This window comes from Ranitomeya imitator, chromosome 4, assembly GCF_032444005.1.
Source record: "Ranitomeya imitator isolate aRanImi1 chromosome 4, aRanImi1.pri, whole genome shotgun sequence".
NCBI classification, from domain to species: Eukaryota; Metazoa; Chordata; class Amphibia; order Anura; family Dendrobatidae; genus Ranitomeya; species Ranitomeya imitator.
Genome location: NC_091285.1, coordinates 644,420,575 through 644,564,753, shown reverse-complemented (window position 1 = coordinate 644,564,753; position 144,179 = coordinate 644,420,575). Strand labels below are relative to the sequence as shown.

Below are 144,179 nucleotides of genomic sequence, written 5' to 3'. Positions count from 1 at the left end.
CAAGGGGGGGGGGGGGGTGCCAAACTCGGGAACAGCCCCGGGCGGCAAAAGCTCTAGCTACGCCTCTGCAGAGCCCCCCACACCACAGAGCACTGCTGAGCCAGCCTGGGAAGGGAGTGTGCTCATCGCCCTGGGACCACCGCAGAATCGCCCGACTCCTGCTACCTCCACAGTATTTGTAAGTATATTCCAACAATAAGACGCACCCCCATTTCCCCCAAAATTTTGGGGGTAAAAAAGTGCGTCTTATAGTCCGAAAAATACGGTAATTTATTTGTTCTTCAATACAAAAAGTGAAACTCATATATTATTTAGAGTCATTACAAACAGAGTGATCTATTTCAAATGTTTATTTCTGTTAATGTTGATGATTATGGCTTACAGCCAATGAAAACCCAAAAGTCATTATCTCAGTAAATTATAATACTTTATAACACCAGCTTGAAAAATAATTTTAAAATCCGAAATGTTGGCCTACTGAAATGTATGTTCAGTAAATGCACTCAATACTTGGTTGTGACTCCTTTTCCATCAATTACTACATTAATGCGGTGTGGCATGGAGGTGATCAGCCTGTGATACTGCTGAGGTGTTATGGAAGCCCAGGCTACTTTGATAGCAGCCTTCAGTTCATCTGCATTGTTGGGTCTGGTGTCTCTCATCTTCCTCTTGACAATACCGATTAAAGTCAGGCGAGTTTGATGGCCGATCAAGCACAGTGTTATTTTTAACCAGGTATTGGTACTTTTGGCAGTGTGGACAGGTGCCAAGTCCTGCTGGAGAATGAAATTTCTATCTCCAAAAAGCTTGTTGGCAGAGGGAAGCATGAAATGCTCTAAAATTTCCTGGTAGACGGCTGTGCTGACTTTGGTCTTGATAAAACCCAGTGGACCTACACCAGCAGATGACATGACTCCCCAAACCATCAATGATTGTGGAAACTTCACACTAGACCTCAAGCAGCTTGGATTGTGGCCTCTCCACTCTTCCTCCAGACTCCCGGTTGCTTGTGCACCTTTTTCTACCACTCTTTTTTCTTCTACTCAACTTTCCATTAATATGCTTAGATACAGCACTCTGTGAATAGCCAGCTTCTTTAGCAATGACCTTTTTTGGCTTCCCCTCCTTGTGGAGTGTGTCAATGACTGCCTTCTGGATATCTGTCAGGTCAGCAGTCTTCCCCATGATTGTGGAGCTACTAAAACAGACTAAGGGACCTTTTTAAATGCTTAGGAAGCCTTTGCAGGTGCTTTTTATTATTCTAATTTACTGAGATAATGACTTTTGGATTTTCATTGACTGAAAAGATCACTCTCTTTGGGATCACACGGAATCCCACCGCTGCCACCATATGTGATTAACCCACACCTTCCCATCCCACCTGATGGCACTATTACTTTGGAGGAATCACACAGTACGGTCTCCTCACTTGCACCAGCGTGACATTCTGCACCCCTTGGTGATGCATAAGGTCAGCTTGGAACAGTTTTAAACACACACCCCCTGTCCACACAAAACCAAGAACATGGATGTGTGGATCGAGATAAAAGAGCAGCCCAAGGTTATATTATATACAGTGGTGGGAATAAGTATTTGATTCCTTGCTGATTTTGTAAGTTTGCCCACTGACAAAGACATGAACAGTCTATAATTTTCGGGTAGGTTAATTTTAACATTGAGAGCTAGAATATGAAAAATAAAATCCAGAAAAACATTGTATAAATGATATAAATTTATTTGCATTTTGCAGTGAGAAATAAGTATTTGATTTTTCTGGCAAATAAGACTTATTACTTGGTGGCAAAACCCTTGCTGGCAAGCACAGCAGTCAGACGTTTTTTGTAGTTGATGATGAGGTTTGCGCACATGTCAGGAGGAATTTTGGTCCACTCCTCTTTGCAGATCATCTCTAAATCCTTAAGATTTTGAGCCTGTCACTTGGCAACTTGGAGCTTCAACTCCCTCCATAAGTTTTCTATGGGATTAAGTTCTGGAGACTGGCTAGGCCATTCCATGACCTTAATGTGCTTCTTTTTGAGCCACTCCTTTGTTGCCTTCGCTGTATGTTTGGGGTCATTGTCTTGTTGGAAGACCCAGCCACGACCCATTTTTAATGTCCTGGCAGAGGGAAGGAGGTTGTCACTCAGGATTTTATGGTACATAGCTCCATCCATTCTCCCATTGATGAGGTGAAGTAGTCATGTGCCCTTAGCAGAGAAACACCCCCAACACATAATGTTTCCACCTCCATGCTTGACAGTGGGGACGTTGTTCTTTGGGCCATAGGCAGCATTTCTCTTCCTCCAAGCATAATGAGTTGAATTAATGCCAAAGAGCTCAATTTTTGTCTCATCTGACCGCAGCACCTTCTCCCAATCACTCACAGAATCATCCAGGTGTTCATTGGCAAACTTCAGACAGGCCTGCACATGTGCCTTCTTAAGCTGGGGGAAGTTGCGGGCACTGCAAGATTTTAAACCTTTACGGTTTAATGTGTTACCAATGGTTTTCTTGGTAGCTGTGGTCCCAGCTGCCTTGAGATCATTAACAAGTTTTCCCCGTGTAGTTTTAAGCTGATCTCTCACCTTTCTCTTGATCAAGGATACCCCACGTGGTGAGATTTTACATAGTGCCCCAGATCGATGTCGATTGACCGTCATTTTGTATTTATTCCATTTTCTTACTATTGCACCAACAGTTGTCTCCTTTTCACCCAACGTCTTACATATGGTTTTCTAGCTCATTCCATTTTTGTGCAGGTCTATGATCTTGTCCCTGACATCCTTAGAAAGCTCTTTGGTCTTGTCCATGTTGTAGAGGTTAGAGTCTAACTGATTAATTGAGTCAGTGGACAGGAGTCTTTAATAAAGGTGACTATGTAAGACAGCTGTCTTTCATGCAGGTAACGAGTTGATTAGGAGCGTCTAACTGGTCTGTGGGAGCCAGAACCCTTAATTGTTGGTAGGGGACCAAATACTTATTTCTCAATGCAAAATGCAAATAAATTTATATAATTTATACAATGTGATTTTCTGGATTTTATTTTTGATATTCTATCTCTCAATGTTAAAATGTTAAAATTAACATACCCTTAAAATTATTGACTGCTCATGTCTTTGTCAGTGGGAAAACTTACAAAATCAGCAAGGGATAAAATACTTATTTCCCCCACTGTATTTAATCGCCTTAAGGGTACACTAGACAATACGCTACATACAAAATGGTTGTACATATATAATGGTCCAATATGCAAATACAGGTTAAGTACAGAAAATATAAGCAGATGATCATGTTAGTTACCGGTTTGATGTTCGGCCACATGAGGGCATGGGATTACTAGTTGGTTCCAGTTCCTTCATGTACGTTACTCGACCTGGCCATCCCTTTAGACGTGAACAGCAAGCATGACAAAGAGAGTGAGAGAGCACATGGTATTACACAAGCTTTTGACCCCCTTGGTTGGTCACACCCTTTTCTGCATTGGGGACAGTCCTTATCACCCTCCTCTGGGGTTTTGTAATTAAATCTTCAACAACCTATGAAAGATCATAACTTCCCAACAGAGGGTCATAGGGCGGCAGTTCTGGCACCATCGGATGTGGCCATACCCCTTCCTGGCTTCTACTAGGAGTTCTGTGTACCGCCTGCCCTGGGGTGCTAGAATGGATTGAGATCCTGGAAAGCGTTCGGCCTGTTCCAGAGATCTCCAAAATGTTACCGGAGTGATGCTAGGACGAACGATAGCTCCATATTCTCCTTAAATCTCATTATGAAATCCTATCTGATTGGAGAAAGTTTGAATGAAGCAGTCACACAGATACAAAAGTGGTTATTCTGTATGAGCTTAGATACTAGCTGGTGGGGCTGGACCTCCTGCTGAGCCAGGTGGCACGCTACAACTACACATACTGAAGGAGGATTGTAAACTGCAGTTAAGCCCTGCCTATATTCTTCACATTGTCTGTTACATTTCTCCTAATTGGCACATCGGATCTTAAAAAAAAGTTTTATTTTGGGACAATTAAACAACCCTACCACTACTTCCATATTGAGGTCAATGTATAATTAGTATGCAGTAAGTTCCTAGGCTCCCCCTAGTGGTGGTTTGATCTTATGATTTAATTTTATATTGATGAAGACGTTATTGTCACAGCAAATAAAAACTAAAAGTTGCTCACTCACTAAGCCTCTGCCTTGGCGACCACTGGGGAATCAGAGCAGTTTGGGATTTAAAGACGTAAGTACTTTAGTTTTTTTTTTTAGCTTATTACTTGCTGCTATGTTTTGTTTTTAACTTCCAAATACCACATCTTAGATTCATTTATTGTTTGCTGTATGCTCTTTGGAATACGTGATTTTGCAATATATGGACTTTTGTTCTTATCTACAGTATTATGTTTTATTACAGGCTTACAGTGACTAGATCTCTAATGCTACCTATTGGAAGTAGGGATCCTTAACGTCAATATTGACCCTTTAGTGAGTCTGTTTCCATGTTACTACTAGATATAAGGAACATCTACACAAGGCGGATGTCAGTTTTTGGCTCAGCATCAGACATTGCAGAGGAAATTACTCAAGTAACAGCAATTACATTAGGGAAGCTGTCCTTTAGGCAGGGTGATCATGAGCACACGTTTGTGCACTTGTTGCAAAGTTTAAAAACTTGTCGGAAAAAGTTTCACAACTAAGTGCAATACAATGTAAGTGAATATAGTTTTCGCAAACAGCGTAAAAAACCTGCAGGGGATGTTTCGTATACTCACGTGGCGGATCTGTTGCCGAAACTTCAGCAAGTGAAAGTCAGCTCTGTACATGTGAATAGGGTGGATTCTTCAGCTTGTACACACAGGCCATGTGAAGATATATACAACTAGAGCCGCCATTGGGGCATTACTTCCCTTACCGGCGTATGGGGCCTGATGAGCAGAGGGGGCCCGCAGCAGCTGCTGCTTCAGTAACTGATCATGTGTTCTCAGACGCACGATCAATTGAAATCTGTTGCCATGCAGGAGATTCTTCAAACACTGCAACAATTAACGGCCGCCAGCCAATCACAGGCCAGCAGCTGACATCAGCACACACGTTGCCGACGTATGACGTCACTGTCATAAGTCACAACGACGCTGCGCACATAAGCTGAATTGTAGAGGAGGACACCGCTGGATATCGGCTAGATAAGGAGAAACTTTTTTTGTAAAGCTGCACTATGAGGCTGCATTATACTACTATGGGGGTGTATTATACTACTATGGGGCTGCATACTACTACTATGGGGGTGCATTATACTACTATAGGGGTGCATTATACTATGGGGTGCATTATGCTATGGAGCTGCATTATACTACTATGTGGTACATTATACTACTATGTGGTACATTATACTACTATGGGGGTGCATTATACTGCTATGGGGTACATTATACTACTATGGGGGTGCATTATACTACTATAGGGGTGCATTATACTACTATAGGGGTGCATTATACTATGGGGTGCATTATGCTATGGAGCTCTATTATACTACTATGCAGTACATTATACTACTATGGGGCGTGTATTATACTGCTATGTGGTACATTATACTACTATGGGGGTGTATTATACTATAGGGTGCATTATACTACTGTAAGAGGAAGATCAAGGTCGGGCATACCTTTCTCGCGTCGGTGAAATAACTACCGGGACTGTCACCCATGTTGCATAAGGGAAGACTTTCAGACACGGACAGACCCTTGCTTGTGGCTGTGGTAGGTGGGGCTGTGTTAAAAGGCGCTGCATGCGTGAAAAGGGGCAGAGTCTAGGTGGGAAAGCATAGCGGACAGTCAAGTGCAATGTCGGCTGTGAAGTCAGAGCACCCCTTTAGCGCAGGCCGACTTGACAGATCCCCTGCATACTGGTCTGCTGTAAGTGGACGACAGACTGCCAGTTTCCCGCTAACCTCCACGCCAGGAGGTGACTCTCAGTTTAAATCAGTGACTGTAGCGTGCGTGCAGCACAGTGAGAAGCAGGTGGTTAAGCCAGAGCCCCTTCGCCAGGTACCTGTATACACCGTGGAGCGAGGCTTAGTTCCGGCAGTACTGCGTACTGGACTCACCACAGCATTTGGCATTCGTGAGTGCAGGAGCACTCCTCACCCTGAAAAGACCAGTCACCCTTTCCGTGCATTGGAACCCGCTCCTCTACAGACCATATACCTCAATACAAGGGTTAGTTCGTCAACGTGAGCTGCATCGGGTGTGGAGTACAAAGGGATGGAGTAGCATTTTGATTTGTCAACACGAGAAATAATTTCTCTCAGGACTTGTTCGCCCATTACATTGACAATTTCTTCCATAATTGTAAATGACAGGTAGTTTGTGTGACCCTTGACGTGATTGGCTTGAGTTTTGATATGCTGTGCAAGAAAGTCGTCGTACTGGGCGATGAGTTCAAGAATGCCCAGAAAGTTTCCATTTCTAGGTGATCCAACCAATTCATTATCTCCTCTAAATGCTAAACCATGCTCAGCAATAAACTGAATAACATTTACTACTCGTTTTGATGCTGATCTCCAATAATGCTCCTGAGCCTCTACCTGTTGTGTTAGCTCCGTATCAATTCGCCCAATCGCTTTTAACCTCATATTGAAAGCAATTGTAGAGTTCAGATGTTCCACTGACTGCTCATGACTTTTTATACGTTCTTGTGAATGTTTCCAATCACAGAATCCATTAGACTGTGCTGTTCCATGTACAGTGCCGGCAAAAAAAATCTTTACACTTGCGCAGCAAAAAAAACTTTACATATAAAATCTACATCTTAATTTCATTTTTAAAAAGTGTACACAATGGGGGGGATAATAAAAAACTGTCTAATATTAAAGCTGGCTTTGTTGCAAATATCAACCAATCAACGCTCAGTTTTCACTTCTCTGGTAAAACGAAAGCTGCACTCTGATTGGTTGTTATGTGCAGCTCAGCCAGTTTTGCTATTAGGCAGTCTTTCATTATCTCCCTCAGTTTTTTATTATCTCCCACAATGGGTCGAAAGAAGCTTAAAATGGAAGAGAAATCCCGTGCCTTGACTCTGCTCGAGAAGGGGGATTTGGTGATTGCTGTAGCTAGAGATCTGGGAGTGTCAAGAGAAGCAATTTATCAACTGAAGCGGTCGGCGGCATCATTGCCTCCTGGGATGGTACCGCAGAGGAAGTCAGGCTCTGGCGCACCTAAGAAGACTTCACCAAGGACTGATAAGCTTCTGAAGCATGAATTGATGTCACATACTTCTATAACTGCCATTGAACTAAAAAACAAGTACCCTATGCTCCTCCAGAACATCGCAACTAGGACAATTCGTCACCGCCTGCAGAAGGACCTGGGTCTACCAAGTTGCTGTGCCGCAAAGAAGCCCCTGCTCACAGCAGCAATTAAGAAGAAAAGGCTTGGCTTTTGTAAGAAATATCAAGGTTGGACATCTGAAGAGTGGAAGAAAATGATGTTTAGTGATTAGAGCACTTTCAGGCTGGTCAGGGGAGGCTCAAAGGTTGTGCGTCGTCCGAGTACCGTGTCACGGTATGACCCAAAATATACAGTTAAGACTGTTAAACACCCTGACAGTGTGATGGTGTGGGATGAATTCAGTGGAAGCATGGGCAGGGCAGGTTTGTACTTCCTTCCCAAGAATGTAACTATGAAAGCAAGCAATTATATTACTGTTTTGGAAGAACACATGCTTACTTTTTGGGTCATACATCAGTGTGATTACTTTATGCATAATGGAGCCCCTGTCCACAAAGCCAAGGTCGTGAGAAAGTTTCTCAGTGACCATAACATTAACATTTTAGAGTGGTCAGGTAATTCCCCTGACCTTAACCCCATAGAAAATGCCTGGAATTTAATGAAAAACAAGGTTCAAGAGACACGACCCAGCAATATCAACAATCTAAAGGAGGTGCTGAAGACACTGTGGGTAAACATAGACTCCACATACTTAGCCAGCCTTGCTGAATCCATGCCTATACGACTGCAGATGGTGATAAAATGTAAGGGTGACATGACAAAATACTAATTGTAATAAAATATCCACAATAAAACACTTGAATCCACTTGAATATTAAGATTTGGTGGTTTCATTGAACTTGTAAAGATTTTTTTTGCCGGCACTGTATGTTCTTCAGTTTCCATGTATGTTGTTATATTTTACTCTGCTGCCACCCAATAGCCTTTTTCCGTATGGCAGCTTGTTATTCACTAATTCTTGTGGGCATGTCTTTCACTTCCGGCTCAGGGGTCAAGTCTTCTCTTCCTCTGGCAGCCATTTCAGTTTCAGTTTCATGCTGTTGTGAGAGGACGCTCTTTAACCGGCTTAGGAAGGGATCAGTCTTTTGACCTCTTTTGTTGCTCACACTTGCAGTCATACTTGGTGCTACTTCTTACTGTACCTTGTCTACACCTGCATTTCTGGAGGAAGTACTGTATTACCAGTTATACGCTGTATGTCCAGATTTACTAAATAAACAAGTCTGGATTGCACAATCCCTGGTGTGCGTCATCTCTCCGGACGCTGAGCAGCATTGGTCCTGTCTGCCTCACATCGAAGAAATACGAAGGTACGACACTTTCTCTCACAACTCTTATTAATCAACCATACCTCCATTCGCCTCGTGGGGACAGAACATAGACGAAAGCTGAGAAGACTCAGATGCTGTAATAAAGGACATCAATCTGCACGTGAAGCAGTAAATGCTTCCTCATAACCAATTCCTCGTTATGACTTCTCCATTATGATTTTGATGACAGAAAAGCCCAAGTGTGCACATTCTTGGAATATTGTGGTCCTTTCTAGGTTGCTGAACTGAGTGTGCAATGAACAAACTTTCATCCCAGTGCTGGATTGTTGCTACACCCCTTTTCAGCTAGTAATCTCACATCTGTTCCAAAATAATGGATGGCCAAAGACCAATGTCATCGCCCCCTGGTGGGCCCTCAACTTCACCTTCTCCATAAGATGTGCCACTATCAGCCTCCTTTTCTTTGTGTTTTTCAGTTGTACATGTTACTACTTCAGCCTTTTCTTTGCCTGGATCAACAACCAGGTTGATCAGATTCTACAAGGTCATTACTCCTTTCCTACCAGGGCCGCCATCAGGGCATTACTGCCCTTACTGCTGTATGGGGCCCGGTCAGCAGCAGTACACAGAGGGGCCCGCAGATCTGGGGCCCCACTTTTGTGCTTCTACTGATCGGGCCCCATCATGCACTAAAATACTGTGCACTGTGGCGCACACATCGGCACTGGGGCCCGGGAGCCTTTTTGGAGCTTGGCACAGCCGTCGCAGCTCCAGCTCGGCTGTAGCTAGAATGTATGGGCTCCCTGCAGGTCCTGACTACAGCCCATACATTCTAGCAGTCTCAGTAGTGAATGTGCTAGAATATAGGGGCTTCTGTCAGGTCCTCTCAGCAGCCCATACATTCTAGCTGCTGCTTCACTACTGACAAGACTGGGGACTGCAAATGATGATTCAGGGTGATGGGGACTGCAAATGATGATGTTGGGGTGATGGGGACTGCAAATGATGATGTGGGGGTGATGGGGACTGCAAATGATGATGTGGGGGTGATGGGGACTGCAAATGATGCAGGGGTGATGGGGACTGGAAATGAGGTGGGGGTGATGGGGATTGCAAATGATGATGTGGGAGTGATGGAGACTGCAGATGATAAATTGTGTTTGAGAGGGTACTACACACAGGGTCGGACTGGCCCACCGGAGAACCGGAGGATTCTCTGGTGGGCCCAGGCACTGACACCTACTGGCATACAGTGCCATCAGCTGCCTAGGGCCCCTGCTGCACCAGGGGACCCCAGCAAGTGGGGTGTCGCTAATATCGCACACCACGCAGCTGCTATGGGGCCCCCGTACCAGTGGAGCAGCAGCGGGTGACAGGAAGCCTAAGCCTGTCCCCTCTACTAAAGTGAAATGAATATTCACACATCCCCATGCCCCCATGGGCGTGGAGAGGAGTGAATTCATTTAACTATAATAGCGGGCAGTATTTGCCACAAGCTGCGGCTAAACACTGCCCGCTATCAGAGCCCGCAGACCAGGGCCCCCGCCCCTGCTCCCTCAGGGGCCCCCAGCTCACACGGCCACTATGGGGCCATAAGCCAGGGGTCCCGGCGCCAATGCCGCCCCCCAGTGCTCGTTAATGGGGAGAGAGCGTCAGATGACGCTCCCTCTCCCATGACTCCCCTCGCCACTGACACACAGTGGGTGTGCGATGACTTCACTTCATCGCGTACCTGCTGTGTGTGAGGCAGACAGCAGCGCAGCTCCTGACATTGGAGCAGAGCCGCTGCTGGAATCAACGTGGGAGCGAGGAGGAGAGGTGAGTATTGTGTTTTTTTTGTGTGTTTTTTTTATATTATTGAGTCCTGGTTGTATGGGGGGGTGAGCTGCATGATATCCTATGGGGCAAGGGGGGGTGAGCTGCATGATGCCCTATGGGGCAAGGGGGGGTGAGCTGCATGATGCCCTATGGGGCTAGGGGGGTGATCTGCATGATGCCCTATGGGGCAAGGGGGGGGGTGATCTGCATGATGCCCTATGGGGCAAGAGGGGGTGAGCTGTATGATGCCCTATGGGGCAAGGGGGGGTGAGCTGCATGATGCCCTATGGGGCAAGGGGGGTGATCTGCATGATGCCATATGGGGCAAGGGGGGGTGAGCTGCATGATGCCCTATGGGGCAAGGGGGTGAGCTGCATGATGCCCTATGGGGTAAGGGGGGTGATCTGCATGATGCCTAATGGGGCAAGACGGGGAGTGAGCTGCATGCTGCCCTATGGGGCAAGGGGGGTGAACTGCATGATGCCCTATGGGGCAAGGGGGGGTGAGCTGCATGATGCCCTATGGGGCAGGGGGGGGGGGGGTGAGCTGCATGATGTCCTATGGAGCAAGGGGGTGATCTGCATGATGCCCTATGGGGCAAGAGGGGGGGTGATCTGCATGATGTCCTATGGGGCAAGGGGGTGAACTGCATGATGCCCTATGGGGCTAGGGGGGGTGAGCTGCATGATGCCATATGGGGCAAGGGGGGTGAGCTGCATGATGTCCTATTGGGCAAGGGGGGTGATCTGCATGATGCCCTATGGGGCAAGGGGGGGTGAGCTGCATGATGCCCTATGGTGGGGTGAGCTGCATGTTACCCTATGGGGAGAGTGAGCTGCCTGATACCCTATGGGGGGAGTGAGCTACATGTTACCCTATGGGGGAGTGAGCTACCTGATGCCCTATGGGGGGAGTGAGCTGCCTGATACCCTATGGGGGGAGTGAGCTACATCTTACCCTATGGGGGAGTGAGCTACCTGATGACCTAAGGGGGGAGTGAGCTGCATGATGCCCTATGGGGGGAGTGAGCTGCATGATGCCCTATGGGGGAGTGAGCTGCATGATGCCCTATGGGGGAGTGAGCTGCCTGATACCCTATGGGGAGGGGGAGCTGCATTATACCCTAGGGGGAGTTGTATGATGCCCTATGAGGGTGAGCTGAATGATACCCTATGAGAGAAAGCGCTTATCACCCTATGAGGGGGACAGCATGATACCCTATGAGGGGGCTACATTATATTCCATGAAGGAGCTGCATTACACCTTATGAGGGGGCTGCATTATACCTTATGAGGGGGTTGCACTATACTCTAAGGGGGCTACATTATACCCTATGGGGGGCTGCATTATACTCTGAGGCTGGTTGCATTATATTCTATGGGGGGCTTCATTATATTCTATAGGGGGCTGTATTTATTTCTATGGAGCTACATAGTGGGCCCCAAGAATGATTTTCTCTGGTGGGCCCAAGGTGCTCCAGTCCGACGCCTACTACACATGATGAAATGATAGGGGGCTGCAAATGATGAAGTAAGGGGGACTGCAGATGAAGTGAAGGGGGGATAGGGGACTAAATGATGAAGTAAGGTGGACTGCAAATGATGAAGTGGGGGTGATGGGGACTGCACATCAAGTGAGTGTGAGGGACGGTGGACAGCAATTGAACTGAAGGTGGGGGTGGGGAGAGCAAATGGTGTATTGAAGGTGGGGAGAGCAAATAATGAATTTTGAGGGTGGGAAAGAGCAGTTGATAATAAATAGAGGGTGGAAGAGAGAGAAGACATGACAATGAATTGAGGCAGAAGGGGCATATAACGATAATGTTAGTGGGGTCGTTGAGGATAAAGTGACTAGAAATAAATTGGGAGAAAGAGCACAGGTGCTAGTTAATTTATATATTATATGGGGAAAGTGGCTATGTACAGATAGTGGGGGCACAGTGGCGGATTATAATTTATATTTGGAATGGTGGGTTGCATAATAACCAATTATATATTAATGGTGGGTGAACGTCTGTATTCAGATGTGTAGTGTAGAAGAAAGGGGGAAAAAAGGGGAATGTGCTCTGGAAGCGGTGCTCTAGATAACTGTGTTATTCTATGCAGAGGCGAGTCCTGGCTGAAAAAAGTGATGGCGGTCTGCTCTGGATTTAAAAGAAACGCAAAGATGAAGGACTTCAGCTAGAGATGTCACTATGTCAGTATGTTAGTGCAGCGCCCCAGATTCCTGGTCGTTGCAGTAATGTCGCTCTGACACTAAGGGGAGTGATGTTATGTCTGATTACACTAAAAGAGTTCACCTGACCAGGTATCACAAGCACACATTACACTTCACACTTCGGCCACTAGGGGGAGCAAAAGGCACTATGTATTAGGCCACTCCTCACACTGGTAAAACTAGGGATCGGATAGGAAGTTAGAAGAGAACGCAGCCTGGGATAGTCCAGGGAGGACCTGTCAGGGGTGGGTTCCTAACAGGGGCCTAGCAGAAAGAATAGAAAGTGACGGAACCGCGCCTGCACTACCTTGCGGCGGTATCCTAAGAAAGGACACGAAGAGAAGGATATTGTGGAAAGTGAGAAACGAGATCAAAGCACAAAGGAGAGCCAGTAGGAGTCGTGCCCCGAGAACGGCAACATCCTACTGAGGCGCGTAGCCGGTGACCGGAACACCGAGGAAGTAACACGCAGGACAGTTGATTATAGGTTGGCTGTCTACCATACATCACCTAAGCAGACAAGCAAGGTGACTAGGCAAGCGTGGAGAGGGGCGTCTCTAGGGTCCCAGAATAGCTCTGAGCCTTCCCGTCAAATGGGTGCGTCCTATCCAGATAAACTTAGGGGATGGAGAGAGAGAGAGAGAAAGAATAAGAACAGAAGTTGTGAGGACTATCCCGAATGCTCAGCAGTAGGGTTGAGCGACCTTTACTTTTATAGGATCGGGTCGGGTTTCACGAAACCCGACTTTTTCAAAAGTCGGGTCGAGTGAAATCGGCCGATCCTATAAAAAAGTCGGGGTCGGCCGAAACTCGAAACCCAATGCAGTGCATTGGGTTTCCAATGGTTCCCAGGGTCTGAAGGAGCGGAAACTCTCCTTCAGACCCTGGGATCCATATTTAAGTGTAAAATAAAGAATTAAAATAAAAAATATCGCTATACTTACCCTCTGACGCGCCCTGGTACTAACCGGGAACCTTCCTTCCTTCGAATCAGCGCTTCCAGGACCTTGCGGTGACGTCGCGATGACGTCGCGGCTTGTGATTGGTCGCGCGGCCGCCCATGTGACCGCTCGCGCGACCAATCACAAGCCGCGACGTCACCGCGACGTCACGCAAGGTCCTGCAAGCGCTGATTCTTAGGAAGGAAGGTTCCCGGTTAGTACCAGGGCGCGTCAGAGGGTAAGTATAGCGATATTTTTTATTTTAATTCTTTATTTTACATTAAATATGGATTCCGATACCGATTTCCGATATTGCAAACATATCGGAAATCGGGATCGGAATTCCGATACCACATTCAGAAGATCGCCGACCTCATGGCCGACCCCACACAGGGGTCGGGTCGGGTTTCATGAAACCCGACTTTGCCAAAAGTCGGCGACTTCTGAAAGTGGCCGACCCGTTTCGCTCAACCCTACTCAGCAGGGAAGGACTACAACACACAGGCGCTAGTGGTAGGCACTGATTTCCACCTGCAAAGGGATCTCTGGATGTACAGGGCCATTTGGTTTATCATATATCAAATGTTTTTAATATGTTTGTCTCGTGTTATACCTTAATAAAAGCTGTGTTTGCTGTACAAATCTTTGCTGCTTGGTGATCTCCATTTTATGGCCTTTGCTGTTTCTCTGTTTTTCTTGTACATGTTTATATCCTAAGGTCAGGGTTGGATCCCAGCTTCATATTTTCTGTGGTGCCCCCATATCATATTATCTCGGATCTCTGGATGTGCCTTCGGACCGTCTGGTCTCAGCCAGCCCTGTTAGCAGTGCTCTGGATTGCGGATCCCGAAGTCTTCAGTAAAAGGTAAAGAGACTGCAACCCTGTGTCCTCGTTATTACCTGCGCCTCACATCATCGCCACCTAGACTACTGGGAAGGCCTAGGGATATACTTCACCTGTGGGAAGGAATATCATCTAGATGCCATAACACCACCCCAGTTGGCCCCAAGCAGCGTCGGTCACCCTGACCGAATACTACAGGTGGCGTCACGAAACTTTGGCCCACTTTCATCACCCCTTTTATTAGATGCCCCTTAGCAGGGTCACGGACCGGGTCCAGCCACCGTGACAACCCCAGAACTGAGACAGAGAGGACCAGTACCGAGTAACCCGCGGCCCAGTGTCTGGGGACGCTCCAACTTGGCGTCACGAACAGGATCCTACTTAAGCCTGAAGAGAACAGGTCATGTGTGCCTTGCAACTGTGTTGGAACTGTGATTGAACTGTGATCTATTGCAAAGACTGTGCATTGCTGATTGCCGCAGAGATTCCTGCCAAAACCACCGCCATTACAGCGCCACGAGGAGCGCAGGAGAAGAAGAAGGGTGTGGAGTTGTGGGCGTGAACGAGCTGAGAAGCGCGAAAAGCAATGGCCGCCCAGTCCAAATATTTCTGCACGCTGAGGACGTGTCCGTCAGCAGCCGAGATCCGCCTCCTGATCCTAAATGGTGGGCGGAGACCAAAGAAATGAAACCGCCCACGAATGGGAGAGCGGGAAAAGGACAAAGAGGACAGCAGCCACGTGGAGGACACCATGACCAGTCACGCGGAGCCGGAGTGTGGGGTCAAAGACGGAGACCCCCCAGTTACCCGGAGGAGCCTCATGGCATGGCCTTCACTGCTGATACCGATTCCCTGCAGCTTGGAATGGAGGAGCTGATTGATCAACTCCTGCAGCTGCAGGTAGAGACTAAGTCCTCGCACCAGGTGGCACCGGCGGAAGACCCGTCGTCGCTGATGTCGACCTTTGTGCCGCAATCGAAACCCCTGCTGACACCATCACAGAGCTCGCCATCGGCAGAGTCGGCCGACCCCGAGGATATCGTGGAGGCAGGTAAAGACGCAGACCCCATCCCGGTGGCTGAGGACCTGTTAGTGGGCCCGGTCGCAGCGCCACCTCCCTACGGCACTCACCGCCTCCAGCGCTTTGATCCCTGGGACCAGGTCACGGGTATGGAGCGGTTCCTCAAGGCCCCGATTGAGCCCATTACGCTGTCGGGAGAAGTCTATGCCGAGCGGACCGTGTACCCCTGGGTGAACCCAGGGTCGGACTTCATGGGGTTTCCCGGGGCCGAAAAGCAGGAGGGAGAGAAAGTGGAGGTCCTTAGTTGGGAAAGCTACCAGGCCCAACTTGCCCGGGAGTGGGAAGAGAAGGAGGCCGAATCTAAGGCCAAGCGCCAGGCCTACCACCGGAGGGATCGAGCGGTTAAGGCCAAGGCCCGTAAAGACTGCAGCACGGACCCGGCCCCGCGAAGGCAGGGCCAAGTGGTAACCTTTCGACTCCGTGGAGGCTGGGGCTTCATTAAGGAACCGGGGCTGTATGCGGAGGTGTTCGTCAACCGCAGAGATGTAGAGTCGCATCTATTAGAGGGACACCCTGACCGGGATCTCTACCCGGGGGACATTGTCACGTACACCAGACACTTTGGGGAGAAGGGTGTTGTGAATTCCGCTCTTGGGCTCCCTCCGGTGGTTGTAAGTGGCACTTTTGTGAGTTCTGCTCTTGGGCTCCCTCTTGTGGTTTCTAGTGGTATGGCTGCTCCTTGGAGTTAGCTGTCTTCAACTGCTCCCACTGATCGTCTTTTCTGCTCGGCTATTTATGCCTGGCTCTGTCCTTCAGCCAGTGCCACTTGTAAATGGTTCCTGGTTGGATTCACATCTCTTTGGAGTTCCCTGTTATCCTGACCAGTTCAGCAAAGCTAAGTTTTTGCTTGCTCTTTTCTGTTCACAGTTTGTGGACTTATCAGTTCTGTGCTTCTATGTTTGTCTAGCGTTATCAGTATGAATTAATTCTGTCTTGCTGGAAGCTCTGGGAAGCAGATTTACCCTCCACACCTTTAGTCAGGTGTGGAGATTTTTAGTAAACTCTGCGTGGATTTTTGTAGTGTTTTATACTGACCGCACAGTATTCCATCCTGTCCTATCTATCAAGTTAGACTGGTCTCCTGTGCTCATCCTGGTTTCATTCTGTGTATGTCTTTTCCCTCTCCACTCACAGTCATTATTTGTGGGGGGCTAATCTATCCTTTGGGGATTTTCTCTGAGGCAAGATAGTTTTCCTGCTTCTATCTTTAGGGGTAGTTAGCTCTTAGGCGGTGACGAGGTGCCTAGGGAGAGGTAGGAGCACCCCACGGCTACTTCTAGTGTTGTGTTGAGCTTAGGGACTGCGGTCAGTACAGTTACCACTTCCTTCAGAGCTCGTTCCATGTTGCTCCTAAACCACCGCATCATAACAGAAGGGCTGGTGTGCATTGAATGTGCATAAAAAGAAAAGTCCGGTGGCGCACCTGACCAAGGCACCAACCCAGCCGACCCCTGCAGCGACGGTGCCCCCTGGTGGCCAGGCTTCCATGGTTGCGAGACTACCATGAACACTCCGGCATGTACCATTGTCAGGACCACTACCTGCACTGTCACCACTACAACCGCCGTAGTTGCTAAAGAATTGACCGCTATGACGACCGGTACTCCAGTGACTCCCAAGCAGAAAACTGTGGGTACGCAGACCCCTGTGTGGGGTGAAGGAGTCCATTCGGTGGCACCGTGTAGCTGCCAGCGCCTGGCTGGGCTACCCCGACCGGTGCTACCCCCTGAGTTACACTAAACCTCAAAACCCTGAACATGTATATAGTTGACTGTTCCCTGCTCCTTGCCATTAAACCCGTCTAGGGTTAATCCTTAAAGGGGTCCCTTCGTTTACCCGGCATCCCTATTGTTTTACACTTTTCTTTTTGCACAAGTTCATCACTGTTTAAAATGACTGTCGAATCATGGACGGTGAATGATTCACAAACTGTGTTGTAAATAGTTCGCACCTTCTTAAAGGTGCTCTCTACTGGTTTTACAAGGAAAGAAGACTTTGCGAAGAAACGATTCCAGATGACGACGTGGAAGTTTCTTGTGTCTTGCAGTTCCTTAGTGACTTGATAATTGTTTGAACTACCTCAGAGAAGACTGATTTTTCCTCTTAAAGGGAATGTTACTTGTTGCCTTTTGATAATGATGCCTTAGGCAGTAAGATAGTGATAATGTTTGCATAGTAGATGCCATGTAGCTAGAAGAGCTAGAAAGTGAACCCATAGGGGTTAGTGAGTCTGAGAACCATAGAGAGATGGTTGCTGTGGACCTAGAAGAAGAGAGGCAATAGGCCCGGACAAATAGCCAGGCGGTCCTGCATCTGTGTGAAGTTAGAAGAAATAAAGAAAACGTTAGATTTGTACTTTAATGTTTTATAGTAAGCCTTTAGTGGGTTCAGCTTATATGCCCTTAAAGGAAAAGTAAAATTATTGTTCAAAGATTTGCACTTAGTAGAATACCCGGCTGGGTAATATAAATTATTTATAGTCAGTAGCAGAAAGAATAGAAAGCGACGGAACCGCGCCTGCACTACCTTGCGGCGGTATCCTAAGAAAGGACACGAAGAGAAGGATATTGTGGAAAGTGAGAAACGAGATCAAAGCACAAAGGAGAGCCAGTAGGAGTCGTGCCCCGAGAACGGCAACATCCTACTGAGGCGCGTAGCCGGTGACCGGAACACCGAGGAAGTAACTGACTCTATGCCTTACTTCAAATACCGCAGGACAGTTGATTATAGGTTGGCTGTCCACCATACATCACCTAAGCAGACATAGGGGGCAAGTGTGGAGAGAGGCGTCTCTAGGGTCCCAGAATAGCTCCGAGCCTTCCCGTCAAACGGGTGCGTCCTATCCAGATAAACTTGGGGGACGGAGAGAGAGAGAGAGAAAGAACAAGAACAGAAGTTGTGAGGACTATCTCGAATGCTCAGCAGGGAAGGACTACAACACACAGGCGCTAGTGGTAGGCACTGATTTCCACCTGCAAAGGGAACTCTGGATGTGCCTACGGACCGGCCGGTCTCAGCCAGCCCTGTTAGCAGTGCTCTGGATTGCGGATCCCGAAGTCTTCAGTAAAAGGTAAAGAGACTGCAACCCTGTGTCCTCGTTATTACCTGCGCCTCACATCATCGCCACCTACACTACTGGGAAGGCCTGGGGATATACTTCACCTGTGGGAAGGAATATCATCTAGCTGCCATAACACCACCCCAGTGGGCCCCAAGCAGCGTCGGTCACCCTGACCGAATACTACAGGTGGCATCACGAAACCTTATTATCTGTACACTATACACTATATACAGAGCTCCTGTGTATAATGTCACTAGTGATCACTGTATTACCTGTACACTAACACTATATACAGAGCTCCTGTGTATAATGTCACTAGTGATCACTGTATTACCTGTACACTGTACCCTATATACAGAGCTCCTGTGTATACTGTCACTGGTGATTCCTGTATTACCTGTACACTGACACTATATATAGAGCTCATGTGTAGAATGACATCGGTGACCACCGTATTACCTGTACACAGACACTGCATACTAAGTACAGATCTCCTGTGTATAATGGCACTTATGGTGATAGTATTTTTTTTTTATTAATGATCAGTATTGTACTATTCAGTCACAATGTGGTGGTAATATGTTGTCCGGTCATGGAGTGGCTTTATTTGTTCCTTTTATGTGCTATTATTTGGTCACTATGTGGTTTTGATATGTGTCTGGTCATGGCGTGGTGGTATTTGTTCCTTGTATGTGCTATTATTCGGTCACTGTGTGTGGTAATATGTGGTCTGGTCATGTTGTGTTGGTATTTGTTCCTTGTATGCAGTTGGTCACCATGTGGTGGTAATATGTGGTCTGTACATGCTGCAGTGGTATTTGTCCCTTGTATGTGATATTGTTCAGTCACTGTGGTGGTAATATGTGGTCTGCACATGGTGTGGCGGTATTTGTTCCTTGTAGATAGTATTATAGGTCACTTTGTGGTGATAATATGGTGTCTGGTCATGGTGTTGTGGTATTTGTCCCTTTTATGTGGTATTATTGGTCATTTGAAAAATTTAAAAATAAATAAAAATATACCTTAATTGTATTGTATATTTTAACAAATGTTTAATAAGTTAGAGTAGAGTAGGGCCCGGCCAAAAGAGTCTACCTTGTCATCGTGGCAGATTAAAAAAAAACTTTTGGCCAAAACAAAATCTGCTGGCTATGTGTGTGATCTGGTGATGGGAACTGTTAATGTGTGATTGGTGAGAAGTGGAGTTTTTCCAAGAGACAGCGGTGGGGCTGTGGAGAGTTCGAGGGGTGGAGGCAGGGCTGGGGTGGAGCCTGGGCAGAGTCTTAAGGGGGTTCGGAACATTTTACATAGTAACATAGTAACATAGTTAGCAAGGCCGAAAAAAGACATTTGTCCATCCAGTTCAGCCTATATTCCATCATAATAAATCCCCAGATCTACGTCCTTCTACAGAACCTAATTGTATGATACAATATTGTTCTGCTCCAGGAAGACATCCAGGCCTCTCTTGAACCCCTCGACTGAGTTCGCCATCACCACCTCCTCAGGCAAGCAATTCCAGATTCTCACTGCCCTAACAGTAAAGAATCCTCTTCTATGTTGGTGGAAAAACCTTCTCTCCTCCAGACGCAAAGAATGCCCCCTTGTGCCCGTCACCTTCCTTGGTATAAACAGATCCTCAGCGAGATATTTGTATTGTCCCCTTATATACTTATACATGGTTATTAGATCGCCCCTCAGTCGTCTTTTTTCTAGACTAAATAATCCTAATTTCGCTAATCTATCTGGGTATTGTAGTTCTCCCATCCCCTTTATTAATTTTGTTGCCCTCCTTTGTACTCTCTCTAGTTCCATTATATCCTTCCTGAGCACCGGTGCCCAAAACTGGACACAGTACTCCATGTGCGGTCTAACTAGGGATTTGTACAGAGGCAGTATAATGCTCTCATCATGTGTATCCAGACCTCTTTTAATGCACCCCATGATCCTGTTTGCCTCGGCAGCTGCTGCCTGGCACTGGCTGCTCCAGGTAAGTTTATCATTAACTAGGATCCCCAAGTCCTTCTCCCTGTCAGATTTACCCAGTGGTTTCCCATTCAGTGTGTAATGGTGACATTGATTCCTTCTTCCCATGTGTATAACCTTACATTTATCATTGTTAAACCTCATCTGCCACCTTTCAGCCCAAGTTTCCAACTTATCCAGATCCATCTGTAGCAGAATACTATCTTCTCTTGTATTAACTGCTTTACATAGTTTTGTATCATCTGCAAATATCGATATTTTACTGTGTAAACCTTCTACCAGATCATTAATGAATATGTTGAAGAGAACAGGTCCCAATACTGACCCCTGCGGTACCCCACTGGTCACAGCGACCCAGTTAGAGACTATACCATTTATAACCACCCTCTGCTTTCTATCACTAAGCCAGTTACTAACCCATTTACACACATTTCCCCCCAGACCCAGCATTCTCATTTTGTGTACCAACCTCTTGTGCGGCACGGTATCAAACGCTTTGGAAAAATCGAGATATACCACATCCAATGACTCACCGTGGTCCAGCCTATAGCTTACCTCTTCATAAAAACTGATTAGATTGGTTTGACAGGAGCGATTTCTCATAAACGCATGCTGATATGGAGTTAAACAGTTATTCTCATTGAGATAATCCAGAATAACATCCCTCAGAAACCCTTCAAATATTTTACCAACAATAGAGGTTAGACTTACTGGCCTATAATTTCCAGGTTCACTTTTAGAGCCCTTTTTGAATATTGGCACCACATTTGCTATGCGCCAGTCCTGCGGAACAGACCCTGTCGCTATAGAGTCCCTAAAAATAAGAAATAATGGTTTATCTATTACATTACTTAGTTCTCTTAGTACTCGTGGGTGTATGCCATCCGGACCCGGAGATTTATCTATTTTAATCTTATTTAGCCGGTTTCGCACCTCTTCTTGGGTTAGATTGGTGACCCTTAATTGCCCCTTATTTTGCGAGTATGGGGCCCCGAAATTCCTAGTGGCAGCCCTGGTTATATGTATGCGTATCTATGTGTATGTATGTACAGAATGTGTATGATAAAGCGGCAATTAACTCAAGCGAAACGCGCGTCGGGGGTCGTTTCTTCCAGGTTCCGGTCCGGTGTGCTGTTTAGCCCTTCATACTTGCGGTAAGCGCCAAATTTTCACTACTAGTGACTGTTTGTCACTCTATTGTATTTACAACTAAGGTGGCTTTCTGCTATATGCTTTACCATTAGTCTGCTGATTTTATCAGACTATCTGAAACTCTGGGCTCCTGCACACCGGGTGGATACTTGTTTCCCCTTTTTCCATCCTTTTTGCACTTTTGTATTTAAAGTTTTGTAAACATACTACTGTTTTATATATGCTTGATCATATGTGTATTCACACTTTGTATACATAATAAATTTATATACCCATTATACTCCTTTAGTTCTCCTGTTTGTAGTATGTGTATGTATGTACGGTTTGGGGTGAGCTGGACCGCAGAGTGAAGGCAAAAGGGCCTACAAGTGCTAAACATCTCTGGGAACTCCTTCAAGATTGTTGGAAGACCATTCCCGATGACTACCTCTAGAAGCTCATCAAGAGAATGTCAAGAGTGGGCAAAGCAGTCATCAAAGCAAAAGGTGGCTACTTTGAAGAACCTAGAATATAAGACATAATTTCAGTTGTTTCACACTTTTTTCTTAAGTATATAATTCCACGTGTTAATTCAGAGTTTTGATGCCTTCAGTGTGAATGTACCATTTTCATAATCATGAAAATACAGAAAAATCTTTAAATGAGAAGTTGTGTCCAAACTTTTGGTCTGTACTGTATATATTTATTACAAACAGTATATATATACTACAACCGAAATGTTTCTGTGTGATGGTGCAATTTGTTAGCATTTAGAACCCCATTTAAACTTTTGCCTAGGACCCCACTTTGCCTAAAACCGTTCCTGCCTGTGACAGCTATATATTTAGCACTGAACTGCAAAGCCCTAAGTCCTGCCTAGAGGCTGTATTCTGCCACTCTCCCTGATTATTATTATTATTATTATACATTTTTATAGCGCCATTTATTCCATGGCGCTTTACATGTGAATACGGGGCAAATATAGACAAGTACATTAAACATGAGCAGATAACAAGGCACACGAGTACATAAGGAGGGAGGACCCTGCCCGCGAGGGCTCACAGTCTGCAGGGGGTGGGTGAGGATACACTAGGAGAGGGAAGAGCTGGCTGTGCGGCTGCAATATCTACAATATTTCTTGTTTCTATATGTTCAAAATACCTTTAGTCATCCCAATCAATCATAAGATAAAGTGAGAATAGATAGATAGTTAGACAGAAAGAGAAGAGAGGCAGTAAATTAGACAGTTGAATTTTGTACAAAAAAAAATAATCAGTCAAACATTTTTGTAGTGCAATTGAATCAGAGGAAAAAAAGTAAAAAGTGCAGACTGCTGCATTTTTTTTAAATTTCCAAGATTTGTAATTAACGACCTAATATCTCGTTATCTAACCGATCTATATATGCCAATACACATCAGATACATCATATATATCATATGCAGGAATATCAGAAATGATCAGAAATGAATCCTGCAAGTGTCCCTAAGCTAAATGCAGAATGTATCTGATACACACTGCAAAGCGCAAGATTAGCCCTTAGAAGGACTATTAGTATAATGGTTCAGCATGAGTACCCATAGCACCACTAGAGGACTCTGATTAGTTAAACTATGCAAACACAGGCCTGGATAATTGCTCTCTCCCTGCAATCAAAACTGTCCCTGAGCTGTGCAATGGTGTCAGTGAGCCGAGAGAGGTGACTTAAAGGGAACCTGTCACCCCCAAAATCGATGGTGAGGTAAGCTCACCACCATCAGGGGCTTATCTACAGCATTCTGTAATGCTGTAGATAAACCCCCGATGTAACCTGAAAGAGTAGAAAAAGAGGTTAGATTATACTCACCGAGGGGCGGTCCCGCTGCGGTCCGGTCAAATGGGTGTCTCAGGTCCGCTCCGGCGCCTCCCATCTTCATTCCATGACGTCCTCTTCTGGTCTTCATGCCGCGGCACCGGCGCAGGCGTGCTTTGTCTGTCCTGTTGAGGGCAGAGCAAAGTACTGCAGTGCGCAGGCGCCGGGCCTCTCTGACCTTTCCGGCGCCTGCGCACAGCAGTACTTTGCTCTGCCCTCAACAGGGCAGACAAAGTATGCCTGTGCCGGAGCCACGGCGTGAAGACCAGAAGAGGACATCATGGAATGAAGATGGGAGGCGCTGTTCCGGACCTGAGACGCCCATCGGAGCAGGACCACCCCTGGGTGAGTATAATCTAACCTCTTTTTCTCCTCTTTCAGGTAACATCGGCGGCTTATCTACAGCATTACAGAATGCTGTAAATAAGCCCCTGATGACGGTGAGCTTACCTCACCATCGATTTTGGGGGTGACAGGTTCCCTTTAAGTCCTTTTATAACCTTTAATAAGGTAATGCGACTAGCCAATCACAGTAATGCCACTACCAAGATGCTATGCCATTACAGTGACTGGCAGGCAATCACTGCACCAATCCCTGCTTCCAATCGAAACACCAGCCAGTGCTTGTCGAGTGCCGAGCACATTCGGGCACCCAGATAATCCGGTGATATCCAAGTACCACCAAGCATGTTCACTCATCCCGAATGACAATATAATATCAGAGCATTCTCCCACTGGATTATAGGTCATACTAAAGAATTTAGTAAATAAATAAAACCAGGACAACCTTTATGTCATTAACTCTTAGCCACCTTTTTTTTTCTCCACGAAAATGATATTTTAGCCCCCACGTTTTTCTTTTCCCAAGGGTAACAGGAGAAATTGGACCACAGAAGTTATTGTCCTGAGTACGCTGATACCCCATATGTGGGGGGGAACCACCGTTTGGGTGCACGGCAGAGCTCGGAAGGGAAGGAGCGCCGTTTGAAATGCAGACTTAGATGGATTGATCTGCAGGCATCATATTGCATTTGCAGAGCCCCTGATGTACCTAAACAGTAGAAACCCCCCACAAGTGACCCCATATTGGAAACTAGACCCCCAAGGAACTTATCTAGATGTGTTGTGAGAACTTTGAACCAACAAGTGTTTCACTACAGTTTATAACGCAGAGCCGTGAAAATAAAAAATATTTTTTTTCCACGAAAATGATATTTTAGCCCCCAGGTTTTTTTCTTCCCCAAGGGTAACAGGACAAATTGGACCCCAAAAGTTGTTGTCCAACTTGTCCTGAGAACGCTGATACCCCATATGTTGGGGGGAACCACTGTTTGGGCGCACAGGAGAACTCGGAAGGGAAGGAGCAGTGTTTTAGTTTTTCAAAGCAGAATTGGCTGGAATTGAGATCGGACGCCATGTCGCGTTTGGAGAGCCCCTGATGTGCCGAAACAGTGGAAACTCCCCAATTCTAACTGAAACCCTAATCCAAACACATCCCTAACCCTAATCCCAATGGTAACCCTAGCCCCAACCCCAACCCTAACCCTAGCCCTACATTTTATTATTTTTCCCTAACTAAGGGGGTGATGAAGGGGGGTTTGATTTACTTTTATAGCGTTTTTTTGGCAGATTTTTAGGGTTGGCAGCTGTCACACACTAAAAGACGCTTTTTATTGCAAAAAATAGTTTTTGTATCACCACGTTTTGAGAGCTATAATTTATCCATATTTTGGCCCATAGAGTCATGTGAGATCTTGTTTTTTGCGGGACGAGTTGACGTTTTTATTGGTACCATTTTCGGGCAGATGACATTTTTTGATTGCTTTTTATTCCGATTTTTGTGAGGCGGAATGAACAAAAACCTGCAATTCCTGAAATTCTTTTAGGGGGGGCGTTTATACCGTTCCACGTGTGGTAAAATTGATAAAGCAGCTTTATTCTTCAGGTCAGTACAATTACAGCTATACCTCATTTATGTAATTTTTTTATGTTTTGGCGCTTTTACACAATAAAAACTATTTTATATAAAAAAATAATTGTTTTTGCATCACTTTATTCTGAGAGCTATAACTTTTTTATTTTTCTGCTGATGATGCTGTATTGTGGCTTTTTTTTTGCGGGACAAGATGACGTTTTCAGCGTTACCATGGTTATTTATATCCGTCGTTTTGATCGCGTGTTATTCCACTTTTTGTTCGCCTGTATGATAATAAAGCAATGTTTTTTGCCTTGGTTTTTTTTTTTTTTTTAGGTGTTCACTGAAGGGGTTAACTAGTGGGATAGTTTTATAGAGCGGGTCGTTACGGACGCGGCGATACCAAAAATGTGTACTTTTATTGTTTTTTTTTAATTTACATAAATAAATGGATTTACTGGGAAATTTTTTTTTTTTCTTTATTTGGGGATTTTTTTAATTTTTTTTTATACATTCTATTTTTTTTTTTTTACTTTCTACCATTGTCCCAGGGTGAGACATCACTGTATTAGATCAGATCGTTGATCTGACAGTGTGCATAGCACTCTGTCAGATCAACGATCTGACAGGCAAGTTCAGGAGGCTTTCCGGCGCTTGCTCTGAGCAGGCGCTGGCAAGCCACCTCACTTCAGGACCCGGAAGGAGCCCCGTGGCCATTTTGGATCCGGGGACTCCTTCCAGAACACCGAAACAACGCGATCGGGAGAGCGCAGGGAGCCTCCGTCCCTGCGCGATGCCCCTCTATGTCGCTGTCACTACTGACAGCGGCATCAGAGAGGTTAAATGCTAGCGCCAATCGTGGGCATTGCTGTGGGGTGTCAGCTGTCATATAGAGCTGACACTTTACCCAAAAGTTTAGACCAATAAATACATACGGTGTACCACCAAAAGAATCACATATATCCGAAAGAGAAGGGAGTACCCACCAAATATAAAATATAAATATTTTATTGATATCAATTAAAAAATAATGCAAAAAATACACTGTACAATGAAGGAGTGGGAACAAGGCAGAGTAACCCTAGAGCAATCCAGGTAAAGATTAAATAATCAGGTATATATGTATCAAATAAATCATGTCCAGTGACTGATAACAATATATACATCAGCAGGTACAAATTCCATAATAATCAATGCGGCATTGCAAAACAGAGGTCCATATACCTATATGTGTGCATTGGTATAGCTCAAAAGAGGTGCGTAAGTCAGTAGTCCCGTAGATAATAAGGGGCACGAAAGATTAATAAAGTGTGCTGGAGGCAACACCACAAAAAAGAGACTGTTAAAGTGTCAATGCAGTATGAGCTATAATAACAGTATATAATTAACTAAAAGTTAGTATAAAGTGCCAATGCATGTGCAAATATGAGGCTAGTGCAGCAGGATACGGGGCAACGAGGCGAGCTCCAGGTATAGTGGGACACAGAGTATAGATACCTGCAGATGAAGGGAATATTTATATTTTATATTTGGTGGGTACTCCCTTCTCTTTCGGATATATAGAGCTGACACTTCCATGCGATCGTCGCGGCGCTCAGCGTGAGGCCACGCAATCGTGCTGCCGTACTAGTACTGCGGTTTGCGGGAACTCGGTTCCCGCAGAGCAGTACTAGTACGGCGCATGTCAGGAAGGGGTTAATATGTCTATCAATCCTGCAATTGGATCGCCCCCGTAGGGCAGTGGGGTACTCGGTACCGGGTCCTTCGGTTCTCAAGGGGGATGTCACGGTGGCTGACCCAGTCCGTGGCCCTAGGGACGTCCGTGAATAAATAGGGAAAGGTCTTTAAAGGGATATATTTGTGATGCCACCTGTGGTATTCGGTTAGGGTGACCGATGCTGCTTAGGGGTCCGCTGGGGTGATGTTATGGCAGCTAGATGGTATACCTTCCCACAGGTGAAGTATGTCCCCAGGGCTTCCCAGTGTGTAGATGATGAATGGTGTGAGGCGCAGTAAAGAACGAGGACACCAGGGTGCAGTCTCTTTACCTTTTTACTGAAGGCTTCAGCATCCACAGTCCAGAGCACCAGATCATAGGCAGAGTCCGGCCAGCTTGAAGGCAAATCCAGAGTTCCCTTATCCAGGTGGAAATCAGTAGCCTTCCTCTAGCGCCTGGGTGTTGTAGTCCCTTCCTGCTAAGCTTCTCGGTAAGGTCCTCACAACTGTTGTAGATGTTCTAGATGTTATGTCTCTCTCTCTGTCCCCCAGATGGATAGGACAAACCCGTATGACTGGTGGCCTGAGGCTTTTTACAGGGACTCTAGCACGCCCCAGCCCCCACAGGTTGCCACCGTGCCTCCTGGGTATAGGTCGGGCAGGTAATATGGAATTAGCTGTCCTGCCGGTCTCTGGAGCAAGGCCTGGAGACGATTGCTCCCTTGGTGTTGCGGCTACCGGATCCTGCGCCTCAGAAGGAGGCAGCCTGTGTAGGGCAGAACTCCTTCTCGTTTCCTCTCATTTTGCTATGACTTCGTTTCTCACCCTCTACAATACAATTCGCTGTTCTTGTCTCTTTCTTAGGATGATGCCGCATCGGTAGGCAGTCGCAGCTCCGTGGCCTTCTGTCTAGGCCTCTGACAGGATCCCACCCCTGTCAGGGACCCACTACCTGAGTGGAGCTCAGATAGCAGCTCACTGGGTGAAGCCCAGCCAGCTTCTGTCTGTCTAGATCACCAGTTTTACCTAATTGTGCCCTAATAAATAGGAGCATGGCTCCCCTTGGTGGACTGGAGTGTGAAGTGTGTTGTGTGATTTGTGATACCTGGTAAAGAGATCAGAGGCGTAGCTAGAGCTTTTGCCGCCCGGGGCTGTTCCCGAGCTTGGCGCCCCCCCCCCCCCCCCAGCAGGAATAAGACCTCAGATGTAGAACTTTAATTGTTTCGCCAGTGAATGTTACCGGGACCGGGACTGCAAAAAAAACAAACAAGTTCTGCTTACCTGACCGCGCTCCTGCTCTCTCCACGCAGCTGAAACGTGCACTCGCCGGCGACTGACAATGATGCACACTGGGACTGACGTCAGCTGCCAGCCTCAGATTGGCTGGCGGCTGTTAACTATTGACGTGCGGGCGCGGGCCCGCACGTCAATAGCGTTAAACAGCTGCAGCGCCGGCCGCGGCCTGGTGACCCACCCCCAGGGCTGGCTCCAGCTTTTTGAGGGCCCCGGGCAAAAGAGTCTCAGTGGGTCCCCCCTTTAACACATACCACGATTCATGATGCCCAGATACGGCAGAGAAATCTAGGTATAGTACAATGCCAGATTTCACTTCTAACATGAGTGACAGCTATTGTAAATTCTACAGTGTATATATACAGGATAGGAGGAGAGGCAGTGGCGTAACTACCGCGGTCGCAGCGGTCGCCAGTGCGACCGGGCCCGGCAGGTCAGGGGCCCGGGCCCGGCAGGCAGGCTCGGACTGGCAGTGCCTCCCCCCGCTCCAGGGCCTCCCCCCCCTTCCCCGCCACCGCCGCCGCCGCTGCCTTGAATACTCACCCTGCTCCAGCGATGGTCTCGGCGTCTGCACTGCAGCTCGTTCCTGCTTGAGCGGTCACGTGACACCGCTCATTAAGATCATGAATATGCGTATATTCATGATCTTAATGAACGGTGTCACATGACCGCTCAAGCAGGAAGAAGGTGCTGCGCCGGCGCCGCCGTCTGGAGTCGGGACAGAGCGCGAGGGATGTCGGCACGGCCGTGCAGTGGGAAGACAGGTGAGTATGAGGGACGAGGGGACGGGGGGACGGGGGGGGATGAAGGAGGACATAAGCCGGCGCGCCGAGCAGGAGCGGAGAGCTAAGCCTGCATACAGGGGGGAATATGAGCCATGCAGGGGGGAATATGAGCCATGCAGGGGGGGATATGAGCCATGCAGGGGGGAATATGAGCCATGCAGGGGGGAATATGAGCCATGCAGGGGGGGATATGAGCCATGCAGGGGGGGATATGAGCCATGCAGGGGGGGATATGAGCCATGCAGGGGGGAATATGAGCCATGCAGGGGGGAATATGAGCCATGCAGGGGGGAATATGAGCCATGCAGGGGGGAATATGAGCCATGCAGGGGGGAATATGAGCCATGCATACAGGAGGGGTAATATGAGCTATGTATATGGGATAGGAGGGAGATGAGCCATGCATACAGGAGGGGGGTCATTATACAGTATTGAGCATCATGTGTGGCCATTATACAGTATGGAGCATCATGTGTGGCCATTATTCTATGGGGGTTACATTGAGTTGTATGGCAGGGCTGCAGGGGGGGGGCCCCATTTGGAAGTTCGCACCGGGGCCCCTAACTTTGTAGTTACGCCACTGAGGAGAGGTACTGTGCAGTGTATATATACAGGATAGGAGGAGAGGTACTGTGCAGTGTATATATACAGGGGAGTGATGGTACTGTGCAGTGTATATATACAGGGCAGTGGTACTGTGCAGTGTATATATACAGGATAGGAGGAGAGGTACTGTGCAGTGTATATATACAGGGGAGTGATGGTACTGTGCAGTGTATATATACAGGGCAGTGGTACTGTGCAGTGTATATATACAGGGGAGTGATGGTACTGTGCAGTGTATATATACAGGGCAGTGGTACTGTGCAGTGTATATATACAGGGGAGTGATGGTACTGTGCAGTGTATATATACAGGGCAGTGGTACTGTGCAGTGTATATATACAGGGCAGTGGTACAGTGCAGTGTATATATACAGGGCAGTGGTACTGTGCAGTGTATATATACAGGGCAGTGGTACTGTGCAGTGTATATATACAGGAGGAGTGGTACTGTGCAGTGTATATATACAGGGCAGTGGTACTGTGCAGTGTATATATACAGGGCAGTGGTACTGTGCAGTGTATATATACAGGATAGGAGGAGAGGTACTGTGCAGTGTATATATACAGGATAGGAGGAGAGGTACTGTGCAGTGTATATATACAGGAGGAGTGGTACTGTGCAGTGTATATATAAAGGGCAGTGGTACTGTGCAGTGTATATATACAGGATAGGAGGAGAGGTACTGTGCAGTGTATATATACAGGATAGGAGGAGAGGTACTGTGCAGTGTATATATACAGGGGAGTGATGGTACTGTGCAGTGTATATATACAGGGCAGTGGTACTGTGCAGTGTATATATACAGGATAGGAGGAGAGGTACTGTGCAGTGTATATATACAGGGGAGTGATGGTACTGTGCAGTGTATATATACAGGGCAGTGGTACTGTGCAGTGTATATATACACAGGGCAGTGGTACTGTGCAGTGTATATATACAGGCGGAGTGGTACTGTGCAGTGTATATATACAGGGGAGTGATGGTACTGTGCAGTGTATATATACAGGGCAGTGGTACTGTGCAGTGTATATATACAGGGGAGTGACGGTACTGTGCAGTGTATATATACAGGGCAGTGGTACTGTGCAGTGTATATATACAGGGCAGTGGTACAGTGCAGTGTATATATACAGGGCAGTGGTACTGTGCAGTGTATATATACAGGGCAGTGGTACTGTGCAGTGTATATATACAGGAGGAGTGGTACTGTGCAGTGTATATATACAGGGGAGTGATGGTACTGTGCAGTGTATATAGACAGGGCAGTGGTACTGTGCAGTGTATATATACAGGGGAGTGATGGTACTGTGCAGTGTATATATACAGGGCAGTGGTACTGTGCAGTGTATATATACACAGGGCAGTGGTACTGTGCAGTGTATATATACAGGCGGAGTGGTACTGTGCAGTGTATATATACAGGGGAGTGATGGTACTGTGCAGTGTATATATACAGGGCAGTGGTACTGTGCAGTGTATATATACAGGGGAGTGACGGTACTGTGCAGTGTATATATACAGGGCAGTGGTACTGTGCAGTGTATATATACAGGGCAGTGGTACAGTGCAGTGTATATATACAGGGCAGTGGTACTGTGCAGTGTATATATACAGGGCAGTGGTACTGTGCAGTGTATATATACAGGAGGAGTGGTACTGTGCAGTGTATATATACAGGGCAGTGGTACTGTGCAGTGTATATATACAGGGCAGTGGTACTGTGCAGTGTACATATACAGGAGGAGTGGTACTGTGCAGTGTATATATACAGGAAAGTGGTACTGTGCAGTGTATATATACAGGAGGAGTGGTACTGTGCAGTGTATATATACAGGACAGGAGGAGCAGTACTGTGCAGTGTATATATACAGGACAGGAGGAGCAGTACTGTGCAGTGTATATATACAGGGGAGAGGTACTGTGCGGAGTATATATAGAGGGGAGTGGTACTGTGCAGTGTATATATACAGGGCAGTGGTACTGTGCAGTGTATATATACAGGAGGAGTGGTACTGTGCAGTGTATATATACAGGGCAGTGGTACTGTGCAGTGTATATATACAGGATAGGAGGAGAGGTACTGTGCAGTGTATATATATATACAGGAGGAGTGGTACTGTGCAGTGTATATATACAGGGCAGTGGTACTGTGCAGTGTATATATACAGGGGAGTGATGGTACTGTGCAGTGTATATATACAGGGCAGTGGTACTGTGCAGTGTATATATACAGGGCAGTGGTACAGTGCAGTGTATATATAGAGGGCAGTGGTACTGTGCAGTGTATATATACAGGGCAGTGGTACAGTACAGTGTATATATACAGGGCAGTGGTACTGTGCAGTGTATATATACAGGGCAGTGGTACTGTGCATTGTATATATATACAGGAGGAGTGGTACAGTGCAGTGTATATATACAGGGCAGTGGTACTGTGCAGTGTATATATACAGGAGGAGTGGTACTGTGCAGTGTATATATACAGGGCAGTGGTACTGTGCAGTGTATATATACAGGAGGAGTGGTACTGTGCAGTGTATATATACAGGGCAGTGGTACTGTGCAGTGTATATATACAGGAGGAGCGGTACTGTGCAGTGTATATATACAGGAGGAGCGGTACTGTGCAGTGTATATATACAGGAGGAGTGGTACTGTGCAGTGTATATATACAAGGCAGTGGTACTGTGCAGTGTATATATACAGGAGGAGTGGTACTGTGCAGTGTATATATACAGGGCAGTGTGATATGAATAGGTAATTCAGAACCACAATGGACCTTGAAGTTCAGAGCACACAAGTGACCTGACAAAAACCACAAAACATAAGACGAGCTCTGAGACGTGGAAACTCTACTGACCGCAATCCCTAAACCTATCAAACCACATTAGAGGTAGCCGTGGATTGCGCCTAACGCTCCCTATGCAACTCGGCACAATCTGAGAAACTAGCTAGTCCTGAAGATAGAAAAATAATCCTACCTTGCCTCAGAGAAATTCCCCAAAGGAAAAGGCAGCCCCCCACATATAATGACTGTGAGTAAGATGAAAATACAAACACAGAGATTAAATAGATTTAGCAAAGTGAGGCCCGACTTACTGAATAGACCGAGGATAGGAAAGATAGCTTTGCGGTCAACACAAAAACCTACAAACAACCACGCAGAGGGGCAAAAAGACCCTCCGCACCGACTAACAGTACGGAGGTGCTCCCTCTGCGTCTCAGAGCTTCCAGCAAGCAAGCAGAACCAAAAAAGCAAGCTGGACAGAAAATCTAGCAACAAAAGTAACACAAGCAGAACTTAGCTTATGCTGAGCAGACAGGCCACAGGAACGATCCAGGAGGAAGCAAGACCAATACTAGAACATTGACTGGAGGCCAGGATCAAAGCACTAGGTGGAGTTAAATAGAGCAGCACCTAACGACTTAACCTCATCACCTGAGGAAGGAAACTCAGAAGCCGCAGTACCACTCGTGACCACAGGAGGGAGCTTGATCACAGAATTCACAACAGTACCCCCCCTTGAGGAGGGGTCACCGAACCCTCACCAGAGCCCCCAGGCCGACCAGGATGAGCCATATGAAAGGCACGAACAAGATCGGCAGCATGGACATCAGAGGCAAAGACCCAGGAATTATCTTCCTGACCATAACCCTTCCACTTAACCAGATACTGGAGTTTCCCTCTCGAAACACGAGAATCCAAAATCTTCTCCACTATATACTCCAACTCCCCCTCCACCAAAACCGGGGCAGGAGGATCAACAGATGAAACCACAGGCGCCACATATCTCCGCAACAATGACCTATGGAATACGTTATGGATGGAAAAAGAATCTGGAAGGGTCAAACGAAAAGACACAGGATTAAGAACCGCTGAAATCCTATACGGGCCAATGAAACGAGGCTTAAACTTAGGAGAGGAAACCTTCATAGGAATATAACGAGATGACAACCAAACCAAATCCCCAACACGAAGTCGGGGACCCACACAGCGTCTGCGATTAGCGAAACGTTGAGCCTTCTCCTGGGACAAGGTCAAATTGTCCACTACATGAGTCCAAATCCGCTGCAACCTGTCCACCACAGTATCCACACCAGGACAGTCCGAAGACTCAACCTGCCCTGAAGAGAAACGAGGATGGAACCCAGAATTGCAGAAAAACGGTGAAACCAAGGTAGCCGAGCTGGCCCGATTATTAAGAGCGAACTCAGCCAACGGCAAAAAGGACACCCAATCATCCTGATCAGCAGAAACAAAACATCTCAGATATGTTTCCAAGGTCTGATTGGTTCGTTCAGTCTGGCCATTAGTCTGAGGATGAAAAGCTGAGGAAAAAGACAAATCAATGCCCATCCTAGCACAAAAGGCTCGCCAAAACCTCGAAACAAACTGGGAACCTCTGTCAGAAACGATGTTCTCTGGAATGCCATGTAAACGAACCACATGCTGGAAGAACAATGGCACCAAATCAGAGGAGGAAGGTAATTTAGACAAGGGTACCAAATGGATCATCTTAGAGAAGCGATCACAAACTACCCAAATGACCGACATTTTTTGAGAGACGGGGAGATCCGAAATAAAATCCATAGAGATATGTGTCCAAGGCCTCTTCGGGATCGGCAAGGGCAAAAGCAACCCACTGGCACGAGAACAGCAGGGCTTAGCCCGAGCACAAATCCCACAGGACTGCACAAAAGAACGCACATCCCGCGACAGAGACGGCCACCAAAAGGATCTAGCCACCAAATCTCTGGTACCAAAGATTCCAGGATGACCAGCCAACACCGAACAATGAACCTCAGAGATAACTTTATTCGTCCACCTATCAGGGACAAACAGTTTCTCCGCTGGGCAACGATCAGGTTTATTAGCCTGAAATTTTTGCAGCACCCGCCGCAAATCAGGGGAGATGGCAGACACAATTACTCCCTCTTTGAGAATACCCGCCGGCTCAGGCAAACCCGGAGAGTCGGGCACAAAACTCCTAGACAGGGCATCCGCCTTCACATTTTTAGAGCCCGGAAGGTACGAAACCACAAAGTCAAAATGGGAGAAAAACAGCGACCAACGAGCCTGTCTAGGATTCAACCATTTGGCAGACTCGAGATAAGTCAAGTTCTTGTGATCAGTCAAGACCACCATGCGATGCTTAGCTCCTTCAAGCCAATGACGCCACTCCTCGAATGCCCACTTCATGGCCAGCAACTCTCGATTGCCAACATCATAATTTCGCTCAGCAGGCGAAAACTTCCTGGAAAAGAAGGCGCATGGCTTCATCACCGAGCAATCAGCACCTCTCTGCGACAAAACAGCCCCCGCTCCAATTTCAGAAGCATCAACCTCAACCTGGAACGGAAGCGAAACATCTGGTTGACACAACACAGGGGCAGAAGAAAAACGACGCTTTAACTCTTGAAAAGCTTCCACAGCAGCAGAAGACCAATTGACCACATCAGCACCCTTCTTGGTCAAATCGGTCAATGGTTTAGCAATACTAGAAAAATTACAGATGAAGCGACGATAAAAATTAGCAAAGCCAAGGAACTTTTGCAGACTCTTCAGAGATGTCGGCTGAGTCCAATCATAAATGGCCTGGACCTTAACAGGGTCCATCTCGATGGTAGAAGGGGAAAAAATGAACCCCAAAAATGAAACCTTCTGAACACCAAAGAGACACTTTGATCCCTTCACAAACAAAGAACTAGCACGCAGGACCTGGAACACCATTCTGACCTGCTTCACATGAGACTCCCAATCATCCGAGAAGACCAAAATATCATCCAAGTATACAATCAGGAATTTAACCAGGTACTCTCGGAAGATGTCATGCATAAAGGACTGAAATACTGATGGAGCATTGGCAAGTCCGAATGGCATAACTAGGTACTCAAAATGGCCCTCGGGCGTATTAAATGCAGTTTTCCATTCATCGCCCCGTTTAATACGCACAAGATTATATGCACCACGAAGATCTATCTTGGTGAACCAACTAGCCCCCTTAATCCGAGCAAACAAATCAGATAGCAGCGGCAAGGGGTACTGAAATTTGACCGTGATTTTATTTAGAAGGCGGTAATCAATAAAAGGTCTCAGCGACCTTCTTGGCCACAAAAAAGAACCCTGCTCCCAATGGCGATGACGACGGCCGAATATGACCCTTCTCCAAGGATTCTTTTACGTAACTCCGCATAGCGGCGTGCTCAGGTACAGATAAATTAAACAGTCGACCCTTAGGAAACTTACTACCAGGAATCAACTCGATAGCACAATCACAATCCCTATGCGGAGGTAGGGCATTGGACTTGGGCTCATCGAATACATCCCGGTAATCAGACAAGAACTCTGGGACCTCAGAAGGGGTGGATGATGAGATAGACAGAAATGGAACATCACCATGTACCCCCTGACAACCCCAGCTGGACACAGACATTGATTTCAAGTCTAATACTGGGTTATGGACTTGTAGCCATGGCAACCCCAACACGACCACATCATGCAGATTTTGCAACACCAGAAAGCGAATATCCTCCTGGTGCGCAGGAGCCATGCACATGGTCAGCTGGGTCCAATACTGAGGCTTATTCTTGGCCAAAGGCATAGCATCAATTCCTCTCAATGGAATAAGACACTGCAAGGGCTCCAAGACAAACCCACAGCGCCTAGCAAACTCTAAGTCCATCAAATTCAGGGCAGCGCCTGAATCCACAAATGCCATGACAGAATAGGAAGACAAAGAGCAGATCAAAGTAACGGACAAAAGAAATTTCGACTGTACCGTACCAATGGTGGCAGACTTAGCGAACCGCTTAGTGCGCTTAGGACAATCGGAGATAGCATGAGTGGAATCACCACAGTAGAAACACAGCCCATTCTGACGTCTGTGTTCCTGCCTTTCAGCTCTGGTCAAAGTCCTATCACACTGCATAGGCTCAGGTTTATGCTCGATAATACCGCCAAATGGTGCACAGATTTACGCTCACGCAAGCGTCGACCGATCTGAATGGCCAAAGACATAGACTCATTCAGACCAGCAGGCATAGGAAATCCCATCATGACATCCTTAAGGGCTTCAGAGAGACCCTTTCTGAAAATTGCTGCCAAAGCACATTCATTCCATTGAGTGAGCACAGACCACTTTCTAAACTTCTGACAATAAATCTCTATTTCATCCTGACCCTGACACAGAGCCAGCAAATTTTTCTCTGCCTGATCCACTGAATTAGGTTCATCGTACAGTAATCCGAGCGCCAGAAAATATTACATAATGCAGGATCTCCTGGCGCAAGGGAAAATGCCCAGTCTTGAGGGTCGCCACATAATAAAGAAATAATAATCTTAACTTGTTGAACTGGGTCACCAGAGGAGCGAGGTTTCAACGCCAGAAACAGTTTGCAATTATTTTTGAAACTCAGAAATTTAGCTCTATCTCCAGAAAACAAATCAGGAATAGGAATTCTTGGTTCTAACATAGAATTCTGAGCCACAAAGTCTTGAATATTTTGTACTCTTGCAGTGAGAAGATCCACACATGAAGACAGACCTTTAATGTCCATCACCACACCTGTGTCCTGAACCACCCAAATGTCTAGGGGAAAAAAAAGGCAAAACACAGTGCAAAGAAAAAAAAATGGTCTCAGAACTTCTTTTTTCCCTCTATTGAGAAGCATAGTACTTTGGGCCTCCAGTACTGATATGAATAGGTAATTCAGAACCACAATGGACTTTGAAGTTCAGAGCACACAAGTGACCTGACAAAAACCACAAAACATAGGACGAGCTCTGAGACGTGGAAACTCTGCTGACCGCAATCCCTAAACCTATCAAACCACACTAGAGGTAGCCGTGGATTGCGCCTAACACTCCCTATGCAACTCGGCACAGCCTGAGAAACTAGCTAGTCCTGAAGATAGAAAAATAAGCCTACCTTGCCTCAGAGAAATTCCCCAAAGGAAAAGGCAGCCCCCCACATATAATGACTGTGAGTAAGATGAAAATACAAACACAGAGATGAAATAGATTTAGCAAAGTGAGGCCTGACTTACTGAATAGACCGAGGATAGGAAAGATAGTTTTGCGGTCAACACAAAATCCTACAAACAACCACACAGAGGGGCAAAAAGACCCTCCGCACCGACTAACGGTACGGAGGTGCTCCCTCTGCGTCTCAGAGCTTCCAGCAAGCAAGCAGAACCAAAAAAGCAAGCTGGACAGAAAATATAGCAACAAAAGTAACACAAGCAGAACTTAGCTTATGCTGAGCAGACAGGCCACAGGAACGATCCAGGAGGAAGCAAGACCAATACTAGAACATTGACTGGAGGCCAGGATCAAAGCACTAGGTGGAGTTAAATAGAGCAGCACCTAACGACTTAACCTCATCACCTGAGGAAGGAAACTCAGAAGCCGCAGTACCACTCGTGACCACAGGAGGGAGCTTGATCACAGAATTCACAACAGCAGTGGTACTGTGCAGTGTATATATACAGGAGGAGCGGTACTGTGCAGTGTATATATACAGGAGGAGTGGTACTGTGCAGTGTATATATACAGGAGGAGTGGTACTGTGCAGTGTATATACAGGAGGAGTGGTACTGTGCAGTGTATATATACAGGAGGAGCGGTACTGTGCAGTGTATATATACAGGAGGAGCGGTACTGTGCAGTGTATATATACAGGAGGAGCGGTACAGTGCAGTGTATATATACAGGAGGAGTGGTACAGTGCAGTGTATATATACAGGAGGAGTGGTACTGTGCAGTGTATATATACAGGGCAGTGGTACTGTGCAGTGTATATATACAGGAGGAGTGGTACTGTGCAGTGTATATATACAGGGCAGTGGTACTGTGCAGTGTATATGTACAGGGGAGTGATGGTACTGTGCAGTGTATATATACAGGGCAGTGGTACTGTGCAGTGTATATATACAGGGCAGTGGTACAGTGCAGTGTATGTATACAGGGCAGTGGTACAGTGCAGTGTATATATACAGGGCAGTGGTACAGTGCAGTGTATATATACAGGGCAGTGGTACTGTGCAGTGTATATATACAGGGTAGTGGTACTGTGCAGTGTATATATACAGGGTAGTGGTACTGTGCAGTGTATATATACAGGAGGAGTGGTACTGTGCAGTGTATATATACAGGGCAGTGGTACTGTGCAGTGTATATATACAGGAGGAGTGGTACTGTGCAGTGTATATATACAGGGCAGTGGTACTGTGCAGTGTATATATACAGGAGGAGCGGTACTGTGCAGTGTATATATACAGGAGGAGTGGTACTGTGCAGTGTATATATACAGGAGGAGTGGTACTGTGCAGTGTATATATACAGGGCAGTAGTCCTGTGCAGTGTATATATACAGGGCAGTGGTCCTATGCAGTGTATATATACAGGGCAGTGGTACTGTGCAGTGTATATATACAGGAGGAGTGGTCCTGTGCAGTGTATAATATACAGGGCAGTGGTCCTGTGCAGTGTATATATACAGGGCAGTGGTACTGTGCAGTGTATATATACAGGAGGAGTGGTACTGTGCAGTGTATATATACAGGAGGAGTGGTACTGTGCAGTGTATATATACAGGGCAGTGGTACTGTGCAGTGTATATATACAGGGCAGTGGTACTGTGCAGTGTATATATACAGGGCAGTGGTACTGTGCAGTGTATATATACAGGGGAGTGATGGTACTGTGCAGTGTATATATTTCAGCAGCCGCCCAGGCCCCCAGCACCTGTCCTGTACATATATTATATATACTGTCATACAGGCTGTACAGATACAGTATATACATATACAGGACAGGTGCTGGGGCCTGGGCGGCTGCTGAAGTATATAATATACAGTATATCAGCTGTGGCCGCCCCAGGTCACCCAGACTGTCAGAATACAAAGATACATCGCACTCACTCAGGGCGGCAAGGCTTGCCAAGGAGCTCCTCCGGAATCTGCCTGTCCTGATAAGTTCAGCAGCCAGCGAGGGGCGGGCGGGAGAGCAGAGCAGGAGAACGTGCTCTCTCCGCCCACAAATGTCACGCTGGCTTCGTTCTTAACCCCGATGTGCCTGCACTGCCTGGCCCTGCACTGACTGAAAAGATGCTTGTGCCAGCACGGCTAGATGCCCGCCCCCCGCATTGTGCCGCCCGGGGCGGCCCGCCCCCCCTCCCCCGCACCCTTTCTTCCTACGCCACTGAAAGAGATCTCCTTTATTGCCTTCAAAGGTAACATCACTCCCCCTAGAAGAGAACGATATTACTGCAATGTCCAGGACCCTGGGGCGCTGCCCTTCCCCCCCGTTGAATCCAGTACTCCGGGACTGGGGAAAAAAAAACAACAATACATTGGCAAAAAAGACATGCAATTTTTGAAATGCTATACAAATAAAATTGATATACTATGCTTCCCTTTATGGGAGGTGAGGACACTTGAACGTTACAAACAATAACATATTTACATTGCCAGCTTACTTCTATAGATGACCATTTTTGTAACAGATGTATTAACTAGTTATGAAACACAATTACCCATACATGTATACTATCTATTAAGAGCAAATGCAAACATTTTATTTTTATTCAAGTGCAAAACAATTATTTCTTCCCAAGTGCAAAACTATCATTTTCTTTATTCTTTTCTACATGCAGGACAATCTATCTACCCCCACGGGCTTACTGCATTTTCTTTAATTTATTCACAAGTACATCAAACATCAGATTCAACTTAATTCTCAGTTCTTTCTTTATTTCTACCAGGAGCTACAGACTTTCAATGTTTAAGAGTGTACGGTTGTAGCCAAAAGTTTTGATACCCTGCACAAATTTTGGTTTCCACAGTTTGCTGCTTCATCATTTTCAGATAATTTAGTCGGATGTTTCTACGGATACTGAAGTACAATTGTCAGTATTTCATAAGTTTACACTTTTATTTTGACAAATTCAACAAGTTTATACAAAGCCTCAATATTTACAGTCTTGACCCTTATTTTTAAAGACTTTTTCCCTTCGCCCGTTCTCAGTGGCATGAACCTAAAACTTCAATATTTTGTTCATCGAGCCTCTTAGTTATCACTTTTGCCTCGTGACATGATGTCGCATGTAAGGGAAAGTCTCATTCAAGATACAGAGGAGAATAGCGCAAGCTGCCATTTTTTTTTATAGGGACACTTGGTCCCTGTGAAAAAAATGTCTTCTAAACAGCACTATTGAATTACATTGGTCAGTGTGGTGTCCGATTTTTACTTGGACAGCACATGTCCATATAATACCCTTGCCTGAACAAATCCAAACTCTTAAAACTTCAACAGACCAATGACATTCTACATAGCTCAGCATTTTGGCTTTGATTCATCTTTTTTTTCAGAGGGTATAATGGTATTGTAAGTTTTTTCTTGTTTATTTTTTTAGATGAATTTTTTTTTAATTAAAACCCAAAAAATATAAATAAGGTTCAAGCCAAAGGGTCAATGTACATTGGCTGATCAGGGGCCATTAAATGACCACTGATAAAGTTACATGCAAGCCGATCAGTGGCTGACCACAGTTCTATGTTCACAGAACGATTGTTAAAATGATTGTTCTGGGCGCACAGAACATTATGGTAATGGCAGCACATCTCCTGTATACATGTGCGGACAATGTGCAGCCAAGAAAGAAGACTTTTAAGCCAGTTTAAAAATCTATTCGCCTAACGAATGAGAATCTTGTTAATGAGATGATTGCCGACCTTTGTAGACTAGCTGATAATCGGGAAATGATGATCCCAATTATCGGCCTGTCTAAATATGCGACGCCCGCTAGGGCCATTGGGCACTCGGAACCGGGTCAGACGGTCCTTAAAGAGGTGGTCACGGCAGCTGTGACCCAGTCCTTGGCCCTGGGCACACAATAAAAGTGATGAAGGAATGTTTGTAGGGGATTTCATGTGACGCCACCTGTGGTGTTCGGCAATGGGTGGCTGACGCTGCTTAAGGGGACCGCTTGGGCCGATGGCGTTGCAACTAAGAAGGTTCTGCTCCCCACAGGTGGAGCGGGGCCCCAGGGCTACTAGAACAGTTTATTGAGGTTACATTGAGGTGCAAGAATGAGGGTGCAGGAATGATTGGAGGACACAAGGACTGTAGTTTACTTACCTTTAATGGCAGGTGCAGTCCGGGACACTGGTCACAGGTGGTCATGGAGGTCGGGCAGCCTAGAAGCATTTCAGGATCCACCTAGCCAGGCGGATTTGGAAGCCTTGCGTCTGCGCTGCTTCCTAGGTCCTTGATGCCTTAAGCTCTCCAAAAGTCCCTATTACTGTCCGTCCATGAAATAAAACATTCCCCGCATGGCAGGCAGCTTGAGCCTGTTGCAGATGTCACTCCCTCATGGTGACTCCGGGCTCCCGTATGCTACTGTGCCTCAAGGTGTCAGATGGGGCCAGGAAACCTGCAATCTCCTGCCCTCTGGGTTTAGTTGCTGGGCCTGCAGTTCCCATACAACCATGGACTCTGGTGTCCGGTCTTTGGCGCTCAGTCCTGGGGTGAGCTCAGTCACAGCTCCAATCCCTCAGGTTCTCCTCACTTGCCTCCTCTTCCTTCCTGTCAGACTCACACACTAAGACTCACTAACTAACCCCGCCTCCAGGCCAGAACCCCAATGGGAGGCTCCCCTAAAACCGGGTTTAGAGCTCCCCCTTCTGGTCTGGAGTCAGGAAAGTGTTGCATGCCAGTGTTACCTGCTAAGGGGATCCCTCCTTTCTTCCAGGCATAACATCACCCCTTGTGAGGGAGGCAATGCCACTGTGGCAGCTGGACTCCTGGGGTGTCACAAATAGGCCCTAAATTGATCTCTCAAACAATTCATCCTCAATTAATCTAGTACATATTTCTTGCGCCACATTATCCAGTTTAATGAAGGCCAGTTTTCTCAGCCAAATGTTCACATCAAATTTTTGGTTCCGGTGCAGTTGAGACAACATGGCGTAATGCTGTTCTTCTGTGGCTCTGATGTCCTGTTTTATGAGGTTAATCTCATTCTTTGTCAGTCCCAGCTCTAGAACGAATTTCTTAAATACACGTGAAGGCACCAAAGCCACAAAAATACTGAAAGTACTGGCAATGACTAAAAAAAACAAACAACAAAATGTGTTATCTGAGGTTCTAGTAGGATATCATCTGCACAATGATTAGTGTACACTTTTTTTACCAATACAAGTCTGTTCATTATGTGGGAGACCTTTCTACAGGAATTGTACAATACTTAATTTTGCCTGTGATGGTACTGCAGGGAAATTTAAGTCTAAGTTCTCAAGATGGGTATCCGTACAGAGCCAGCTGTTTGGGAGTGTCGGGGCATGGATACAGCCACCGCTCACTATGTACTGAGCAGTGACTGAAAGCTATGCCGGCCGCATCTCTATGACTGAAAGTCGGGCCTACAAGGAGGAATGACATTCATTTTTTCCTAGTAGCCTGGCTTTTAGTAGTGCAGCCGGACAACATTAGAAAGCTATTAACTTGTTAGTGTTCGAAGTAGTCATGTCAGGATTTTCCGATGCAGCTTTGGAAGCGGGGAGTCATGTGACCCCAAGTATGCGATTTGCATGCCTCCAGCCACATTCTGACTAGACATGTCCGGCCTTACTGAATTCACTAGTATTGAGAAGAAAGGCCGGACACGTCTAGTTGGCAAGTGACCACATGTATGCAGATCACACACTTGCAGTCACCAGAGAATCCTGACAGCGTGCACAATGTGCACTGTGACGATTCACAAGTCTGTAGTCGCATAGAGTAACTGCAGTCTTGAACCCCATGCCTGTACAACCCCTTTAAGGCTAAGATGTCCATTTGCAGGAAGGGATTACATTTATAGGTACAGATGAGATGTGAAATGGTTTGAAATGGAAGCATAATTTTAACTTTCATCTTACCTTCATCTTTTGTGAGATAATTTGTCATGTAAAGTTTGTTTTCTTGCTGTAGAAACTGTTCCTTTGCGTCCTCCTCTGAATCCGCCTTATGTCTTAGACACTTTGTGAATACCTGTCAGACACAGTTCATATCTGTCAGTCACTGTACACACACATACAGGAGCTTATATCTGAGTGCTGTCAAACCTGCACGTGTGAAGGTGAAGACATTGCAGGTGGGGCCATGCTGGCGAACAAGAATGGGGGAGGAGGAAGTGACCTCACGCGTATCGCCACTGACGTATGATATGCACCAATGCACTTTCCATGATCCCTATTTTTCAGCATGTGCCTCTCCCTTTGTCTTTGTTTTGTCTCTTATGGGTCTGTCATGCTTTAAATAAAGCTGCTTTGTTTTTGATAGTTCCTGGTATTTGGCTTTGACAAAACTTTATTGATACAGTCATGTGCACATTACATGAATTTTTTATGCATTTCCGTACTAAAATCGCATGTGCGAATTTTACCTGCAGATTTTTCACATCTATTGCAAATCTATGGGGAAAATCCGCACATAAAACACAGCGTGACCGCAAGAGAAATTGACCAGATGCGGATATCAAACATGCGCTGAGTAAAAAAAAGAAGGATAAGACTGATATTTACATGATTTATTCTGAACAAAGGGCCTTAAAATCTGCGTGGAGGCTGACAGGAACTCAGATTGTGTCATTCCGGACATCGTAGAGGAAAACCGGGTGTGCTATCCGGAAATGGTGCCTTAGTAGGGTCCAAAGCCGTATATAGTGAAAGATAAACTTAGCCACTCAACTTAAATGGAGTTTTTTGTAATTTATTGTAGTCATTAAAATAAACGATTTGGCCTGAATTCTTGGCCTTCTTCAGTAACAATTTCCATAAGGAAGATATAGAAGCGTCCTTTGGACGTGATGTGGGATGTACGGCACTAGTGCAGTATGAGCTGGCAACTCCCTGACGAAGGAACAGTGCGTCCGAAACGCGCTTCGGGGTGCACCATATCTAATTGGCGGTCCGCATAGCAATTCCCGTATATTAAGAAGTACTGTAAGTGACTCTGGATATTTTCCATCTATAAGCACCTTATAGCTGCACTTTTTTTGCACTTAATGCACTTTTATTGCCCTTCCTTTACTTGATTGAATGCACATTGTATCCATTTTTTTATATAATGCGGTTTTTGTTTCGCCCTTAGCACTAATTGCTGATAAGCAACAATGGGTGTTTTTTAGATATATATAGAGAGTCCTTATGGGTACAATACATATGATGCCTGCCATATGATGAAATTTGATATGTGCAATTATATTAAATACATATACAGTACAGACCAAAAATTTGGACACACCTTTTCATTTAAAGATTTTTCTGTACTTTCATGACTATGAAAATTGTAAATTCACACTGAGGGCATCAAAACTATGAATTACCACATGTGGAATTATATACTTAACAAAAAAGTGTGAAACAACTGAAAATATGTCTTATATTCTAGGTTCTTCAAAGTAGCCACCTTTTACTTTGATGACTGCTTTGCACACTCTTGGCATTCTCTTGATGAGCTTCAAGAGGTAGTCACCGGGAATGGTCTTCCAACAATCTTGAAGGAGTTTCCAGAGATGCTTAGCACTTGTTGGCCCTTTTGCCTTCACTCTGCGGTCCAGCTCACCACAAACCATCTCGATTGGTTCATGTCTGGTGACTGTGGAGGCCAGGTCATCTGGCGTAGCACCCGATCACTCTCCTTCTTGGTCAAATAGCCCTTACACAGCCTGAAGGTGTGTTTGGGGTCATTGTCCTGTTGAAAAATAAATGATGGTCCAACTAAACGCAAACCGGATGGAATAGCATGCCGCTGCAAAATGCTGTGGTAGCCATTCTGGTTCAGTATGCCTTCAATTTTGAATAAATCCCCAACAGTGTCACCAGCAAAGCACCCCCACACCATCACACCTCCTCCTCCATGCTTCACGGTGGGAACCAGGCATGTAGAGTCCATCCGTTCACCTTTTCTGCGTCGCACAAAGACACAGTGTTTGGAACCAAAGATCTCAAATTTGGACTCATCAGACCAAAGCACAGATTTCCACTGGTCTAATGTCAATTCCTTGTGTTCTTTAGCCCAAACAAGTCTCTTCTGCTTATTGCCTGTCCTTAGCAGTGGTTTCCTAGCAGCTATTTTGCCATGAAGGCCTGCTGCACAAAGTCTCCTCTTAACAGTTGTTGTAGAGATGTGTCTGCTGCTAGAACTCTGTGTGGCATTGACCTGGTCTCTAATCTGAGCTGCTGTTAACCTGCATTTTCTGAGGCTGGTGACTTGGATAAATTTATCCTCAGAAGCAGAGGTGACTCTTGTTCTTCCTTTTCTGGTCCTTGGTCCTCATGTAAGCCAGTTTCTTTGGAGAGCTTGATGGTTTTTGCAACCGCACTTGGGGACACTTTCAAAATTTTCCCAATTTTTCGGACTGACTGACCTTCATTTCTTAAAGTAATGATGGCCACTCGTTTTTCTTTACTTAGCTGCTTTTTTCTTGCCATAATACAAATTCTAACAGTCTATTCAGTAGGAATATCAGCTGTGTATCCACCAGACTTCTGCTCAACACAACTGATGGTCCCAACCCCAATTATAAGGCAAGAAATCCCACTTATTAAACCTGACAGGGCACACCTGTGAAGTGAAAACCATTCCCGGTGACTATCTCTTGAAGCTCATCAAGAGAATGCCAAGAGTGTGCAAAGCAGTCATCAACGCAAAAGGTGGCTACTTTGAAGAACCTAGAATATAAGACATATTTTCAGTTGTTTCACACTTTTTTGTTAAGCATATAATTAATTCCACATGTGTTCAGTTTTGATGCCTTCAGTGTGAGTTTACAATTTTCATAGTCATGAAAATATAGAAAAATCTTTAAATGAGGTGTGTCCAAACTTTTGGTCTGTACTGTATATTAAATTATTTTTGTTTTATTAATTCTGTATTTTTATGGTTTGATAACCGTCACTAAATAAATAAATATCTATATATTCACATTCCTTGTTGTGATTGTTTTTGGTCTTACTGTGTTATGAGCACGATCTTTTCCAAAGGATATCAGAAGACGACAATATCGTTACGAAGGTGACCTACTGAAGCACCACTATAAGGCTGGCCTTAAACATCCCCAAGAAGAGGTACTAGATTAAACAAATTGAAGGGGACAATAGTAGGGGACCTTTGTCGGTGTGGAGTGTGACAGCTCTATTGTTCTGTCATTACTTGACCATTGCAGGAATTAAAGTTCTCAGTGAATTACTGAGAATCTTCTAACCACCTACAAAGATGGGGTAGAAAACCATTTCAATGAGCCGATAACCGGGATAGATCGTAAGAACATGTTGGCCAAGATTTCCTGCCGAAATTTATAAAAGCTTTGGGGAAGTGTTGATCCCTAAATTGAAGGCGGTCTTGGAAGAGGCTACGAATGGTGGAAGGCTACCGGCATCTATGCGGGAGGCCACAATAGTGGTGATTCCAAAGGAGGGGAAAGACCCGACACAGCCGGATTCATATCGGCCAATTTCTTTGCTTTCTATCGACGTTAAACTCCTGGCTAAGGTGTTGGCGATGAGGTTGACAAGTGTTATTTCTGGCCTGATACACTCAGACCAGTCTGGCTTTATGCCTGATAGGTCAACTGTGATTAATCTACGAAGGCTGTATATGAACTTGCAACTCAAAGCCGATAACTGTGGCCAGAGAGTTATTGCATCTTTAGACGCTCACAAGGCGTTCGATAGTGTGGAGTGGGGGTATCTCTGGCAGGTGTTGCGAAGAATGGGGTTTGGACCGCAGTTCATATCATGGATTCAATTAATGTACTCGATGCCGATGGCCAGGGTTAGGGGAGTTGTCACGGACCATACAATTGGCTAGAGGGACGAGACAGGGGTGTCCGCTTTCCCCCCTTTTGTTTGCTCTGGCGGTGGAACCACTGGCCGCTACGCTTCGACAGTCTGATGAGATGACGGGGTTTAAATATGGGGTGATTGAAGAAAGGGTGGCGTTGTATGCGGATGATATTTTGTTGTTTCTGGCTGACCCGGTTGCATCCTTGGAGGGAGCCATTGGGATTATTGAACGATTCGGATCAGTGTCGGGACTTAGGATAAATTGGAGTAAGTCTATCTTGTTTAAGGTGGACGATGTGGATGGGGAGCCATTGGAGGACGGGCGACTGGAGGTGACGAGTAAATTTAAGTACCTGGGAATATGGGTATCTATGCCGGTCACTGACTATATACATGAGAATCTGACTCCAATCTTGGGTGCCCTCAAGGCAAAAGCGGATGCATGGCTTAAGCTACATTTGTCTGTGGTAGGCAGGGTGAATCTTATCAAAATGATTCTGATGCCGAAAATACTGTATATTCTTCACAATGCGCCGGTTTGGATACCACGTGGGAAATTTAGACAGATCAACTCTCTGTTTAGGAATCTGATTTGGGGGAGGCAGCATCCGCGTATCAAACTGGAGACACTTCAGCGACCCAAGGATGATGGGGGTCTGGCATTGCCTAACCCTGAGTTGTACTTTCTTGCAGCCCAGAGTCAGCATTTAAGGGGCTGGGCGCATGAGGGGTCATCTGGGGCAGTACAGCGGTTGATGGAGGTGGTGACAAAAAGAAGGCCAGTGGTGCAATGTTTGGAGGATGGATCCTTGGAGAGTTTGGGGAAGCTATATCTGACTTTGCTGTTGATACGCAAGCTGTGGAGTAGATTGAGGCACATACGTGGGATCACGGACTTGACTAGATACTCGCCGCTATGGCATAATAACAATCTGAAAGAATTTGAGGCATTGGGGGTACTGATAGAGTGGTTGGGCAAAGGGATTCAGTATGTGTATCAAATAATTGAACAAGGTGAACTGAAATCATTTTCCCAATTGCAGGCGGAATTTGGTCTTGGGTCTGCAGGGGAGTATCAATATTTGCGGATGAGGCATGCCTTTGGAGCTCAGGGTAGGAACGGAGGTATTAGGATTCAAAGGGATATAGTACTGGAGTATGTGTGTAATGACGGGACGACTGGAGGAGTCATATCCACTCTGTACAGGGATCTGTTGCACACTTTTCTATTGGGGTTTCCAATAATGGCAAGAGCTAAATGGGAAAGGGATTTGGGCCCAATAGATAACGAGACTTGGGAGTCGGTGTTGGAATGGATCCCAAGACTGTCGCTGAGTGAACCGTATAGACTGTCACAGCTCTATGTGATACACAGAGTTTATAGGTCTCCGATGGTGCTATATAAGGCAGGATTGCGTAATGACTCTGAATGTCCGAGGTGTAAGTCTACGGATGCAGACATTTTCCATATGATGTGGACATGTCCGAGGCTGGCTGCCTTCTGGGTGGTAGTTTTGAGTCGTATGGAAGGTGCGTATGGATGCACGGTGCCAAGGGATCCAGTTGTCTGTTTGTTGGGATGCGTGGATGAGATTGGAGTGGATAAACACCTAAAGATAGCTATAGCCAGATTGTTGTATATGGCTAGGAAGGTGATAGCTAGAAACTGGATTATGGAAGAGCCGCCGTCAAGAGGAGAGTTCCTCCAGTATGTGAAACAGGGCCTGACACTAGAAAAAGGGATTTATAAGAAGAAAGGGAAAACTGAAACGTTCAATAAAATGTGGTCTCCATGGATTGCTATGGGATAGTAATGTGAAGTGTGGCTTATACGAATGGTTGAGGGATTAGATACTCTATTGTTTTAATGATGGTAGTAATTAACAAGATGAGCTGCTTTGTGGGGTGGGGGTGGGGGGCTTTGGGATCGAAGGGGGCTGTTTGAAGGGGGGGGGGGGGGAAATACTCTATATTCAAAATGTAAATGTAACATGTTAATTGACTTGTTATTCTTAATAAAAATTTATTTGAATTAAAAAAAAAAAAGAACATGTTGGCCAATTAGTGGATCACCCAACAAACCAGCAAAACACTCATTTGCTGGGTGATTGAGACTTTCATGAAGGTAGCAAAATCTTTATATGTTCATCACATCATCCTTTGTTATGAGAAGATGTGCTGCAGATAACAATGATATTCTATGCTCCCATAAAGATCTTAACGTTCGTTCTGTGCACGTAGAATCCTGTTGGCCTGTCTAAATAGGGTATTAAAAGACTGACGCTCGCTTGAATGTAGCCGATTGGCGGTCGTGTAATGACCGTGGTAGGTAAGTGTAAATGCAAGTTAACGATAACGAAGATGCGCAATGTTATGTAAGTTCACTTTGTCACTTGCTGTTCACATTATGTAAAAATAAAGAAAACTGAGACCTCACACAAGCCATTAGATTAGATACAGCTGCAAAGTTCTTTTTCACTTACTTTTCGTATCCTTATTAATCCTGAAAAAAAAACATGAATAGGAATTAATCTCCGGTGACACAAGACTTATTGCTATCACTAAGAGAAACAGGTTAGGTAATAAGCAGAGCACGACACACGGCGTGATACCGTTATTATAAAAAATAAAAGTTGAGATCAAGGTGCTCACTTTTGCTTTTTTGAAGCCACAATTGTAACTGGGTGTAAATTGTAGAAAAGGCAATGTCCCTTGATCTGAAGAGCCTCCGGAAACGATGTGGTAGCTCATCATGAATCAGATGAATGAACATTGCCTCGTTTCGTGCCACCCATTTTGGTGAAGCTGGCTGAGACTGGCGTAAAGTGGACAAAAATCACGTTGTGCAAAAGCGTATGGAACTTTTTAAAAAGTTTTAAAACTTCAATGGATTGGGTCCACTGTGTTTCCAAGTGTAAACATGACCAACCTATAGGCAAGCAAATGCACCGGTTAGGGAACACGTGCCCAGATAAAGGCCACCAAAACAATGGCTGATTTCACAAGACAATATATAATCAAAGAGTTGGGAGTGTGGAACATTACTGCCCTTACTGGCGTATGGAGCCCGATGAGCAGAAGGGCCCCGCATCAGGCCCCCTTTCCTCTCCTCAGCGGGCCACACGGGCCGTTAAAATTTGTTGTCGTGTAGGAGATTCCCGCACAGCAACAGTTAACAGCCGCCGGCCAATCACAGGCCGGCAACTGACGTGAGTGGGCACGTCGCCGGCTTATGACGTCAATGTCATACGCCGGTACGACTCTGCACTCCTCAGATGTATCGAGCCGAGGATCGCTAGACCTTGGCCAGGTAAGGATGAACTTTTTTTATTTTTTTGTAAAGCCGCAGTATGGGGGAGCATTATACCCCCTATGGGGGAGCATTATACCCCTATGGAGCTGCATTATATTATGGGGGTCCATTATACCCCTATGGGGCTGCATTATTCCCCTATGGGGCCTGAATTATATTATCGGGGAGCATTACAAGGGGTGCAATACATGCATTATGGGCTGCATTATACTAGTATGTATGACTATGGGGTGCATTATACTGCTATGGGGCTGCATTATACTGCTATATATGACTATGGGATGCATTATACTACATATGACTATGGGATGCATTATGCTACCATATATGACTATGGGATGCATTATACTATTATAGATGACTATGGGGGCAATATGGAGAGACATAAGGCAGAATGGGAGGACATGTGGGATCCAGAATGTGGGATATTATTAATGTAGGGGCTAATTAAAGGATATTATATTTGAGGATACTGCTTTCAGTGTGAGAGAGGAGAGGTCCTGTTACTGTGCAGGGCGAAATGGTCGCTTTTTTATCTGGCGTAGTATAGAGGATGGGGAATGTGCTCTAGATAACTGTGTTATTTCCTTCAGAGATGAGTCCTGGCTGGAAGAAGTGATGGCGGTCTGTGCTGGATGAAGAAGAAAAGCGAAGATGAAGGATTTCAACTAGAGACATCACCGGTGAGTCGGTGTGTTACCTATACACTTACACTATATACTGTATACTATATATAGAGCTCCTGTGTATAATGTCACTAGTGATCATGGTATTGCCTTTACAGTATATACAGAGCTCCTGTGTATAATGTCACTAGTGATCACTGTATTACCTGTACACTGACACTATATACAGAGCTCCTGTGTATAATGTCAACAGTGATTACTACACAGGCAATGTATACTAAGTATAGATCTCCTGTGTATAATGGCATTAGTATTGTGTTTTTTTTTAATTAATGATCAGTATTGTAGTATTTCGTCACTATGTGGTGGTAATATGTGATCTGGTCATGGTGTGGCGTTATTTGTTCCTTGTATGTGCTATTATTCAGTCACTATGTGGTGGTAATATGTGGTCTGGTCATGGCGCGGTAGTATTTGTTCCTTGTATGTGGTATTATTGGTCTATGTGGTGGTAATATGTGGTTTGGTCATGGTGTGATAGTATTTGTTCCTTGTATGTGGTATTATTCGGTCACTGTGGTGGTAATATGTGATCTGGTCATGGTGTGGTGTTATTTGTCCCTTGTATGTAATATTATTGGTCATTTTAAAAATTGAAAAATAAATAAAAATATACCTAAATTGTATTAAATTGTATTGTAACAAAAGCTGCTGGCTATGTATGTGATCTGGTGATGGGAACTGTTAATGTGTGATGGGAAGGACATGGTGCAGAAGTGGAGATTTTCCATGAGAGGGTGAGGGGACTGCCGAAAGTACAAGGGGTGGAGCCTGGGTGGAGTTTCAAGGTGGCCCCGAAAATGTTGCCAGTATGGGGCCCTGAAATTCCTAGTGGCAGCCCTGAGAACAGAACTATGAGGGGCTGAAAGAAAAGATGTAAGCGGATAGGGAAGACTCCTAAGGAGTGCTAAAAAGGTGAATAAAAGTGTGATATAGTGTGAACATAAATGATGATATAAAATAAAATACTTAAATAAAATATACGGAATCCGTATTAAATATACCTGAAAAGCAAAAACAAAACATGAAGTTGGAAATTATATACAGTTACACAAGACATATTCCTATTAGGCCACGTTCACACGTTCAGTATTTGGTCAGTATTTCACATCAGTATTTGTAAGCCAAAACCAGGAGTGGAACAATCAGAGGAAAAGTATAATAGAAACACGTCATCACCACTTCTGGATTTATCACTCACTCCTGGTTTTGGCTTACAAATACTGAACTTTGTGAACGTGGCGTTAGCGATATTCTGGGAATTGTAATTTTAGGAAAACTGGGAAGTTATACCCTTCAGCCCATTGTTCCAAGTTATATTATAACCTACGTGTAGACGTTACACCAGACACTTACCATCACCGGATTTCCTACAGAAGAACCAGGCACAGATGCCGATAATTACAGCAGGCACCAGGATGCCAAAAGACACTAGGATGTAGTAAACTGAAAGAGAATGGTACAATTAGAAATCATGCGTGTCAATAAAGATGAGTGAATTGGTTCAAGTTGAATTGAATTTGTCTTGAGGTTTACAGAACAAAAATCTGGATCCATCTAAATCTGATTTTTTTTGTTCCCTTTTTTTTTAAAGGAGTATACTCCCTTTGCCTGTCAATTGTGCTGCACACAGCTCCCTGCCTGGTGATGCGCTGTTGCTCCCCAACCGGTGATCCGCTGGTGCTCCCCGCCTGGTGATCCGCTGGTGCTCCCCACCTGGTGATCCACTGGTGCTCCCCACCTGGTGATCCGCTGGTGTTTCCTGCCTGGTGATCCGCTGGCAGCCTCTGGTTCTAGTCTTTTCTGCTCTTCTTCTACTCGGTGCAGGGTCTCAACATTACGGCATGCGTCACCTGAGGCTTTCTCAGCACACTGACAATTAATGGAGGAAGACCAGAACCAAAGGAGAACATCAGATGACCAGGAGGGGAGCTGTGGTGGCAAGACAGGCGAGTACAAGAATATATGTTTTTATTTTTTAACTCCTACGTTTACTATGCACTGGATCCTGGAGACAGGCCAGATCATAATAAGGCACATTCAATTTGCATCTAATAATTTTGGTGCAAATCAAATTTCCAAGTCATATTCGAGCGAACTGTCGGATAAGAATTTTGGCAGAATCGCTCATCACTATGCGTCAATAGAGGTTTTTTTTTTTTTTCTAACTATACCAACAAATATTATTCAGAAATATCAGACCTTTGGGGAACAGTGAATTAATACAAGTGATGCCACCATGATAGTCGTTACTCCTTCTTTGCCAACGCAATCTCTGAGACTCCTGAAAAATGGGGACCTCTCCTGAAAGAGCAGGAGAATTTCTATGCCCTTTGGTCGACCCTCATCTGAATGTTTTTGACATGTTGTTTTTTTCAAAAGAATTTTGTATAACACGAAAGTATGTGACATTTCTGGTATTTGTCTTACCTGTCGGATCGGGTGTTACGGGAACACAAACAATATCAGATGTGGAATTACAGGTTTGCTGTAAAACCTGTTTCTCAGGGCAACTAAAACCAACAGAAAGACAGAACTATAGATAATGGCCGATATTTACCGACAAATAGAGATGGTATTTGGCCTAAATGTCTTTACAGGCACACATCTAACATTTTACATGCTTGGACCTCTCTGAAATGAGCAGTAGAATTGTACTAAACCTTGTCACTTGAAGGGTTTGTTCATTTTTAGGAAAGTGGGCACAAACACTGGAAAATACCAAAAAAACAAACTCAGGAGATACTCACCTTCTCTGGGTCTGGCGCCTGCTCCCGGGCCGCTACCCCAATCCTGGTGTTTTGGCAGCAGTGCCGACATCACGTCACCGCCACTTTATCCAGTCACTAAGCTCAGTGGCGAGTGCTATGAAACTCAGTGACTGGCTGGAGCGGGGTGGGACCATAACAGTGGTGGGGACCCAGGGAGGAGGAGTACCTACTGGGTTTGTTACTTTAGGTATTTTACAGCGTTTGGGACACACTTTCCTGAAAATGGACAACCCCTTTAATTTTCCCAATAGCTGTGGCCTAAACACCATTTCCTTGGAGATCAAATTCATTTTTCCGAGAGCTTCCCAAATACATGTAAAAAGTTGCAAAACACAGACTGACAGCCTTTTCTGTATGAGCATCATGCATGCATATAGGGATAGCGGTCAATCACTGATTGTGATGTGACCCAAACGCTTTCATAAATGGCCACTAATTATTGATCACAAATTTATTGTACTCAAATAACATCAATATAAGAAAGAAACCGGCACCTCATCTTCCTTATAAACCAGTTTACTTCTTTGATGCATATAAAACCATAACGGAAACAAATGTGCAGAACGTGACGTGTTTCTGGCTATGTACTGTCTGAAATGCGTCAGCAGTCTGCACCTTTGTGTCCGTTATGGTGTTATATGCCATGAATAAATAAATTGGATTAGTTTATAAGGAAGTCGGGTGCCAGTTTCTTTTTCCTATTGGATTTACGGCGTTGACTCTTCGCACTGAGCACCAGAGGATGACTTATTTTGCGGGATTGGTGCGCTGCATTTTGTTTCTACAATCATTGTAGCACTTTTTTTATTTTTTTTATTAATATGGGCCATAGACAGAGAGCAGAAAATGTAGTCATATTATTAACATTTATAAACTTTTCTAAATTCCTATGAAAGTTAATAAATTAGCCGATACTAACAACGGATGATTTTTTCCTTCTAAGCTGAATTTCTGACGTTGCACAAAACTCCACATCCATACTTAATAATGACCCCAATCTTATATACTGTATGTCTGGATGTATCCTGGGGTCACATATTCTCTGGACACTTCCACGTACCTTGATCTGCACGGAAGACATTGAGTAGATGTGGAATTTGTAGGACAGTAGGTTCCCTTCCTACACCGACAAACGGTGTTCTTAGTGATGTTACAATATGAAATTTCCTCCTGATCTGTCATCACATGAAACAAGAGAAAGAACTACCAAGATTAGAATCCACATTTTTCAATCTTCCTCTTCAACTTTATCATCTCATCGACTGTCTTTCATAAAACCGTCATCTTCAGGTGCATGCTGTAATCAACAGATCCATCACAGCAGTAATTGGTTAGTCTATGGCAGTCCAGGCAAACCTCATGAGGTTCCAACATTTGTAGTCCACGTTTGGTGACCACAAACTGGAAATCACCAGGGAAGTCGGAACTGAGCACGTCAAGTCACACTGATGCACCATTGTGGGGACAGGCCCGTTGTGCAGCTCTAGAACCTACATACCTATAATTAAGTACAATTTGTCCTCAACAAGTCAATTAACCCAGGAGATTCCTAAAAAGTCAGCTAGTAACACACTATTAAGCTATGTGCACAATTAGTTTTTCAATGAATTTTTGGAGCAGAAACTCCAAATTCTCCTCCTAATCTCAAAACTCAAAAACTTGGAGTTTCTGCTGTTTCTGCTCCGAAAACTCAGCAAGAAGACTCCATGTGGACAAATCCTTACAGCGAACTCATAGCACAACTGAAATACTGCAATGAATGTATGAATAAATATATATTGTCTATTGTAGATACAATCTTAGTTATCAAAACTTGTCAATCTCACATTACAAGTAGCAAAACATCTACATTTCGAAAACACGTCCTTCAGCACAAGCCTAGAAATATTGTAAGAATTGCCATAGTTGGACTTCTCACCCTTGCAAAGTACTTTCTCTAGATCCAATCTTCTCATTGACACTTCCTTCTTGTTTTGTATTGCTTCTTTTCTCGCTATTTTTTTTTACAGATGGTTCCGGTAATGCTGCCAGTGGCACAATGTCCACCAGCTGGTGGAAACGCCAAGGTGTCTTCTCCTTTTAGGAAGACATTTTCTACCTCTAAAACACTATGTTCTGCTGCCGTCCAAAAATGTTTGGACACAGCCGTGTTGTACTTATTACCTGCTTCCAAAATTGATCAAGGCGATTGGTTATACCAAGACTTTGGAGGTCTTCGGTCAAAACTTCTCATTCCATGTGAATTGATGCATCAAAGATTTAATTACCTCTGAACCATACTAATCATACCATATCTTTCATCTACGCCTCCCTTGGAGCACTTTTGGAAACTCCTCAAACTTTGATTTAGGTTAACGGTAAACCAGACCCTATAGTCCTAATCTTCCCACCTGATGCAATAATGCTCCCGAGGTGCTGTGAGCTCTTCAAACTTCCCCCTAGTTTGTGTCCTTATCCCCCTCGTTGTTACTATGTCTTATTCTCAGTACACAGTATTTTTAGGGAACTTCCTTGAGTTATTCTTTGTACTTAAATAGTGAGTGCACAGCTAATGTCTGCTGATAATATAATTGTTGTAGCCAGGGGCAAAACTACTTGTACAGCAGCTGAAGTGGAGCTCTGGGAGGTCCAAGTTGCCTGGTCAGCCCATAATGCAGTTGTTGGCATTGGCAGAGGTCACGATAAATCTTCTAGAGTCATCATGGACAGATATAAAATCTCCTACACTAGTTATCCTCAGTTGAGCCGCCCCAGCGGGGTAGATAGATGCCTCTACACAACACTAGTGAAATTAGCAGTGGTTTCACTGTCCACCTAGGTGAGTCGTGGTGAGGCTATCTTCAAAGGTTTGCAATGGTGCCCAGCCTTTTCTTCTTATGACCTCGATTGCATGCCAATTTTAGGGTCATATCACATTTGGGCTAATACCGTAATTAGTACTATTATTATGCATTAGCATTTATCTACATTGCATTCACTCGTAATGTAATATTTGGCAAATTGTCTCTTACTATTCGATATTGGCTTAAAGTAATATCAGGTGACTGTTCATAATAAACAGTCCTGTGTGAGGAATAACACTATTTGGCTACTATTTGACTTGAATTCTGCATTTTTCATGAGCTTCCTCTGTGCAGGGGCGATCTCTAATTCTCAGTTGTCTCTGAGCTAGTAGGTGGAGACCAGCCACTATAATATCTCCCATACACTGCATTGCATACACCCTGCTCGCCTGTCTCTATGTAGCACGTGTTCAAAAGCAGCAGCAGCAGCATGGAGGACATTATACAGGAATACTGAGCAGTGTAGTTGTGAATCCAGCTCTGGGGTGAGATAAACACTTACTAAAAAGCAGCAAAATCATCTGTGTCTCTCTGACTCTCTTACTCTCCTCCTCCATCACTCATCCCTTCTCTACAGGCTTTAATAGTCAGCTGTGATCTGATCTCTTGTGTCTTGACCAAGATTGATTTTAAGTGTTTTTCAGAGTGAATGATGAGATCTTTGACATGTGGAAGGAGAAATGGCTCATAAGTGGAGAAAGAAATTAATTTTTCTGATAACATACTATATATTTATATTTTTCTTATATTGGCTTTACTTTTGATTTATGTAGCTTGTTAAATAGACAAACTACATAAAAACTATCTGAGACATAGTACAGGTCTCTTTTCACTGTAATTACCTGCACGGCATTTGGTACAAGTGAGGCAACTATTCAGGCCCGTCTCATGTGCACTATAATTTTCCCCGGGATTACACATCTTACATATCCCCTGTGTATAAGATATCACACAGTCTTTCTTCACAAAGTATCCTAGAATGCAGAGAATTTTTAATAGACCACTGGACAGAATATTTCTGATCAGTTCAACGACAACACACATTTCTAACATATTTATTCTGTAGCTTCAACCTGAAAAATAAAATATAAGAAGTAACGATATATTATTGTGCAAAATGGTGTAGACATCTATTAGGGCTTGGATGAAGGTAGCAAGTTATCACCTATTGATAAAAATGGTCTTAACTTTGTAATTACTGCTGGGACCCCCAACAATTCTGAGAATGGGGCTCTCCAGTACCCCATCTGAATGGGGTGGCATTGTACGTGAACATTTCAGGTGGTCCCATCGGTAGATAATAGAGCTGTAGCCCACATGCTCCATTTAGAAGAGGAACTGAAGAGCAAAATTCCCAGAATTTGTGGGACTCTCCGTCATCCACAAACTCATATCTAATTTATAGATATCATCGTAAAACCTCTTAGGACGACCATACACATTAGATGGCTGTCCACCGAACAATAATTCGGCCGATAGTTCATCTGACAACAATCTCAGCCAACTTTCCCATACACAAGTCACTTGTCCTGCCGGGTGCTATGGGAGAGCAATACGATCAGGGGTATGAAATCAGACAAGTCCAATCAACATCTCCCCTAAAATTAGTTAGGCAATACCCCCATAGACATTAAAGTGTTGGTCAAACCTGTCGATATCAGGAAGTTTGGCCAACGTTAGTCTAATATGTAAGGTTCTTTAAAGCTTTAAGCTGGCCATACACATGAGCTGTCGAACAAATGCTTGCTTGGCAGACCGCTATCTCTTCAGATGCCATCTCCACCATAAAAATGAGCTCCTGGCTTAACCACATAATCAAGTGTTCTCATTGGGGACAGAGAAGAAATTATACTGTATGCCTCTGGTTGTGACTTGTCTCCTCTAAAAACAAAAAGATTGGGTGCTGAAATTCCAACTGTCCCCTTACACGAGATGGTCGGTCAATAGGCAAGTTTGGCCGACATCAATAATATGTCTGGAGGTCTTTAACGTGTTATTAAGACATCCTCTTCTCTGAAGGAACCTTAAATTTTCCATACACTTCTATGGCTGCATTCGGTGTAGTAACATGTGCCAGCCATTCAAATAAAGGGTCAACCATCAAATAAATTGAAAAGTTGGGACCACCAGATCCGTAGCTGCTTTTTCTAGCAATTCTTTACTTTAGCTCCAAGCAATTAACAACTCAGGACCTCCTTTATGATGTCCATTTACAAGGTGGTCCTCTTAGATGGTACGCTCTAGTGAACAAGGGTTCCCCTTCTAGATTGGAAGGATTCTTCATGATCTAGGACAGCTGGGCGTTTTAGCTACAATCAGACCCCAACATAATGCAGTATACAGTACAGTAGTATATGCTTTACAATATAGGACTCAATGGAGACTACATTGCGGCATTATTCTTACCTGCAGGACATTTCAGACATACGATCTTCCCGTTCATATAGTATGAACCATTACGTAGAGGAGCTTGTGCGATTTGTGGTTTACATCCTACGCTATTCACCTGTAAAGTGGAAATCTGATCATGAATATATCAATTATGCAATGCTATTATCGACTATTATGGGCTATATTGGAGGCATGTGAGGGTCCACATCCACAGTGTGTGCAATTTACCGTTGTAGTGTGTAAATTGGAATCCTGCAGCCAAGATGGAGAACATAGAGAAAGTTTTCTATGGATCAATGCATCCAGATCTTTCACTCAGCTGACCAAATAAACCAAGGAGTTCTCTGGATAAAAGTCAGGAGGAACGTAGAAGACAGGTCAAGAGAAGATGGACAAAGTGAAAAATGATCCCAAACATTTGGCATCAAGGGTCGGAGGAGACAAGTATGCTTGTAGGACCAAATATCAAGCGAGTAGAGCTCAGCAAAACATTTTGGAAAGTCCTAAATCTGGACTAATTAATATGAAAACTATAGTTAGAAAAAGTCACCAGATGATCGAAGAAAAACATCTGAAGAAAGACCTCAACAAAGTAACTACCAGCAATATTAACACAAATAGTGTTAATAAAAAGTGAAAAAGTGATTTAGAGTTTGCATCCAAAAGTCGAAGAGATGTGGATTTGTTGTGTTGCAAAAAAGGCAATCAGCGACGCAAGGGAATCTGAAGCAGCAGTCCTCATTAGTGATGGCAGAGCTTCACCCTTTGGTGGGAATATATAAAATAACATCAATTTGCAAGGAATATATACGTTCATAAGTCAGAATACGAAATGCCAGACGAGCCGTACTAACCAACAAGCACCGTGCATGAGCTACTCACCAGATAGAGTACAATGGTGCATCTAATGGGCAGGTCCCAAAAAGAACTCCTAAGGGACTGCATGTTGACTTCACAGTACACAAGCGTGTGATGCTTTGGTTACTTACTACTAGAAGTATATTACATATAACAAGGAAGTCAAAATGTAAAATGAAGCCTGCTTTGCATAAAGGTGGATCAAATTTCACAGGATGAAAAAAAAACTTCAAAAACAATCTACAAGAAGCCAGGTGTATTCCAACATGAATCAGAGGTTAACCCCTTAGTGACCACCAATACATCTTTTTACTGACCTCACATATCGGACAATAGCATTGGACTGGTGAAAATGCAGCAGCTGTACACTATAGCTGACACCTGTTGTATCAGCCTTGATTGGTTTTGGCACCAACCATGGCTTTGTAACCCCCTTAGATTACTATTGTGCGGAGGCACAGAGGGGGCGTTACTATTGTGCGAAAGCACAGAGGGGGCGTTACTATTGTGCGGAGGCACGGAGGGGGCGTTACTATTGTGCGGAGGCACGGAGGGGGCGTTACTATTGTGCGGAGGCACAGAGGGGGCGTTACTATTGTGCGGAGGCACAGAGGGGGCGTTACTATTGTGCGGAGGCACAGAGGGGGCGTTACTATTGTGCGGAGGCACAGTTACTATAGTGCAGAGGCACAGAGGTGGCGTTACTATAGTGCAGAGGCACAGAGGTGGCGTTACTATTGTGCAGAGGCACAGAGGGGGCGTTACTATTGTGCGGAGGCACAGAGGGGGCGTTACTATTGTGCAGAGGCACAGAGGGGGCGTTACTATTGTGCGGAGGCACAGTTACTATAGTGCAGAGGCACAGAGGGGGCGTTACTATAGTGCAGAGGCACAGAGGTGGCGTTACTATTGTGCAGAGGCACAGAGGGGGCGTTACTATTGTGCAGAGGCACAGAGGGGGCGTTACTATTGTGCAGAGGCACAGAGGGGGCGTTACTATTGTGCAGAGGCAGAGGGGGCGTTACTATTGTGCAGAGGCAGAGGGGGCGTTACTATTGTGCAGAGGCACAGAGGGGGCGTTACTATTGTGCAGAGGCAGAGGGGGCGTTACTATTGTGCGGAGGCACGGAGGGGGCGTTACTATTGTGCGGAGGCACAGAGGGGGCGTTACTATTGTGCGGAGGCAGAGGGGGCATTACTATAGTGCGGAGGCACAGAAGGGGCGTTACTATAGTGCGGAGGCACAGAGGGGGTGTTACTATAGTGCGGAGGCACAGAGGGGGCGTTACTATTGTGCGGAGGCACAGAGGGGGCGTTACTATTGTGCGGAGGCACAGAGGGGGTGTTACTATAGTGCGGAGGCACAGAGGGGGCGTTACTATAGTGCGGAGGCACAGAGGGGGCGTTACTATAGTGCGGAGGCACAGAGGGGGCGTTACTATAGTGCGGAGGCACAGAGGGGGCGTTACTATAGTGCGGAGGCACAGAGGGGGCGTCACTATAGTGAGGCACAGAGAGGGCGTCACTATAGTGCGGAGGCACAGAGGGGGCGTTACTATAGTGCGGAGGCACAGAGGGGGCGTTACTATAGTGCGGAGGCACAGAGGGGGCGTTACTATAGTGCAGAGGCACAGAGGGGGCGTTACTATTGTGCAGAGGCACAGAGGGGGCGTTACTATTGTGCAGAGGCACAGAGGGGGCGTTACTATTGTGCAGAGGCACAGAGGGGGCGTTACTATTGTGCGGAGGCACAGAGGGGGCGTTACTATTGTGCAGAGGCACAGAGGGGGCGTTACTATTGTGCGGAGGCACAGAGGGGGCGTTACTATTGTGCGGAGGCACAGAGGGGGCGTTACTATTGTGCGGAGGCACAGTTACTATAGTGCAGAGGCACAGAGGGGGCGTTACTATAGTGCAGAGGCACAGAGGTGGCGTTACTATTGTGCAGAGGCACAGAGGGGGCGTTACTATTGTGCAGAGGCACAGAGGGGGCGTTACTATTGTGCAGAGGCACAGAGGGGGCGTTACTATTGTGCAGAGGCACAGAGGGGGCGTTACTATTGTGCGGAGGCACAGAGGGGGCGTTACTATTGTGCGGAGGCACAGTTACTATAGTGCAGAGGCACAGAGGGGGCGTTACTATAGTGCAGAGGCACAGAGGTGGCGTTACTATTGTGCAGAGGCACAGAGGGGGCGTTACTATTGTGCAGAGGCACAGAGGGGGCGTTACTATTGTGCAGAGGCACAGAGGGGGCGTTACTATTGTGCAGAGGCAGAGGGGGCGTTACTATTGTGCAGAGGCAGAGGGGGCGTTACTATTGTGCAGAGGCACAGAGGGGGCGTTACTATTGTGCAGAGGCAGAGGGGGCGTTACTATTGTGCAGAGGCACGGAGGGGGCGTTACTATTGTGCGGAGGCACAGAGGGGGCGTTACTATTGTGCGGAGGCAGAGGGGGCATTACTATAGTGCGGAGGCACAGAAGGGGCGTTACTATAGTGCGGAGGCACAGAGGGGGTGTTACTATAGTGCGGAGGCACAGAGGGGGCGTTACTATTGTGCGGAGGCACAGAGGGGGCGTTACTATTGTGCGGAGGCACAGAGGGGGTGTTACTATAGTGCGGAGGCACAGAGGGGGCGTTACTATAGTGCGGAGGCACAGAGGGGGCGTTACTATAGTGCGGAGGCACAGAGGGGGCGTTACTATAGTGCGGAGGCACAGAGGGGGCGTTACTATAGTGCGGAGGCACAGAGGGGGCGTCACTATAGTGAGGCACAGAGAGGGCGTCACTATAGTGCGGAGGCACAGAGGGGGCGTTACTATAGTGCGGAGGCACAGAGGGGGCGTTACTATAGTGCGGAGGCACAGAGGGGGCGTTACTATAGTGCAGAGGCACAGAGGGGGCGTTACTATTGTGCAGAGGCACAGAGGGGGCGTTACTATTGTGCAGAGGCACAGAGGGGGCGTTACTATTGTGCAGAGGCACAGAGGGGGCGTTACTATTGTGCGGAGGCACAGAGGGGGCGTTACTATTGTGCAGAGGCACAGAGGGGGCGTTACTATTGTGCGGAGGCACAGAGGGGGTGTTACTATTGTGCGGAGGCACAGAGGGGGCGTTACTATTGTGCGGAGGCACAGTTACTATAGTGCAGAGGCACAGAGGGGGCGTTACTATAGTGCAGAGGCACAGAGGTGGCGTTACTATTGTGCAGAGGCACAGAGGGGGCGTTACTATTGTGCAGAGGCACAGAGGGGGCGTTACTATTGTGCAGAGGCACAGAGGGGGCGTTACTATTGTGCAGAGGCACAGAGGGGGCGTTACTATTGTGCGGAGGCACAGAGGGGGCGTTACTATTGTGCGGAGGCACAGAGGGGGCGTTACTATTGTGCGGAGGCACAGTTACTATAGTGCAGAGGCACAGAGGGGGCGTTACTATAGTGCAGAGGCACAGAGGTGGCGTTACTATTGTGCAGAGGCACAGAGGGGGCGTTACTATTGTGCAGAGGCACAGAGGGGGCGTTACTATTGTGCAGAGGCACAGAGGGGGCGTTACTATTGTGCAGAGGCACAGAGGGGGCGTTACTATTGTGCAGAGGCACAGAGGGGGCGTTACTATTGTGCGGAGGCACAGAGGGGGCGTTACTATTGTGCGGAGGCACGGAGGGGGCGTTACTATTGTGCGGAGGCACGGAGGGGGCGTTACTATTGTGCGGAGGCACAGAGGGGGCGTTACTATTGTGCAGAGGCAGAGGGGGCATTACTATAGTGCAGAGGCACAGAGGGGGCGTTACTATAGTGCGGAGGCACAGAGGGGGCGTTACTATTGTATAGGGGCAGAAAGGAGGACATTACTAACAGATAAGAGCACAAAAGGGGGCATTACTACTGTATGAGGGCATAAAGGGTTTAAATTACTATTGTATGAGGGCACATTACTATCATGTGGAGGTACATATATTGATCTTGGTATAGTAGTTTCTGTTAAGTATTGGTACGATGGTATTACGCACTTTGTAACTGTACAGATACTGGCTGATAACCGTCTCATGCAGCGTTATTGTATTGAGAGATGATAAGCATTTTCAGGTCTCTATTTCCTCATAGATTGTAAGCTCTTGCAGGCAGAGACCTCACTCCTCTTGGTATGGGTTGAATTATGTGTGATCCTGTAATGTCTGATATTGTCTGTACAAGTCCCCTTTGATTTGTAAAGTGCTGTGGTATACAGTAGGTTGAGCTGGCGTATAGAAATAATATTATTCATTCACTATGTGGCAGTAATATGTTGCCATGGTCTGGCAGCATTATTTGGCCCTTATGCAATAGTATTAGTAGTAATATTACCCGTAATATATAGAGGGTTTTGTTTGTAACAGTGCCACAGGGACCTGCACATCTGAGTAAAAAGCTGGTGGGGGTGCGCGGTTCCAAAATATTCCTTGGGGCCCGTGACACTTTGTTACCGGACATCCTCAGAGCCCTGGTGACACGGTTGGTCAGAGAGGTTTTGAGGCAGAAGCCTGGGCAGGTGGGGGATGTCTACACAATATTAGGCAGGTGGTTTTAACAGGTGACAAAAGAGCCAAGACACCAATATATCAGAAACACGTAACTTTAATTAAATACAGGAGAAAAATAATGAATTCCAAGATTTCAGTCTGATCAATTATGGATGGTTGCTAAAGAGCTTTGTCTGTATACTGTAGAATATAAGACTATGTGGATTTGGGTTGGAGCAAAGGAAATGAGCAGAACGGGAACCGATCCTTTCACACATATCCGTGTCACTGCCATATTTCTTCCAGACCCATAAACATCGTTTAGGGTCTTGATAGCTTTTAAACAATTTGTGCCACAGATATACTTCAGCCAATGGAAGCCCTCCCATGTGTGGTCATAAAATGCTGTCATTCAAGCTTCCATTGGACCCGATTTTCATCCATTTTTGATTTGTGTGCATTTTTATCATCAGTGGGGGAAGCTGCTCCTACCTATAAGCTGCTTTTTGTTGTCTTCACGGATTTATGGTTTTTATTTGGCTAGCTTATGTCACGACTAGGATCAAATATGGACGTTTGTGGACAATGCATCTGCAAAAAATTTTTTTAAAGAAAAATCAATCCGGTAGAGAATAATGGATGCACGTCTGAATGAGGGCTCAGTAACTAGTTTTTTTTGGGTACAGGAACAAGCTGTGAGCTACATATCGTCCATGTTCAGTTTTACGGCTGGGTTCACATGTTGTGACCATGGATTGGTTTTGTCAAAATCTGAGTTTTGCTTAGACTTTGGAAGAAAAAGAAAAAAATCTCTGCAATAAAAAGGGTCATGGCCGAAACATGTGAAGCCAACCACCCTGCAGGCTATCACCAAGCCCATGACAAGGGTTCCAGAGCATCTTTCAAGAACTGGAGATCAGCAGAAATGCCATGTAGAAGTGTGAAAAGGTCACCCATTGGGACTGTTACTGCACCGCTGATCGGAGAAACCACCGAAGCAAAAGTAAATTGTAACAACAAGGGACAGAATTATTGCACAAGGGTAGAACAATTATGTCCATCTTTCCAAAAATTTTCTGGGCCAATGCTTCTAGAATGTGTCTTTATAGAAACCGACCACAATCAAAACCCTGTGAGGTCTAATTTTGCAGCCATATTTCCTTCCACGATGCCTACAATTAAAGTTCTTTTGATGGATTATCAGGACAGATAGAAGGCAGTATGACTACAAGAGTTGTTTGTAGTCTGTTACCATGGAGACAAATAGGTCTGCACCGGCGCTGCAGAAACAAAACGGCAGAGATTTTTGTATTTACAATTTAGAGTTGCTTCATTTTTTTTTATTCTAGTTGCACAGAGACAGATAAAACTATTTAAATATGTTTGACTTCAGGACTAATAGACCCAGTGTTAGGACCCCCATAAGTTGTCCCCTACCTTGTGAATAGAAGCTAGAGAGGTTGTCCAATGAAAACAAGTAAAGCGTTTGTCAAGTTTTGATCAGCGGCATTGCAGGTGTTGAGACCACCCCCAATGGCTCATACAGAAGGGCTCAATCAGGCCAAGATCTCCACTGAGACTGACGACAGACTCCATAAGTCTAAGCTTTGTTTTCGCAATAGTAGGAGACTCTACAGCAGGAACCCCAACAATCACAACTTCTGCCATGTCTCTGTGATACATCAACAGTTTTTGGAAAGGGGAGCTACTCTTTAAATGACTCCATCTTAACTGGAGTTCAGCAAAACCATCCACAGGACCATGGTGCAGTGGCCACATCAGTACCGAGCAAACCTCCTCCGACCAGCAAAGTAGAAAGAGGTCTGCATGGCCCTAGTCCAAATGTCACAAACTACTGATGAGACCACTGGACTAGGGTAGGGTGAATCTTTTTCTTCTTTAACTTAATGTTTTAACAAATTATGACATTTTTCATAACACTTCGGTAAGAAATACTAGCTCTTCGATCTTCATTGGCGCATAGAGAGATGTCCTTTTAAATGACATAACCTTCATTTTGCGAAACTTTTCCCATGTTCCAAGATCATTGAAGAAGTGCATGATGGAATTGTGGATCAGCCTCTGGAGAGCAAAACAAGACAAGAAGATTTAGGATATTCATTTGATCAAGAACAGAGTTTTAGCAAATTTTAACCTTCAAAGCATGGTCCTCTTTTATTAAACTACCTATAATTAATATAGCGCCAACATATTCCACAGTGCAGTGTGTGTGGTATGTACTCACTCATATTGGTCCTGACCTTACACCACGCTATCAATCTGCAGGCAGAGATCTAATATGTTTGGCAAGTTTATGGTCCGCATCATAGGATGTCAATAATGTCTATAATGTGCGAAGGTATAGTTTATGGTGTAATGTAGGATGGGGTATATGGATCCCCCTTTACTGATGATAATACTATTTATACTGTAACAATGCTACTCACTTGGGAGCGAGATGATGTATCACGGGAACTGCTGCCAGTTTCTTTTTAAAAGTTCAGCTGGTTTATTTCAGTGCTCATAGACCGCATTACAAAAAACTCAAATACAGCCCTTGTCCGGCACAAAGTGGAACATAAAGTAAACTGTTCATACAATAGTGCAGGTTCGCCACCTGGAGTTAAGGTACCGTCACACTAGACGATATCGCTAGCGATCCGTGACGTTGCAGCGTCCTGGCTAGCGTCCAGTGTGACAGGCAGCAGCGATCAGGCCCCTGCTGTGCTGTCGCTGGTCGGGGAAGAAAGTCCAGAACTTTGTTTCGTCGCTGGACTCCCCGCAGACATCGCTGAATCGGTGTGTGTGATACCGATTCAGCGATGTCTTCGCTGGTAACCAGGGTAAACATCGGGTAACTAAGCGCAGGGCCGCGCTTAGTAACCCGATGTTTACCCTGGTTACCATCGTTAAAGTTAAAAAAACAAACGCTACATACTTACCTACCGCTGTCTGTCCCCGGCGCTGTGCTTCTCTGCTCTGGCTGTGAGCACAGCGGCCGGAAAGCAGAGCGGTGACGTCACTGCTCTGCTTTCCGGCTGCCCGGCGCTCACAGCCAGAGCAGAGAAGCACAGCGCCGGGGACAGACAGCGGTAGGTAAGTATGTAGCGTTTGTTTTTTTAACTTTAACGATGGTAACCAGGGTAAACATCGGGTTACTAAGCGCGGCCCTGCGCTTAGTTACCCGATGTTTACCCTGGTTACCGGCATCGTTGGTCGCTGGAGAGCGGTCTGTGTGACAGCTCTCCAGCGACCAAACAGCGACGCTACAGCGATCCGGATCGTTGTCGGTATCGCTGCAGCGTCGCTTAGTGTGACGGTACCTTTAGAGTGCAGTTTCTTAGTCCTCTAGCAAAAGGCACACAATCCCAGAGGTTGGCACACCTCCACACACAGACAGGTGTGAGAAAAACAGGCCCCATTTTACAATGTGAACCACACCCACTGGTGGAGATAGGGTGAGCAGCCATCTCGCCCCAAGTCTTAGCTGCTGCCAACAAGACCTGACACTAACATGGCCAATTAACTCCTCAGTACTATGTGTACTAGAGCATTATTCCAGGTTTATATCACAGAGGACATCCACCTCTGTGATACATATCTCCCATCCACTAGGTGTTCCGCAGCCAGCTTACAATACTTTACAAGTTGTCTCTCCTAATGTAATTTTAGTGGCAATATTTGCATGTAAGTGTTACACATGATTAAGAAACAGACAAGACTTGGCAATCGGCTGACTTCTGCGCCTCAGACTTAAGAAATCCCTGGCGATCAGTTTTTGTGGTCATTGCAGGTGGCGATAAGTTCTCCCTATAGTGGCCACTACAGGGAACAAATAGTATTACATGCTTATGGTTTAAATTAATAAGCAATCATTTAAAATACAGTATGTATGGGCCCGGTTTGCAAAAGAGAAAGAACCTCTCATTAAGGGCGTTGTTAGACAGCCGTATAAAGAGATTGAAACGCAATGCTTGGACTGGCTGTTTGGTCTCCTGACACGAGCGCGACAGCTTCATATATTTCTATGCGGCTGTCACACTCTGACTGGGAGAGCCGCCAGCCAGTCCGTGCGTTGTGGTCTGATTTATATGGCCGTCTGAAACGCCCTAAAAGTGATTCTATGTCCTGCTTATCAGAGGTTCCCCTACGACTTCTATAAGCCTCAAGTGGGAATAAAGATGACGGCATTATTTAACCCTCTATCATAATGCATCAGTAGCCAGAGTAAAATAGTGTCAGTGTAAAGCCTGGACTAACAGGAACGTGCTGATGGAAATCTTGTGGGGGTCTCAGTTAGGCTCTCATTTGCCATAAAAAAACAACAGACAAAAACATAATGATGAAATACCCTGCAGTAAATAAATAGCATTGTGCATGAAAATAATATACGGTAGTTGGTTAACATGTTTTTTGATAAAGAAATGCGAACGTCATCCCTCCACTCCACGGTGACCGTAATTGGGATGTCCCAATTACGGTCAACCGTGGAGTGGTGGGATAACGTTCGCATTTTTTGATCAAAAAACATGTTAACCAACTACCGTATATTATTTTCATGCACAATGCTATTTATTTACTGCAGGGTATTTCGTCATTATGTTTCGGTCTTTGCTTTTTTTCTGTTCGGTGCCGGTGGCCAGTGTGAACGTGCGCTTACACGCTGCTTGCACACCAGTTTATATCCCAGTTCATAACTTTGGGCTTTTGTCATTTGCTATAGAAGAAAAAAAAAAACATACAAACAAAAAAAACCTATGGGACACCAGTGTAGAAAGAGAAGTTTGATTTACTTGGAGTTGTATTCTGTTGTTTAAGTGTTCCCTTTATTTTTTTGAGCAGAGTATATAGGTATGATGAGTCTTTCATTTAGTGCACTAAATTTCCCTGTGCAACCACAACGTCTACGGTCCTTAGTGTTGTCCATTTCTTCGTGCTTCTATTATTATTATTATTATTTATTATTATTGCTTCTTCAAAAGAGATTGAACAAAATATCTTGAAACCCCAGCCTGCTTTGAAATCTTTGCCTGATGGAGACCTTTCTGATGCAGTATAACTACCTGGAGTCTTATTCCTGTGCTCAGTCTGGTATGTATAGTGTATGACCTGTGTAGCACCTACACAGCTGTTTCTGTTTCAGATAATGACTGTGTTTCAACCTACATATGAAAATGATGATCATGATCACCTATTTCAGAAAATGAGTTGCTTATCCACAAAGAGTAGGACCTGAATTTGTGTAAGTGACTATAGAGTTGACGCTGTTTTGAAAACAAAGGGCAGTCACACCAAAAATGTCGGTGATTTTAGATTTTCTTTTTATGTTCTTTCACTTTGCATTTTATTAATTGAGAAAAAAATAAGTTATCACTTCGTCTATTTTTGCTTTAGATCATTTTGATCCGCACCTGCCTAAAACGATTGCATATTAATGTATAAAAAATGATTTTGGAAGGTTACACATTGTGTACTAAATAAAATGTGTATTCAGAATCGAGATATCGTTTTTCTTTCTGATCTCTTGTGTAATATTACATTTATCGTTAAATCTCGTAGCGAAACAAGTTTGCAAATAAAATCAGACTCAAAGAAAAACAAAGTGAGTCATATTCACAGTAATGGAAAATGTGGGTTTTTTTCCCCTAAAGAAAATACGGTAATATAAACACAGTCATGTAGGTAAAATGATGTCTGCTCCAGAAGATACTCAAGGCAGCAGACAGGTTGTAAAAGTATGAGACATTGCTTTCACCAGTTTATGACCAGGCACATTTTTAGTTGTTGTTATAGGTTCTTTTTTTTTTTTTTTTTGGAATATACGGTCTACAGACCTCTAAAAACAATGTTATTCATTTTTTTTTTTACATATATGTCTGTTTCACTTTTTTCGACACCACAAAGGTCTAATAAAGCACCAAATTTGTGATTGTGTTTCCATTTCCATACCGATAATTTTTATGCATCTGACATGTTTTTGTTTCTTTCTCCTCTGGGACAGGGCAGGAAATGGCTATTTGCACTTGTAGTGGCTTTTTTTTTTTATTCCCCCTGCTCTTTTTTTTTCTTTCTAAAGATTGGCGCAGTGGTTAGCACTGCAGCCTTGCAGCGCTGGGGTCCTGGGTTCTAATCCCACCCAGGACAACATCTGCAAAGAGTTTGTATGTTCTCTCCGTGTTTGCGTGGGTTTCCTCCGGGCACTCCGGTTTCCTCCCACATTCCAAAGACATACAGATAGGGATTCTAGATTGTGAGCCCCATCGGGGACAGTGATGACAATGTGTGCAAAACTGTAAAGCGCTACGGAATATGTTAGCGCTATATAAAAATAAAGATTATTATTATTGTGCTCTCATATAAGGTCATAAAAAACTTGAGGGGTTGGAATTGTTTTCAACATTTAAAGGATTTCTTATTATTTATGATTTCCCCTGTAACTCGGGATGATTGATTAACCCTGGTTACAAGGGAAATTAAGCTTCCTGGCTACACGGTAGATCTGGGACTGCTTCCCACTTGTTGAATGCTGTCTACAGAGATCAGGGAGGCTTCTCTATGGGGAGGTTGGACATCTCTGACAGCCGGCTTTCTATTCCTACAGCTACTGATTCTTCAGTGACGCTCCAAAAAAGGTCCTTACAGAGTCATAGGAACCAGCCCTACTTTTGAAGTCACTGGGCTGTCGGCAAACTCCTTACAATTAAACATCAAAGATTTGTGTGTAATATATTTATGTATATACAGGTCCTTCTCAAAAAATTAGCATATAGTGTTAAATTTCATTATTTACCATAATGTAATGATTACAATTAAACTTTCATATATTATAGATTCATTATCCACCAACTGAAATTTGTCAGGTCTTTTATTGTTTTAATACTGATGATTTTGGCATACAACTCCTGATAACCCAAAAAACCTGTCTCAATAAATTAGCATATCAAGAAAAGGTTCTCTAAACGACCTATTACCCTAATCTTCTGAATCAACTAATTAACTCTAAACACATGCAAAAGATACCTGAGGCTTTTATAAACTCCCTGCCTGGTTCATTACTCAAAACCGCCATCATGGGTAAGACTAGCGACCTGACAGATGTCAAGAAGGCCATCATTGACACCCTCAAGCAAGAGGGTAAGACCCAGAAAGAAATTTCTCAACAAATAGGCTGTTCCCAGAGTGCTGTATCAAGGCACCTCAATGGTAAGTCTGTTGGAAGGAAACAATGTGGCAGAAAACGCTGTACAACGAGAAGAGGAGACCGGACCCTGAGGAAGATTGTGGAGAAGGACCGATTCCAGACCTTGGGGAACCTGAGGAAGCAGTGGACTGAGTCTGGTGTGGAAACATCCAGAGCCACCGTGCACAGGTGTGTACAGGAAATGGGCTACAGGTGCCGCATTCCCCAGGTAAAGCCACTTTTGAACCATAAACAGCGGCAGAGGCGCCTGACCTGGGCTACAGAGAAGCAGCACTGGACTGTTGCTAAGTGGTCCCAAGTACTTTTTTCTGATGAAAGCAAATTTTGCATGTCATTCGGAAATCAAGGTGCCAGAGTCTGGAGGAAGACTGGGGAGAAGGAAATGCCAAAATGCCTGAAGTCCAGTGTCAAGTACCCACAGTCAGTGATGGTGTGGGGTGCCATGTCAGCTGCTGGTGTTGGTCCACTGTGTTTCATCAAGGGCAGGGTCAATGCAGCTAGCTATCAGGAGATTTTGGAGCACTTCATGCTTCCATCGGCTGAAATGCTTTATGGAGATGAAGATTTCATTTTTCAGCACGACCTGGCACCTGCTCACAGTGCCAAAACCACTGGTAAATGGTTTACTGACCATGGTATTACTGTGCTCAATTGGCCTGCCAACTCTCCTGACCTGAACCCCATAGAGAATCTGTGGGATATTGTGAAGAGAAAGTTGAGAGACGCAAGACCCAACACTCTGGATGAGCTTAAGGCCGCTATTGAAGCATCCTGGGCCTCCATAACATCTCAGCAGTGTCACAGGCTGATTGCCTCCATGCCACGCCGCATTGAAGCAGTCATTTCTGCCAAAGGATTCTCGACCAAGTATTGAGTGCATAACTGAACATTATTATTTGTTGGTTTTTTTCTTTGTTATTAAAAACACTTTTATTTGATTGGATGGGTGAAATATGCTAATTTATTGAGACAGGTTTTTTGGGTTATCAGGAGTTGTATGCCAAAATCATCAGTATTAAAACAATAAAAGACCTGACAAATTTCAGTTGGTGGATAATGAATCTATAATATATGAAAGTTTAATTGTAATCATTACATTATGGTAAATAATGAAATTTAACACTATGCTAATTTTTTGAGAAGGACCTGTACATTGCCTACAGGGAGGTTAGAGGAAATATCGGACAACAGAACTTCTGCTATTGCCTGGAGCCTTCAATAGGGTATTTGCATATGAATCACTAGTTTGTGACTAGACGCCTTACCACCTTAGTTTATGAATCATTAGCTAGATATTTAAAACCCGAGATAAATCTAAATGATGACGTGGACAGTTTTTTAAAATAGATTTTATGCTTTTATTAGTTCCATAGAGCCATAACTTTTTTTATTTCTGTTCTGCTAAGGTTCATGACACCGCAATAATGTTCAGTTTATGGTGAAATTAACATTCTCCAGCCACAGGCTTGGATTAATGGGAGCACCAAGATGGACAGAGATCGACCGCAGCGTCACTCTGGTCGCGGTTGTTAAAGACCCTGGTCGCGGTTGTTAGAGACCGTGGCCAGCTATATAAAATACAGCGCACCTGATGTAGGGCGTATTGTGCGCCCTTTGTCGGTAAGGAGTTAAAAGTGGATCTGCCCCCAGATTTCACATTACAGATCTATTCTATATATCTTGGGCCTGATAAGACTGGCATACTTTATTTTAATACTCCTTGTCAGAACGGCTGTATAATCCTTGTGAGTAATATTAAAATTAGCCGTTAATGAGAGCAGATCTAGCCGAACTCAGAAAATACTCATTTTAAGCTCTGGATTAACAGCCATTGAAATGGATTTTAATAGTAAGCCTCATTGACATCTAGTGACCGATCCGCTTTAACCTTTTATCTACACCATACCTATTTCAACACTGGTGTCCCATAGGTTTTTTTTTGTTTGTTTGTATGTTTTTTTTTTTTCTTCTATAGCAAATGACAAAAGCCCAAAGTTATGAACTGGGATATAAACTGGTGTGCAAGCAGCGTGTAAGCGCACGTTCACACTGGCCACTGAACAGAAAAAAAAGCAAAGATCGAAACATAATGATGAAATACCCTGCAGTAAATAAATAAATAGCATAGTGCATGAAAATAATATACGGTACTTAGTTAACATGTTTTTTGATTTAAAAAAATGTGAACGTTCATAATGTGAACGTTATCCCACCACTCCACAGTTGACCGTAATTGGCCAATAGGATGGCACATCAATGCGAGATGTGGCAAGAAGGTTTGCTGTGTCTGTTAGCAATCCTGGAGGAGCTGCACTACCTGAGCCACTTGTGTGGGTTGTAGAGTCCGTCTCATGCTACCACGAGTGTGAAAGCACATCCAACATTCAAAAGTGGCCAAAACATCAGCCAGAAAGCATTGGTACTGAGATGTGGTCCCCACCTGCAGAACCACTCCTTTATTGAGTGTGTCTTGATAATTGCCAATAATTTCCATCTGTTGTCTATTCCATTTGCACAACAGAATGTGAAATTGATTGTCATTCAGTGTTGCTTCCTACGTGGACAGTTTGATTTCACAGAAGTTTGATTTACTTGGAGTTATATTCTGTTGTGTTCCCTTTATTTTTTGAGCAGTGTAGATTATATATCATACTACTTTTAAATGGCGCTCCAATCAAGATCAGCGTGTGTAGAGTTAATGCAGCTGCTGCTCCGTGGTTACAGCCTGCAAACAAGGATCATAGGGAACACCCACTGAGCTCAGAAGCCGCAGCTCCACATACAGGAATGCAGAGAACATAATGCACTTTGAACGTAGAGTTTCTCGAGGGCGTCACCTAGTTCTGCAAGTCTTATTAGGGCGTCACAATGGTCAACGGTAGCATCTGCATGGACACTGTATGCTCTCTCTATGCGAAATTGATCCTAGCGTGTCTGGGGTCAGGAACTAACGTAAATGGTGACAATTTCTGTACTGCACTATGGAATACATTGGCGCTAATAAGTAATCATTAACTTGTATTTCAGTCTAGTATGCAGTTTTAGTCATAAGGCAGTTTTATTACTAAAATATCACAGTCCTGTCTATAGAAAACCTCACCTTGAGTACTCCGTCCCACTGCGGGATGTGCTGGATAACCAGTGACGGGACCACTGGGGACATCTGGAAGGGCAGAAAGCATCCCACTCATGTCCAGAGCTAGAAGGAACAGAGACTATTAGGGTATATGTCCACTTTCAGGATGGCCGGCGGTATCGCCGGAGCGGCTTAGCCGCTCTGCGGTAAGCCCCGCCCCCTTTCTGGGACGCGATGATGCCGGATGTGTTCACAGCACACATCCGGCATCATCGCTCCCCACCATAGGGCCCTGTGCTATATCTTGCGGCGACGCAGCGTCGCCGCAAGATATACGGACATGCTGCGATCTGAAAAGACGCGCAGCATGTCCAGAGTCGCAGGGCCGCCGCGTGCGTGTTACCACGCATAGTGGAGACGGGATTTCATTAAATCCCCTCCACTATGCTGTAACATCTGGACGCTGCGTGTCTGACGCTGCGGCTCTATGCAGCGTCAGACACGCAGCATTTCCTGCACGTGGACACATACCCTTAGGAGACAGTGCAGAGTAATGAAGTACAGAAATATCACATGTGGCCATGATAACAGGACCTCTGTGATCACAAGATTTTTTCATTAAAAAAATAAATACATAATATACATTGGCACTGACCAACAAGTTACATAACATGCATTAAAATTATGTAAAAAAATTGCATGTAGTTGGACCACCTACACCTGCAATGACCCAAACTAGAACATTAAGGCTATGTGCACATGTTCAGGATTTTCCGCCCGTTTTTAGCGGAAAAACGCTAAAAAAAACACGCATACGTAAGCATCCCATCATTTTTAATGCATTCCGCAATTTTTGTGCACATGCTTCCTTTTTCTTCACGAAAAAACGCATCGCGGTAAAAAACGCAACATGTTCATTAATTTTGCAGATTTTTGGCGTTTTTGCCGCTATATTATTGACTTGGAACGCTAAAAATCTGCAAAAAACGCATGCGGATTGTTTGCAGAAAAAGTTTGGTTTTGTTCGGGAAAATTCTGCAGACATTCCTGAACGTGTGTACATAGCCTTAGGCCATGTGCACACGCTGCGGATTTTGCTGAGTTTCCGCAGCGGTTTCCCATGCGTTTACAGTACAATGTAAACCTATGGGAAATGCAATCCGCAGTGCACATCCTGCGGAAAAACGCGCGGAAACGCAGCAGTTTATTTTCCGCAGCATGTCAATTCTTTGTGCGGATTCCGCAGCGGTTTTACACCTGCTCCATGATAGAAAACCACAGTAGAAACCGCACAAAAAACATGGTAAATCCGTGATAAATCTGCAGGAAAAACGCACTGTTTTTGCCCTAGAGATTTATCAAATCTGCTGCGGAAAAATCCGCAGTGGACCTTTCTACGTGTGCACATAGCCTTAAGGATATGGACATGTTTGAGGGTTTTTTTTTTTAATACTTAATGAATTATACGTCTTCTTTTCTTCATTTTAGACGTTGATTGAACATTGGATAAGTTACATGGAGTTGCATACCATGCGAGTAGACATTCTTTATGCTATAAATTTATTACAGATCTACATAGTAAATAAAAGATTACTATACATTATTGAAAAAATGAAAGTTTCAGAAAAAATCTGATAAAAGTAATGAAGGAAAAATAAAAAAAGTAAAATTAAATAATATAAATTATAATAAATTAATTTGTTCAATATACTAAATGTAAAAGCGATTTAATAAATGTTATCCACTTTGCAAATATTTTGTTCGTTCCCATCGAGAGAACCAGAATACTTATGTGTAATGGGAAATATTTTATATAAATCTATCTATATAAATGTCTAAAGGGTACATCCGTCTGTTTGTCTGTCTGTCTAACGGAAATCCCGCGTAGCTGAAATCCCGCGTGGCAGGCCGGGACCAATCAGCGACAGGCTTAATCCAGCCGCTAATTGGCCCCTCCCTACTCCCCTCCAGTCAGCGCCAGTGTGTCGCCCCATCCCAGACCAACTTTTTACTATTGATGCTGCCTACGCAGCATCAATAGTAAAAAGATATGTTAAAAATAATTTTTAAAAGTGCTATTCTCACCTTCCGACGTCCACCGATGTGTGCGATGCTGCCGCCAGCTTCCGTTCCCAGAGATGCATTGCGAAATTACCCAGATGACTTTGCGGTCTCGCGCGTCGGCACAGCTTCGCTGGACGCCGGAGGGTGAGTATATAACTATTTTTTATTTTAATTATTTATTTTTTAACAGGGATATGGTGCCCACACTGCTATATACTACGAGGGCTGTGTTCTATACTGCGTGGGCTGTGTTCTATACTGCATGGGCTGTGTTCTATACTGCGTGGGCTGTGTTCCATACTGCCTGGCTGCTATATACTGAGTGGGCTGTGCTATATACTACGTGGGCTGTGCTATATACTACATGGGCTGTGCTATATACTACGTGGGCTGTGCTATATACTACGTGGGCAGTGTTATATACTATGTGGGCTGTGCTATATATTTCGTGGGCTGTGTTATATACTGCCTGGCTGCTATATACTACGTGGGCAGTGTTATATACTGCATGGGCTGTGCTATATATTATGTGGGCTGTGCTATATACTATGTGGCTGCTATATACTGTGTTGCTGCTATAAACTACGTGGCTGTGTTATATACTACGTGGCTGTGCTATATACTATGTGACTGTGCTAAGCACGAAGTACATAGATACATATTCTAGAATACCTGATGCGTGTTATATACTACGTGCGCTGTGCTATATATAACGTGGGCTGTTATATACTGCCTGGCTGCTATATACTACGTGGCTGTCTGTGTTACGTGGGCTGTGCTATATAGTATGTGGCTGCTATATAGTATGTGGCTGTGCTATGTACTACGTGGCTGTGCTATGTACTACGTAACTGTCTTATATACTACATGGCTGTGGTATATACTACGTGGCTGTGTTACATACTACGTGGCTGTGCTATTTACTACGTGGCTGTGGTATATACTACGTGGCTGTCTGTGGTATATACTATGTGGCTGTGCTATATACTACGTGGCTATGCTAAGCGCGACGTACATACAGTGGGGCAAAAAAGTATTTAGTCAGTCAGCAATAGTGCAAGTTCCACCACTTAAAAAGATGAGAGGCGTCTGTAATTTACATCATAGGTAGACCTCAACTATGGGAGACAAACTGAGAAAAAAAAATCCAGAAAATCACATTGTCTGTTTTTTTAACAATTTATTTGCATATTATGGTGGAAAATAAGTATTTGGTCAGAAACAAACAATCAAGATTTCTGGCTCTCACAGACCTGTAACTTCTTCTTTAAGAGTCTCCTCTTTCCTCCACTCATTACCTGTAGTAATGGCACCTGTTTAAACTTGTTATCAGTATAAAAAGACACCTGTGCACACCCTCAAACAGTCTGACTCCAAACTCCACTATGGTGAAGACCAAAGAGCTGTCAAAGGACACCAGAAACAAAATTGTAGCCCTGCACCAGGCTGGGAAGACTGAATCTGCAATAGCCAACCAGCTTGGAGTGAAGAAATCAACAGTGGGAGCAATAATTAGAAAATGGAAGACATACAAGATCACTGATAATCTCCCTCGATCTGGGGCTCCATGCAAAATCCCACCCCGTGGGGTCAGAATGATCACAAGAATGGTGAGCAAAAATCCCAGAACCACGCGGGGGGACCTAGTGAATGAACTGCAGAGAGCTGGGACCAATGTAACAAGGCCTACCATAAGTAACACACTACGCCACCATGGACTCAGATCCTGCAGTGCCAGACGTGTCCCACTGCTTAAGCCAGTACATGTCCGGGCCCGTCTGAAGTTTGCTAGAGAGCATTTGGATGATCCAGAGGAGTTTTGGGAGAATGTCCTATGGTCTGATGAAACCAAACTGGAACTGTTTGGTAGAAACACAACTTGTCGTGTTTGGAGGAAAAAGAATACTGAGTTGCATCCATCAAACACCATACCTACTGTAAAGCATGGTGGTGGAAACATCATGCTTTGGGGCTGTTTCTCTGCAAAGGGGCCAGGACGACTGATCCGGGTACATGAAAGAATGAATGGGGCCATGTATCGTGAGATTTTGAGTGCAAACCTCCTTCCATCAGCAAGGGCATTGAAGATGAAACGTGGCTGGGTCTTTCAACATGACAATGATCCAAAGCACACCGCCAGGGCAACGAAGGAGTGGCTTCGTAAGAAGTATTTCAAGGTCCTGGAGTGGCCTAGCCAGTCTCCAGATCTCAACCCTATAGAAAACCTTTGGAGGGAGTTGAAAGTCCGTGTTGCCAAGCGAAAAGCCAAAAACATCACAGCTCTAGAGGAGATCTGCATGGAGGAATGGGCCAACATACCAACAACAGTGTGTGGCAACCTTGTGAAGACTTACAGAAAACGTTTGACCTCTGTCATTGCCAACAAAGGATATATTACAAAGTATTGAGATGAAATTTTGTTTCTGACCAAATACTTATTTTCCACCATAATATGCAAATAAATTGTTAAAAAAAAACAGACAATGTGATTTTCTGGATTTTTTTTTCTCAGTTTGTCTCCCATAGTTGAGGTCTACCTATGATGTAAATTACAGACGCCTCTCATCTTTTTAAGTGGTGGAACTTGCACTATTGCTGACTGACTAAATACTTTTTTGCCCCACTGTACATACATATTCTAGAATACCCGATGCGTTAGAATCGGGCCACCAGCTAGTTTGTAAATAATGTGTATATAAATGCAGTTTATTTTTGTTTAGATTGGGCATTGTAAATTGTATATTGGGGAACACTCGCTTAGCAACAGGACTCAGTCACACGGGCACGATTTTCTCACTAAATCAGTCCATCAGGTTTATTTTATGCAGCATAAACCGGGTTATGCACAGTCCATTACACTTAATGGAACACAATAGGCACCAACAGATGACATTAAGTTGCAGCTTTAACTTAGATACTTTATATACGTTTTTTTCTCACAGTTCAGACACTACACCCACCAGCCCTCCTTGACTAGTTCCCGGGGGGGGGGGGGAAGGGTGCCCGTACACCATATCACTGTCTCTACTCATATAGCGCACACGAAATTGATTCGTAGTCTCTACTCACGCTGGACCTTACTTCGTCCAGTTACCGTGTGAGACCACACAGTTCATTACAGACCCCCTGTCAGTGCACACAGTTCCCCATAGTCTGGGTTACCTTCCAGGAGCTCCTGCTCCACACGCTGACTCCCGTCAGTCCTCTCTCCTCAGGGAACCTGCCGAACTGGGATTACCAACTTGCCTGGCAGGCACACATCAGTTAATAATAATAATTTTATTTCTATAGCGCCAACATATTCCGCAGCGCTTTACAAATTATAGAGGGGATTTGTACAGACAATAGACATTACAGCATAACAAAAATCACAGTTCAAAATAGATACCAAGAGGAATGAGGGCCCTGCTCGCAAGCTTACAATCTATGAGGAAAAGGGGAGACACGAGAGGTGGATGGTAACAATTGCTTTCGTTGTTCGAACCAGCCATAGTGTAAGGCTCGGGTGTTCATGTAAAGCTGCATGAACCAGTTAACTGCCTAAGTATGTAACAGTACAGACACAGAGGGCTATTAACTGCATAAAGTGAATGAGAACATGATACGAGGAACCTGATTATGGTTTCTTTTTTGAATGGGCCACACCGGGATGGTTAGGTTAATGCGTTGAGGCGGTAGGCCAGTCTGAACAAATGCGTTTTTAGGGCACGCTTAAAACTGTGGGTATTGGGATATAATCGTATTAACCTGGGTAGTGCATTCCAAAGAATCGGCGAAGCACGTGAAAAGCCTTGGTGACGGCAGTGGGAGGTTCTGATTATTGAGGATGCTAACCTCAGGTCATTAGCAGAACGGAGAGCACGGGTAGGGTGGTAGACTGAGACCAGAGAGGAGATGTAGGGTGGTGCTGAGCCATGGAGTGCTTTGTGGATGAGGGTAGTAGTTTTGTACTGGATTCTGGAGTGGATGGGTAACCAGTGTAATGACTGGCACAAGGTAGAGGCATCAGTTTAACGGTTGGTGAGGAATATAATCCTGGCTGCAGCATTCAGGACAGATTGGAGCGGGGAGAGTTTGGCAAGAGGGAGGCCGATTAAGAGAGAGTTACAATAGTCCAGACGAGAATGAATTAGTGAAGCAGTAAGAGTTTTTGCAGTGTCGAAAGTAAGAAATGGGCAAATTCTAGAAGAAGAGCGAGCCAATGATCGGATGTGGGGGGTGAATGAAAGCTCGGAATCAAGGATGACCCCAAGGCAGCAGGCATGTTGCTTGGGAGTAATGGTGGAACCATACACGGAGATGGCAATGTCAGGCAAAGGTAGGTTAGTAGAGGGAGAAAACACGAGGAGTTCAGTTTTAGATAGAGGGAGGACATGTTAAGAGACAGAGGTGAGACAATCACTGGTGTTTTCTAAAAAGGCAGGCGTGATATCAGGAGAAGTGTATAATTGGGTGTCATCAGCATAGAGATGGTACTGGAACCCAAATCTACTGATTGTTTGTCCAATAGGGGCAGTATACAAGGGAAGAGGAGGGGGCCTAGGACTGAACCTTGAGGAACCCCAACAGTAAGGGGAAGGTGAGAGGAGGAGGAACCAGCAAAAGATACAGTGAAAGAGCAATCAGAGAGATAGGAGGAGAACCAGGAGTGAACGGTGTCCTTGAGGCCGATGGAGCAGAGCATAGTGAGGAGGAGCTGATGATCCACAGTATCGAATTCTGCGGAGAGATCCAAGAGAATTAGCATGGAGTAGTGACCATTAGATTTAACTGTTAGTAGATCATTAGAGACTTTAGTGAGGGCAGTTTCAGTAGAGTGTAAAGAGCAGAAACCAGATTGAAGAGGGTCGAGAAGAGAGTTATCTGAGAGATAGCGGGTAAGACGGGAGTGGACCAGGCGTTCGAGGAGTTTAGAGATGAAGGGAAGATTAGAGACAGGTCTATAATTAGCGGCACAGTTTTGTATAAATCATGTTTATTGAAGCAAATAAACAATACAACAATGGAACAATGCTGAAACACAGTTGGATAAAACATTAGGATACAACCCGTAATTCAGACATGGAGGTAAAGTCTCAGCGGTTTACGGGTGCTATTGGCCAATGCCAATGTTATCACTTTCGATAAATTAATAATAATAACTTTCAATATTGTATCAAGTAACCAACATTGAAGAAAACTAATCATTACTCGCTATATAGAATCATTTATTTTAATAGAAGACGTCACCAAATAAAGGCGATTAGAAAGAGAGGAAGTTAAAGAAAAGAAGAAAAGAGGGGAGAGAGAGGGGAATGCGGGTAAAAAATAGAAGGGTGTGATAAGAACAGGGAACGTGGCCCCTCCCACGGGTGGGTCCCAGTCCCCATGCAGCAGTGGGGAAGCCAATATATCGTTGACATTAAATCAAAGCCATGGTGGCAGGTTGGGGCAAAGGGGCAGCATTCATATCATGGACGCGACCCGAGCGGTCTCGGATGTATGTTAAGATCTGGACAGCCATGTGTCCAGTTCTGGGGTCTCCCTAAATACAATCCATGGAGCCCAAACGTTGTAAAATTTATCGGGATCCCCAGTGGACTGGTTTATCAATTGTTCCATTCTGTAGATATCATTCAGTTCGGCAACAAAATCAGAGCCCGAGGGGTATCGATCCTGCTTCCAATATCGAGGGATCAAGTTCCTGACAGCCGTGAGAAAATGTCTGAGAAGACTCCTCTTGAACCCAGAGATCGACACGTCACATAAAGATAAAAGGGCCAGCTCTACCGTGGGCAGTATTTTGCGAATGGATAATTACAGAGATCAAAGACTGACGTCCACAGCTTTTTTATAGGTGGGCATTCCCACCAGATATGGACATACGTCCCTCTCTCTGCTCTACATCTCCAGCACACATCTGGTATCACCGGAAACATAGCATGAACCTGGTAAGGACATCTATACCACCTCAACAGAATCTTGTAGCTCCTCTCCTGTGACACAGCAGACAACGAGGTCCTAGAAGTAAATAGTAGAATCTTGTCCCTCTCCTCCCGAGACAAGGCCACCCCTAAGTCACTTTCCCATCTTGAAAAAAACGTTGGAAAATCATGTGTTGGAGTTCTCCTGAAAAAGATTATATAACAGGGATACCCTGCGGACCGGGGGCTCCCCCGCAAGACAAATTTTTTCGAAGGGGTCAACACTCCCATGGACTTGTTGTGTTTGAATGTCGCGCCTATAAAACTTTTTAACTGCTCATAGAAAAACCAGGAGCCCTCGGGAGGATCCTCCCCCTGGTATATTTCATGTAGGGGCTTGATGCCAGTCTGATTGATAAAAGTCATGTATGATAGGCCTTGAAGCCCTGTTCTTACTCAGATAGGTCTCCCTACGAAGTCCTGCAAGAAAGTGAGGATTGTCATATATTGGGGTCAACGGTCCCGGGGATGTAGAGGTTTTTATGTTCCTGCCACTCTGTCGGATGAGCAAGAGCATGTTCCTAGTCATGAAGGGTAGGCCAGACCCCCCCTCCTCCCGTGTTCCATAATATTGTCTGAGGATCCCCACCAATAAGGTCACCCTCCAGGTTGACCCACTTTTTATTATTTCTGCTGTGATATAGATCTAAAATGCAGCGGCACAGTTTTGATCGAGGGATGGTTTTTAAAGTAATGGATGTATGATGGCATGCTTAAATGAGGAGGGAAAAAATACCGGAAGAGAGAGAAAGGTTGAATATTTTTGTTAGGCGAGAGGTGACAGCCGGGGAAAGGGACTGGAGGAGATGTGACGGAATGGGGTCACTGGTGCAAGTGGTCGGGCGAGAAGATGCAAGGAGCCTGATTACTTCTTCTTCTGTGACTGGTTCAAAGTCAGAGAGTGAACTATATGCAGTGGGGGAGGGAGGACAGTGCATGGTATGAAGGGATTGGGAGATAATTTCCTGTCGAATGTGGTCAATTTTTTCTTTGAAGTAATTGGCCAGATCGTCAGCACGGAGATCTGTGGTTGGGGCCTGCACTCTTGGGTTGAGTAGGGACTGGAAAGTGTCAAAGAGACATTTAGGGTTATTGGACAGTGAGGTGATGAGGGTGTTGAAATAGGTTTGTTTGGAGAGGTGAAGGGCAGAGTTGCACGTTTTAAGCATGAACTTATAATGGATGAAATCTTCGGGTAGATTAGATTTTCTCCACAGACGTTCGGCGCACCTGGAGCACAGCTGCAGGAAACGTGTTTGCAGCGTGTGACACGGTTGTCACCGTCTGTGCCGAGTTGTCCTATGTATAGGAGGTGGTTTCATTATAGTGCTTCAGTGAAGAATCAGGACATGAGATGGAGGAGATTGGGGCCAATGATGACTGCAAGTTCTTCATAAGTTTCTGGGTGTTAATGGCCTGTATGTTTCTATAAGTGTGGAAAGTGGGGGTGACCTGATCGGGATGGCAGTTCTTGCTAGAGAAAGGAAGGAGGTTATGGTCAGAGAGCGGGAGAGGGGAGTTTGTGAAATCATCCTCTGAGCAAAGTCGGGAGAAGACCAAGTCGAGGGAGTTTCCATCTTCATGCATTGGATAGTTAGTATGTTGCGAGAGGCCGAAAGAGGAGGTTAGAAATAAGTGGTGAGAAGCAGATGGCGAGAGGGGAAAAGCAATGGGGATGTTGAAATCACCCATGATGAGGGTGGGGATGTCACAGGAAAGAAAGTGAGGAAGCCAGTTGGCAAAGTGATCCAGGAACTGATGAGAGGGGCCGGGAGGACTATACACCACCGCCACTCGCATGGAGAAGGGGATGTAGAGTCTGACAGCATGGACTTCAAAGGAAGGGAAGAAAAGTGAGGGTACTTGGGGGATAACTTGGAAGGTACATTTGGGTGATAGGAGCAGACCAACTCCTCCACCTGCTCTGTTGTCCGATCTTGTGGTATGAGAAAAGTGTAGTCCACCATATGAAAAAGCAGCAGCAGCGGTGGTGTCTGACTGCTGGATCCAGGTTTCAGTAAGAGCCAAGAGGTTAAGAGAATCAGAAAGGAAGAAGTCATGGATAAAAGGGAGTTTATTACACACAGTTAGTTCAGATCCTCAGAAGGGCTGTAGCTCCCCCAATGCAGTGCCATCACAGACTGCATACACTCCTTCCCATGTGCCCTTCAGGAAGTCCTAATCCCGGGATCTTCAAACACAGGACGTCCATCCCCACCTGGGACCGTCCAACACACAAGTCTCTAAGTGTGCTTAACAGGGGGGGCGTGGCCTAGCGAGCGATGTGAGCGGACGTGCGACGGATCTCTCTCCCCGCACCGCTCCTAAATCCTCACCCTTGAAGGCGCCGCCGAGCGCCGAAAACCGGGCGAAGTTGCTCCGCAGGACCCCTGGGCACGGAGGAGAGTGCCGGAGGCAGCGAAAGGAGAAGAGCGGTAATGCCGCGCAAAAGACAGTCAGCGCCCGCGGCTGGCGCGAAAATCCAAGATGGCGCCGTGGCAGAGGAGGAGGCGGCCAGAGCCAGCACCGCATACCGCCGGAGGCTTGAGGTAATCGCCCGGCTGGAGCGGTTTGCTCGGACAGAGGAGGGGGGTGCCCTGCTGCTGGGCCCTGAGGGGCCAGATGAGGAGGAAGTCCCGCAGAGACAGGAGAGAGGAGGGGATGACACCCTCAGTGTGGTGGAGGAGCGGCTTTCTCCAGGGAAGAGGCAGGAGATGCAAGAGACAACTAACATGTCACCCACCGCCAGTCCAGTGCAGGCTAAGGACTCTGAGGGCGCGCAGCAATCAAACGTGGGGGAACCTACACTGCAGGACATTTTCTCAGTCGTTATACACTGCAAATCTGCCCTGGCTGCGCTGAACCTAAGGGTAGACGATTTAACAGTTGAAATGAAGTCCCTTAATTCTGCTATGCGTAAAGTGGAGAAAAGAGTGGAGGTGGTGGAGGAGCGCGTGGGCAGTGTGGAAGATCAGACAAATGAACTGTTGAAAAGAGAAAAGAGATACATTCAGCGCATTGCAGAACTGGAATTTAAAACAGATGACCTGGAAAATCGTTCCCGTAGGAACAATCTAAGAATAATTGGGGTGCCGGAGAAGGTGGAGGGGAATAATCCTACGGAATAAATTGAGGCACGGCTCAAAAACTCGGTGGGAGGAGCAGACCTTACCAACCACTTTTCCGTGGAGAGGGCCCATAGAGTCCCCACCTGGCCCCTGCCGCCTGGATCCCCCCCTCGAGCTCTGCTGGCAAAAATTTTGGACTATCGGGACCGGGAAACCCTACAAAGGAAGGCCAGGATCAGTGACGGACTGAGCATAGACGGAAATCGGATCTCCATTAATCCGGACTACTCGGCATCGGTGCAGAAACTGAGAATGAGGTTCGGCGAGGTCAAGAGGCGGCTCCGAGACCTGGACCTAAAATATTCGATGTTATACCCGGCTAAGCTCAGGGTGGTGGCGCTGGACCGTGTTCATTTTTTCCAGAACCCGGAGGAGGCTATGCACTGGCTAGATACCAATACTAAGAAAATTGGCGTGGATCGGAGCCGAGGAGACTGACGCTGAGACTTCGTCATTCATTTGTTTATACCCCCTGATGGTGATTTTTGAACTTGTCTTACAGAATGCACCCAAAAGTTTGAAATAGTGTGCTCGGCGGCGCAAAGAATATTTCATGTTGATAGCGGTGGGAGGGGGAGAGATGGACTGCAAGGGGCTCAGTTCTAGGTTGTATCAAGAGCTCTCAGTTCTCATACAGAGAAAGAAAGTTTGTACTAGTTGAATTCTATTGAGTTTTAGATGGGGAAGTTGGGAAAGGGGGATGGGAGGGGGTGGGGGGGTGTCGGGGGAGACCTGAAGGAGACTGCTCTAACTCATTGTTTTTTCTCTAGAAAATGGGAGGGGACGTTAATATTATAAGCTGGAATGTTAGGGGGTTAGCGGACGCAACTAAGCGCGCGGCAATATTTCAGTATCTTCTGAAACAGAGGCCCTCGGTGATCTGCCTGCAAGAAACCCACCTAGTGGAGGAAAAAGTTGATATATTACAGAAACGGTGGGTGCGCAAGGCGTATCATTCGACGTTCTCTAGTTACGCGAGGGGAGTGTCAGTCTTAATTCACACTAATACCCCATTTGAGGAAGTTGAGGTTAAAATTGATACGGATGGTCAATACGTTAGTGTGTAAAATCCTTGACTGTTTAATGTGCATAGTATCATTGTATATACCTCCGCCATACTCTGGAAGGAAGATCCAGGACATATTGGAGGCTATAAGAGGTTGGGATGGGATCCCCCTTCTGGTGGTGGGTGATGTAAACAATATAGCAAATGACCACTGGGACAAGAGTAACCACGCATCACAGCGCAGGGACGGTAATGACACTCCCTTTGGTAACTATCTCAGAGAAATTGGTTGGATTGATTTATGGAGGGTCCGCAATCCCAATACATATTCCTATTCCTGTTACTCGACTACATACGGCTCGATGTCAAGAATTGATGTTGCCTTGGGTAACGATAGGATGAACGAACTGTTAAACGGGGTGGAATATAATCCCAGGATTTTATCAGACCATAGCCCAGTTCGGGTCTCTCTAAAGTTGTCAGGTCAGGTTGGTTTGAGGAGGGCGGGTTGGAAAATTCACCCAGTCTGGCTACAAATTTTGGACATGGCAAAGGTGGGAGTAGAGATAGAGGAATTTTTCAAAATTAATGAAGGGAGCGCGGAATGCCATGTAGTGTGGGACACCATGAAAGCTTATTTAAGGGGAATTTTGTTTAGGGATATCTCAAGACATAAGACAAGGACCAAAGAGCGGGATCAGGGCGTTTTAGAGGAGTTGAAAGCAGCAGAGGCGGCATTGGGGGAACATCGTACCGGGGAATCTCAGAGTCGTATGAGGGCAGCTCAGCGGGAGGTCGATCAGTTATTTTTGAAAAAGGCGGAGAGGTTGAGGGCCTTCCAGAGAGAAACTTTCTACTCGGAGGGGGAGAAAGTGGGGCACTTGCTCTCGGTAGTGGCATCCGCGCAAAGAGACTCTTCACATGTTTACTCTATTAAGACGGAGGAGGGAACGTTGGTTACTCAGGGGGAGCAGATCCTGGAAGTGTTCAGGAAATTTTATGGAAAATTATATACGTCCAGTGTGGAGAAGGGATCCGAGGATATGGAGAGGTACTTGGAAGAAATTGATATGCCCCGGTTGAGTAGAGAGGAGTGTGAATTATTGGAGGAACCGATTGGGGAGGAGGAACTGGGGGTGGCTTTGGCAGGTGTTGCGGGGGGTAAGGCCCCGGGAGCGGACGGCATTCCAGCTGAGGTTTATAAGACCTTGAAAGAAACTCTGTTGGCCAGGCTGGTGGGGGTGTACAATAGCTCGCTGGAAAGAGGGGAGTTGCCTTTGTCGATGAGAGAGGCTATAGTGGTGGTTATCCCTAAGGCTGATAAAGATCCACTGATGCCAGAATCCTATAGACCAATTTCACTATTGACTGCCGATATTAAGATTTTGGCAAAAGCCTTGGCAAATAGGTTGAGTAGGGTGATAGACAAATTGGTGCACCCTGACCAGTCAGGCTTCATGCCTAACAAGTCAACGGCAATCAACCTGAGAAGGTTGTTCTTAAATTTACAAATCCCTTCAGATAATGCTGGCAAACGGGTTGTGGCATCTTTGGACGCCCACAAAGCCTTTGACTGTGTGGAGTGGAGTTATCTGTGGACAGTGTTGGAACGTTTGGGGTTTGGACCTAGGTTCATCTCATGGGTGCGGCTGCTGTATTCTTCCCCGGTGGCAAAGGTAAGGGTGAATGGCGTCCTCTCTGAGACTTTCTCTTTGTCTAGGGGGACTAGACAGGGCTGTCCTTTGTCCCCACTGCTTTTTGCCCTGGCGGTGGAACCCCTTGCTGCAAAAATTAGAGGTTCCCGGGAGGTGAGGGGATTTATGTACGGAGATTCGGAAGAGAAGGTAGCGTTATACGCAGATGATATTTTGCTCTTCTTGGAGGATTCGGGGGAGTCCCTGACAGGGGCGGAGGCCATTATTGAAGAATTTGGGAGCTACTCTGGCCTGAGAATCAATTGGGAAAAGTCCAATATGATGTTAGTGGATGGGGATTATGAGAATAGTGCTATGAGGGAATCTCATGCAAAGTTGAGGTTGGTGGATAAATTTAAATATTTGGGGATTCAGATTGCGTTGCCTCTGACGAGTTTTGAGGAACTAAATTTGGCGCCACTATTGCGGAAGATACGTATTAAGGTTCAGGCGTGGAAAAAGTTACACTTATCGGTCATTGGTAGAATAAATCTAATAAAGATGATTGTGATGCCGCAACTTCTCTACGTGCTGCACAACTCCCCTATATGGATATCGCAGAATAGATTTCGGAGGATTAGATCTCTATTTGGCGAGCTGATTTGGGGAGGGAAAAGTCCTAGATTTAAACAGGAAATCCTACAAAGACCAAAGACGGAGGGGGGAGTGGCACTGCCCAACCCATGGTTATATTTTTTGGCTTCACAATGTCAGCATTTTAGGGGATGGGGTGTGGAATCGGGTTGGGAGCGGACACCCTGCAGTCTGAGGAAACTGATTGGGTCAAGGGTACTAGTTGAGGGTTTGGAGGGTGGGCATTTCCGAGAGAAGGGGACTAAATTTTGCACTGTTAGGCTCATCCATAAGGTTTGGGACAAAGTTAAAGGAATTAGGGGTGTGAGGGCACTTACTAGGTTTTCGCCCATATGGAATAATTGTCTCTTGCAGGAGTTTAGACAGATGGAGGGATTCCATGTTTGGAAGGGAGCGGGAATTTCTCGGATAAGCCAAGTTTTGCACCAGGGTGGAATTAAGAATTTTGAAACACTACAGGAGGAATTTCAGCTGCCAAGCTCTGAATTGTACCAATACAACCGCATCTCTCATGCATATCGGGCACAATGTAAGAAGGGGCCTATGGAGATCCAGGTGGATCTAATGCTAGATTTTATCCTCATAGGGGAAGGCACGAAGGGGGTGATCTCAGGAATATATGAATTTCTTCTATTTTCTTTTTTAGAGGGGCACCCTATCAGAGCTAGAGCAAAGTGGGAGGCAGACCTGGGGGTGATTGACGGCGATCAGTGGGACTCAATATTGGAATACGTGCCCAGGATCTCGATGAGTGAGCCTGGGAGGCTGTCACAGCTGTTGGTCATTCATAGGGCTTATAGAACTCCGGACATGTTGTATAAAGCTGGTCTAAGACCTAACTCCGAATGCCCTAGGTGCTCGCAGTCCGAGGCGGGTATCCTCCATATGATGTGGCAGTGCCCCAGGTTATCCTCGTTTTGGATCGTGGTGCTAAATAAAGTGGGACTAATATACAAATGTTCGATACCACGGGATCCTTTGGTATGCATATTGGGTTACGTAGAGGAGATTGTAACTGATAACTCGTACAAAACAGTCATTGCAAGATTGCTGTTTATTGCTCGAAAGTTGATCGCTAAGTTTTGGATAAGGGTAGAGCCACCAACGAGAAGAGATTTCATGACACAAGTGGACTATATCGTGGCATTGGAGAAGAGCATTTATTCTAAAAGAAACAAGATGGACCTTTTCAACAAGTTGTGGAATCCTTGGCTCAAGTCGGCGTGATCTGGAGATTGTTTTCTAGTTTTTTGGGTACTCTGCCCCCGTGGGAGCAGTATTGACATGACACCGTCTTGTTCTTGGTTAAGGATAGACGTTTGGGAGGATCGGAGAGGTTCTTCTTGGGTCTCCGGGGATGGGGGGGAGGGGAGGGGAGGGAAGCTGGTTTGGGATTAAAAAGTTTATTGAAAATGCAGAACATATGTATGTACTGTTTACAGTAATGTAATCTACTTATATTTTTCTTACTGTTTAATAAAAATATTTGATTAAAAAAAAAAAGTGTGCTTAACAGGGATCCAATCCTACTCTCAGGATCTCCCAGCACACAGGTCTTCAGATCCACAGCCTCAGTGTGCTATTCAGGGATCCAGTCCACACTCAGGACCTCCCAACACACAAGCCGTCCAGGATCACACAGTCTCCATTACAGAGCCCACTACGGACTCCATTGCAGGAAACATATGACCCACACCCTGGTCACATTATGTAGTTGTAACCACTCCCAGATGGGCGGTGTGTGTGTGGCTAGTCCAACCCGCCCAGCTCTCGAACTAACCCAATAAGCCTCCCTTGACGATTATACAAACACTTGTGGGACTACAGGTCCCGGAACAACAACATTACATCACGCTTACAGCGCAGACTCCCTCTGCGACACACATCGGCCATTTACAATTCTGCCAGTCACTGTTTCACCATCATTATAACCACAGATACGCCTCCATGCATATCCTGAGGAGCACACACACAGCGCCCCCTAGCTGCAACAGGGGTCACTGCATCACAAATGGTTACATGTTTTGGGTTGTAATTCGTTTTTTTTTTATTATATGTTAATCCTGATGATGACACTGCTACCCTATATAATACACCCCTAAAACTTTGCTCCATTATTGACAAAAGCCTGGTATGCGCTGAAATGTCTCTGATTGGATTTCTATGTAAGAACTGGATTAAATACCATTTCATTCAACACATGAGTGCAAGGACCTTTTTTTTCATGGTAATTTCCCTCTACGAGCACCACAACTACACGGAGTGCTGACCTACCTTTCTCTATTCACTGGATCATTGAGGTAGGAGCACACGTCACACAAATTACGGCCATTAGTTCGACTTTCAAGGAGGAAGAAGCCACGAGGATTATTGCTCAACCACCATATTGCTGGCTTTCCTTAGAATTCCTACCAGTGAGTTTAAGAGATGGGATTTGGAGAAGGAATCCATGAAGTTGATCTCGTATGAGCTACATGCCGCGACTTTTACTAAAAATTAAGTTTACGTCCCACCCTTTTTCCTGATGACTCGGTCTTTTATGTTGATTTTGAATATAATTTTAAATAAGTTTTTGTTAGATCCAATTTTATTGACGATTGATCGGTTACAAAAAGCTATTTTAGATCTTAAAAACGCAAATTAATAACATTCAATAATAACTGAATTTCTGATTGAAACCAGAGTAATTCACTGCTTTCAAAGAATCTACTAATGTCCTTCTGGGATTGTTTTGTCTCATTTCTGATTGTAAAATGTTATAAAATGTAATAAAAACTGCAGTTCTTAAATAAAATAAATTATAAAAAGAAAGAAAGCGACAGAAATGTACTTTTTATACGACTTTCGGACATGGGACTGGATCTAGACAATATTTTGGGAATGGCTATGATTTCTTAGATTCCAGCAGTGACTTTACAGGCTCATGGAGAAATCAGCATCCTTTTTCGTGGAGAGGAAGAGAACATCAAGCCGCAAAGAAGAGGAGACGAGCCGGCCGCCACCAACAACGTAACTGCACCTTCGATGCTCATGAGGTCACGGGTATAAAGGATTCTCTTGGTGTCAATATTTCCTCTAGGACGTTAACATCAGTACAAATACAAGTGTAAGGCTACTTTCACACTAGCGTCGGAATCTCCCCGTCGCAATGCGTCGGGCAGAGATTCCGACACTAGCGTTTGACGCACTGCACAACGGGTGCAGCGGATGCATTTCTCCGGTGCATCCGCTGCCCCATTGTGAGGTGCGGGGAGGTGGGGGATGAAAAGCGGTCCGTCAGGAGCAAAAAACGTTACATGTAACGGTTTTTGCTCCTGGCGGTCCGCCACAACACGGCGCAAAGCATCGCAATGCGTCGCTAATGTTAATCTATGGGGCAAAAACGCATCCTGCAAACAACTTTGCAGGATGCGTTTTTTGCCATAAACGACGCATTGCGACGTCTGGCAAAAAACGCCAGTGTGAAAGTAGCCTTACAGAAAGGACTTTCATTTCAGGATTATATCTAAGTTAAACACTTTTTATCTTGATCTGGCGATACACGGTGTTCCAAATTATTATACAAATTGGATTTAAGTGTCATAAAGATTTAATTGTTTTGTTTTTCAAATAAACTCATGGATGGTTTTGTGTCTCAGGGCTCAATGGATCACTGAAATCAATCTTAAACACATGTGATTATTTTTCCAGGTGATTCTAATTAAAGGAAAACTACTTAAAAATGATGTTCCACATTATTAAGCAGGCTACAGTTTTCAAGCAATATGGAAAATAAAAAGGATCTCTCTGCTGCCGAAAAGCATCACATAGTGCAATGCTTTGGACAAGGTATGAAAATATTAGATATTTCATGAAAACTTAAGAGTGATCATCATACTGTGAAGAGATTTGTGACTGAAACAGAGCTCAGACAGAGTTCATGCAGATAAAGGCATAATGAGGAAGGTTTCTGCCAGCCAAATTCATTGGATTAAGAGAGCAGCTGCCAAAATACCATTACAAAGCATCAAACAGTTATTTGAAGCTGCTGGTGCCTCCGGAGTCCCTCAAGCCTCAAGGTGTAGGATCCTTCAAAGGCTTGCTGTGGTGCATAAGCCTACTATTCGGCCACCCCTAAACAGTGTTCATGAGCAGAAACGGTTGCAGTGGGCCCAGACATCCATGAAGACTAATTTCCACACAGTCTTGTTTACTGATGAATATCGAGCAACCCTGGATGGTCCAGATGGATGGAGTAGTGGATGGTTGGTGTATGGCCACCATGTCCCAACAAGGCTGCGATGTCAGCAAGGAGGTGGAGGATTCATGTTTTGGGCCAGAATCATGGGGAAACAGCTGGTAGGGACTTTTAAGGTTCCTGAAGGTGTGAAAATGACATCTGCAAAGTATATAGAGTCTCTGACTGACAACTTTCTTCCATGGTACAAAAAGCAGCAACGTGCCTTCAGGAGCAAAATCATCTTCATGCTGACAATGCCCCATCCCATGCTGCAAATAATACCTCTGAGTCGTTGGCTGCTATGGGCATAAAAGGAGATAAACTCATGGTGTGGCGACCATCTTCCCCTGACCTCAACCCCGATAGAGAACCTTTGGAGAATCATCAAGCAGAAGATCTATGAGGGTGGGAGGCAGATCACATCAAAACAGCGGCTCTGGGAAGCTATTCTGACTTCATGCAAAGACGTACAAGCAGAAACTCTCCAAAAACTCACAAGTTCAATGGATGCAAGAATTGTGAAGGTGATATCAAAGAATGGGTCCTATGTTACCATGTAACGTGGCCTGTTAGGAGGTTTTGGCGTTAAATAGCTTTTTTGTTCAGTGAATGTGACCTCCTAATGCTGCAAATTCCACAAATGAGCATTTTCAGTTCTTTAAAACAGATCAAGTGTTTATAAATTCTACTGTGCCTAATAATTTGGAATAGTGCATTGTGAGTTTTTATTCATTTTGGAGATTATACTGTTATCATTGGGAGGTTTCTTCAATAAAATTCGATGTAGAATCTAACGGGTGATGACTTTTATTAGACTGACTGTCGTTTGCGCCGACCATTTAGGAAAATCCGAGAAAAATGTAATTTGCATAATAATTTGGAACATGGTGTACCTAATTTATTTTTCGAAATGTTAGATTAAAACCACATTTTTCGACTGTGACAGCACCTCCTCATATTATATCTATAAGTGGAACCTGATTAAAATTAACATACCGTAGTCACGAGTCATAGTCCAGAAATCCGGTAGGAGAGGGGAGCGGTGTAGCAGCGACAGGAGCCGGTGTGTGACATCATACTCACCCTCCTGGCGCCGTGGCTGCATGTCTCTGCATCTCCGTAGTCCCGGCGTCGGCAGCACTTCCTGTGCTGAACGGTCACGTGGTACCGCTCATTAAGGTAATGAATATGCACGTGCCTCCATTCCCATAGCCGTGGAGCGCATAGTCATGACCTTAATGAGCGGTACAACATAACCGCTCAGCACAGGAAGAGCTGCCATCGGGACAACGGAGATGCAGGGACATGCAGCGACAAAGAGAGTATGATGGGGGGGGGGGGGGGGGCGGAGGGCGAGCCATGCATACAAGGATGGGAGGAGGTGGGGCCGAGCCATGCATACAAGGATGGGACGAGGGGGAGCCATGCATACAAGGATGGGACGAGGGGGAGCCATGCATACAACAAGGGGACTGGGGGAGCCACACAGAGCAGGACAGGGATGAGGGGACAATACATATCTGGCTTACCCAGTCAATTACCCAGTTTTCCGTGGCAAAATTAGGTGCCTCAGCTTATACTCGGGTCGGCTTACACTCTAGTATATACTGTATTTGTTTTTTGCATAGTGTCAACCTCCTAGTGACAGCAGAATACACCCATGGTCTCTTGTGTCCCCCAATGAAGCGAGAGAGAAAAGCTCTTTTGTTCCCCCATAAAATCTACCACCCAGTAGAGACATACACTAATTTTGTGTTGAAGGAAATAGGAGATCTAATCAACAATACACGATGTAGTAATTTTATGCCAAGAAGCAATTTAACTCCTGAGGAAAAGAAAACATCACCGTCATTATTTAGTGATGAAACCTTCTGATAAAAGGTGGTTCGATGGTCATTATGGACCGCGTAAAATGTAAAAATGAAATATTGAGACAATTGTCAGATTCCATAAGTTACATGGAGTTGCACACTTAGCGAGTGAATATTCATTAGAATGTAAATTTATTCGCGGTTACAAAATCTCTATACCTTAAGGAAAAATTTAACTTTCAGAAAAAAGGTGATAAAAAGAATGAAGGAAAAAAAAAGTAAAATGAAATAATAAATTAATTTGTTCAATATAATAATGTAAAAATCATCTAATAAATTTTATTCACTTTGCAAATATTTTGTTAGTTCCCATCGAGAGAACTAGTATACTTTTGTGTAATGGGACATATATTATATAATTTGTAAATAAGCACTGGATTGAGTACCGTTTCATTCAACACGCGAGTGCCGGGACCTCTTTTTTTCATAACCACCTCAATCAAGGCAGGAGGGTCGGCGTATGCTGGGTCAGAGGAAATGGCGAGCACAGACCGGCGACACCCATCGGACCGGACTGATCAGCATACGGCAATCGAGGATTATAAAGATATGAAGGGGAGCCGGCACTTATGAACAGGTTGCTATTCAAGGTGACTTAAAAGGTAGGTTCCCTTTAAGTAACAAAAAAAAATAAAAAATTGCCCCCAAAAGGGATCCAAATCCAAAGACATGTTATTCACCAATCAGTGGATGATATATTTATATCTCAAGATGTTCTGTTTTTTGGGGTTTTTTTTTGGTCATCCAACCTCCTAAAAAATGGAATGAAAAGAGATCAAGACATAGTATGTATCCTAAAATGACATCGATGAAACAAATTTAAACTCATCCACCAATACCCCGACCCCCCCAAAAAACACTTTACTCAAAGAATTCTGGCAACTGTAAAGTTTGTACATTGGCTGACCGGATCATCTTTTATATAGGACGTTAAATCATCGTTGTTGGTGCCTCCGTGTAAACAAGGGGATGTGTTTCCGACAACATGCACAAGGAATTATCATACAATGCAAGTCGATCGCCACTGGTTTATGGACATGGTTACGTCGAAACGGTCCCTCAAGCCACATTTACACTACAAGATAACGTGTGTTAAAAAAAAATCTCGTTTCACGATTATCTTGCTGTGTAAACAGGCTGCTGATCACCCAATAATGAGCAAAAAACTCTTTCATTTGGTGAAATCTTTTGTGCAGCACAAACAATCATTGTTCTCGGCAGTAAACAGGACTCGTGCTGCCGAGATCTATGGCGGCCTATGTGAACTGATCTAGTGCAGATCGCTCAGCTCCCATCGTTTACTTGGTCTGCCTGTATAAAAAGGCTATGAAATGACAGCCGGTTGGTAAAACTTTACCGATCGGCGGTTGTATCGTGCCGCCAGTAGCCCCAATATATAGACAGACCCTTAGTCTAAAGAAACAGTAACATTTGCTCACCTCTGTTTTCAACAGGAATAAGAGGAGGGTGCTGTGGAGAAGTGATCAATGGACCGGTGGGAACCTCAGGAAGGTCCACTACTTCCTTCTGAAGAATCTCATCCAGTTCTCTCTCCAGCTCATCTGCGTCCATGTCTGGAGTAATAAGAAGTACAATTATAGCCCCGGATCACTGCTGCAATGACTGGCTGCAGCATTCATCCATACCGCATGTACAAATATACACTAGGCGCCATAATCCTGCATGCAGCCCCAGAAAAAAAAAGTCAGCATTCAGTTATGGAGATAACGGACTGAAATGTCTGTGCATGTGTTCTAGCAGGCACCTGTCTATGTAACGTAATCAGTGCCGCTCACCTCCCGATGCAGAAGTGAGCGACACCAAAGAAACTCTTTAACATGGGTTGGAAAAAAAAAATCAATATATCAATTATGCTCACCCGATGGGGAGAGAGCATCTACGGGAAGAAAACCTTTTTAGCCCAGAAACATAAGAAAAATCTGCGCGAAAACACCAAAAAACACTCACAGTACCAATGTGATTGTGCCAAGAGATGCCCACCGGAGAATTTGATTAAGAGGGCCCACCTTTCTCCCCCACTCAAGAGCCCCAGAGCAACTGCAAGGTGTGTACTGTGAACTATCCTGAAGGAGAAGCCAGGGCCCTCAGGAGGATTCTCCGGTTTTCTGGTGGGCAAGTCCAACCCTGCCCGTACTTACCAATATCGCTGGGCGCTGCTCCTGCCAGGGTCTGGCTGATGTCGTCCTGTAGGTCACAGAACTGCAAGACAATGAATGACATCCTCATGTATCCAGGAAGGACTCACAGCTCAAGTTATAAGTCATCAAAAATAAAAAGTGAAAACCTCAGACAGACATCGAGGATCTCAAGTAACTTCTGTATGGGTGGATCCCATTACCAGGAAACATAAACATATTACCTCCTGTATCTGTTCTACTAAGCTTTCCGTCTTCTCCAGATTGACGTCCTTCAGTGCTGATCGCAGAGCAGAGACCCCCATCTGGTACGCGGACACCACCTAAAAGGCAGAAATGGTGACACTGATGTACAAATAAAGTATACAATTTGGATAATTTGCATAGGGATAAAAAAAAAAATAAAAAAATAAAAAATGGAAATCCTTTTTTTCCAGACTGGACAGTCTGATATAGGCAGAGGATGGTGACTACATCGCTTGGTGCAGAGGACTACTAGGAGGGATAGCTAGAAGAGATCGAACCAAGCGGACCTCTCAGCAATCTTGACATGTCCAGTCTAGTAAATATTTAAATAACAACGCTGGTCATCCTTTATTAGTACTCTGTTACAACTCCTGAAATTGTATTAATAAGTTGACAACTGGGTGTTACCGTTCCTCTAGATCAGGGGTGTCAAACTGCATTCCTCGAGGGCCGCAAACCATGCCTGTTTTCAAGATTTCCTTAGCTTTGCACAAGGTGCTGCAATCATTATGTGTGTAGGTGATTAAATTATCACCTGTGCAGTACAAGGAAATCCTGAAAACATGACCTGTTTGCGGCCCTTGAGGAATGCAGTTTGACACCTCTGCTCTAGATAATGGACCCCAGTCTCCAATTAGTCTAGACAGTATCTGACTATTTAGGTAGGAACCCTTTTCACAAAAGATTGGTATCACCCAGACATCAATTTCATCAAATTAAAAAAAAAAAAGAGAGAAGAAAAATGTAAAAATAAAATTATTTAAATATAAAATGCAACCGTTTCCGTAAGCCGTCAGGACAGCTAATCGATTGTATTTTCAGCCTTCCGTGTGTCACTTCTTGCAGCATTACTGCTCGTGGTATAAACAGGCTTGAGGACCCCCATTTTTTGGTTTATCTTTTTTGTTGCGGTGCCATCTCCCCCAGCGTGTCGTCACTAATCTGTCACCTTGCGATCAGTTTCGGCCATTGATATTCTCTCCAGGATGCTCTGTATTGTGTCCAACTTGCCCTGCAGCGCAGATATCCGTTTTTCGGCAAGTTTCCTACGACGAAGACATCGCAGTGCCTAGAAAGTGAAAAAGGAATATGATGAGAAAGGGGCAAAACCAGTAAATAGGAGCCAGTGAGGACACATCTCGGCCGTCGCATTTCTGAACAGATGGGGGACACAGATTTGGTCGCCATGACTTTTCCCGTAGGATCACAGAACCATTTCCCTGTGTAAGTAGGAGAGGGATACTATTCTTCAATCATTCCCACCACTGCAAATTTTAGATTTTGAAATTTCATTTTTTTCTCTTCTTCTTCCAAAAACTTTTCCTGTTGACATAGCCATACGAGGGCATGGCTTCTGCCGGAGTTGTAGTTTTGAATGACACTATTCACATTATCATATAATGTTTTGAGGAAAACAGGAAAAAAAATCCAAATCCCCACATATACATGAGTGTGGGGGATATAGAGTTCAGACTGATTCCACACGTCCACCATTCACTCCCCGAGTACCGACTGTGCTGTCCGGACCCCAACTCTACAGCCCTCGTGTTTGCCTTGGAGACTGTCGAGTTTGTGTCCGGGCATCACAGTCCGTACTCGCACCGACTAAAGTTTTGGTAAAGTGAGACAGAAGTAATAAGGACTCACCTGAGGCTTGTTCCCGGCCTTATTAAAGCTTTTCGCCTCTTCCGTCAGCCTGCAAGGAAAGAGAACATGGAAATATTCAATATATAGGAGGAAGCTGTCAGCATAGCGCCAACTACAGGTAGCTCCTCTAAGTCTGAACGATAAGCTGTACTATTAGTTTAGAAAACTTTTGGCATCCCGTAAGTTTTGATGGGTGGGGGTCCCGGAGCTGAAGCCCCTACTAATCACTAAAACAAGGTGGCCGAAGCACTCCAGTAACCGTGTGTCCAGGCAAAGCCAAAAGGGGTACGGTGCCCAGCATCAGGCTCCTGCCCCTTCACTTTAGTGGTTGGTGGGGTCTCAATCCTTGGAGGATCAGCTCTCAATACTTCTGACAACTCTGACACATCAGAACTTTTCTAAAATGATAACTTTTAAAAACTATGCCTAGGTAACAATGCATTATGCTGCCCCTCTATTAACCCCTTCATGACCCGGGTTTTTTTAGCTTTCGTTTTTCGCTCCCCTCCTTCCCAGAGCCATAACTTTTTTTATTTTTCCGTCAATATGGCCATGTGAGGGCTTGATTTTTTGCGGGACGAGTTGTACTTTTGAAGGTCATCATTGGTTTTAGCATGTCGTGTACTAGAAAACAAGAAAAAAAATCCAAGTGCGGTGAAATTGGAAAAAAAAAGTGCAATCCCATACTGGTTTTTTGTTTGGCTTTTTTGCTAGGTTCACTAAATGCTAAAACTGACCTGCCATTATGATTCTCCAGGGCATTACAAGTAAAAAAAAAAAAAAAAAAAAAAAATGGCGCCATTTTCCGGTACCGTTTTTATTTTTCATGATCTCGGGTCAGGTGAAGGCTTATTTTTGCGCGATGAGCTGACGTTTTTAATTATACCATTTGGTGCAGATACATTCTTTTGATTGCCCGTTATTGCATTTTAATGCAATGTCGCGGCGACAAATACCATACCATATATGTGTATATTTGATTTTTTTTATTGTTTTATTTTGAATGGGGTGAAAGGGGGCTGACTTAAACACACACACACACATATATATATATATATATATATATATATATATATATATATATATATATATATATATATATATATATATATATATATATATATATATATATATATATATATATATATATAATTTTTTTTTTAAAATAAAAAATAGTTATATACTCACCCCCTGGGATCCAGCGAAGCTCTGACGATGCGCTTGCGGCTGTCGCAAGACCGCTAAGACTTCTGGGTAATTTTGCAATGCATCTCTGGTAATGGAAGCTGGCGGCGGCCGCGAGCGCATCGTCGGACTACAGACAGACTATGTTATTTTTAACATTAGATCTTTTTACTATTGATGCCGCATAGGCAGCATCAATAGTAAAAAGTTGGGGACACACAGGGTTAATAGCAGCGTTAACGGAGTGCGATACCCGCGGCCCCAGGAAGATGGCCGCCCCCCACCGATGACAGGGGGTAATAGCGCAGATCGCGCGCTGCTCCTTCACGTGCGCGCAGTGGATTAGTCACTGCGACATGCGCACACCACTACGCCACCAACGGAAAGCTGGGGAAGAAAAGAGCGATGTCACCACGCCCACCCGACCTGACCAGCCTGATTGACAGGCGAAAACGGCGACTTTGGTAATGTATTGCGCAGCATAGGTGGGGAATCAGGGTACACTACATACACTATTGTAACGCACAGCGCAGGCCCTATTTAACAGTATTTATATCTCAATCTGAAAAAACGGGGTGACAGGTTCCCTTTAAACATTCTTTTTTTCTACTTTTGCCATGCTTCAATAGCCCCATGGGAGGCTAGAAGCTGGCATAGCCTGATCGGCTCTGCTACATAGGAGCGATGCTCAGATCGCTCCTATGTAGCAGAATTACTGCATTGCTATGAGCGCCGACCACAGTGTGGCGCTCACAGCAATCCTGCATCAGCAACCATAGAGGCCTTCTATAGACCTCTGGTTGTCATGCCGACGCATCGCTTACCTCCGATCACATGACGGGGGTCAGCGATGCACTAATTTCCGGCCCGATGGCGTTTGATAGCAGCATTTACCTAGTTAACCCCTTCCCGACCCATGACGCCACGTAGGCGTCATCAAAGTCGGTGCCAATCCAACCCATGATGCCTATGTGGCGTCATGGAAAGATCGCGTCCCTGCAGATCGGGTGAAAGGGTTAACTCCCATTTCACCCGATCTGCAGGGACAGGGGGAGTGGTAGTTTAGCCCAGGGGGCTACGATCGCTCTGATTGGCTGTTGAAAGTGAAACTGCCAATCAGAGCGATTTGTAATATTTCACCTATTATAACGGGTGAAATATTACAATCCAGCCATGGCCCATGCTGCAATATCATCGGCCATGGCTGGAAATACTAATGTGCCCCCACCCCACCCCACCGATCGCCCCCCCAGCCCTCCGATCTGTCCGGTACACTGCCCCGCTCCCCTCCGTCCTGTGCTCCGCTCCCCCCCGTGCTCTTGTCCGCTCACCCCCGTGCTCCAATCACCCCCCCTGCACTCCGATTCACCCCCCCGTGCTTCGTTCCACCCCCCGTGCTCCGTTCCACCCCCCCGTGCTCCGTTCCACCCCTCCCGCGTTCCGATCCACCCCCCGTGCTCCCCCCGCACCCCATCATACTTACCGATGGTCCGTCCGTCTTCTCCCTGGGCGCCGCCATCTTCCAAAAAGTGCATTTTGATCACTGAGATGATTATATCTCAGTGATCAAAATAAAAAAAATAATAAATGACCCCCCCCCCCCCTTTGTCACCCCCATAGGTAGGGACAATAAAAAAATAAAGAATTTTTTTTTTCCACTAATGTTAGAATAGGGTTAGGGGTAGGGTTAGGGGTAGGGTTAGGGGTAGGGTTAGGGGTAGGGCTAGGGTTAGGGTTAGGGTATGTGCACACGTATTCTGGTCCTCTGCGGATTTTTCCGCTGCGGATTTCATAAATCCGCAGTGCTAAACCGCTGCGGATTTATGGCGGATTTACCGTGTTTTTTCTGCGCATTTCACTGCGGTTTTACAACTGCGATTTTCTACTGGAGCAGTTGTAAAACCGCTGCGGAATCCGCACAAAGAAGTGACATGCTGCGGAATGTAAACCGCTGCGTTTCCGTGCAGTTTTTCTGCAGCATGTGTACAGCGATTTTTGTTTTCCATATGTTTACATAGAACTGTAAACTCATGGGAAACTGCTGCGGATCCGCAGCGTTTTCCGCAGCGTGTGCACATACCTTTAGAATTAGGCTATGTGCACACGGTGCGGATTTGGCTGCGGATCCGCAGCGGATTAGCCGCTGCGGATTCGTAGCAGTTTTCCATCAGGTTTACAGTACCAAGTAAACCTATGGAAAACCAAATCCGCTGTGCCCATGGTGCGGAAAATACAGCGCGGAAACGCTGCGTTGTATTTTCCGCAGCATGTCAATTCTTTGTGCGGATTCCGCAGCGTTTTACACCTGTTCCTCAATAGGAATCCGCAGGTGAAATCCGCACAAAAAACACTGGACATCCATGGTAAATCCGCAGGTAAAACGTAGTGCCTTTTACCCGCGTATTTTTCAAAAATGATGCTGAAAAATCTCACACGAATCCGCAACGTGGGCACATAGCCTTAGGGTTAGGGTTGGAATTAGGGTTGTGGTTAGGGTTGTGGTTAAGGCCCCTTCACATTTAGCGACGCTGCAGCGATACAGACAACGATCCGAATCGCTGCAGCGTCGCTGTTTGGTCGCTGGAGAGCTGTCACACAGACCGCTCTCCAGCGACCAACGATGCCGGTAACCAGGGTAAACATCGGGTAACTAAGCGCAGGGCCGCGCTTAGTAACCCGATGTTTACCCTGGTTACCATGCTAAAAGTAAAAAAAAACAAACAGTACATACTTACCTACAGCCGTCTGTCCTCCAGCGCTGCGCTCTGCTTCTCTGCTCTCCTCCTGTACTGTCTGGGAGCCGGAAAGCAGAGCGGTGACGTCACCGCTCTGCTTTCCGGCTCACAGCCAGTACAGGAGGAGAGCAGAGCACAGCGCTGGAGGACAGACAGCGGTAGGTAAGTATGTAGTGTTTGTTTTTTTTTACTTTTAGCATGGTAACCAGGGTAAACATCGGGTTACTAAGCGCGGCCCTGCGCTTAGTTACCCGATGTTTACCCTGGTTACCAGTGAAGACATCGCTGGATCGGTGTCACACACGCCGATCCAGCGATGTCTCCAGGGAGTCCAGCGACGAAATAAAGTTCTGTACTTTATTCAGCGACCAACGATCTCCCAGCAGGGGCCTGATCGTTGGTCGCTGTCACACATAACGATTTCATTAACGATATCGTTGCTACGTCACAAATAGCAACGATATCGTTACCAATATCGTTATGTGTGAAGGTACCTTTAGGGGTGTGTTGGGGTTAGGATTGTGATTAGGGTTATGGCTACAGTTGGGATTAGGGTTAGGGGTGTGGGGGGGTTAGTGTTGGAGGTAGAATTGAGGGGTTTCCACTGTTTAGGCACATCAGGGGTCTCCAAACGCAACATGGCGCCACCATTGATTCCAGCCAATCTTGTATTCAAAAAGTCAAATGGTGCTCCCTCACTTCCGAGCCCCGACGTGTGCCCAAACAGTGGTTTACCCCCACATATGGGGTACCAGCATACTCAGGACAAACTGCGCAACAATTACTGGGGTCCAATTTCTCCTGTTACCCTTGTGAAAATAAAAAAATGCTTGCTAAACATCATTTTTGAGGAAAGAAAACGTATTTATTATTTTCACGGCTCTGTATTATAAACTTCTGTGAAGCACTTGGGGGTTCAAAGTGCTCACCACACATCTAGATAAGTTCCTTGGGGGGTCTAGTTTCTAAAATGGGGTCACTTTTGGGGGGTTTCTACTGTTTAGGCACACCAGGGGCTCTGCAAACCCAACGTGACGCCCACAGAGCATTCCATCAAAGTCTGCATTTCAAAACGTCACTACTTCACTTCCGAGCCCCGGCATGTGCCCAAACAGTGGTTTACCCCCACATATGGGGTATCAGCGTACTCAGGAGAAACTGGACAACAACTTTTGGGGTCAAATTTCTCCTGTTACCCTTGGGAAAATAAAAAATTGCAGGCTAAAAGATCATTTTTGAGAAAATAATTTTTATTTTTTATTTTCATGGCTCTGCGTTATAAACTTCTGTGAAGCACTTGGGGGTTTAAAGTGCTCAATATGCATCTAGATAAGTTCCTTGGGGGGTCTAGTTTCCAAAATGGGGTCACTTGTGGGGGATCTCCAATGTTTAGGCATACAGGGGCTCTCCAAACGTGACATGGTGTCCGCTAATGATTGGAGCTAATTTTCCATTTAAAAAGCCAAATGGCGTGCCTTTCCTTCCGAGCCCTGCCGTGCGCCCAAACAGTGGTTTACCCCCACATATGGGGTATCAGCGTACTCAGGACAAACTGGACAAGAACATTTGGGGTCCAATTTCTCCTATTACCCTTGGCAAAATAGGAAATTCCAGGCTAAAAAATCATTTTTGAGGAAAGAAAAATTATTTTTTATTTTCATGGCTCTGCGTTATAAACTTCTGTGAAGCACCTGGGGGTTTAAAGTGCTCAATATGCATCTAGATAAGTTCCTTGGGGGGTCTAGTTTCCAAAATGGGGTCACTTGTGGGGGAGCTCCAATGTTTAGGCACACAGGGGCTCTCCAAACGCGACATGGTGTCCGCTAACAATTGGAGCTAATTTTCCATTCAAAAAGTCAAATGGCGCGCCTTCCCTTCCGAGCCCTGCCGTGTGCCCAAACAGTGGTTTACCCCCACATATGAGGTATCGGTGTACTCGGGAGAAATTGCCCAACAAATTTTATGATCCATTTTATCCTATTGCCCATGTGAAAATGAAAAAATTGAGGCAAAAAATTTTTTTGGGTGAAAAAAAAAAGTACTTTTTCATTTTTACGGATCAATTTGTGAAGCACCTGGGGGTTCAAAGTGCTCACTATGCATCTAGATAAGTTCCTTGGGGTGTCTAGTTTCCAAAATGGGGTCACTTGTGGGGGAGCTCCACTTTTTAGGCACACGGGGGCTCTCCAAACGTGACATGGTGTCCGCTAAAGAGTGCAGCCAATTTTTCATTCAAAAAGTCAAATGGCGCTCCTTCCCTTTCAAGCCCTGCCGTGCGCCCAAACAGTGGTTTACCCCAACATATGAGGTATCAGTGTACTCAGGACAAATTGGACAACAACTTTCGTGGTTCAGTTTCTCCTTTTACCATTGGGAAAATAAAAAAATTGTTGCTAAAAGATAATTTTTGTGACTAAAAAGTTAAATGTTAATTTTTTCCTTCCATGTTACTTCTGCTGCTGTGAAGTACCTGAAGGGTTAATAAACTTCTTGAATGTGGTTTTGAGTACCTTGAGGGGTGCATTTTTTAGAATGGTGTCACTTTTGGGTATTTTCAGCCATATAGACCCCTCAAACTGACTTCAAATGTGAGGTGGTCCCTAAAAAAAATGGTTTTGTAAATTTCGTTGTAAAAATGAGAAATCGCTGGTCAAATTTTAACCCTTATAACTTCCTAGCAAAAAAAAATTTTGTTTCCAAAATTGTGCTGATGTAAAGTATACATGTGGGAAATGTTATTTATTAACTATTTTGTGTCACATAACTCTGGTTTAACAGAATAAAAATTAAAAATGTGAAAATTGCAAAATTTTCGCCAAATTTCCGTTTTTATCACAAATAAACGCAGAATTTATTGACCTAAATTTACCACTAACATGAAGCCCAATATGTCACGAAAAAACAATCTCAGAACCGCTAGGATCCGTTGAAGCGTTCCTGAGTTATTACCTCATAAAGGGACACTGGTCAGAATTGCAAAAAACGGCCAGGTCATTAAGGTCAAAATAGGCTGGGTCATGAAGGGATTAATAGGCGCGAGCAGATCGCGATTCCACCCGCCGCTATTGCAGGCACATGTCAGCTGTACAAAACAGCCGGAGCCCACATCAAAGCAGGTGATCTGACCTCGGACGTACTATCCCGCCCGAGGTCGGAAAGGGGTTAATACTCCTGGAAACGTGAGTAAAGTTACATCTGCGTGCTACCATTCTCCTTGGGAAACACTGACACTGTTCAATACCTCCGTTCTACAGCCAAATTGGGTCAGAGATGAAAACGATTGAACGTAACTAATTTTTTTGGTGCTGAAAACGAATATGATGCGTAAATTTGCCGATTGGTTCTAATTTTCAAGATCCAGAGGAGGTTGTAATTACTTTTGGCACCTTACAAGCTTATAGAAAAATTGTATCTATCATTTCCTTATCATTATTGCATTGTTAGTAGCTCGTCTATTACATCATCTATTCAGTCTATTAAGCCTTCAGTAGTCTCATCTTAGGGTGACCGATCAGAAAACGCCAATTCTGTGCCGATGACGTAATCCTAATTATAATTGCACCTTCTTTTATAAGGCTATATGCACACGCTCAGGAATGTCTGCAGAATTTTCCTGAACAAAACCGGACTTTTTCTGCAGGAAATCTGCATGCGGCTTTTTCGCGTTTTTTTCCGGAGCTTCCCAATGCAATAATATAGCGGCAAAAAATCTGCAAAATATAAGAACATGCTACATTTTTTTTAACCGCGATGCGTTTTTTTTTTTTCGCGGAAAAAAAATTCAGCATGTGCACAAGAATTGCGGAATGCATTAAAAATGATGGGATGCTTTTGTATGCTTTTTTTTTTAGCGTTTTTTCCGTTGAAAACGGCCAAAAAAAAAACCGCGAAAAATCCGCAACGTGTGCACATAGCCTCAATGCTCTCTGTGTAAGGTATACAGTTTTTGGATTTCTTAGCATATTGACATGTTTCTATATGTTTTTTTCAGATATGTCTCTTTCTTGCATTAACAAAGCGGATAGGTTTTGCTACATATGCAGAGAAGTCACTTTTGCGTCACAAAGGCGAAACTTGACTACCATGATAAGGAAAGCCTACAACCTGTGGTTTGGTTGCAGAATAGGAGATCAGGACAAGAATTGGGCTCCACACATATGCTGCAATCCATGGGCATCACATCTTACCCAGTGGTTACATGGGAAGAGGCAATCTATGCCTTTTGCCGTCCCAATGATTGGGGAGAGCCGACCCATCACACTACCAATTGCTATTTCTGCATGGTGCCCCCCATCAGGAAAGGAGTTTCATAGAAGAAGAAGTGGACTTTACAGTGTCCAAACCTTCCCTCTGCAATACGCCCAGAGCCACATACAGAAGAACCGCCGGTTCCAGAACCACCAGAAACATTTTCAGTTGGGTCAAGTGAGGAAGAAGAGGGCGCTTGGTGTCATGAAGCCTCATCCTCTCACAACCCAGACTTTCTATCAGCAACCTCAGCTGAACCACGCCTTATAACACAGAGTAAACTGATCTTGTTAGAGATTTGGATCTGCCCAAGAATAAGGCTGAACTCTTAAGTTCCAGGCTACAACAGTGGAATCTCCTAGTGGGCAAGGTTCGGGCTTCTTTGTTTCGCAACCGTGATAAAGAATAGTGAATAAAGATCGTGTCCAAGACTTCATCATTGAGAACGATCTTGTGGCAACATCATTATCAATTTAATAGAAGCTCTGAGGAGAAGTCATAATCCAGCGGAATGGAGGCTCTTCATCGATTTGGCCAAAGCAAGCCTAAAAGCCATTATAATAGCAATGCGCTACCTTCAATTCTAGTTGGTTATGCAGCCACGTGACAGAAACCTGAGACAACATGAAACGGGTGTTGACGTAACTATGACAAACATTTGTGGTGACTTAAAGACGGTTGCCCTCTTACTTGGTCTCCAGGGCAGATACACAAAGTTCTGTGTGAGTGGAAGAGACGATCACTATAGTAAAAGACTGGCCTTTCCAACATTCACTTAAGCCAGGGAGTAAAAACGTCACGCATTCAGTGCTTGTTGACCTACGTAAGATTTTGTTACCACCATTGCATATAAAGTTGGGCATAATGAAGAACTTTACAATACAAAGGCAATGGATAAAAATGCAAAAGCATTCAAGTATCTCATTGATGCAATTCCAAGGATGAGTGAAGCAAACATAAAGGAAGGAGTCTTTATTGGACGTCAGATTCAAGATGAGGAGTTTCTCCGTTTGTTGCAGGGCAAGGAAAAGGCTGTATGGGTAGCATTCGAATTAGTGAGACTGGCATCAAGAGCAGATAAATTATCAAAGAGCTTGTGGAAAATCTTGTCAAAACATATAAGGATCTTGGCTGTAACGTGTCTGAAAGATTTATTTCTTACATTCGCATCTAGACTCTTTTTCCACCAAACTGTGGAGCAGAGAGCGACGAGCACGGTGAGAGATTCTGCCAAGAAATCACGGCTCTGGAGAAAAGATGTCAAGGAAAATCCAATCCATCAATGCTTACAGATTACTGTTATTGGACGATTGTAAGGAATAATCTGATGCAGGAGTACAAGAGACAAGCAAAAAAGGAGTCATCACTGAATGAGGAGCAAATATTGTAGTGTGATTTCTGGAACGGTTTAGGTCTAAACACTATTGCGGATTATATTGTTCCTACGTTTCCTCTAAATAAATATCAGAAAACTGGCATAAAATATTCTGTATCTTTATATTTGAAAAAATAATAATGTTCCATATCATAGAAATCAGAGCCAATGGCTCATCTCATAACTGAACCTGACAACGTTTGAAGACATGTAGAACAGTGTAATTGCTGACAGTATCAGACTGAGTGGTAACATCCAGTTGTCAGTCTACTCGTATATTTCCCAGAAGAATAAAAGAGGAACGGAAGAATGCAGAGTACTAGGAAAAGATGCTTCCACTCATGGGTGACATACAAGTATAAAACAGGCATGGCTGGAGCACGAACGCTAATGCACGGACAGCCCGCAGCTCTCCCGACCCGAGCGTGACAGCCTCATAGACATACATGAAGGGGTCATGCTCCGCTCGGGGGAGCAGAGGCCAGTCCGTGCATTAAAGTCCGATCTCGGATGTCCGAATGAGCCCTTATATTTTTTAATGGCATTTAATGTAATGTATTGAAAACTGCGGAAAATAAATAAAAATCCATGTTATGTGGAATTAAAAACTGCAATTCTGACACCTTTTTTTGGTCTTGATTTTATCAAGCTCAATATGCAGTAAAAAAAGTTGCCTCCTAAATGTATTTTGCAGGCAAGTAGGATTACAACATTACCAACTTTATATTGTCTTTATTACTTAAAAAAAAAGTTCTAAAAAAAAAAAAAAAAAGACAAAATTTAGTTTGTGTGCCATTTTCTGAAGGAGTTATCAACATTGCGGACATCAGAAAGTTTAGCAGCCCTCACGTGCCATGACATCACTTTTGGCTTTGGAGGAGATGGATGCGGTCATGGATGACAGGAGAGGCTCGCTCTCCATGTCTGTAATCACTTAGATGATGCGATTTAGAATTAATGCAGCTTCTTACAAGATAAACCTTTGCAACAAGCCCCGACAACTGCAGAGAGAGGCAGGCGGGTGATAGCTGTGTAGCACGGCCGGCACCCATCGGTCGTATATGGAGCAGATCTGTGCTACTCACTTTGTGGATTCGTCACATGCACTTTGCAGCCTCTCCGACAGCAGTTTTTCACTTTTCTGCAATTCATAGATTCCCAGGTCGGAGCCTCCTATGGGGGTGACACGACTGTTTCCTCCCTGGATAAACTTGACGAGCTGCGAGGGAGAAAGAGCGACAGGATGAGCGGCAGGAAATACGTTCACACATAGAAGCCATTTAGACTGTGGGATATGGGGGGGGGAAGTGGTGTCTCCGCATATAATGAATTGCAGGAAGGGGATATAGGGGGGGATATAAGCATCAGGGTTCCTCAGGTCCGTCCTCCATATATACAGAATATCTGCATCCCTATACAGGTCATCAATGATCAGCAGGTCCTGGCAGTAAGTGACGGGACCCTTCATCCAGAATCTCTAGGACCCATTACAGCGTCTGATGCTTTAGTACTTGTGGCCCAGTCTGACCCCTTATTGGGATCAGGATGTTGTTAGTCGTGTTTAAAGGGGATGTATGCAATCACAAAAACATTATTACAGCTCCCACTAAGTATATCCCTGACGAGACAGTAATTGGCTGCAGAGATCGGCAGTCAAGTCGGGAAGTGTCGACATGGAGTAGCAGGGGGTGATAAAGAGGGGATTTATCCTTTTGTTATTTTATAGCATTTTAATCTGTTTGTAAAAGTTAACATTATGGGTTTGGACAGCCTCTCTAAAAGGGTAATCAAATGAACAGATATGGACATGTCAGGTAACCCTAACTTTTGAGGGGGGACATTGGTCCTAACAGTAGGAGATACATGGACTGAACGCTACGCTTACACCAAATGACTGCACAGAGCAGAGCGTTCATATGTAGGTGCAGTCCATACGACAGTATAGAGATATTTACAAGCTCTGCAATTGTGGACTCTGATGCAAACCTAGCTGTGCTACATCAATGAGTCAACTCTGCCATATAAATGTGCCAGAAATGAATCTGGGGACTCTGTTGCAAACCCAGCTCAGCTATATTGCTGGCTCATCTTTGCCTTTGTTGAACCTCCTTTGCAATTTAGCTCAATTACATCAGTTCCTCACTTGGGTCTATCAAATTCCCTGGTAAAATGCAACGCTACTACACCTGTTGCCGTTCTTCCACAACAGTTACCCTGTTCATACTGGGTCTCACTGCAGCACCAGCTCCATCTGGCCATGTTGTTTATTAGCTGCTCAACTGAACCCAGTACTGCCGGAGAGAAATAATGTGTCCAATGCCAATGTGAAGCCGCTTTTAGTGCGCCAATTTGTAGTTGTACGGCGCACGTGTGACCACCAGCGCTTGACACATGGAGTGGAACTTCTGAGAGGAAATCACAAGAACAGCAGGGGGCGCCATGACAAGTATGTAACAAAGATATCAAGACAAACAATTTTTCAATAATTTTACTAGATTACCACTCAATGGATCCCATGGTAACCTGTAGTAAAATCATGGAAGCAAACACAAACATTACATGTGTATGTATATATATCTATATATATATAATTGTCTAAGGGTCACTTCCGTCTGTCTGTCCTTCTGTCACGGTTATTCATTCGCTGATTGGTCTCGGCAGCTGCCTGTTATGGCTGCCACGACCAATCAGCGATGGGCACAGTCCGATTAGTCCCTCCCCTACTCCCCTGCACTCACTGCCCGGCGCCCGCTCCGTAATCCCCTCCACTCACCGCTCACACAGGGTTAATGGCAGCGGTAACGGCCCGCGGTGTAACGCACTCCGTTACCGCTGCTATTAACCCTGTGTGTCCCCAACTATTTACTATTGATGCTGCCTATGCAGCATCAATAGTAAAAATATGTCATGTTAAAAATAATAAAAAAAAAAAACCTGCTATACTCACCCTCCGCCGCCTTTCTCGCTCCTCGCCGCGCTGCCGGGACCGCTCCATTGCAAGCGGCAGCTTCCGGTCCCGTCCCAGGGCTGGTGTGCGACAAGGACCTGCCGTGATGTCACGGTCATGTGACCGTGACATCATCATAGGTCCTGCTCACACCAGCCCTGGGACCACCGGAAGCTGCCGCTTGCAATGGAGCGGTCCCGGGAGCGTGGCGAGGAGCGAGAAAGGCGGCGGAGGGTGAGTATAGCAGGACTTCAACGGGCCTTCGGAAGGTGAGTATATGTTTATTTTTTTACGTCTCTATACTACGTTGCTCTATGCTGGGCAATATACTACATGACTCTGTGCTGTATACTACGCGACTGGGCAATATACTACGCGACTGGGCAATATACTACGCGGCTGGGCAATATACTACGCGGCTGGGCAATATACTACGCGGCTGGGCAATATACTACGCGGCTGGGCAATATACTACGCGACTGGGCAATATACTACGCGGCTGGGCAATATACTACAATACCCGATGCGTTAGAATCGGGCCACCATCTAGTACAGTCATGGCCAAAAGTATTAACACCCCTGCAATTCTGTCAGATAATACTCATTTTCTTCCTGAAAATGACTGCAAACACAAATTATTTGGTATTACTATCTTCATTTAATTTGTCTTAAATGAAAAAACACAAAAGAGAATGAAGCAAAAAGCAAAACATTGATCATTTCACACAAAACTCCAAAAATGGGCCAGACAAAAGTATTGGCACCCTCAGCCTAATACTTGGTTGCACAACCTTTAGCCAAAATAACTGCGACCAACCCCTTTCCGGTAACCATCAATGAGTTTCTTACAATGCTCTGCTGGAATTTTAGACCATTCTTCTTTGGCAAACTGCTCCAGGTCCCTGATATTTGAAGGGTGCCTTCTCCAAACTGCCATTTTTAGATCTCTCCACAGGTGTTCTATGGGATTCAGGTCTGGACTCATTGCTGGCCACCTTAGAAGTCTCAAGTGCTTTCTCTCAAACCATTTTCTAGTGCTTTTTGAAGTGTGTTTTGGGTCATTGTCCTGCTGGAAGACCCATGACCTCTGAGGGAGACCCAGCTTTCTCACACTGGGCCCTACAGTATGCTGCAAAATTTGTTGGTAGTCTTCAGACTTCATAATGCCATGCACACGGTCAAGCAGTCCAGTGCCAGAGGCAGCAAAGCAACCCCAAAACATCAGGGAACCTCCGCCATGTTTGACTGTAGGGACTGTGTTCTTTTCTTTGAATGCCTCTTTTTTCTCCTGTAAACTCTATGTTGATGCCTTTGCCCAAAAAGCTCTATGTCACGGATCGCTGCTCCGTGGTGTCACTTATTCGTCACGTGCCTGCTCTCACACGTGACTTTGGGTTGTGCCTGCAAGGGTTAATCTCCCCACTCTCCGTCCAGCATTCAACCTCTGTCCTATGCTGTAAGGGGAGCATAAATCACACACTGACCCAGGCCACACACCTGCTCATACGCGCTGCCACCACTCATCGAATACACGGGCGATGAGTCCCAGAAATAACTAATCAAAATATGTTTATCACTCATAAGGCTCACACACCTCTAGGCTATGGATTCTTTAGAACATTCAAGGTTCAACTTATTAAAGGTTTATACTTTAATAGAAAAAGGTTCAATGCTTACAATAAGAAAAGGGTATAAAAATATAATAAAAAGACATACAACTATGCAAAACAGTATCAAATAAACAGGAGAAAACTTACAGAAATCATCTAACTTGTAGTCTGCTTTCTGCTCCCTGAGGGGGGGGGGGGGTGAATGTAGTTGTGAAACACATCAGCTTTTCAGGCTGCCCTCATCATGTGAACACAATTCTCTGTCTGCAGCCTAAATTTATAACTTTGGTCTGAGGTCAGGTTTCTAGACCGGCCCCTCAGGCCAATATCATAACTGCTGCCTGTTTGATTGGGCCACGGCCGCGCTACTAATGAATATATATTATTTTCCTCTGGAGACACGTGTGAAATGGTTCCCAGGAATACCTTTCCTCAAGCAGCAATTAGCATCTCCCCTCCAAGACCTCAGAGGTGTCAAATGTTCCTTTGTTCTTGGCTCTAGCTAGACCCCCTGGTGAGATATGGAGACAGAATTCCTACTCTTCCCAAGGAAGTACATATTAACATCTAGGTGCCACTGGCCTTCAGGACAGATCCTACATTATCACTAGACACACATATAACCCTAGACAGATGTCAGATGTCACTACACACATATAGATATATATATATATATATATATATATATATATATATATATATATATATATATATATATATATATATATATATATATATATATATATATATATATATATATATATATATATTGCACCACACCTCCCTCCTTATGAACGTGCATGGGGGTTGACTTACAGGTCAGCTCCCGAGCACGTATCTGGTTCTGTCCCATCTTGGCGAGAAAGGCCATCGGCATTGCCATGATCCATTCCCTTCTTGTGCTGAATTGTGAAATCATATTGCTGAAGTATCAAACTCCATCTAAGCAATTTCCCATTGTCCCCAACTACTCAGTTGAGCCAACTCAGTGGGTTATGATCTGTGATCACGGTGAAGTTGCGCCCATAGAGGTATGGTTGCAGCTTCTGCAGAGCCCACACAATTGCCAAACATTCTTTTTCAATGGTGGCATAAGCCACTTCTCTGGGCAGGAGTTTCCTGCTTAGGTACAGAATTGGGTGTTCCTCTACTTGTTGGTTCACCTGGCTGAGAACTGCACCTAGCCCATAGGTGCTGGCATCTGTCTGCACTACAAATCGGCGAGTGAAATCTGGAGCCTGCAGGACGGGTGAACTAACCAATGCCGACTTTAGGGCAGAAAATGATTCCTCACACTGAGGACTCCAGGAGACAATTTTAGGAAGTCTCTTCCTGGTCAGATCAGTTAACGGTTTGGCCAGAGCACTGTAGTTTGGTACAAACCTCCTATAGTAGCCAGCCGTACCCAGGAAGGACAGTACCTGCTTCTTGGTTCGTGGGGTGGCCCAGGCTGTAATGGCTTCTACCTTCCCTGGCTCAGGTTTTAGCTGTCCTCCCCCCACCCGGTGTCCCAGGTATTGAACTTCCCGCATGGCTACCTGACACTTCCCTGGCTTAACAGTAAGACCTGCAGTTTTAAGCTTTTGCAACACCTGCGACAGATGTACGAGGTGTTCCTCCCAAGAATCACTAAAGATGGCTATATCATCAAGATAAGCGACGGCAAAACCATCACATCCTTCCAATAAGTGATTGACCAACCTCTGGAAGGTGGCAGGGGCATTCTTCATACCAAAGGGCATCACCAGAAACTCAAACAGCCCGAATGGCGTTATAAAGGCAGACCTCTCCTGAGCTTCTCTGGCCAGGGGTATCTGCCAGTATCCCCTACTCAGGTCCATGATGGTAAGGTACGATGCTTTAGCTAGCTGCTCTTACAGCTCATCTATCCTCGGCATGGGGTAGACCTCACATGTAGTCAGTACATTTAATTTCCTATAGTCTACACAGAACCGGGTAGTACGGTCCTTTTTTGGGACAAGAACCACAGGCGAGGCCCAGGCACTCTGGGATTTTTTTTATCACCTTGAGTTTCAGCATCTCCTCTACCTGTTCCCTCATGTGTGCCTTCACCTCTGCTGACACACGGTATGCAGACTGCCGTACTGGGGGATTAGTACCAGTGTCCACATGGTGAACTGCTAAGTGTGTCCTCCCAGGCTCCCCTGTGAAGACTTCGGTGAACTCGCTGAGCGCCCCCATCAGCTCAGACCTCTGACTGTGGGATAGCTCAGGGTTAAACTCTGCTGACTCCAGGGACTCCATGTACTGAGTCCCGGCCCCCACATCCAGTAACAGATCAGCCTCCCCCTCTTCAGGCAGGCTACAGACAGGTAAGACACAGGCCTCCCTGGCATGATGAGCCTTCAACATATTTACATGAAACACTTTCTGACGCTTTGCATGCTCATCTAGTGTCACCACATAATTAACATCATTCAGCCGCTTATATACAGTATATGGTCCCTCCCATGCGGCCTGCAATTTATTCTGTAACATAGGGACCAACACCCAAACCTTCTGCCCTTCCTCGTAGGCCCTTAGTCTGCCATTACGGTCGTACCAGACCTTCTGGTTGATTTGGGCCTGAGTCACGTTCTCATGGGCCAGGTTGCTCAGTTTTTGCATTCTCTCTCTGAGCCGCAGTACATATTCGACCACTGAGACTCCAGTAGTTCTGGGGTTGTCCTCCCAACAGTCCTTAATCAAATCAAGTGGCCCCCTGACCCTCCACCCATAAACCAGTTCAAAGGGGGAGAATCCAGTAGACGCCTGGGGTACCTCTCTGTAGGCAAACAGCAGATGGGGGAGGTACCGCTCCCAGTCTCTCCCTTCAGTCTCCACCAACATTTTGAGCATTTGCTTTAATGTTCCATTGAAGCGCTTGCAGAGTCCGTTGGTTTGGGGATGATAGGCGCTGGCCACAAGATGCTGTACTTGTATTCTTTCACAGAGGCTTTCCATCAGATCAGACATGAACTGGGTTCCCTGATCGGTCAACATTTCCCTGGGGAAACCCACACGAGAGAACACAGTCAGTAAAGTATCCGCCACCTTGTCTGCTCGGATGGAGGATAGTGCCACAGCTTCCGGGTATCGTGTAGCATAGTCCACCACTGTGAGGATGTACTTTTTGCCAGAGCTGCTAGAGATTGCAAGTGGCCCTATGATATCCACAGCCACTCGCTGAAAGGGTTCATCGATCACAGGCAGTGGTATCAATGGAGCTTTCTGTATATTCCCAGACTTTCCAACTCTCTGACAAACTATGCACGATCGGCAGCAATTGGCAATATCTGCCCCAATCTTGGGCCAATAGAAGTTATGTGTCAGGCGAGCTTTAGTCTTTTGTATTCCAAGGTGTCCGGCCAAAGGAATTTCATGGGCAATCCTCAATAATTGTTCCCTAAATGGATAAGGGACAATCAGCCGCCGTTCATAGTCCCAAGATTCTGTAATGTCCGTGGGGATAGTCTCTTTATACAGTCTGCCCTGGTCCCAGTATACTCTCTCTTCGCCAGAAGCAGCAGGGGGTTGGTCTGCAAGACATCGGAGCTCCTCCAGACTGACATCTGCCTGCAGGGCCTCCTGGAAGCTCTGACTGTCAGCCTGCAGGCACCGGCCTAGTGGGACTGCCAGGCACTGGTCTGAAGCGGAGTTTTCAGTGTCTGTTATCAGGGACCTTGGTGGGTCTGCCATGTATGGAGGCTCCGGGACCACAGTATGGGCCTCCTGTCCTGGCAGTTCAGTCTGAGACTCATCCTCTAATCTCTGGGCCTGAGTCTGAGCCGCAGCCTGACTCCGGGTCACAGCTGCCACATAATTACAGTCCTGTGCATTGGGACATTTTCCCTCCTCGCACGGGATCTCAGGTGGGTCACTTTCTTCCACCTTCTCTGCATCATTTACTTGCAAGGGAGGAACGTAGTGGGACACCATCCTCCCCAGGTCCGTGCCTAGCAACACGTTGGTGGGAATGGCCTCTGATACTCCCACTTCTCTCAGTCCTTTCCCTGCTCCCCAGTCCAGGTACACACAGGCCATGGGCTCGGCAGGGCTGACCCCTCCAATCCCGGTTATAGACATAGTCTTTCCTGGTATGATATCGGCAGGGGTTATCATGGCTGGATGCACCAGGGTCACCTGTGCCCCAGTGTCTCTGAGACCAATGGTGACTTTATTGCCAACAGTGACAGATTGACAGTTCTCATTTGCCCTCGCATCAGAGCCGGCTACAAAGAGGACAGACGGTGGGGGCACAGTCGGCTTTGTGGTGGTAGTTGGGCGTTTCTCCCTATCAGGGCAGACAGCGCTAACATGTCCCACTTTGTTGCAGGAGAAGCACCGGCGTGCATCACCTAGAGAATGTCTATTTCCCGGGGCCCCATAGGAGGTGGGCTTGGGCATCACTGGTGATCGGCTGGCAGAGGGTGAAGGGTCCCCGTTTGGCTTACCTCCCCTCCAGCTGAATCCCGATGGCTTCCGCACCTCAGGCATCCTGTTAGCCACATAGCAGTCCGCAATCCTTGCAGCCTGATCCGCAGTTTGTGGCTGCCGATCACACACAAATTGTCGTACATCCGTGGGGCACATGTGAAGAAATTGATCCTTGACCATAAGATCTGTTAAGTCCTCAAAACTGTTGACAGAAAGTCCCCTAATCCATTGGTGGAACGTGGTCCTCAAGGTGATCACAACATCCGCATAGCTGTCAGTTGATCCACGTTGTAGGTTCCGGAACTTTCTCCGATACACTTCTGGTGTCAGGTTGTATTTCCTGATCAGGGCCTCTTTTATGGCCTCATAGTTCGCATCTAGCTCTGGTGGGAGGCCAGCAAAAACTTCCAGGGCTTTTCCTCTCAACCCTGGGGTTAGATACTGTGCCCACTGCTCACGGGGTAGATGGTACTGCCTGCAGGTTTTTTCAAATCCCCGCAGGAAAGTATCTAAGTCCGTATCCTTCTCCATCACAGGGAAGTTTTCAAGACGTGGCCTCCTTGGATTTATGTCCTGGGAGGGGGTTAGCTGAGGACTGATACCCCGCTCTAGTTGAGCCATCTGAAGCTGGAAAGCTCTCTCCTCCTGGCATTCTGCAGCAGCAGCCTGTCGGTACTGTAGAATCAGCTGCATGCGCAGATTGGGATCACTTGTTCCCAGCCGTTGTAAGTCCATTTGCAAAGTACAGTCCATAGGCTCCTCAGCACTGGCATTGCTGACATTTCCATCAGGCATCTCCGGTGCAAGAGCTGGCATTGCTGGGTCTCTCTGAGGTGGGCTCTCTCCTTGCCCAGATGTTCCAGCACTTTGCTCTATGTCCTGCTCGACCAAGGCGCGTATCAGCAGCTCCTTGGATCTGTCGGCTGTCTCTATTCCTCTCTGCTCACAGAGGTCGGTCAGAGCTTCTTTGCTCTGCTTCTTGTACTGGGCTGCCATATCGATGAACAGCCTTTGCCAAATAAAAGATAGAAAGAAAAACGGGGAGGGGAAACTGTTTGCAAGTATGTCTATGTAAGCACTGAGTTGAACCTTGAAGAACTGGTGCACTCCTCGCAGGGATACCAATTCTTTAGTACAGGGAATAATTGCTTAAACCATGCACTAATGCTCTAATAGAAATAATTCTATCCCACCGCTCGCCACCAATTGTCACGGATCGCTGCTCCGTGGTGTCACTTATTCGTCACGTGCCTGCTCTCACACGTGACTTGGGGTTGTGCCTGCAAGGGTTAATCTCCCCACTCTCCGTCCAGCATTCAACCTCTGTCCTATGCTGTAAGGGGAGCATAAATCACACACCGACCCAGGCCACACACCCGCTCATACGCGCTGCCACCACTCATCGAATACACGGGCGATGAGTCCCAAAAATGACTAATCAAAATATGTTTATCACTCATAAGGCTCACACACCTCTAGGCTATGGATTCTTTAGAACATTCAAGGTTCAACTTATTAAAGGTTTATACTTTAATAGAAAAAGGTTCAATGCTTACAATAAGAAAAGGGTATAAAAATATAATAAAAAGACATACAACTATGCAAAACAGTATCAAATAAACAGAAGAAAACTTACAGAAATCATCTAACTTGTAGTCTGCTTTCTGCTCCCTGAGGGGGGGGGGGTGAATGTAGTTGTGAAACACATCAGCTTTTCAGGCTGCCCTCATCATGTGAACACAATTCTCTGTCTGCAGCCTAAATTTATAACTTTGGTCTGAGGTCAGGTTTCTAGACCGGCCCCTCAGGCCAATATCATAACTGCTGCCTGTTTGATTTGGCCACGCCCGCCCTACTAATGAATATATATTATTTTCCTCTGGAGACACGTGTGAAATGGTTCCCAGGGATACCTTTCCTCAAGCAGCAATTAGCATCTCCCCTCCAAGACCTCAGAGGTGTCAAGTGTATGTTTGTTCTTGGCTCTAGCTAGACCCCCTGGTGAGATATGGAGACAGAATTCCTACTCTTCCTAAGGATGTACATATTAACATCAAGGTGCCACTGGCCTTCAGGACAGATCCTACATTATCACTAGACACACATATAACCCTAGACAGATGTCAGATGTCACTACACACATATAGATATACTAGCTATTGAACCCGTTCTACGCCCGGGTGGCGAGCATTTATATTGGTATATGGTCTCCATCCTGGTATGTGCTGCTCCCATCCTGCGCCCCCGTTCTGTCATGTGCTGCTCCCATCCTGCGTCCCCGTTCTGTCATGTGCTGCTCCCATCCTGCGCCTCTATTCTGTCATTTGCTGCTCCCATCCTGTCATTTGCTGCTCCCATCCTGCGCCCGTTCTGTCATTTGCTGCTCCCATCCTGCGTCCCCGTTCTGTCATTTGCTGCTGCCATCCTGCGCCCGTTCTGTCATGTGCTGCTGCCATCCTGCGCCCGTTCTGTCATGTGCTGCTGCCATCCTGCGCCCGTTCTGTCATGTGCTGCTGCCATCCTGCGCCCGTTCTGTCATGTGCTGCTGCCATCCTGCGCCCGTTCTGTCATGTGCTGCTGCCATCCTGCGCCCGTTCTGTCATGTGCTGCTGCCATCCTGCGCCCGTTCTGTCATGTGCTGCTGCCATCCTGCGCCCGTTCTGTCATGTGCTGCTGCCATCCTGCGCCCGTTCTGTCATGTGCTGCTGCCATCCTGCGCCCGTTCTGTCATGTGCTGCTGCCATCCTGCGCCCGTTCTGTCATGTGCTGCTGCCATCCTGCGCCCGTTCTGTCATGTGCTGCGGCCATCCTGCGCCCGTTCTGTCATGTGCTGCTCCCATCCTGTGCCCCCATTCTGTCATGTGCTGCTGCCATCCTGCGCCCGTTCTGTCATGTGTTGCGGCCATCCTGCGCCCGTTCTGTCATGTGCTGCTGCCATCCTGCGCCCGTTCTGTCATGTGCTGCTGCCATCCTGCGCCCGTTCTGTCATGTGCTGCGGCCATCCTGCGCCCGTTCTGTCATGTGCTGCTGCCATCCTGCGCCCGTTCTGTCATGTGCTGCGGCCATCCTGCGCCCGTTCTGTCATGTGCTGCTGCCATCCTGCGCCCGTTCTGTCATGTGCTGCTGCCATCCTGCGCCCGTTCTGTCATGTGCTGCGGCCATCCTGCGCCCGTTCTGTCATGTGCTGCTGCCATCCTGCGCCCGTTCTGTCATGTGCTGCGGCCATCCTGCGCCCGTTCTGTCATGTCCTGCGGCCATCCTGCGCCCGTTCTGTCATGTGCTGCGGCCATCCTGCGCCCGTTCTGTCATGTGCTGCTGCCATCCTGCGTCCGTTCTGTCATGTGCTGCTGCCATCCTGCGCCCGTTCTGTCATGTGCTGCTGCCATCCTGCGCCCGTTCTGTCATGTGCTGCTGCCATCCTGCGCCCGTTCTGTCATGTGCTGCTGCCATCCTGCGCCCGTTCTGTCATGTGCTGCTGCCATCCTGCGCCCGTTCTGTCATGTGCTGCTGCCATCCTGCGCCCGTTCTGTCATGTGCTGCTGCCATCCTGCGCCACCATTGTATTATATGCCCCCCGCTCCAGTGTGTATGCCCCCGAATGCTGCTGCCATATAAAAAAAAAAAAAAAATACCATACTCACCTATCGTCCGGCTCCACTGCAGGTATGTGTTCAAGAAAATGGCGCCGGAAAGCGGGGACTGCGCAGGCGCCGATTCTGGCAGCACGAATCGGCGCCTGCGCAGTCCGCGCTTTCCGGCGCCATTTTCTTGAAGACACACCTGCAGTGGAGCCGGAGTGTGTCTTCAAGAAAATGGCGCCGGAAAGCGCGGACTGCGCAGGCGCCGATTCCGGCAGCAGGAATCGGCGCCTGCGCAGTCCGCGCCCTCCGGAGCCGGGAGCAGAGGAGCCGGGAGACGGAGCCGCAAGCAGCGCTGGAACCGGGAAAGGTGAGTATACTTACCCTCCCTCCTGGCGGTCCCTGACTCTCCGGTGGAGATGGCGGTATGCGTTCAGTGCTTACGCATACCGCGATCTCCCGGGAGCGTCGCTCTGTGAGGCCCAGACTGCGCCGGCGCTTGCGCTTGCGCAGTCTATAGAGGCTTCGGACAGAGTGACGCTCCCAGCGTTATATTATAGATATAATATATATACACATATTCCACCACACTCTACTTTTGTCTCATCTGACCAGAGAACATTCTTCCAAAACGTTTTAGGCTTTTTCACGTAAGTTTTGGCAAACACCAGCCTGGCTTTTTTATGTCTCGGGGTAAGAAGTGGGGTCTTCCTGGGTCTCCTACCAGTCCCTTTTCATTCAGACGCCGACGGATAGTACCGGTTGACACTGTTGTACCCTCGGACTGCAGGGCAGCTTGAACTTGTTTAGATGTTAGTCGAGGTTCTTTATCCAACATCCGCACAATCTTGGGCTGAAATCTCATGTCAATTTTTCTTTTCCATTAACATCTAGGGAGGTAAGCCACAGTGCCATGGGCTTTAAAGTTCTTGATGACACTGCGCACGGTAGACACAGGAACATTCAGGTCTTTGGAGATTGACTTGTAGCCTTGAGATTGCTCATGCTTCCTCACAATTTGGTTTCTCAAGTCCTCAGACAGTTCTTTGGTCTTCCTTCTTTTCTCCATGTCAATGTGGTACACACAAGGACACAGGACAGAGGTTGAGTCAACTTTAATCCATGTCAACTGGCTGCAAGTGTGATTTAGTTATTGCCAACACCTGTTAGGTGCCACAGGTAAGTTACAGGTGCTGTTAATTACACAAATTAGAGAAGCATCACATGATTTTTAGAATGGTGCTAATACTTTTGTCCACCCCCTTTTTTATGTTTGGTGTGGAATTATATCCAATTTGGCTTTAGGACAATTATTTTTGTGTTTTTTCATTTAAGACAAGTTAAATGAAGATAATAATACCAAAGAATTTGTGATATTGCAATCATTTTCAGGAAGAAAATGAGTATTATCTGACAGAATTGCAGGGGTGTTAATACTTTTGGCCATGACAGTATTATATATATATATATATATATGGGTGCAGGTTATATACACACAGATGGAAATCTGCTCTGTGTGACTACTTACCCTTTCGCCATCTCTCTGTAGAAGGCAGACCTTCTTGTCTTTCAGCAACTGCAGCAGAACCAGCTGAAATGTGGACCGGCCTGGAATCAGGTCTCTGCAGAGGCCATGGACATCATCCTCACACAACAAGGGGACGGTGCTCAGAGCAGACGACTGATACTTCTGTAACACCAGATCCGCCTGGACCTAGCGGGGACACAATGCATTGTATCATCACAGCCGCACCATCAACACTCTGCACAGAGTATTTCAGCTTGACATGAAAAGAAACTTCTATAGTGGAAAATCAGTGACCACCGATCTGTTCCACAAATACTGCTCCCAGCCTAAGCATGTCCTGCCTGAGGCTGAAAGTTGTAGATATACTTTAAATTGGTATTCTTAAGTTTGGAAGTTACCCTCTATCCATTGGAAAGGGAATAACTTCCCAATAGCTGGGGGTCTGACTGCTGGGACCCCAAGAAGCTAGAGAAAATGTGCACTTCTAAATGGAGAGGGGAAGACTTTGAATTGTGAAAATATCCAGACCGGTATTGCAGCTCAACACCCCTGCAGTACCGTGACATTTTGAGTCTTCAGCTCTTACGCAGACCTATGTGTCTCCATGATCACAGATCTGATCTTGCAGTCAGGCCCTATTTCCTTACCAATTGCATTTTGAGCAGAACTAGAGGACAGAAGAAAGTATTTAACTACAGTGTCAGACTACACAGTCTGTTTGTAGTCTGTTACCATGGAGACAGTCTTCATAGAAAACCATATAGTGTTCATGGCGTCTATGCAGACTTTTACATACGTCCTCCATAACCATCAGACTACAACCAAACCATAAGTGCAGTAAATATAACCTAGCACTCAACTTAAATGCGTTGAATAAGGATTTATTGTAGAACACGGAAAACGTTTCGGTCCAACAGGACCTTCTTCAGTTAAACGGAAGCCCGTAGCGAGTAGCAAGTGAAGCTGGGATATGCGTGTGAGTCGGGAAAACGTGCCACCGGACGCGGAATCCACCGCAAGTCAGACTAGTCCAATCTAGCAGTCATTCCCCCATTTGTACCTTAGAGTATTTTAGGAAGAAGATAGATCAGACTGCACGAGATTTGCTTGCAGTCTTATCAAGGAAATAAGAAGATCTATAAATATTCTTGAAGCGGTTTCTCCATACAGTTCCTATACAGACCCATGTGTGTCTATAGTTTCCCTTTGTTACAGATCACCGACCTTCAATACTTCAGGCACCACGAATGGCTCGTCCAGATTAACCTGTCCACCTAGAACCGAGCTAAGTGTCCAGCGTAGAGGATTGACGACCAGCTGCCTCATTCCCCAGGAGACCCAGCCACTGGTGATACCGGCCACAAAATCAGACTCTCTCTGCAGGGAACCTTGCCTGTCCAAAAAGAAATAAAAAAAAAAAAAAGAAGAGAAATAGTTTTATTTCATAAAGCTGGAACCACCGATCCTCCCTTGTTAAATATTACATTTTTAACATCCCTGTACTTTTATATCTTTAACATTCATCAGTTTGCCATCAGCCATCGAAGAAAATCACAGGCAGAAAGGAAGCACAATATGGGAAATTTCAATGTAATAGTCAATAAAACATATCAAAGGGGGATATGCAAAAACCTGGAATGTTAAGAAAGCCAACTTCAATCAATTAAAGGGAAGAATTTAGTTTTATACACGGGGATCATGCTCTGGAAACACCGAGTGTAAATGGATGGTGTTCAAAGATGATAGTCTACTGGAATACAGTAGAACGTTAATACCCTCTGGATATAAAATGTCCAGAATTGATAAATCGTTCGGAATAAATAAGACAGCATAATGTATATTAAGACAAAAACAAACTGCATTTAAAACCTTGAAGGCCGAGAAGTCAGAGAAATGCCATCCAGGAGTGTAAAGATCTCAGAAGGAAATGTAAAAAAAAAAAAAAAAAAAAAAATCAACTACAAAGTTATCTACAGAGACACAAATCGCCAACGACACTAAAACAAATCCCCCAAAAATGTAATAAAGGCATTAATGCCAAAAAGTAAAAAAAAATAAATAAATCTGGTGACATTGGCTCCTTAAAAGACGAGCAGAGCAAGATAATTATATAGGACAAAGAAGGCTGAGATATTAATTAAGCACTTTTCATCCTTGTTCGCCAATGAACGTCCTGTGCCAGGGATCATTCAGCAAGGAAGAAATCAAAAGTTCACCACCTGATATAACTAAATTAACAGAAGTACTCCTAAGGCTGAGAAAATTAAGTTAGTGAGGGATCAAAACCAAAGCGTCCTTGGATAATGAGCATTTTGGTCTCCTCTGATGAATGTGACCGGCACAGAAACGTACCTTCTCCCAGGTGAAGTATCATCACCCCGTCCTCACCTCAGCATTTCCTGGACGACGTTGCCCAGACCTAAGGGAATGCTGCCCTTTCGGGTAAAGTCTGTCTGCAGCTGTCGCAATGTGATGCTGAGGAACCCTCGAGCCTTGGCGTGTTTTACTATGAGGGACGACCAGAAAGCCATTTTACTGTCCCAATCTGCACTGTCCACGTCACGAGATTGCTTGAAGGTAGAAAACAAGAAGGACATCCGTTCATTATCGTCCCACTCTGGGGGTAAAGACGACTCCATGATGACCCAGCATCAAGGGGCAGACCTGAAATAAAGAGTGACGTGATTGAAACAAATACTTTCTTACGTGACAAAAAAAACGAACACTTACCTCCCGGGCTTGAGCAGCTCTTCCACCCTCCGTCCTGAGTCATTGCTCCATCAGAGTGGACTTCCATTCTGAAAGATCAGCGACATGACTGCTGGGAGAGGAGGTCAGAGGGTCTGCGCCAGCCTAGGAGGTAAATATTCTGTTTTTTTTGTTGTTGTTTTTTTAACCAAATAAAGATTATTGAGGACATATGAAAGATCAGATACATTATGGATACAGCAAATCAACAAGTGTTGATGTCCAATAAATCAATACCAGGAACAAACATAGAATATCTCAGAACGTATCTCAGTGGGTTTTGCACACAAACAAGAGATGTTCCCAAATAATATAAGTTACACAATAGTCATTGCTAATTGTCTATTTCTATCTAGTGAGAGAGGTCGATAATGTGGAACCACACAGAAGAAAGTGCGGCCACAGAAGCCCTTTACCGCAGATTTCCAGCGCGAGATGGTTGGCACTCTTGATGACATCCATTGTCTTGCCTCTCATTTTCGGGCCATAAGTAGGACCTTAGTCGGGAATGATCCATCTACAGTCCTGTAGTTTTGTTCAGGGTCAACAGAGAGGAGACAAGTCTTGGGGCTTCTAAGGGGTATTCCCATTGGGTCATGTTGGAACTGAATTACTTGGGCCCAGTGTCCCCTGATCTCCGGGGAGTCACATTCCTGGACCTCTGACATTTGGGGCACTAATCTGGAAATTCAGGTTGTACCCTGTGGATGAGGTATAAGATGTACGGCGGAGAATATATAATTGTGTGGCATTTTCAGCATAATTAGGGGAAACATGGTTAGGGGCTTCATATGTCAAGATCTGAATGCTCATCTCTTATCAGTCCCACATCTGTGCTCCCTGCCAGTAAAAGGACATGTAAATTGGACATAAGCCCAGATCCAGGAATATCCAGTAGCACCTGGGATAAGGAGAAGTCTCACAAGACAGGAGGTGGGCCCCGGGAACAAGGTCTGACGGGCAGGTCGTAATTGTAGGAAGCGGAAGAAGGAATTGTTTGGAAGGTTCAGTTCTTGTTTTAGGGTCCGGAAAGGCCACAAAGATCTGACCGAGGTTGATCAATCCCGCCCGTTCCAGATTTGACATTCCAGTGAGGGTTTTGTTATGTAAAAGTGAAGTGTGGGTGTCATAGGAAGAGGTCCAAAGCAACGTCCGTGCCACAGGACAGGACTGTGAGGATCAGGTATCAAGCGGAGACTCGTGGAGCCCTCCCAGAGGAGTAAAGTAGCACATATAGTGGAGGTTTAGGAAGAAAGCTTTCCAAAAGGGCTCAACGATGAGAATGTAAATGGAGACCAGGTCACTGTTGAGGGGAAGCTCTGCCCGGCCACCTAGTCTCCAACCATTCCTGCACTTTCTCGATGATTGTTGAAGAAGAGCAACTGGTTATCAGCAATCACCTTCAGACGAGAGGGTAAATCATCTCATATTTGAAGTTGAGCTTTCTGAAACACTGTTTTTTAAGAAAGTGAATTGGGAACTTCTGTGTTGTACCTCAACTGAGAATTCTCTAATGAAATCGATTAGCAGTTTCTCCAGAAAGTGCTGAGGATCACATCTGTCACCAGCTAAGCCCCAGGTCCAGGTGGGTACACGGACCAAGGATGTGGCAAACACAGGAGTCTTGGGAGCAGCAGGGTTGATGAAGTGAAGTCAGCAGGATAAACATGGTGTGCACGGGAGGTGGCCTACACAAAACTAGAGTCTTGAATCGGAAAGCCAAGGTGTGTGTCCCAATGGGTCTTAACCCCTTAAGACAACGCCACTTTGTAGGTTAATGATCGGGCCTCATTTTTTAAATCTGACCACTGTCACTTTATGAGGTAATAATTCTGGAACGCTTCAATGGAGCCCACTGATTCTGAGAATGTTTTTTGATGACATATTGTACTTCATGACAGTGGTAAACTTTGTTCGATAAGACTTGCATTTGTAAAAAAAAAATGAAAATTTGGTGACAATATTCATAATTTTCACACTTAAGTCTTATGCCCTTAAATCAGAGTTATGTCACACAAAATAGTTAATAAATAACATTTCCCACATGTCTACTTTACATCAGCACAATTTTTGAAACTTTTTTGTTAGGATGTTAGAAGGGTTAAAAGTTGATTAACAATTTCACATTTTTACAACAAAATTATTTTAGGTTTTTTTTATTTTAGGGACCACATCACATTTGAAGTGACTTTGAGGAGCCCTTATGACAGAAAATACCCAAAAGTGACATAATTCTAAAAACTGCACCCCTCAAGGTGCTCCTAACCACATTCAAAAATTTTGCTAACCCTTCAAGCGTCACAGGAATTAATGGAATGTGGGCAAAAGTTTTACTTTAGCCCCAATTTTTCTATTTTCACAAGGGTAAAAAGGAGACATTAGACCCCAAATTGTGTTGTGTAATTTCTCCTGAGTACACCAATACCCCATATGTGGGGGAAAACTACTGTTTGGGTGCACGGCAGGGCTCGAAAGGGAAGGGGCATTGTTTGAATTTTTTAACCCAAAAAATGGCTAGAATAGAGAGCGGAGGCCACGTCATGTTTGGAGAGCCCCTGATGTGGGTAAACAGTGCAACACCCCCAAGTGACACCATTTTCGATACTAGACCCCTCAAAGAATGTATCTAGAGGTGTGGTGTTTATAATGTAGAGCCGTGAAAAAAAAAATAATAATTCATATTTTTCCCACAAACTTTTTTTTAGCACCAAATTTTTTTTATTTTTACTAGGGTTACAGGAGAAATTAGACCCCAAAATATGTTGTGCAATTTCTCCTGAGTGCGCCAATACCCCATATGTGGTTAAAAACTACTTTTGAGGCACAGTGCAAAGCTCAGAAGTGAGGGAGCGCCATATTATAGTGCAGGTTTCACTGGTATGGTTTGAGGGTGCCATGACCCACTGGACGAGCCCCTGAGGTAGCAGAACCCCCCATAAGTGACCCCATTTTACAAACTACACATCTCAATGAATTCATCTAGGGGTGCAGTGATCATATTGAAAACACGGGTGTGTCACAAAATGATCTACCATTGGGCAGTGAAAAAAAAAATAATTACGGTACATTTTTACCATCAAAACGTTCTTTTAGCCCCAGATTTTACATGGAGAAATGGGTAAAATGGAACCAAAATTTGTCACAATTTCTGTTGATCAGGAAAGGAAAGGAAATCCACAATAAAAACATATTAAAAAAATTTCTGTTGATCACGGAAATACCCCATAAGTGGCTGTACAGTACTGCTTAGCCATACGGAGAGACTCGGGAGGGACGGAGCACTATTTGACTCCTGGAGCGCAGATTTTCCTAGCATAATTTGCGGACTCCATATACAGAGCCCCTGAGTGCTTGAAGAGCAGTATACCCCCCTCAAGTGACCCCATTTTGGAAATATACGCCTGCCAAACATGTGGACCCTATATGTGGTTTAGGAACACTGTGGGGCTCAGAAGGGAGGGGGGAACTTTGGATTTGGGAGCGCAGAATTTGCTGAACTTCTTTTGGTGGGCGAGGAGCCATTTCACTTTTCCAGAGACTTTGTACTACCAGTAACGTGGAAGCCCCCTATATTTCCATTAACAGATGACCGACCTGAGTGGAGACTTGCTTTCTATTTGTAGATTGAGATGAAACTTTCATTAGGAACATTTTACGTAATCTTTGGGATCACATTTATCCTGCGCTCTACGCTGAGCACTTACTTTGGGGTTTCCATATAAATCTCTGAGTGACATGATTCAGATGAAACCCCCGAGGGATCCATTCACTATAATGTGGCAGCAGAGTTACTCTGGACTCTGTCCAGCAGTGTCCTTCTTTTCAGAAGTGCACAAAATTATGGCAGACGGCACTTTTATGCAGTCCTGAAAAGACGGATGCCGCTGGATCATAGGCCAGACGGTGTCCACAGCGCCTCCATATGCCTCATTCTAGGGAATCTTCTGCCGGAGGTTCCGTCTGAAATGACATATTTCAGAGATTTACACAGAAACCTCGAAGAAAGCGCTCAGCGCAGAGCGCAAGATAAATGTGCGCCGAGCCGCATGGGGTTCCTGACAAAGCACGTCAGCAGTCCCCGATATGATGCACACCACCCTTCAACCTCTGTATTACAATACAAGGCAGAGAACTCCCCCAGCTCAGGAACACACAGAGTTAGTGTAGGAGAGGGGCAGATTATGGTTCACAGTGTGCTGGCAGAATGACACGGTGTCCATTACATAGGCCTTGCAGGAGGGGAGAGGACAGCTGCTCTCAGTGTCCCCAGCTTTCCCTAAAGGTATGTGCACATGTTCAGTAATTGGCAGCGCTATGGACGCAGCACGTGTCCGCTGCCGGCTATTGAACGCAGGTGAATCCGCATGTGATCATTGAACCGTGCAGATTTACAGCGTCCAATACATTGTACGGGTGACATTTATCTTGCGGGGGCTCACATCTCCACAAGATAAACAAACATGCTGCGATCTGGATAGAGCCGTGGGTGATCCTCGGGCGTCTGTGGACACACAGTGGGCATGGGATTTCTTGAAATCCTATCCACTGTGCTGTAACATCTGGACGCTGTGGGTTGGACACTGCGGATGTACACAACGTCCAGCCCGTAGCGTTTACGGACCGTGTGCACCTACCGTCACAGGTTTGTCCTTCCGGTGTCTCCTGATAGCAGGCCGTCCGGTTGCAGGAGTTAGTCTGTGTCCACACCGCATCTTCTGCTCTGCTCATTAGGTCCGTCGGGGCTGACATCTGAGATTCGGCCGTGTACGCTTGCGGGGCCATTGGACGGACGGCGTGTGCTCGTCGGCCATCGTTGTGGGCCGTATACGCCTACTGGAGACAGGCAGCGATGTGTACTCGTCTACGCCGCCTCATATGGGCAGAAAAAGGACGGAGCAAAGGCCAGAAATGTTACTAAGCCACAAACATAATAAACTATACGAGTGCGGTGTCCCCGAAACCGCAGCGAGCCGGAGAATCGCGTTACCGGGAGCAATCACTGCACAGAACGCCGTGAGGACAAAGCTTAAAAACAATGGTGCAATTACGTTTCTTCACCCTTCTCCTCACTTTTTACTTTAAATGTCCTACAAAAGTATGAGTCGCCCTCTATGATACATGAGGCCCCCAATACAGCTGTGCCTGACCACAACAAGAAAGGAAAGTGATAACTGGCTGCCATATGTGATGTACAGAGGCAGGTGGCACACTGTAACGGCACAACAGCGCTATACACACACAACCCAACCTACCGCAACCTGCAGTCATACGAGGTCTGACCCTCCGCGGACACCATCCAGCGAGTCAGTTCATGGAGAACAAACAGCCGTAAAGCGTTTCCGTGTTGATTTCCTCCACGCCTACACGCCTTTCATTCGCCACCTGCTGGTAGTTACTTGGTATTGCAGCTGACTAAAAAAAAACACGGAACTTTACACGTAGTGACGTCATGGAATAGTTGGCGGGAAAAAGCGAACTGGAAGGCAGTGGGAGCGCAGCCTGCGGATCTGTGAGGGTAAGTGCGGCGACTGCCTGAGGCTGGAGCCGCGCAGACAGCGTGTGCCTGAGACCGGAGCCACACAGACAGCGTGTGCCTGAGACCAGAGTCACACAGACAGCGTGTGCCTGAGACCGGAGCCACACAGACAGCGTGTGCCTGAGACCGGAGCCGCACAGACAGCGTGTGCCTGAGGCCGGAGCCACACAGACAGCGTGTGCCTGAGACCGGAGCCACACAGACAGCGTGTGCCTGAGACCGGAGCCACACAGACAGCGTGTGCCTGAGACCGGAGCCACACAGACAGCGTGTGCCTGAGACCGGAGCCACACAGACAGCGTGTGCCTGAGACCGGAGTCACACAGACAGCGTGTGCCTGAGAACGGAGCCACACAGACAGCGTGTGCCTGAGACCGGAGCCGCACAGACAGCGTGTGCCTGAGACCGGAGCCGCACAGACAGCGTGTGCCTGAGACCGGAGCCGCACAGACAGCGTGTGCCTGAGACCGGAGCCGCACAGACAGCGTGTGCCTGAGGCCGGAGCCACACAGACAGCGTGTGCCTGAGACCGGAGCCACACAGACAGCGTGTGCCTGAGACCGGAGCCACACAAACAGCGTGTGCCTGAGACCGGAGCCACACAGACAGCGTGTGCCTGAGACCGGAGCCACACACAGCGTGTGCCTGAGACCGGAGCCACACAGACAGCGTGTGCCTGAGACCGGAGCCACACAGACAGCGTGTGCCTGAGACCGGAGCCACACAGACAGCGTGTGCCTGAGACCGGAGTCACAGACAGCGTGTGCCTGAGACCGGAGCCGCACAGACAGCGTGTGCCTGAGGCCGGAGCCGCAGAGACAGCGTGTGCCTGAGGCCGGAGCCGCACAGACAGCGTGTGCCTGAGGCCGGAGCCGCACAGACAGCGTGTGCCTGAGGCCGGAGCCGCACAGACAGCGTGTGCCTGAGACCGGAGTCACAGACAGCGTGTGCCTGAGACCGGAGTCACAGACAGCGTGTGCCTGAGGCCGGAGCCGCGCAGACAGCGTGTGCCTGAGGCCGGAGCCGCGCAGACAGCGTGTGCCTGAGGCCGGAGCCGCGCAGACAGCGTGTGCCTGAGGCCGGAGCCGCGCAGACAGCGTGTGCCTGAGGCCGGAGCCGCGCAGACAGCGTGTGCCTGAGGCCGGAGCCGCGCAGACAGCGTGTGCCTGAGGCCGGAGCCGCGCAGACAGCGTGTGCCTGAGGCCGGAGCCGCGCAGACAGCGTGTGCCTGAGGCCGGAGCCGCGCAGACAGCGTGTGCCTGAGGCCGGAGCCGCGCAGACAGCGTGTGCCTGAGGCCGGAGCCGCGCAGACAGCGTGTGCCTGAGGCCGGAGCCGCGCAGACAGCGTGTGCCTGAGGCCGGAGCCGCGCAGACAGCGTGTGCCTGAGGCCGGAGCCGCGCAGACAGCGTGTGCCTGAGGCCGGAGCCGCGCAGACAGCGTGTGCCTGAGGCCGGAGCCGCGCAGACAGCGTGTGCCTGAGGCCGGAGCCGCGCAGACAGCGTGTGCCTGAGGCCGGAGCCGCGCAGACAGCGTGTGCCTGAGGCCGGAGCCGCGCAGACAGCGTGTGCCTGAGGCCGGAGCCGCGCAGACAGCGTGTGCCTGAGGCCGGAGCCGCGCAGACAGCGTGTGCCTGAGGCCGGAGCCGCGCAGACAGCGTGTGCCTGAGGCCGGAGCCGCGCAGACAGCGTGTGCCTGAGGCCGGAGCCGCGCAGACAGCGTGTGCCTGAGGCCGGAGCCGCGCAGACAGCGTGTGCCTGAGGCCGGAGCCGCGCAGACAGCGTGTGCCTGAGGCCGGAGCCGCGCAGACAGCGTGTGCCTGAGGCCGGAGCCGCGCAGACAGCGTGTGCCTGAGGCCGGAGCCGCGCAGACAGCGTGTGCCTGAGGCCGGAGCCGCTCAGACAGCGTGTGCCTGAGGCCGGAGCCGCGCAGACAGCGTGTGCCTGAGGCCGGAGCCGCGCAGACAGCGTGTGCCTGAGGCCGGAGCCGCGCAGACAGCGTGTGCCTGAGGCCGGAGCCGCGCAGACAGCGTGTGCCTGAGGCCGGAGCCGCGCAGACAGCGTGTGCCTGAGGCCGGAGCCGCGCAGACAGCGTGTGCCTGAGGCCGGAGCCGCGCAGACAGCGTGTGCCTGAGGCCGGAGCCGCGCAGACAGCGTGTGCCTGAGGCCGGAGCCGCGCAGACAGCGTGTGCCTGAGGCCGGAGCCGCGCAGACAGCGTGTGCCTGAGGCCGGAGCCGCGCAGACAGCGTGTGCCTGAGGCCGGAGCCGCGCAGACAGCGTGTGCCTGAGGCCGGAGCCGCGCAGACAGCGTGTGCCTGAGGCCGGAGCCGCGCAGACAGCGTGTGCCTGAGGCCGGAGCCGCGCAGACAGCGTGTGCCTGAGGCCGGAGCCGCGCAGACAGCGTGTGCCTGAGGCCGGAGCCGCGCAGACAGCGTGTGCCTGAGGCCGGAGCCGCGCAGACAGCGTGTGCCTGAGGCCGGAGCCGCGCAGACAGCGTGTGCCTGAGGCCGGAGCCGCGCAGACAGCGTGTGCCTGAGGCCGGAGCCGCGCAGACAGCGTGTGCCTGAGGCCGGAGCCGCGCAGACAGCGTGTGCCTGAGGCCGGAGCCGCGCAGACAGCGTGTGCCTGAGGCCGGAGCCGCGCAGACAGCGTGTGCCTGAGGCCGGAGCCGCGCAGACAGCGTGTGCCTGAGGCCGGAGCCGCGCAGACAGCGTGTGCCTGAGGCCGGAGCCGCGCAGACAGCGTGTGCCTGAGGCTTATCATATATGTATAATATAATCTTTGTTTTATTGACCAGTCGCATTAATTCTTATTATAGTTTGATAAATCGGCCGTTTCTGAACTCAATGATCCTAAATATGTATATTTTTATTTTGAACTGGGCAAAGAGGGGTGATTGTGAGCTTTTGTATTTTTTTTAATATTCTTAAAAAAATCTTTTTTTGACTTGCTTGAATTATCTGCTTAGGAGACTTGATGCCTTGATCATCTGATCGCTTGTGGTACACATAGCTGCAGCCCTGCTCTGTGTAGCACAAATGATCCTCTGCTATAACCGCTGGCCACCAGGCGGCGCTCATATCAATCCGACAAGGACGGGGTCCTCTGCAGATGCTGAGTTGTCATGCCGACCCATCGGTGCCCCGCCGTCATGTGACAGGAGCGCTGATGGGCGGAGCTAATGACGCCCATGAGTTAACTGCCGCTGTCAGAGATTGACAGCAGCATTTAACATGTTAACAGCCGTGGGTGGATCGAGATTCCACCCGCGGCTGTTAGGGGCACAGGTCAACGGATCAGATCAGCTGTCATGTGCCGGAAAAGATGCAGCTGAGGGAGAGGTGACCCATGATTTACCTAAACGTCATAAGTCGTAAAGGGGTAAATTGCAAAAACCTGTACAAAGGAGCAACTCCATTTGTGCTGGTCTGGTTCTGCGCCCCATCTTCTTCTGGTTCAGCACCCTGTTGTCTGGTCCTGTGACTCTTTGTCTACGGTGCTCCGGTGTCTGGTCTTGCGCCCCATCATCTTATGCTTTGGGGTCCTCACTTCTTTACTGGAGCTCAGACACCATTTTTCTGGTGTCCCTCCATCCGTCGGAGCCCCACCGTCCTAGCAGTTGTCTCCCACCTCATAAATACCCCTTTTGAGGGATAAGCAGATGTCATTGCTGCGCGGTCTTATTAAATGGGCGATTGCGTCTCTGCAGATCAGCACTGAGGGGCGGTATTTTTTTCAGTATGTTGGGGTTTTTTTAATGTTACTTCATTTGCTCTGGTCCTCAGGTGACGGCCGCGCTGTGTATCATGGAGGACGAGCCCGGACTATCGGACCAGGACTCGGATGCCGGCAGTGAGGAGGTGCTGACCCCCGCGGAGCTCATTAGTAAGCTGGAGGAGGTGAGAGCGCAGGAGGTTACCGAGGACCAGACGCTCCGTCCATTTTTGTCAGGTCTCCCTTCTGTATGCACACAAGCTGCTAAAAAGCTGCGCTCCACTCCTATAATCAGATCCCCTCATTGGAGGGCCAGACTATCAGACTGTGACGCTTCAAGGGGTCACAATGAAACGTCAGATGGTTACTGGGTGGTCCGAGCACAAACCCATCAGGGTTTTTTTTTTTTTTTTGTTGCTGACTTTTTGAGGTTGTCACTTTGCATAGCAATGTTAAAATTATGAGACCACCCCAGAAATCTGCTGTGGACGGGCCAATAACCCATATGAATTGCCATTTTTCTGTTACGACATCTTCTCCAAAAAAACAAAACCATATGATAGCAATGAAAATTGACGCTCCCTACGCAGAAGTAAACCCACACATGGCTCCATTGATGGAAAACTAAAAAAAAAAAAAAAAATAGTTACAGATCTCAGAAAATGGTGACACAAAGCACATTGTGTTTCTAAAAACTTCTACATTCTTGTTAACCACTAAAATAATAATAAAACTAAACGATTTTGCCATCACTGTGACTGTAGTGACCTGGAGAATCAGGTGGTCGCACAGTCAGTCCGTGCATTGTGATCCAAGCTAGGACCCATGATCACGAACGCCTGAAAGAGCCCTAAGGGCGAAACCTCTTTTATAATGTAAAGGTCCCGATCATGGCGCCAGGGGACTTCAGGGATGTGCTGCAGTAATACCTCCATATACAGACCATCTGGCTTTACCTAATTAAAAGGTATCCATTGCTGCAACCTTCTAATATATCCGGCATTTACACTACGTTTATTTAACCCCTTCCATCACTATAACGCAATAATTTTGACACAGGTTTTGCAGATTGCAAAACGTAAATTCAGATGAAAATATGTTTACAGGTTGTTTTTTTTTTCGCCTTCTATCGCAGGCCTGGCTGAATGAGAAGTTTGCCCCCGAACTCCTGGAGAGTAAATCTGAGATTGTGGAGTGTGTGATGGAGCAGCTGAATCATATGGTAAGTATGCCGGACCGCGGTTATCGCTGACGCTTTCCTGCTGTCACACTTACAGCTGACCGTTTATCTCCTCAGGAGCAAAATTTGCAACGAGCTCGACAAGGTGACCTGAAGATAAGTTTCCATCACATGGAGATAGAGAGGATCAGGTTCATGCTCAGCAGCTACCTGCGCAGCCGCTTAGTTAAGGTACCAGAAAAATGCCAAGTACAGGCACCTACCCTCCACCTAATGTCTCCCACACTTTTTTGTGCAGCCTGCCTGCATGCTCAGGTCCTGGGTGTCGGTTTTCATGACCTGACCACTTGCAATGCAGGATATGGCAGTGGCTGCCTTGTTCCTGAGCTTGTATAAATGGTAGTTTAGTAATATATGACTCCTGTCCTGCCCAAAATGATACCACCCAGTGCTGAGAGCTCCACACATCATAAGATTTCGGGTCCTGTGTTCTCCATTTAGGTTACACACGCATGTTGCTGTGCTATTCATGGTCTATGGGACGGTCAAAGAGAGAGACAAGTACAGCACTTGACCATTTCAGTCAGTCCCATAGACAATGAATAGAGCAAAGGTGCACATGAGGGATAGCTGATCAGTTATTGTTTTAGGTCACCCCTTTAAACGCCACACCCCGACAAGGGGCGAGTCATTCTATGCGCCAGTGATATGATCATAGAGCGCCGATGGGTAGTCGTGACAGGTGGAGGTCTGCTGAAGACCCCTGTGCCTGTTATTGCGGTACTGTTGTGAAAGCCAGCTTGTAGACCATGATTTTCGCTATACATAGCAGTGCTTAAAATAGCGGATCACAGGTTCAAGTCCCCCTAAAGGACTAACAAATACAGTAAAAAGGGAATTTTAAAAAAATGAGTTGAAACCACTCCTCTTTTTTCCCCCATTAAAAATAAAGCAATTTAAAAAACACTTTTGGTATTGCTGTGTTTGTAAAAAGTGTGATCTCTCAAATTACCGTATATACTCGAGTATAAGCTGAGACCCCTAATTTTGCAACAAAAAACTGGGTAAACTTATTGACTCGAGTATAAGCCTAGGGTGGAAAATGCAGCAGCTACCGGTAGATGTGAAAAATAAAAATAGATAACAATAAAAGTAAAATTAATTGAGACATCAGTAGGTTAAGTGTTTTTGAATATCCATATTGAATCAGGAGCCCCATATAATGCTCCATACAGTTCATGATGGGCCCCATAAGATGCTCCATACAAAATACGCCCCATATAATGATCCATAAGGTTTATGATGAGCCCCATAAGATGCTCCATATTAAAATATGCCCCATATAATGCTGCACAAATGTTGATTATGGCCCCATAAGATGATCTATAGACTAATATGCCCCATGTAATGCTGCACAAATGTGGATTATGGCCTCATAAGATGCTCCATATAAAAATGTGCCCCGTATAATGCTCCATACAGTTCATTGTGGCCCCATAAGATGCTTTATATACAAATATGCCCCATACAATGCTCCATAAAATGCTCCATATAACAATGTGTCACATGTAAAGCTGCTGCAAGAAAAAAAAATGACATACTCACCTCTCTTGCTGCCCGCTGCTCCTCAGCGTCCCGTCTCTCCGCACTGACTGTTCGGGCAGAGGGCGGCGCGCACACTAATACATCATCGCGCCCTCTGACCTGAACAGTCACTGCAGAGGACGCGGAAGACGGAGCTGCGTTGGAACGAGGAAAGGTGAATATGAAATACTCACCTGCTCCCGGCGCGGTCCCTGCTTCTCCCGGACAGATGGTAGCCGGCAGCTTCTTCCTCTGTTCAGCGATCACTGGTACTGCTCATTACAGTAAGGAATATGCGACTCCACCCCTATGGGAGTGGAGTCCATATTGATTACTTTAATGAGCGGTACCACGTGACAGCTGAACAGAGGAAGAAGGCGCCGGAGACCAAGGGACATGCAGGGACCGCGTCAGGAGCAGGTGAGTATGTGACGTTCGTCTTTCCCCCTAACCAATACCCCCCCACCCACCAACCATGACTCGAGTATAAGCCGAGAGGGGCACTTTCAACCCCAAAAAATGGGCTGAAAATCTCGGCTTATACTCGAGTATATATGAATTGTTCTTTTGGACGCCACAACATTGCAATCAGAGGCAAAAATTCAGAATGGAGTCGAGGATGGCCTCCATGGAAACCAAGGCATTCATATGCTCAGTGGATATCCAGGACGCTCATCACCACATTCCCACATTTCTGGGTCACCAGAAGTTTCTTCGCTTTGCAGTACAACCGGATCACTTTCAGTTTGTGGCCTTCCGTTTGGGCTGGTCACTGCTCCCATATTCTTCACGAAGATATGGCAGCCATCAAGGCTATTCTACGTGCCGAGGGGAATCCTAGTCATTCTCCTACATGCCGATATCCTAGTCAAGGCCCCAATTTTCTCTGAAACTCTGGAGAACCAACAGATCACTCTCTACCCTCTACCGAATCGGGTGGATCATCGACATACCAAAGTCATCCCAGCACAGCGCTTAATCTTCCTGGACATGCTCTTCAACACAAGGCTCTATAAAATTCTTTATTCCAAAGGACAAAATCTCTGCCCTCCATCAAGGCACCCTTGTCAAGAAGCGCTCTTCTCCACGATCTCTGCGCTTTTGCATGTGTCCTGGGATGGATGGTATCCACCTCAGAGGCGATTCTCTTCAGCCAGTTCCATTCAAGGCCACTGGAACTTGCTCTCCTGTCTCAATGGAACAGGACTATCCCCTCTCTGAACTGACAGTTCTCCCTTCCGAATCAGGTCAAGCAGTGTTTATCCTGGTTACTGTCACCCCCTTATTCTCTGTGGATGATCATTTCTATTGATTCATTGGCAGGTTGTGACAACCGGTGCCAGTCTCCTTGGCTAGGGGGCACTTTATTGGAACCTCGCTGTTCAGGATCATTGGAACAAACATGAATCCTCCTTTCCCATCAATATCCTTGAGATCAGAGCCATTCGTCTGGCTCTCTGCCAATGGCAGGACCTCCTGGCGACGGGCTTCCATGCATCCAGTCAGACAACACCACAGCTGTAGCATACATAAACCATCAAGGAGGAATCTGGTGCTGTTAAGCTCTTGTGGAAGTCTCTCGGATCCTCACCTGGGCAGAACAGATGGCCGGCAAAATCAGCGGTTCATATACCTGGAGTAGACAATTAGGCCGCCAACTCTCTAAGTTGCGAGGGGCTGGCAGTGGGAGAGTGGTCTCTTCATCCATTCATATTTGCCCAGATCGGTCACCGATGGGGCACCTCCGACGTTAAATTAATGGCATCCAGATTGAACAACAAGGTTCCCCTGTTTGTTTCCAGAGCTCGAGACCCGCTCGCTCTCTGCTCCAGTGCTCTGGTTTTTCCTTGATCCCAGTTCGCTTTTCCTTTATCTTTTCCCCCTGCTTCCTCTTCTTCCCAGAGTGATCAAAAAGATTAAGGCAGAAGGTGTTCCAGGCATCCTTTTGTAGCTCTGGATTGGCCCAGAAGGTCTTGGTACTCTTGAGGTAGTCATTATGATCGCGGACTGCCCAGACCTACTATCCCAGAGTCCCCCTTCCACCAGAATTCTCAGTCTCTCAGGTTAATGTCATGGCTGCTGAGGCCACAGTGTTGAGACTCTCGGGTTTTTCAGATCAGGTCATCCAAACCATGATCAAGGCCTGCAAACCTTCCTCCTCCCATTTCTATCACCGTACCTGGAAGGACTTTTTCAGTTGGTGTGAATCCAATCACACCGCCCCATTATCTTCTCCCTCCTATCCCTCTCGGCCTTCTTGTAGTCTAGCCTTAAGTCCGATCTTGCTCTCAGATTTCTTAAGGGTCAGGTCTCTGCTTTGTCCATCCTGTTCCAAAAAAAACTTGGCCTCTCGCTCAGCTCAAGACCCTTGTCCAAGGCCTTGCCCATTCGGTTCCCCGCTACTGTCCCCCTGTGGAGCCGTGAGACTTCAACTTGGTCCTGGACCTTCTTCAGTGTTCTCAGTTTTGAGTCTCTTCGGAACATCTCTCTACTTCTTCTCTCCGAGAAATTGTCCTTTTCTAGTGGGGTCACTTCCATCAGACGTGTCTGAACTGGTAGCCCTCTCCTCTCACTCTCCCTTCCTCATTCTCCTTTAGGACAAAGTAGTCATGCAGCCAGTCCCCCCCCCTCCCCCCCTTTCTTCCAAAGGTGGTATTAGCTTTTCATCTCATCAAGAAAATTTGTATCTCCCTTTTAGGCGATCTGATTCCAACTTCTTAATTCCTTAAGATGCCCGGAAGGGCCTGCCAGCATCCAAAGTGACTATCGCTTGTTGGATCTAGTCAGCAATTTTGGAAGCATATTGGACAAAGAACAGAACACCTACCCCCAGGGTTACGGCTCATTCCACTCGGTCAGTGGGGGGCTTCATGGGCCGTGAGTCACCACGCCTCTGCACTGCAGGTTTGTAAGGTGGCTACCTAGTATTATGTTCACGCTTTGTCAGAGTTCTCTAGAGTTCATACCTATACCTTGGCAGATGCCAGCCTAGGCAGGAGGGTTCTCCAGGTGGCAGTTGCTAGTCTCCTGACCTGAAGGAAATATGAATACTTTGTGGTTTTACTAATTAACTATTGTTGATTTTCCCACACTTGGGACTGCTTTGGGACATTTCCTGTGTCCACCCCCCCAATGAAGTGATAGAGGATTTTTGGGTACTCGCCGTAAAGTCCCTTTCTCAGAGTCTTCATTGGGGGATACAACACCCTTGCTATGCATTATGTTTTGTTCTTTTATGCGTTGCTTCTCTTTGTGCCAGTCTTTAAGTGTACTCTGCTGAGGAGGTGCCTACCTTTTTTTGCGTAGTGTCCACTTCCTACTGGCAGCAGCATACACTGATGGTATCCTTTGTCACCCAAAGAAAGCTCAGAGAAAGGGATTTTATGGTGAGTACCCAAAATCCTTTTTTTTTTTTTTTTTTTTTTTTGTAATACAGATTTCCCTATTTATTTTTTTTCACCACTTAAACCAAAAACTAATATATGTTTGGTATCTGCATAATTGTACTGACCTGCAGAATTATATTGCCAGCTCAGTTTTACCATATAGTGAGCATCGTAACTAAAATATCCCAAAAAAAAGTATTGTGGAATTGCACGTTTTTTTGCAATTTTTGACGCACTAGGGTTTTTTTTCCCCCCGCATTCCAGTGCATCACATGGCTAATTGAATTGTGTCATTTAAAAGTACAACGTGTCCCGTAAAAAAAACAAGCCAAAATACCTCCATATTGACTGATAAATAAAAAAAGTTATGACTCTTGGAAGGGAGGAAAAAATGAAAAACCAGAAATTGGCTGCAGCGTTAAGGGTTTTAAGTTCCTCGTCGCTGTCATCTTAGTCCTCCTATGAAGCCCAGTGACCAGTAATTTCTCTATATACAGCAGTACTGTTGTATTTAAGAATTATTACCTCTTTTCAGTGCATTTTTTATGGTAAAGTGATGACATTCAAAACTAAAACTCGTCCTGAATGCAAGCCACTATACGCCCTATAAGGCTGGAAAAAAAAATTAAAGAAAAATTTATGGTTGAGGAAAAACCAAACTGAAAATATTACGGGGTTAAGCAGAATGTGATTATATTCTTCCCGTCTTCTTAGATTGAGACCTTTTTCCCGCATGTTCTGGAGAAGGAGAAGTCTCGAGAAGAGGCTGAGCCGCCACATCTATCTCCAGAGGAATTCGCCTTCGCCAAGGAGTGAGTGCTGCTCGTCCAAGTACAATACCGAAAACTAAGATTGGGGCTGCGTCTGTGGGTAATGAATCAGTATGGCATACTGAGAAAATCTCCCCATTACAGGTATATGACAAACACAGAGACTTTACTGAAGAACGTGGCCCTCCGTCACATGCCCCCGAATCTGCAGTCGGTGGACCTGCTGAAATGTGGTAAGTAGCGCCCTCGGCATTTATGGAAAAGATGAACGTGATCTGACAGGAGCATGCTGGTGACATTGCGACCCCCACATACCTGCCGAGAGGCGTGCTTGACCGGCAGGTGTCGCATACGTGTCTTGACAGGTACGTGGGATTGTAAAATCCTCCGCACCACTTGCCACCGATGCAGAAGTGAGCGGCGCCTGTATGATAATGTGATATTGTTCTTGCAGTCCCCAAACCAAACCTGGACTCGTTTGTGTTCCTGAAGGTGAAGCAGGCCCAGGAGAGCATCCTGGTGGAACCAGAGACAGATGAGCAGAGGTGAGGAAGAGGAGGGAGATTTCTGTAATTGAATGTGACATTTCTACCTGATAATTAAACTTCAAAGATGTTTCCTCTTACTTGATGGGTCATCTGAAGAGGAATATTGTGCAGCATATTGGTAGTAAAAAAACGCTGCGTAAGATACGTGCGTTCTTGCCGCATTTATTTTACACGCATTTTTGTTGCCGACTTTTTTTCCAGGATCATTAGTATTGATGAAATGGGCTTCAAAAACACTCTTTGCTTATTTTTTTGGCGGATTTTTCACTGCTTAATCCGGCTCCTGATGAGTAAAAGAAATGTCGTCTTTACGTCGCTGAAACTTTCAGTGCATAAATTGACGTTGGGTGTAAAATCTGCGTGTCGTTTCTTTGCAATGCAGCTGGTGATATGTTAAGTCTGCACATAGCCACAGTAAATCTGCTTAGGTTTGGGCATTTCCTAAGTTTTTCTAAGTCTCCATCTAAAACTTTTGTCTGCCAACAGTGAATACACCATAGATATGGAGGTGGGCTCTCAGCACCTTATTCGATATCGCACAATAGCCCCTCTTGTGGCCTCCGGAGCTGTGAATCTCATCTGAGTCATCGTCAATGCAGCGTCGTGATCCCGAGGAAATCTTCAAAAACGCCTTAACGTTGCATAGTGCAGTACTCTGTGTGACCAGTAGGGGGCAGGTGTAGTATACTGGATGATGCCACCATTAATGTGCTGCATCCCTCACATAATGGTGCCGGTTATATTGTGGGATATTCCTATAGATTTTCTATGGATGTTGGTATTTTTTTCCATCCTCTTTTAAGTCTGAAGTTTCTTGGGTTTAATGACGACTTGAGAGACTGAAGAGGTCATAAATGGCAGCGATGACTGATGTGATAGCTGGGATCCCAACATCTCTACCAGGTGTACGCTGCTTGCTGCGTTATGATACAGAACTGTTGTTCCGACCAATTATCTGTAAAATATGAAGAAATAAAATATATCTTTATGTTTTTGTACATTTGTCGGTCCCAATGGTTTGATTTCTATTGAGGCCAAGAATTAGTTTGTTCTCGCTCCTCTTCTCCGATCCCAAGAATCTCCTGTCAATCTGCAGACTGAAATCTTAGGAACGCTCCAAGATAAAGTACAGACCTGCTGGAAGGAGAAATGTAAGAAGGACCACACAATTATGATCTCAGGGTGCAGATGGGGTAAGGAGGAAGCCCCTACACTCTATAT

The 144,179-nt window shown here is 45.9% G+C and overlaps 3 protein-coding genes across 9 annotated transcripts; 1 reads left to right on the top strand and 2 right to left on the bottom strand.

Moving 5' to 3' along the window:
* Window positions 1-40,710: 40,710 nt before the first annotated feature.
* On the bottom strand, window positions 40,711-60,633 carry LOC138677086 (tumor necrosis factor receptor superfamily member 26-like). 4 transcript variants are annotated; one of them, XM_069766945.1, is made up of 9 exons: window positions 60,512-60,633; window positions 59,645-59,744; window positions 58,081-58,212; window positions 55,456-55,570; window positions 54,055-54,137; window positions 52,981-53,070; window positions 50,109-50,128; window positions 43,717-43,828; window positions 40,711-42,905 (listed from the first exon to the last, which is right to left on the bottom strand). In XM_069766945.1, the coding sequence occupies exons 1-9, from the start codon at window positions 60,572-60,574 to the stop codon at window positions 42,622-42,624; spliced, it is 999 nt and encodes a 332-aa protein (XP_069623046.1). In that variant the 5' UTR covers window positions 60,575-60,633; the 3' UTR covers window positions 40,711-42,621. The 4 variants fall into 4 exon arrangements, with proteins under 4 accessions (XP_069623046.1, XP_069623049.1, XP_069623047.1 ...); XM_069766948.1 differs by lacking the exon at window positions 58,081-58,212 and adding an exon at window positions 59,858-60,392 and having other exon boundaries at window positions 60,512-60,616; XM_069766946.1 differs by lacking the exon at window positions 60,512-60,633 and adding an exon at window positions 59,858-59,996 and having other exon boundaries at window positions 42,478-42,905.
* Window positions 60,634-65,083: 4,450 nt separating this feature from the next.
* On the bottom strand, window positions 65,084-131,627 carry CHMP7 (charged multivesicular body protein 7). 4 transcript variants are annotated; one of them, XM_069766940.1, is made up of 12 exons: window positions 131,495-131,627; window positions 125,883-126,158; window positions 124,719-124,887; window positions 123,495-123,680; window positions 110,480-110,613; window positions 99,852-99,900; window positions 99,154-99,273; window positions 98,183-98,281; window positions 97,962-98,022; window positions 97,242-97,376; window positions 75,288-75,386; window positions 65,084-67,068 (listed from the first exon to the last, which is right to left on the bottom strand). In XM_069766940.1, exons 2-12 carry the CDS (start codon window positions 126,131-126,133, stop codon window positions 67,031-67,033), a joined length of 1,341 nt encoding a protein of 446 aa, XP_069623041.1. In that variant the 5' UTR covers window positions 126,134-126,158; window positions 131,495-131,627; the 3' UTR covers window positions 65,084-67,030. The 4 variants fall into 4 exon arrangements, with proteins under 4 accessions (XP_069623041.1, XP_069623042.1, XP_069623043.1 ...); XM_069766941.1 differs by having other exon boundaries at window positions 130,877-131,529; XM_069766942.1 differs by lacking the exons at window positions 65,084-67,068; window positions 75,288-75,386 and adding an exon at window positions 96,057-96,554.
* Window positions 131,628-131,640: 13 nt separating this feature from the next.
* On the top strand, window positions 131,641-143,958 carry GINS4 (GINS complex subunit 4). Its single transcript, XM_069766944.1, has 8 exons — window positions 131,641-131,757; window positions 135,562-135,675; window positions 136,626-136,712; window positions 136,788-136,901; window positions 142,355-142,452; window positions 142,555-142,643; window positions 142,865-142,955; window positions 143,445-143,958. Exons 2-8 carry the CDS (start codon window positions 135,583-135,585, stop codon window positions 143,539-143,541), a joined length of 669 nt encoding a protein of 222 aa, XP_069623045.1. The 5' UTR covers window positions 131,641-131,757; window positions 135,562-135,582; the 3' UTR covers window positions 143,542-143,958.
* Window positions 143,959-144,179: the final 221 nt, after the last annotated feature.

Bases quoted from the DNA above. Each gene is read 5' to 3' on its own strand.
- GINS4 (XM_069766944.1), top strand. From the start codon at position 135,583: ATGGAGGACGAGCCCGGACTATCGGACCAGGACTCGGATGCCGGCAGT. The intron at 135,676-136,625 runs GTGAGAGCGCAG...CTTCTATCGCAG, and splicing joins TCATTAGTAAGCTGGAGGAG to GCCTGGCTGAATGAGAAGTT. The intron at 136,713-136,787 runs GTAAGTATGCCG...TTATCTCCTCAG, and splicing joins TGGAGCAGCTGAATCATATG to GAGCAAAATTTGCAACGAGC.
- CHMP7 (XM_069766940.1), bottom strand. From the start codon at position 126,133: ATGGAGTCGTCTTTACCCCCAGAGTGGGACGATAATGAACGGATGTCC. The intron at 75,387-97,241 runs GTGAGCAAATGT...TGTTCCTTCTAG, and splicing joins TATTCCTGTTGAAAACAGAG to CTCTGGACATGAGTGGGATG. The intron at 67,069-75,287 runs GTGAGGTTTTCT...TTTGCTCTCCAG, and splicing joins AGTGGGACGGAGTACTCAAG to AGGCTGATCCACAATTCCAT.
- LOC138677086 (XM_069766945.1), bottom strand. From the start codon at position 60,574: ATGCAGTCCCTTAGGAGTTCTTTTTGGGACCTGCCCATTAGATGCACC. The intron at 58,213-59,644 runs GTAAGAATAATG...TCTGCATTCTAG, and splicing joins ATGTCTGAAATGTCCTGCAG to GATACTTTGTGAAGAAAGAC. The intron at 54,138-55,455 runs GTACGTGGAAGT...TGTTGGTTTTAG, and splicing joins TGTCTTCCGTGCAGATCAAG to TTGCCCTGAGAAACAGGTTT.